The sequence below is a fragment of the Diadema antillarum genome, unplaced genomic scaffold (assembly GCF_040938485.1).
Source record: "Diadema antillarum isolate AM-2024a unplaced genomic scaffold, OU_Dant_1.0 scf00000038, whole genome shotgun sequence".
NCBI lineage: Eukaryota > Metazoa > Echinodermata > Echinoidea > Diadematoida > Diadematidae > Diadema > Diadema antillarum.
In genome coordinates, this window is record NW_027270927.1 from 3,070,067 (window position 1) to 3,187,205 (window position 117,139).

At 39.4% G+C, this 117,139-nt stretch overlaps 4 protein-coding genes across 4 annotated transcripts; 2 read left to right on the forward strand and 2 right to left on the reverse strand.

The window, feature by feature from the left end:
* Window positions 1–1,596: 1,596 nt before the first annotated feature.
* Window positions 1,597–21,931, reverse strand: LOC139709784 (RING finger protein 32-like). Its single transcript, XM_071621748.1, has 8 exons — window positions 21,869–21,931; window positions 20,491–20,725; window positions 19,274–19,416; window positions 18,159–18,191; window positions 16,511–16,635; window positions 15,616–15,724; window positions 6,698–6,868; window positions 1,597–1,836 (listed from the first exon to the last, which is right to left on the reverse strand). The coding sequence occupies exons 1-8, from the start codon at window positions 21,929–21,931 to the stop codon at window positions 1,597–1,599; spliced, it is 1,119 nt and encodes a 372-aa protein (XP_071477849.1).
* Window positions 21,932–30,956: 9,025 nt separating this feature from the next.
* Window positions 30,957–44,196, forward strand: LOC139709805 (acid-sensing ion channel 1C-like). The gene is made up of 8 exons (XM_071621770.1): window positions 30,957–31,281; window positions 37,160–37,326; window positions 37,844–37,982; window positions 38,690–38,880; window positions 39,987–40,197; window positions 41,261–41,426; window positions 42,432–42,523; window positions 43,991–44,196. Exons 1-8 carry the CDS (start codon window positions 30,957–30,959, stop codon window positions 44,194–44,196), a joined length of 1,497 nt encoding a protein of 498 aa, XP_071477871.1.
* A 4,121-nt stretch (window positions 44,197–48,317) lies between these two features.
* LOC139709816 (protein mono-ADP-ribosyltransferase PARP4-like) lies at window positions 48,318–92,886 on the reverse strand. The gene is made up of 32 exons (XM_071621780.1): window positions 92,832–92,886; window positions 88,170–88,294; window positions 85,085–85,142; window positions 84,057–84,266; window positions 82,087–82,254; window positions 78,669–78,812; window positions 77,859–78,125; window positions 76,737–76,897; window positions 75,739–75,876; window positions 74,805–74,903; window positions 73,489–73,672; window positions 72,840–72,987; window positions 69,137–69,270; window positions 68,604–68,828; window positions 67,800–68,011; window positions 66,807–66,888; window positions 65,771–65,905; window positions 64,603–64,792; window positions 63,932–64,202; window positions 63,709–63,808; window positions 62,698–62,910; window positions 61,492–61,572; window positions 60,619–60,801; window positions 59,891–59,998; window positions 58,806–58,955; window positions 57,557–57,659; window positions 55,692–55,740; window positions 54,987–55,042; window positions 53,406–54,266; window positions 53,000–53,343; window positions 51,059–51,131; window positions 48,318–48,583 (listed from the first exon to the last, which is right to left on the reverse strand). The coding sequence occupies exons 2-32, from the start codon at window positions 88,196–88,198 to the stop codon at window positions 48,318–48,320; spliced, it is 5,442 nt and encodes a 1,813-aa protein (XP_071477881.1). The 5' UTR covers window positions 88,199–88,294; window positions 92,832–92,886.
* Window positions 92,887–94,371: 1,485 nt separating this feature from the next.
* On the forward strand, window positions 94,372–107,242 carry LOC139709826 (uncharacterized). Its single transcript, XM_071621789.1, has 3 exons — window positions 94,372–94,423; window positions 98,251–105,770; window positions 106,962–107,242. Exons 1-3 carry the CDS (start codon window positions 94,392–94,394, stop codon window positions 107,240–107,242), a joined length of 7,833 nt encoding a protein of 2,610 aa, XP_071477890.1. The 5' UTR covers window positions 94,372–94,391.
* The last annotated feature ends 9,897 nt before the right edge of the window (window positions 107,243–117,139 follow it).

A 117,139-nucleotide genomic window follows, 5' to 3' on the forward strand; every position in this document is an offset into this window, starting at 1 on the left:
CATGATCAATATGATTATAGACTCTGTTTGGACTGGCTTGTTCGGCCTGTAGACAAGTGGGGATGGAAAGTTTTGCAGGGATGATTAAATCATCCCTGAAACATGACTGAGAATATGTTGGGGTTGTGGCTGAGCCCAACAAGCTGAGTGGACTCGGTTCTTTGTTTTTGGTATAAATGAGGGAGTTTTTAGCCTCCCCCTTGCATTGTATTACAATTTGTTTTTTTTTTTACCATTGCAAAAAAGAAAACATTATACGGTACTTATATATGCAGCAATGTCAAAATTCTGTATCTGTTAATCTGTGAAGAAGCAAAATAAAGACGGAAAAAGAAAAAAAAAAAAGAAGGTAAACAAACAGGAATCGCACAGCACATTTTACCAGCCATGGCATAAAAGCACATTCAACTAGTCCTTCAGTTTATTTGTTTTCTCATAACCAAAAGTGACATCACTGACAGAGTGGTGGGTCTTGTGTACCAAGTGAAGCATTCATTCTGTGGAGTACTACCTGAAACATGGTGTATCTAGGCTAATCAGATGATGATTGGTTGATACGAGGGGATGAATAACACCTTTTCTGCATCTGGACTGCCGGGTGCTTCATCACTAATACCTTTAGAGTTCACACGTAATGATCTTCCTCCTTTCACATCTGGATATCAAGTGATTCTATGATCACTACCATCTGAAGAAGGAGTAGGCAGAGTAGAGAGAGAGAGGAGGTGAGGAAGAAGGAAAAAGATAATAGGAGGAGGGAGGAAAGGAGGAGGGAAGAAGAGGGAAGGGAGAAGGTATGAGAGAAGGAGAGGAAGTGAGGAGAACGAGGAAAAATAGACAATGGGAGGAAAGGAGGAGGAAGGACAGGAGGCAAAAGAAAAGGGGAAGGGAAGGAAGGAGGTAGGAGAGAAAAAAGGGAAATGGGAAAAGGGAGGAGAGAAAGAAAGGAGAAAGGAGAAAGAAAATGGGAGAAGGGAAGAGGACGGAAAGAAGGGAAAAGGGAGGGGAGGAAGCGAAGAGAAAGGAACAAGTAGAGAATAGAAGGAGGAAGGCAAGAGGTAGGACAAAAGAAGGGTAGATGGGGGGGGGACAGGATGAGGGAGGGGAGGAAGGAAGGACAAAGGGAGGCTGAAGGGGAGGGGATTCTAGTCTCTAGAGGTGATAACTATCATGATTCCTCACCTCCCCCTCCTTTCCTACACTCTTCATGTCTAACATCTTTCAGCATTTGCAACAGTACCAGACTAACATGAAAGACATTGAGAAACCGCACAGTGAGGGATACAGTGAAACCAGAGGGAGATACAATATGTGCATTCCTCTTCTTAGCTCCATCTCGCACCTGTCTACCCCCAGAGGCCTGCGGTGAGATGCCACATTTCCTGTACGCAGCGAGAAATTCATGACTGCCTTTCCTGGTGCGAGAAGGTGGGCTCTCCTTACTGAGAGAAAGTGGCATTTCTCATTAGCATACTTTCACATCTTCCGAACATGACTCGGATGTCTCGATATTCAGTCAGTTGGGGCACTGGGTCAGATCATTCAACGTTCGCCCCACCTCCACCCTTCCACCATGTTCTCTAACCACCACAACCATCACGACTCCTGGAGGACCCTTTTTTGGTAGCCAGACCGGCAGACGGGGCAGATCTTGTGCTCGCCAAGGGACAGCTCCTCGAAGGCCTGCAGGCAGCACAGGTGGAAGACGTGTGTGCAGGAGAGGAGGACCGTCTTGCGCTGCCCGCGCCTGGGAGAATCTACCTCCTCGTTGCCCTCGGCGATGTTTCCTAGCGACATGATGCAGATGGGACAATCCTTCTCTCCTCTCTCTACCGCCTGCATGGGAAAAAAAAAAATTAACATCGAAATCAACTGAGAATGAGTACAGCTCCTTTCAAGTTGAGAAGGTGACTGGTGATGTTTAAAGGGAAATTCCAGACCACTTAAAGGTGTGTCTGAAAAGAATGAGTAAAATGTGGCAGGCACAAAAGCGAAATCTTGATAACAAGGAAAAGTAGAAATTACGCGGTGCGTAACATATGTCCCCGCCGGAAGTAGCATTTTGTAACAAAATGTGCAATATAGGTAAAAAATCAAGGTCAAAGGTCAAAGAAGTCAAAGGTCAAAATTCTGTGTAGAAGTTTTGAAGCCCTCACCTAGTGCCATCACATAAAGCAAATGTAATCGAAATTGGGTTAGAAATGGCGAAGGAGTAGCATTTTGTAGCCAATGTACAATATAGGTCAAAAATCAAGGTCAAAGGTCAAAGAAGACAAAGGTCAAAATTCTGTGTAGAAGTTTTGAAGCCCTCACCTAGTGCTATCACATAAAGCAAACAGAATCGAAATCGGGTTAGAAATGGCGAAGGAGTAGCATTCTGTAGCAAAATGCACAATATAGGTCAAAAATCAAGGTCAAAGGTCAAAGAAGTCAAAGCTCAATATTCTGTGTAGAAGTTTTGAAGCCCTCAACTAGTGCCATCATATAAAGCAAACAGAATCGAAATTGGGTTAAAAATGGCGAAGGAGTAGCATTTCGTAGCAAAATGTACAATATAGGTCAAAAATCAAGGTCAAAGGTCAAAGAAGTCAAAGGTCAAAATTCTGTGTACAAGTTTTGAAGCCCTCACCTAGTGCCATCACATAAAGCAAACGGAATCGAAATCGGGTTAGAAATGGCGAAGGAGTAGCATTTTGTAGCAAAATGTACAATATAGGTCAAAAAATCAAGGTCAAAGGTCAAAGAAGTCAAAGGTCAAAATTCTGTGTAGAAGTTTTGAAGCCCTCACCTAGTGCCATCACATAAAGCAAACGGAATCGAAATCGGGTCAGAAATGGCGAAGGAGTAGCATTTTGTAGCAAAATGTACAATATAGGTCAAAGGTCAAGGTCAAAGGTCACGACTGAAATTCTGTGTAGAAGTTTCAAAGCTCCCATGTAGTGCTATCATATAAAGCAAACAGAATCAAAATTGGCTCATAAATGACAGAGAAGTAGCAACTTGAAGATTTTGATCACACACGGACGCACACACGGACACACGGACACACGGACGGACGGACACACGGACACACACACGTACGGAGCCCGTTTCATAGTCCCCTGCTCGAACTCGTTCGGCGGGGACAAAAAATGGATCAAAAGCAAGGGAGTTAAGAAATTTAAAAGATTTGCTCATTTTTGTACAACGGTTCTCAAACAGTAGATCTGAATATGTAATGAGTGAGCTTATGATGTTATCATCTCACAATTTTCCATTGATAGTGTACCAAAAAATGGCAAAAATTCAATTTTTCTGGTTTTTATGTATAGAATATGTTGTTACTCCTGACTGAATAACTTCAAAGAAAAAAATCAGTCAGATATATAGGCATAACTGTGTTTGATGAAAAGCCTGGAAATTTCATGAGTTTATGTACATACCGTGTGGAAAATTGTGAGGGGATGACATCATCCACTGACTATTTGCATATTCATATTGACTGTTCCAGAACTGTTTTGTCAAAATTAGTGAAATTTCTCAATTCTAAATTTTGACATCACAAGCTGTTGTAGTCTTCTCATCTAGCAGTGACTGAGAAGAAACTTCAAAAAGTCACAACTTTTGAATGGATTGTCCGATTTCCCCCAAACTTTCATTGTGTTCTACTAATATTGCTACATTCACTCAATCTACATGTCTATGAAGGTGGACTTGTCCTTCAATGTCCGAGAAATTTGTACATCACAGTATCATACTAGATAACCACTGAATTTACATCCTAACTTGTGATTGAAAGAATAGGGAGACAAGATCTTGGCTTTAACACTCAAAATATGCAATTTGAGTGTCAAAGCCTCTCAAAAGGTGTTACACTATCAACATCAGATGATGACCAATTCACCTTGAACATGTTCTTGTTTTTTTTTCCTGCCTCCCCAAAATGGCACAATTTACATTTTGCCCTATGTTTACTTCCCCCCTCCCCCTGTCATTTAATGAAAAAGTGAAAAAGGAAAAAGTGAGAGGGAAAAAAAATGGTTTGCAAGCAGATGCTCCTGCCTGGCAGAGTTCCGGTGGGAGGAGGAGGAGGAGGGACGGATGGAGGAAGTGATGGAGGAGGGTGAACGACAAGGTCGCGGGAGGTCATCCTCCTTCCAAGAAGCCACATTGGCTTGAAGGGGAGGGGGGGGGGGGGGGAAGGGGGGAGTGGGATGTCATCTGAAAGATGCAGACTACTGCCTCCACTTTGATAAGAGGCGGTTGGGGTCATGAGGGGGAGACTGATGGGTAACAGGAAGAGGAAATAGCTTGCACATGCACGGCTTGGTTTGTCCTTGCCTAAAAAGCAAATGCTAGGCATCTGTGGGTTTTTTTTGGACAGTCGACTTTAATAAGCAAGGTTGACTGTAGGTACATACATATTATATATATATATACACCCTTACATACATGCATGCATATACACAACACTGTACATACATACAATAATCACGCAAACAGTATCAATGTACAGGTAGATGAAATGACAGACAGACAAAAAGAAGGAAAATAAGAACAAATATGACAGCATCAAACACAAAACAAAACAAAACAAAACAAATCAGCGAATGTATCATACAGACTGAAGACATGATCTAAAAAAAAGAGGTCAAGTATAAGCAGATAACATACAGCATGCCGCAGGAGGCATGGATATCTTGACATAATTGTGAAAACATCAAACAAGCATCTGGGACGAGTTGGCCGCAATTTATCCTCGCGCAAAAATTTCCTACAGTTTGCTGCTACAGGACTTGAAGGCAGACACTGGCATGGCCTGCTTCTAACTGGGCAAAGTCGTCCTTGGCAATGGGGAGAAAATGGCAAATGAGTATGTGTGTCAACAGCCCTGAGGAATCTCTTCCACAACATTTATCTCTTGATGTGCCTCTTCACGTATAGCTGCTCTCTCTCGTCGTTGTTGTTTTTTTATCATACCTAGAATTTGGAGGCATCCTTATATAGTCACTGAGATGGGGGAAGATAAATGACAGGAAGGACGTAGAGCACAAATATCCTAGAGCTCTACCTGGCTGCAAATCATTCAGCAACCTTCTTATTCTCATTTTGCCTGGGGGGGGGGGGGGGGGCACTGGGGGAAGGAATACATCGATTGTGTGAAAATGCTAAATGGGAAGCAAGGGGGTGGGGAGATTGGGGGGGGGGGGAAGTGGGGTGCAATCTTTTCCAGGACCTTGACGATGCATACACATTCTGCTTATTCTCGGCAAAGAATACAACTCATTCCGAAAACAGGTGATTTGATTATTATGATTCCACGCTTTCTGGGCTGTTGTTGTTTTTTCTTTTTTCTCCCAGCACCACATTAACACATGAAAGCATGTCCTTGACAGTTCTTAAAATCTTACATGCAATTTGAATTAGCCCATATTCTGCACACATGTACTTTTAACTGAAAAAAACTCCCCTCACCCCACATTATTTCAAAATTTTTATACAAATTTCTAGTCTTTATGGAAATGCTAGAGAATGTTCTGTGAATTCACTTCTTATGACCATGCAAACTAGAAAAGCACTCGGAGAGCACAGACTTCCGCCAAGCCAGCAATTTATTTCCACCCTTACACGCATGCAATTTCCCAAGATAGAAGCATTTTGTTTACGCCATTGCACGGCGCCTTGCCCGAGCAGAGTGCGCTCTTTAGTGTGTGTATGTAAATCTCCAGTACGCGCAGCTTGAACCCCAAGTTCGTTGACCTTATATGACAAAAGATGAAAAATCCTTCAAAAATCCCTAAAAAATCCCAGATCACTACCAAAATTGAATGAGGTGTTCCTTGTGTCAATGCCAACTTTTTATGCCAGTTTCATTTCAATCTGTACAGAAATGGCATCCCACCTTGCAAAAGTCCATCCCAGCCCTTGAAACATTAACCAATTCCATGCCTTAAAGGGACTGTACAGTACTGGTTGAGGTGAGGATTCAGGTTTATATCATTCCTAAGTGAGATAATGAGAAACCTTTTATGAAATATGAAAGAGCAATCATGTAATTTTAAGAAGGATTCAACGTTTATTTGAGGAAAATTGGTTTTCAAATGGCTGAGATATCCAAAAAAGTGATAATAACAAAAGGCGACAGGCCACGTCTTTTATTAGGATCTCTTTGTTTCACCTTGTTTTTGGATATCTCAGCCATTTCAAAACCGATTTTCATCAAATAAACTTTAATTCCCCTTAGAATTACATGCTCTTTGACATCTCAGAGTGGTTTCTGAATATCTCGCAAAACATTAAAAGCTCAATCCTCACCTCAACCAGAACTGTACAGTCCCTTTAAAGCCTTTCTCAAGCTTGAATGACTTGACTATCACATCACTTTTCATAGACAAATAAACAAACAAATAATCAATGATGTCACAGGATCTGTTCATGAACTGTGTTAAATATCATTTAACACAGTTCATTTATAACAACAGCCATATAAATTCTTTTCTCCTGCATACCTTGACACTCATGTTGTAATCACCCCATTTCTCCCCTACCCCAGCTTCTCCAATCCCCGCACCTCTCACTGGCTACCACCTCTCCCCAACTTCCACCTCTCAACCATCCCCATCTCATCCCACCCTCTTTTTCCCATGCCCCACCCTGACCTCTCTCCCCAACCTCCCAGGGTCACCTTCCCAATTTTGATAACCTATCCCCATCTCACCTTCAGCTGTATCCTCTCCCACTCGTCCTCTGCGATGGCCGCCAGAGCAGGCGACGCCTCCAGGCGACGAAAGACGCTGCGGCTCTCCGCCACCGAGCGGTCAATCTGCGAGAGGAACGCGTCCACGCCGACATCGTACGATCTCACGAGGCGGTCGGTGATTGCCTGGAGCTGTGAGGGTGTGCGTAGAAAGGGCATGAGATAGAATGGCAAAACTTGAGGAGAGCCATGCTAACACAGCAAGAAACTTGATACCAACAATTGAGCAACCTGTTGGTTCTGCTCAACAAAAGGGGGACGCCACTGAATTGAGATGGATTTTTTTTCTCTTTTCTTTGGTAACAAAAACTGATGAGATAAGCATACTTAAACATTGCTACCTTAAAGGATATTTCAAATGACCTCGTATGGGAAAGCTATTAAAGCCAAGCAGAATTTACTGTAAAACCAAAAACATTCGTGGCATGAAACATTCGTGACTTGATGTCGACAGCTTTTTCCACGAATTGCTGCCCACTGAAAAATTCAGAGTATACTACATATGTACTGGATTGAGTCAAAAATTTCTTGTGCATCTAGCTTTTGCAAATTGTGGCTCCTCGCAAAATTCACACAAGTTTCATGCATGCAGAAATTTTCTGATTTTACAGTATTACTAGTAACTTACTCATATGTGTGATCTTAATTAAAATAATGATGGGCCTGGAATCCCCTGAAAACTTATGGCACTAATTAACTATACCTATTAAACAGGCATGGGCAAAGAAAAACAAAACAAAACAAAAAAAAAAACCCTCAAAATTTCCTACTAAGCTTCATCAATGAGTTTATCTCACATCTATGCAGTCAAGCATATACTGCTCCTACAACAGCACGTCTTTGTATGTAATGTGTGTGTTTGCCAACAATGCAGGAATTCTGAAGTAATAACAAAGCATATGCTGTATAAGCTGTTACATGTATTTTCATGTACAGATATTTTTGCACATCAGGAGGTCACAGATCTTTTCGCAAGATCTTGTTTCTGCAAATGACACCTACGCAATCTTCAATGCATTGTTACCTTTATAGCACATGGTGTCATTTTTGCATGTTGTTAAATTCACGATCCAACATTCGCTTCGCAAAATTTGTGAAAATTAAACCCACGCGAAAAAAAAACAAACAGCTTAAACTGTATACAGTAATTCCTATCTTATTTCAAATTCTTGGTCTTTCCGGCTCATATACTGCAACAACTTACTACAACAGTAACAATAAAGGAGGAGGACTGCCTGCAAATAATTACTCCCATCGTACTCTTGATACATCCACAGCACTCAAAGAGGGGCCAGCGGCTACCTTCCTCACTTACTCGCTCCCTCCCTCCCCCCCCCCCCCTCCTTCCTCTCTCTATCTCACTCTCTCCAATTACTATCCTCACTACCGGTCAGAGAATTGCAAATCGGATGCAGCCGACACCAAAGAAGGGGGATCGATGGCCAGATATTCAAATATTGCCGGACGGAAGCAAACAATAGCTCCAGGGTGGACAAGAGGAAAACTGAGTGGGGTCAGGCACTCAAAATGAGAGAACTCGCACTGTTGCACACACACCACAATGTTTAATATTATGCAAAATATAGATTCAAGTGCATTCAACAGATTTAGATGGTACAAATCATAAAATCATCAATTTCTACTTAAGTTACATCATAAGGACTCATAAATATTTACATATTGGAATGCTTAAAATCATCACACATGACAGATCTGATTTTATTTAGAATTGTTTGCAAGAATTTGGGTGCAGAGGAAAGAAGAAATTTCAAATAGAAAAGGAGGTGATATGATTATGGCTAGCTTGTCAAAATAAAAAATTAATATTGAAAGACTAGATTCAACAGGATTTGGTCAACTAGGCAATTACATGCTTCTTGAAATGAAAGCTTGGACTCCCATCTTGTGCAGTCAAATATGTTTTTTTCTTCTTTATTAGCACTTGTATGATATGCAGTCTTATGCAGTGTTTGGTCATTTGTGAGTGTATTTTCTAGTTGTCTTCTTTAGCAGGTGTTTCTTTCATTTCACTGCTTTGTTTCACTGCTTAGAAACAATGTATAATAAACTTAGAGGTATGCATGGAATTTGATACACATGAAATAAATTACTATCAAAACTATGTGAAGGCAAGGAAGATATTGTCCCTTGGCCTCCATCTTTCGTTAATAGCCTTGGTGTAACTTAGTGCCACCATATTTCAAAAGGATTCCTCCCAACTGATATATGGACTCTCAAAGAAATTGATAAAAAAACATATGAACACTTACGGCATTGCTTACATTCTATTCTTGACATCTTGATATCCGTAGTCCTTGCAAATAGCAGGAAATGTGCTACAACATAACTCATCTTTCTATTATGTATTGGCATTATGTTTTTTGTTGTTTTTTAACGCGAAAGGACATCAAAGTTAGATATAGTGCTTTTTCAACTAGAATGTCAACAAGTTAGTGTAATAAGACATGAGGGCTCTTCCGGCTATTATTGTTTTGTTGTCTTTTACTCTTTTTTTTCTAACTAATCTCTCTGTGAGTATGTTCTCTATCTCTCTTGGCTCCTACAATGGAAAAGTTGCAGTCCTGAGTTGCTTTATTTATCGCTTCCCTGGCACCCTTCAACCCAAATACTGTCCCCGTCAATTGACAAGAAGGTGAAAGCCCACGTTGCTAGGCAACGCCTATTTCAAATGGACAGGTAAGAAGAGAAGCCTTGCTCAATTGGAATTCTTCAGAGCAGACTTGCATACCAACATGTGCCCCAGTGATTGATCTTTTTCTTTGACAACTTTCAGTGATATACACACTCACCATAAATAACAAGGATGATTACAAAAAGAAGAATACACACATGTGCCATGCATCAGTCAACATTGTTGCCATAAACATAGCCACTGGAATCAGCAAAATATGCTAAGAAGGCCTAGCAGTGCAGTGTCTTAATTCGAAATGTTTGATGTCACACAGTATACAACCCCTACATAAATTAACTCGTTGATTACAGAAACTGGGGCCCTTTTGCATAAAACTCAAAGATTAAACATACTCAAACATAAATCTGGAAAAAAACAACAACATACATTTGTAAAGTTATGTTTGATTTTTTTTTGCACAAAGAGTTATGTTTGATTTCAAAAATGAAAAAAAAAAAAAAAAGTAACCCCGTATCAAATATAAGTTTATGCACGGATAGGTCAGTCATAAATGCTTTAAATCACACATAAGGGCATGAAATCAAACATAAAGTTGGTTTTAATCAACTTCTTGATAACTAACATGGCTGATTTAGTTGTGGAGGAAGAGAATACAAGGCATTTTAGGATGGAGAAAATTTTATGTGAGAGAACTCAGCGTTTTGATTCATACACAGATGAGATTTGAAATTAGAGTGCATCAATCTATAGCATCAAGATGCATAAAAATGTTATGTCTGATATTCAACACAAAATCAAACATTCATAACTTGCTATCAGCCAATTAGAATCAATGGGAGAAAGTGATTATCAAAAGTAGGTTTGTCTACGTACATTCATCAGCTCAAAATCAAACCCAACTTAAGTTTGATCTTTAATATTGACCTTTATGCAACATAATCTATGTTTGATCGTCAGTTAGGTCTGATTCTTACATTTGATTTCGGACTTACGTTTGATTTCAACAAAAGTTTTATGCAACAAGGCCCAGCGCTCTAAATATCAACCCTATGGGAAATTTACACAGTCTCCAGCAGGTAATATGTTGATAGCATTTACAGCTGCAGCGTATAGTTTGAGATTGATGATAAAATTAGATGTGTGTAGGCCTACTCTTCATGGTGTTCTGACAAAGATCTAGACATGTGCACATGTTGTGAACATATTTTTACGGAAAATATTGTCTGTCCAGGCTCACAAGATATCACGTTTACCATCCTTGAGTGCTCGATAAAGGCAGTCAAGTTTGATAAATGCCTGCAAGGAAGATATTTTGACAGGGAGTGCAAAATGTAATCAAAATGAAACAACAACAAAAAAACACTTAAAGCACTACATGGAAGTTTATTGCTGTATTTGTCTGTGTAAAGAACGCTCTTTTGATTGTGCAGGAATAGTAACACAATGGCATTAGATCACAGTTGAATCACAGCTGATTTAAGTTGAAAATGGTAGCCAAAATCAACAAGAAGTTTTAGTCTTAAGAAACTGCAATTTTCTCCCAAACGTTTATCAGCTGGGACATGTGACGCATTGTATAGCCTCCTCGGAGATGTTAGAAAGAAATCCCTTGTATTGAACGTGATGCACTGGACAAATAAGTTTTCAGACCGGTCAGAGAGCGCACTTGTACAATTACTGAACATACATTGTGCTCAACTAATAGCACGATGAGAGGAAAGTCTTTAGTTTCTAAAAGAATACAAACTCCTCAGTGTCTTGTCTAATTCATGACAAGGGGGATTAAACTTGTGAGACTCAAAAAAGAGATACTAGCAGAGGATATTAATATCCAGTCTCACCTATCACGCAACAGGCAATCGGTCAGAAGCAGTAGCATAATGAACAGGAAATGAAACATCCAACCCCACAAAGTAGGAAAACATGATGTAAAGTGATGTAAAAGTCATTTTAGAGACAATGTTCAGGTATAATTTGACACCTTCTTCAACTTGTGGCTTGCAAAACCATAAATCTTCTTCATGGGCCATTCCGTATATTTCATTAGACTGAAATCTTGAAATGCAATGTCAGTATCCTCAATGACACCATTAGTACGAAAGGCATATCCAAGATTTAAAGTAGTTGATTTACCTATAAAACTGAATGAGTCAAAATGTTCACCACATCAAATACATCAATGAAGGCTAACTTGTAAACAGTAATATCCTGCTTGACAACCATTATAACATTTCTGCTGATGAAAAGAAAGCTTCTATGAGAATATGCTAAATCAGACAGAAAAGACATGCACAAGATACATAATATATATTTCCTTGTTGTTCTAGTTGCTCCTAGTTGCCAAACTACTAGGGGATGAACATACTCTCTGGGAAAAATTTAGGCACATTATACAATCAGGACTGGGATTAGGGGAGGGAGGGCTGGCCTGGAACACAGTGCATTGGAAAGAGATCCCTAAAGCACATGGATGTTTGGTTCTAGTAAACTTTCTAAATCAAAACAAACTTCTAAGGCAGATTAGTTAGAGAAGGGAGTGGGGGGGGGGGGGGGGGAGGGAGGAGTAGGGAGGAAGACTTCATCATGATTGCATGCACCTGAAGTGAAATAATTTATCAGGCATACAAACATCCTTCTGGAAGATTTACGTTCATGGCCAGGATAGTAAAAAGCCTCAAAACTGCCTCAGGCAAATAATCCATAAACACTGGTATTGAATTTTAATGGCTGCGTCAGACACAAATCATACATCAGACCCCGTTTCCAACACCTGACAATGTTAAAGGGAAACACCCTTCGGTGTTCTAATATCATTTGACTTTGATGAAAAGAAGAAAGTCAACAAACTGAACAGTACAAGTTCTATTACAGTGGAAAAAAATATCTATCTGTATAAAACATTACAGAATTTGGGAATTTAAAGATTTGTGTGTGTGTGTGTGTTTTTATCTATTGTATGAGGGTAATACTGGAAACAATGATATGGTACATGTATGTATATCAGAAAAGAGAGATGATGTAACTGAATCACAGCTCTCTCATTGAATTTGACATACTGTTCACTGTAAGTTCAATTTTTCATCAAGAATTCAGCAACAACATCCCTCTCCAATTTACAACTTCTCCAGTGCTAGATTATTGGAATTCTAGAAAAATGTCATGTGAGGAATATACATTACTTCTTTTTAAATCTATATCAAGAACAGAAATCCTGTGATATGATGACTTGCTTGCACACATGACTTCCTTGCACATAGTTTTGTAAGGTATTTGTGTCAGCCAATGGGAGGTTTGAAAGGCTATGACATCATTACCTAGATCTAATTTGCATATAACTGTAGATCAAATCATTTCTTTTTTTCTTTTTTTCTTTTTTTCTTTTTTTTTTTGGGGGGGGGGGGGGGGGGGGGACACATGAAACCTTAAAATGCCATCAACTATTTTTTTCCCCGTAATTTCTTATCTGATTGAAATGAAATGCTCCTTTCCCCATTGTTCAACATTTTTCATGATTTTTTTTTTCAACATAAAAAGATCTCAGGCTGAAATTAAATGATTTTTTTTTTTTCACACGTCGCACATATCCTAAGACCCTTATGTTGTGGAGATATGGTGGTTTCCTATGCTTTTTGTGTGTAGAATGCATGGATTTTACAAGTATCATCAGAAGAATGTTCTTTTCTTTTCAGGATTTTCTGATATAATATCCTTTTCGGCTTTCACAATTTATTCTAGAGGACAAAATAATATTAGAAGATAAAATTCAACAAATAGATAATCAATAAAAACAAAAGAAATATGCAAGATTAATGCCCTAATGTGGCAATCAAAATGCAAAATTCATAATTTTGCACACACACATAAATCATAATCAATTACAATTCAATATTAGTGTATCAGGACAACCATCCCATGGCTAAATACTGGTTATAGTAAGATTAGGGTTAGGTTTCGAATTAGAATTTGGGTTATGGTTAGGATTAGGTTCAGGATTAGGTTTAGGGTAAGGGGAAGGGTCTGGGGTAGTTATCCAGGGGGTAATTGTCCTAGAACCAAATATCAGATTTTAATACATTTGCCTAAGATCTCCTTCAGATTACATGACATGCTTTGACCATGCCAAATTTGATTGCTTTTTCTACATGAATGGAGGGAATACTGTTATAATTAGAATTTCTTGAAAAAAAAAAATCATACTTGCATAACTAATTGGAGAAATTATAAATAAAAATACATAAATTTATACATTTGACTATGCATTCTTGTAAAATACATGATGAGACACCAACATGTCTAGTTTGGTCACAATTGGTTGATAAATGGCTAAAAATCTGACGAGGGCCAAATCAGGAAAATGGACCAAAAAACACTATTGACTTGAAATTGTTCTTCCTTATTTTCATCATCTTTTTGTTTTGTTTTGTTTTTGACTATTTGAGCCTTCTCTTGCACATGCTCCAGAATTGCTTTACTTTATTTCATTTGCCTTTATTAAATCATGGCATAATTTGCTGCCTTGTATTAATGAAGAGATAGTGATATAATTGGGTTTAAACAGAATACACATTCCAAAACTTTGCTTTCAGGATTGAAGAAAAAAAAGACACAAAAAATACAAAAATAGCAAAACACACACTCATCGTAACACAAATTTGACATCTTTGCAATCACGGGGAATGCTGTATATGACAGATACTTAATGAGTCTAATTTGTTTTTGCAAATCAGGACTTTTGGACAATTTTATGAGTGGTTAAATTCGCAATTGTGGAGAACAGTAATAAACAGAGAAGTGTTCCAGTGCACACTGCATTCAAGTCGTGATAAGTGTTTACATTTTTTTCATTGGTTGTTCAATTTGCAAATGCCACCCGGCTCGCAAACTTCACAAGAATAAAAATGCAATCTTTTACATTACTAGACAAGTGTTTAGGTTCAGTCTATCTTGCTATCACACAAAATACCAAGGGCTTTGGTCATTTTATGCACTGTCCTACAAGATAAGCTGCATGTTTTAAGATAGAAATTTAGATAATAAACTCTTCCATCATGCATCTCTCTACAGTGTACCTTTGTATGAATCTATTTCTGTGACTCATCTAACTGTTTCCATAATAAAAACCAAAGAAATCAAACAAGAGAAAACTGTAAAAGATGTTGCTTTGGCAGCAAAAAATTTCGACAAACAATTTGAAAAAAAAACCCCAAACCAAACCATTATCAAAGTTCAATATCTTATTCCTTCTAATGTAATTCAAAGTCTAAGACAGTTTTTACAGAAACCTCTGCCTCAAATGTGTTACACTGACTTGCAGTATTTAAAATCTTGCTCTACAAGCTTGCATGTACAAATGTATTTAGATGTCAAAACCATTATTTTCTTTTCTAAAAACTCTCCCAGTGAGGTACTGTACACAGTGAGTGCCCTTTCAAGTTCTGTGATAGGATTTCAAAATACAATGTGACAGCTGACATATCATTAGAAAGCACAAAAAACTAGAGAAGCACTCTGACAGCGCAAACCTCCGCCAAGCAGCTCATTTCCATCACTGATCTTGTTCTTCCACATAGATCAGTGATTTCCACTCATTCTGTGTGCATGCTGAAAATCGCCCGATTTCCCAATATAAAAGTCTTTTGTTACGTCATCAACTTCCAGCTGCGTGGTGCGCCTCACCCTATCAGAAACTACTCATCTTGTTCTTCCATATAAATCAGTGATTTCCACTCATTTTGTGTACATGCTGAAAATCGCCCGATTTCCCAATATAAAAGCCTTTTGTTACGTCATCAACTTCCAGCTGCATGGCGCGCCTCACCCTATCAGAAACTAGAGCATGCAAATTAGTGTGCGTATGAAAACCTTAAAAATGTGCAGCTTGAACTCCCAAGTTCATTGACCCTACCTGCCAAAATATTAAAAATCCTTCAAAAATCTGCAAAAATTGTCGGATCACTTCTAAAATTTAATAATCTGATACTTGTACCATTCTCAACTTTCCATGTAAGTTTCATCCAAATCCGTTCACAACTTTTTTAGTTTTTTTTTTTTTTGCACATAGACAAAAAAAAAAACGGTAATGAAAACATAACCTCCTCCCTTGACGGAGGTAAAAATTCCAGAAAATAGAGTAATTTGTGTGTGTGTGTGTGTGTGTGTGTGAGTGTATTCATTAGTGTAGTAGCAGTGCCTTATGTTCGCAACTCCGAACTTAGCCCCGCCCCACCTTTGCCTCGTAGAACTTCTTTCGGAGATTGGGATCTTTCGGAGGGACGGTCTCACGCAGCTTCTTGTACCACGAGCGGACGACATAGCCTCTCCAGCAGGACTGAATTCTGGAGATATTTCACGCAAAGATGGTCTTGAGAATCAGAACCAATCAGAACCTGTTCCAGGTCCACTTAGAAATAATGAAAATGAAGGATCCACAAGCCAACCAAACTCAACCATTAGCAATTAATGACTTCTGAACCACCACTACAACTGACATAAGGTAATGAATTGGCAAGGTTTATTTGCAACTGACTGAAAAAAAAAAAAAAACCTGTCCACATGATTGCCTTGTCAAAATATTTCCTGTATTCCATGATGTTGAAATCAAATCTCACAGTTATGAGGGCATTTGGGAAGACCTCTAAAAACCTCTACCTGACCTCTCGAAATTTCACTTGAAATTGACTTCATGGTTATGCTTCATCACACAAAGCAGACTGAAAATAATACGACACTGAAGATTTGCTTTACAGTGAAATCATAGAATTTGGCACACACCTTTGACTCTTGGTCTTGACTTGATTTTTCCCAGACTTCATGAATTCTTCGTGCAAGCTTCTCATCTTTACAAATTTTATGGAAAGCTGATGGATTTTTTTTTTTAAATACATGGCATGATGCTTTAACAACGCAAAGCCGAATGGACAGAGGAATAAAATTACAAATTTGAGTCTAAAGACTTTAGGATACTCACAAGAATGGAATCATGCACATTTGCAGCACCAGTCTCATTCTTCAGGTACACTGCAGAGCTATCAAACCTATAAAATGGGACTACTGTCATTTCATCCAAAGTTTTTAAATTTCGAAGATGCATCAGTATGCCTTCCTGTGCTAGATTCACTAACCTTGTTGCGCATTTCTGCCGGTGGTAGCGGGCCCCTTCGTGGATCACCCGTGTCTGATATTCCTGTTTCCTACACATTGGGCATGTCTTGCGGCCGGTAAATCTTTCAAAAGCTTGTAAGCAGTTCTGAACAAGATGAAGAGGGGAAAGGGGAACAAAAGATGTCAAGTCATTGATTTTGTTTGCTGATACGGCAGGTAGTGAATGTAACACCTCACCTCATGTACGTGATGAGAAAGATACTGTGCTAAAAACTGCTTCAAGGAAACAGTGGTGAGAAAATGTTACAATATACAGCACCACATAACATAACGTAGCAACATACAGCAAAATACAGCATGCAGCTGTTGGAATCAGATCACTTCAAGAGAAATTCCATATCATGTTCAAGTTAAACAAGAAATAAGGTAGAAAGGGAACTTTATGAGTTTAAAGGGACTGTACAGTACTGGTTGAGGTGAGGATTCATGTTAATAACATTTCCAATTGAGATAATGAGAAACCTCTTATGAAATATGAAAGAGCATGTAATTTTAAAAAGGATTCACCGTTTATTTGATGAAAATCTGTTTTCAAATGGGCTCCTGGTAAATGAAAAGACATCGAATTTATTCACTGCTATAATGGGGCAGCAAATAATTCCACAGTGGGGAAATGTTGTCACCTTATTGAGTGTTCAGGTGGCAGTATCTATTACATTTAATACAAGTGACCTATGAGATTATCATTTGATGCGGGTTAAAATGTGATGATAATGCATTGATAACTTTGAGCACTATTACTAAATGTCAAATTCACTTAATAAATTAGACAGGGTTTTCTGATTTATTTTGTTTTTGATCTTGACTCCATCATATGTGCACTGTAGCTATGTTTGGACTGACAATGTATTTCTGTCCCTTCTCTTGAGAGAAAAATCACCTGCACAGTCTTGCCAATGCCTTTTTAGTCACTACTACTTTATACATCTGTAAATTGAAAGGAACATAAAGAAAGCCCCTTTCACACATTAGCTGTTCAGATGGTGGTTACCACGGGTTCTCACACCGCTTTGAAGCACATCCAATCCATGGTGAATGAACTTGATCAAACAGTGAATAGGGTCTGAAAATATCATGAGGACTGTTGCATAATGGCAGTGTAACATGGCATTATCAAAGATCTCCCACTGCAAACACAGAGACTGAAGTTCATTATGTGATGAATCGTGATGCCAATGTGTTTTAACACAACCCATTTCAAGCCACGACAGCCAAGAAAAATGAAACATGCATGAAATTTGGTGGTTCTTCCACAGTCCTCATGAATAATTGAATATAAGTGATGGATGGACGGAAATGGAATATTATTTCTCAGTGAAGCTAGGCAGGTTGCTGGACTGCCAAAAACTGCCATCTAAACTGTCCAAGTGTGAAAGGGTCCTAAGGCCTGCTATAACTCTTCATGGCAATGTGAGATGGTGGTCTTCAAGGAAGACAAACATCATGATAAGACCATGTTGCTCAAAATCAACAATGAGGGTGAACATGCATTGGCCAAAACTTAACAGCATCTCTGAGAATCACATACTAAACCTGTACAAAGACATGATCAGACTGAGCTCACAGACTGACCAGCCAAGTGACCAGCAGACTGACCACTGGACTCACCCAATGGAAGACATGCGAACAGGACAGCAGGACCTGAAGATGCAATAAAAAGGAAATTGTGGCTGCATAATTCTTTCTACTTTATAATTAACCCGTTGAGGACGGTTTGATTTTGCTACAGCATGCATTTCCCATAGACACCTGCCCGAGTATACTTGGGACTCGTCCTCAACGGGTTAATGGTGCTAACTTCTATCATTAGAAGAGGGTATATGTAGGACTGAGACAGAAAGACATAGGCATTCAAAACTGTTCTATGAATGATAACATTGATGACTATAGCGATAACAGTAACAACTAGAAAAGCACTCTGAGAGCGCAGACCTCAGTCAAGCAGCTACTTTCCACCGATGATCTTGTAAAGAGATTTTTCTCCTCTCCACCACTGGGGAAGTTCAAAGCTCTTTGGGCTCTTCCATAGAGATCGGTGATATCCACTGATAGGTATACATGCTGAAAAAAAATTGCCCGATTTCCCAATATAGAAGCCTTTGTTACGTCATAAACCCTCAGCTGCACGGCGCGCCTCGCCCTAGCAGAAACTAGAGCACGCACTTTAGTGCGCGCATACAAACCTCAAATACGCGCAGCCTGAACTCCCTAGTTCATTGACCCTACCTGCCAAAATATCAAAAATCCTTCATAAATTCCCCCAAAATTCTCTGATCACTACCAAAAGTTAATCGTTTGTTACTTGTGTCATTCTCAACCTTTCCTGCAAGTTTCATCTAAATCTGTTCACTACTTTTTGAGTTATTTTGCACACGGACAAACTAACTAACTAACTAACAAACAAACCAACGGTAACGAAAACATAACCTCCCCCTTGGCGGTGGTAATGATGCAATATTATCATTATAATGATCACAAAAAAATAAGCATAATAATGATAATAATATTAATGATGATATTTTTGAGAAAAAAAAACAAGAAAAGAGAGAATAATAAGCATAAAGAAAATGTGTTGATTCAGGCACAGAGACATATAACTGCAGCCTTTAAAGATTAATATATGTTTTGCTTTCTATTTGTTTGTCTGTTGTTTATCTATAAATGGCTTTTTGAGTAATTGTCAATTGCTTTCTTAGCCCTTGCTGTCAAACTGAGACACTCACTTGCTGTTCAGTGCCAAAATCCTCCTTGCAGATGACGCAGGGCTGCACCGAATCATCCCTCTTGTTAGACTTGTCCTTGACCCGGGCCCACTCATTCTCAGACAGAGGCTGCTCTGGGGCTTCAACCAGGCCCATTTTTTGAGCTAAAGCAGAGGAAATGAAGATGAAGGAAAATTGATGGAAGGACACTCAAAATTCTGAGAATTAAGGTCTTCTGTATAGATGGGGAGCAGCACATCCCTATAAAAGAGATTAAAAAAAAAATAAACCTGCAAAACGAGCAAAACTACAAAGTTGAATGAACATACATGTAAGACATAATCAGAAAGTTGGAATTACTTCACTTTCAGTAAAATATGATAAATGATATCATATGGGCACTTGAAACTGACAGTCGAGATCATAATATCACTGTTTCTTCCGTAACTTTATTCAATTTTTTGTTCAACCACAGATTCTGTGACTAGAGTTGGCATGTTGTACCTCAGCCACATTCTTTTTTTTTCAATATCCTCCAGAAAAGAGGGTATATACATTTGTAACTCCAATCCACATTATGTCAAACTCGTAATGGCCATACGGTGATAAATTATTACAATCATGGATAACAAAATATAAACAGCAATACCATCATCTTATTTTACCTGGGGGTACTCTCTTCCTATGAGTATCATTCTACTGGGTACTGTCAGTAACATTACCTCAACATTGCTGGGTACACACATGCATACAATCACAAACACACATACAATACAAACATACATACTATGCACATAATGTGTGGAGGCATGTGTGTATACATGTATGCCTGGGTCATGTGAGACAAATCAGGTGGAAACATTTTGTTTGAGAAAATAAAATCCTTTATCTCTTGTTTAGTGGTACACAGCCCAATTGAATTTTGCATCAAATGTGATCATTGTAATACATGAAGATTGTTTATCATTTAATAACTGACATCACAGCTCTCACAGATATGCATTACTTGCTGATTTGCACATCTGTGGAGATTTGATGCTTCAAAATCATGCATTTTGGTGCAAAAAATCATCTAATCCGTAGAAAATCTTCACAAAGCAGGAGAACTACAGTATATCTTAAACTTGCTGTACTGGGAGCTCATCTCATTACTTCAGTACTTTGAATCAGCGCCTACCAGATACTCAGGGGTACTTCCAAAATGCATTACAAATTATTTTTCTATGTCAGATACTTACCGAGTGAGAGTGGCTTTGGCTTTGGGTCAAGTACATATTCCTTTTCTGTCTCTGATTTTTTCGAACTCTTGGAGAGATGGGCATTGCGTCTAGTGTCAACAACGGGCTTGATGTTCCTTGGCGGCTTCTTGGCTGGTGGTGGTTTTTGTTTGGCCTTCTTGAATGGATCGACAAGTGACAGGTTCCTCATCATGTGGTCTTGGATTGCAACAGCTGTAAGGGCAGTGCTGCTGCCCTAGTGGTACAAACAATAGTTCAAATGTTAACTTACTGACCAGTGGTTCTGGCTCACGTTCACTAGAGAAATATCTACATACATGTCATATTTTCACAAGCCCTAAGGAGCATTAAAATCAACAGTCTGTAAACACATTAGAGATTTCATCCTATTGGGTAACTATACACTGCCCTGTTACTGTGCGGGCACACAGCGTCTGGTCGGGCTACCTGTTGTACGTACATTATGTACACTTACAACACTGAAAGCACAGATTTAGCTCAATTAACTGCAATTCATGTTGCTTTTCTCATGTATTGTTTTCAAATGAAACCAAATTTTTTTAGACGTATGTTTTTTCGACTATGTACTAATGTAGCGTTGTGGGAGAAGGTTGACCTGACTGATTGAATCAATAGTTGTTGTTGATTTGTTTTCATCAATGCCTATGTAAAACTTGAACAATTTTCTCTTTAGATTAGTTATCCCAGTCATTTTCATACTCCTGAAAAAAAAAAAAAAAAAAAATATATATATAGGTCTATATATACATATTCATTGGTAACCTCAACAGTTGACAGAAAGATCGGTCTGTATCTGGTCGTCAAGATACATGAACATTTCGCGGAGACTGCGTCTGGCTTCACGGATCCCCTCCTGTCTACTAGTAGTAGTACTACGGAGAGCGATAACGTCAAACAAACAAGAAAATTAATAAAAGACTCCTCCAGACAGACAGATCTTTCTGTCTACCTCAACAGCGACCCCAAGTTACTGGCTACATTGCTACAGTGCTCTGCAACGGGGTTAAATCAATTCATAGGGTGGCAGGGCCAGGGACTAAACTCAAACAAAGTGTAAGAACAGTGAGAACAAAGAAGCTACAGATCTCAGTCTAACGTTAGTGTTTAATGTCTTGCCCTTGCCTTGGTCTTGTACACAGTCAATTAAAAATTGTGACAGACCTATTGTGCACAGGACAAAGAGATTTTTCTCCTTCATAAGCTCTTTGGTACAGGATTAGAACTAGGTAACATTACTATGGTCGGAGTCATTACACACATCAAAACTTATTTAAATTCTACCAGCAGCGAACACTACGGATGGGTCTACGCACCTCACGTCTTGTATTTTTCATAAAAGTGTAAGGAAAATACTTGCCTTCGTTGGTTTAGAAGTGTTCTGACTATACACAGCTGACCTTTTATGATGTTGAGACCCCATTGTCGACAAAGAAAAATCAAAGTATAGAGGTAAGACTGCAAAACGTCCGGTGTCAAAGGGCTTTTATCGTCTCTTCATGTTCGGACTTTCCCAATCCAAATCCATTTGTTGTCATTACCTACCGCATCATCACCCAGTGCATAAAAAGCTTGCTGCAGCTGCAGCGCTACGACGTGCAGCGATGCAACCGTAGGACATCGTTTTATGAATTTGCCTCCCTCTATTGGCAAGATAACGGTCATACTGAATTTTCGATTGCAATGGTCTTCTCATAATCCCAAAAATCTGTGAATAAACATAGCATGTTAAAAATACAAAATTATAAAAATACACGAAAGTCTCAATGTATTTCGTCTTACATATCTAAGTCGACGAACTTATTTCACTCCAGTCCTGAAATTTGAATGTGGAGGTCAATCTCATGATCTGCTCAAATTCCGATCAGAAATCACTAATGTGGGTTGAGTGAATATAGCAATATCAGTGGGGGCCAAAGAAGGAGCTTTCACGTCGCGGTCCCTGTCAGGAATTCCTCCTGCGAAACCTTCTACCACACTACACAACTACTAGTACATTACAATGGCTACCAACGACCGATCTGTTGATGAGCGCCAGCGTCATAAACATGGGTCCATATCAGGACCGGCCCTGAGTATCATCTCATCCAACATTGAAGGTCTCACAGGCACCAAGCAGGATCTTCTGGCTAACCTGTGTATAAAGAACAATTGTGACATTCTTTGTCTGCAGAAGACACATAGTGGGTCTTCACGTATTCGTCCACGCATCGCTGGTATGACCGTCATAGCGGAAATACCACATGACCAGTATGGCAGCGCAGTTTTTGCACGCAATGGCCTGATTGTGGATAAGTTTTCTATGTCAGACACGGACAACATTGAAGTCCTAACCATTGGGCTTATGGGGATTTCTGTAAGCTCCATCTATAAACCTCCAACTCAGACTTTCTGCCTACCTCCAGGAGTCACAGATGGCCGAGTTAATGTGGCTATTGGTGATTTCAACAGTCACAACATCATCTGGGGATATGGAGAAACCAACGAAGACGGCGAACTTGTGGAGAATTGGTCCGATGCAAACCAGTTGTCACTTATTCATGATGCAAAACTTCCCTCCTCCTTCAACAGCTGTAGATGGAGACGTGGCTACAACCCTGATCTTGTGTTTGTATCAAACAGCATCGCTCAACAGTGTGAGAAGGTTGTGCTTGATCCTATCCCACATACCCAACATCGACCAATCGGGCTGAAGGTGAATGCAGCTATTACTCCCCGCACAGTTCCCCTTCGCAGACGTTTCAACCTGAGGAAAGCAAACTGGGAACAGTTTGCCGTAGACCTGGATTCATATCTTCAGGACCTGCCTGCCCTTCCTACCAACTACGATACCTTTGTAGAGTTGATCAAGAAATCATCAAGGAAAAATATCCCACGAGGATGCCGTACAAGCTATACACCAGGCTTGACAGATGACTCCAAGGTGCTGTATAACGAATATGTCAGGCACTTTGAGGCTGACCCCTTCAGTGCTGACACACTTGAATGTGGGGAAAACTTGACCACTGCCATTATGGATAGCAGACGGAGGAAGTGGCAGGAATTCATTGAATCAACAGATATGACCCACAGCAGCAGGAAAGCTTGGAAAACGATTCGGATTCTTGGGAACGACTTTACGAAATCCCAACCAAGGCCTCAGGTTACTGCTGACCAAGTCGCCCACCAACTCCTTGTGAACAGCCAGGGTAACCCTAACCACCACCCAAGAAGAGCCAAGCTCCCCCAAAATGCTGAGACAGCTTCCCAAGGGCCATCTGACTTCACAAGACCTTTCACCATGAATGATCTGTGTGGTGCTACCAAAGCAATGAAGAGTAATAAGGCAGCTGGATTAGATGGTATCCTCTGTGAGCAGATCAAACATCTTGGACCTGTTGCACTCCAGTGGCTGCTTGACATGCTGAACAAATGTCTGAGTGACAACACCTTGCCAAAGCTATGGAGGAATCCAGAGTGGTCGCCTTACTCAAACCAGGCAAAGACCCAGCCAGCCCAAAGAGTTACAGACCTATCTCCCTGCTCTGCCACACATACAAGCTCTTTGAAAGGCTCTTACTCAACCGTATCGCCCCCTTTGTAGATGAGCTCCTCATTCCCGAGCAGGCAGGCTTCAGGCTAGGAAAGTCCTGTACTGGCCAACTGTTGAATCTCACACAGTACATCGAAGATGGGTTTGAGGGAGGGCTGATAAATGGAGCAGCTTTTGCTGATCTCTCTGCGGCCTACGATACAGTGAACCATAGGATTCTTACAAGGAAAGTCTTTGAGATGACCAAGGATGTCAAGCTGACACAATTGATCCAGAACCTGCTTTCAAACCGGCGATTCTACGTGAATCTGAATGGTACCCGCAGCAGATGGCGGAGACAGAAAAACGGTCTCCCGCAAGGAAGCGTCCTTGCCCCGCTTCTTTTCAACATCTACACGAATGACCAACCAATCCATCCAAGTACAAGGAGCTGCCTGTATGCTGATGATCTCTGCATTGCCTCACAGAAGCAATCCTTTGAAGAGGTGGAAAAAGCACTCAGTGATGCTCTGGCAGGTCTAACTCCTTACTATGCCGCAAATCACCTACGTGCAAATCCTGAGAAGACTCAACTTAGCGTCTTCCACCTTAAGAACAGAGATGCTAACCGACAACTGAGGGTCAGATGGTATGGAAAATGGCTTAAACACACCAATAAGCCGATATATCTAGGCGTCACACTGGATCGTTCCCTTACTTTAATACAAGGAGCACATTGCCAAGACAAAGGCAAAAGCTGGAGCAAGGAACAGCATATTGAAGAAGCTTGCTAATACAAGATGGGGAACAGATGCCAAAACTATCCGCGACCACCACAGTTCTTGCTCTATGCTTCTCCACTGCCGAGTATACAGCCCCTGTCTGGTGTAGGTCATCCCATGCTGCAAAGATCGACCCAGTCCTGAATGCAGCTTGCAGAGCTATCTCTGCATGTCTGCTACCAACAAGAGTAGATGACCTTTACTTACTGTGTGGTATTGCCCCACCACACATCAGGCGAGAGGTCTCAGCACAGATGGAGAAAACCAAGCAAGAAGTTAACCCTCGCCACCCACTCTACAATCGTGAACCTGCTAAAAAGAGACTCAAATCCAGACGCAGTTTTCTCCATTCAACCGAATCCCTCGATGGCACCGCCCACGGTCGAAGGCTTACCCTATGGTCCAACCACCTCCAGTCTGTGACGCATAAGCTCTCCTATGGACCAAGTGAATCACTCCCTCTGGGTTCAAGTGAGGCATGGCCCACCTGGTCATGCCTGAATCTCCTACGGACAGGAACAGGACGATGCAAAGTTCTCATGCAGAAATGGGGCTACAATATGGATGGAGAAACTGCTTGCAACTGCGGGCAGGACCAGACAATGCAACATCTTTTGGTCTGCCCCCTCCTACCAGAGCCATGCACTGTCAATGATCTGGAGACTTTCAACACCAAGGCCAGATCCTGCGCTCTGCACTGGACAGGACTTGTGTAGTGACTCGAGAAAAAGTAGAGGAACACAGAGAAAGTTTGAGGGAAATCGTTTAAAGGTTAATTTTTAAGGCAGCCATCATTTGATTTGGAGACTACAATTTGTGACGTCACGTGTTAAGAACGATATAAAGGAAATACAAAGAAAATTCAACACAATTATTTTCACTTTTATGGCATGATGAAAGAACATTTACCTTACTTTCAGATAGAAGGAGAAATAGTATTAACATTAACATTATGTCGGTAACAAGTCGAGGTAATGTGCACTTTCCGTGGTTCTTGTGAAATAAAATGTTAATATTGTTTATGTAAATGATGTTCATTTGGAAGTTTTGCTGAGGGTGATTGGCCCCAGAATAAAATCAGAGCACTGCCATGCTTCTTCGCGATCAACATAATACTCATGCCCCAGTCACATAATGCTCTGCGTCCGGCGTTACGTCCAAAAAAGTCATTTTTTCCGCGGACCCCCGCGGATCCTTTGCCGTCACCAGAAATTTGTACAAAACATGCGCGCAAAAAAATGCGGGCGATACGGACAGATACGACCAGATGCGAATACTTGCGTCCACTTGCGGATATTCTTACGAATTGGCACATAATAGTTCTGAACACTTGCGGAAAGCTGCGGATAATTTCGGATAGTTACGGATAGTTACAGATTATTATTAATAATTATGGACAATTTGGTTTTCTCTTACGATTCCTGCTAAGTCAGTGTATTATGACAGCAAGGTTATCACATTTTGGACTGTCTTACATTGTACACTGGGGAAAACTGAAATTGAATTACGTACAAGTTGTGAAAAAAATCGTAATCCTGTAATTTGCTTTACAATAATAAAAGATATATGAAATTTTGAACTTGAAGTTTGAATTTTGTTTGTGCAACTCAAATATGAATAAATGTCATAAATGTAAAGAATATATGTGACCGTGCATCACAAAACGAACAAAAAGTCGCACACACTGATTTTGTGTGAGGACTGAAAATAGGTGAAATGGGTCAACCGAGCCGATCTTGACTTGGCTACCCTGGGTAAATAAGGCCTTATCATTATTATTATTATTATCATTATCAATTTCAGTTTAATCTGATAATCCCCTCATTGTTGTTACTCCGGTGGTTTCCATCCTGTTTTTTGTCCCATTCATCGCACAACCAGCACGGCTTGATAAAGATTAAGCGCTTGAATACACACTGTACTTCAGAGCCTCTTTTCTCAGTTTACACTTTTTCTGAGTGTGTGCATTCTTTTCACTATTTAGATAGGTTAGGAGAGTCCATTTGATTTGAGTAATACATCATTTTAAAGCTTAAAGTCTGCTCTATCAGAATATGCTCTCAACTAAAATTTCATGTGTGGTGACTTTTTGTGTGTTTTGTGGTGCAGGGTCACATATAACATCACTATACCACAAATTAAATACAATATAGATCGAAAAGTTAAACGTTAAAGTAAGAAACTATTACTTGCAGTCATGGAATAGACAAACTGTGGTTACGCTGTCGTTGTTCAGCGATATTCATGACTTACTGGGTTATGTTAAGGAGATATTTATGATAAAGCAATGCTTATTAAATTTACAGAAAAAAAGACATCTAAACTTTCAAACACCCCTCCCACACCAAAGTACAATATCAAGTCATCTCTTGAAGTAATGTATTTTCTGTTTGAATTTCTTGTATGCATGTCATTTTGTAATGCGCAGTAGAGTATACTATTATAGTAGCTGCGCAATATAAATGTCCTTTATTATTATTATTATTATTATTATTATCATTATTATTATTATTATAAAAAAATGTAATACACATTCGATGGAGCGTAAAGTGCATGGGTAAGACTATAGAGAAATACTAAATTCGTTCTCATTTTATAGTTGCCCCTGTCCCACACCTTCCCCGGCCAGAAAAATGAATAAAATGCTATCACCCCATCCCCTACCCAAAATATTGCTTTTTTCGAAAAATATACATTCGAAGAGTACAAGAAAAAAAGTTCAGCACCAAGAGTCAACCGATGTCTTTGGTATACATGGTATATGGGTGCCACTTAAAATGACCATTAATTGTGGGAGAAATTTCATAATTTGACCATGCAGTTCTGCCTCTCCACCGCTCAGACTGTGTTGTAGCATTCCTTCAGGTAAAGGCGCTGCAGCTTGGCAACAGGAGTAGTGTGCCTTCCCTCGAGTCTCTGTGTTCCCATGAGAGTGGAAAACGGAAAACGTGGAAGGACGTAATTGTCCGCAACATCCGTAGCTGTCCGTAAATATCCGTAAGCGGACGAAACTGTTGTGATACGTTAACTTGCGGTTAATTTCGGATACTTACTGTGGACGTAAGCGAACGCAAACGGACGGAAGGTAAATTTTTTGCGGATGGTCTGCGTCCAAGCCACGGGTAGTTACGTTCAGTTACGGATAGTTACGTTTGGTTACGGTAACTTGCGTAAGTTTGCGTCCGTGGCGTCCCTCTGCGAAATTTTGAACATTTCAAAATTTCGCAGGTTCGGCGACGTCATTTTGCGTTTCTTTACGGATGAGTTACGGACAGTTACGTCTACATACGTCCCTGCGGATGCCTGCGTCCACGCTGCGTCCCCCTGCGTCCACTCATTCGTATCTATCCGCGGCGGACGTAATCCATCGTAAAGCACTGTGTGACTGGGGCATCATCATACGTCCGCCGCGAATAGATACGGATGAGTGGACGCAGGGGGACGCAGCGTGGACGCAGGCATCCGCAGGGACGTATGTAGACGTAACTGTCCGTAACTCATCCGTAAAGAAACGCAAACTGACGGCGCCAAGCCTGCGAAATTTTGAAATTTTGAAAATTTCGCAGAGGGACTCCACGGATGTAAACTTACGCAAGTTACCGTAACCAAACGTAACTATCCGTAACTGAATGTAACTACCCGTAGCTTGGACGCAGACCATCCGCAATACACTTCAGTTCAATGATCGAGTGCACATTTCTTAATTTCCATTACTCAACAATCATTTTGATATATACGCTACACAATCATCTCTTTTTGCAAACGTCAATGTGTTTTAGACACAACTGAATTTTAGCGCCGTTCACGATCACGTGCACCGTTGATCTTGTCTGCTGTCATCGAGGAGTGATGATTTTCAAGTCGCTTGTCCATGTCTTTCTAACACTAATATCCCCCATTCCACAGCCCCTTTTTCTTTGTTTTCTTTCTTAGCATCACCTGTGTACATGACCGTGTATGTTTTTTTTGTGTGTAACTGTTTTGTTGTGTAAAACTAGCTTGTTTTTGTTGTAGTTAAGTAAGCCGATAGTTCATTGAAATTGTTTATTCATCTATTTATTTGTGCATAAGGCCCCAATATTAAGCTCGGCTTACCGGGGATCCGCCTACATGGTACCTTGACATTTTTATTATCATTATGTCTCCGTTCTTTGTCACAATGATTATTTTACTTACCTGTCATGTACAAAATCAGCCATGACTTTATTTTGAACCATGTGTTTATTTCTGAAAGTGATCAGAGGGGATTATATTATTTTACCATACAGAAACAATGTGAAATGAAATGAAATATTTAAGGCACTTTCTGGCCTTCTGTTTGATAGCCTTTCGATATTATAATTGTTATAGTTATTATTATCATTGTCATTATTGTTATTATTATTATTATTATTATTATTATTATTTTTATTATTATTATCATCATCATCATTAGCTATTCGTCATTTGCCAGGCAATACAAATGATAACAGATAAACAAACAAAACAAGCTAAACATTTAGACAGTTTCTTAAGGCAATTCTCAAGAGCAGGATATCGTCCAGAAGAACGAACAGGAATTCATTAGCTGCATTATGTCAGTGATAGCATGACTGAAATGACAAGCACTCGCTGAATAATTGAAGTTATTTTCCGAACGTTCACGAAGTATACATGCATTGTTCCTCGTAATTATTGTACATATGTTGTTGTATATAATTTATTTCGTACACGACTTGAATCTTTTGTAAACGTTTGGACAATATCATTTTATGACATGTATACTTTGTATTATGTTTTGATTTTCATTGATTGGAAATAAACTATGATTGAATTGAATTGAATTGAATTAAATTACATAGTAGATAAAATTCACTAAATGCACATGATAACGATCAAGAAGTGTATTTGCGTTGAAGCTGGAGTTTCTTTGCGGATCGAGGGGATTGCATATTCATTATCACCGCTTCTATTTAGTCTCGTATGTCTCGATGAATCAGGTGTAAGAGTGCAACCTACTCCTATAATGAACGATTATGATCGATAAAGATGTAGGTGACATTTGAAAATCTGGTAAGATTTTGTTTTGTTTAGCGGAGATGTAAATCGTTTTTGTTGCTGAAGCGATCATCCTGGTTTGTTTACGTTACGGCGCTAATAATCTGCATCATTTCAATTCAGATAAATCCCCATTTCAAAGACTTAAAAATCATCAGGTAATTGCAAAAAGAAAAGAAAACCTTAGACAATTTACATACATCAAAACAATAATCATTGCATTTCTGTATTCCATCCACGTTGTAATATTACATTAGTGGCTGAAAGGACTTATCATATCACCTCTGTGCTATTAGTGAAAGCAGAAAAACGCCACCGTGGATCTGTTACGATGGAAAATGGAAGCTTCGGATTCCATCAAAAGAATCCTACTGTCATGACTGTCAAAATGAATTTTGCACCCGTCCTTGAGCTCACTGATCCTCAGATTCACCTACTAATTAGAAATGAGAGAGATCGGTGTTTGCATTACGATATCTGCGCCCTCGCAACGGGATTCGGAACTTAATGGAGGATTTAATAGCATGGACCCTGAGCGTGGTGCGGTATGTGGTTACCGACGTAAACACAAGGTTTCCTTTGTCAGCATTCTATTGCCATCGGTTAGCCAATCGGAAAATCGATGAGCAAACAGGATAGACCGTTCCGTTAAGTAACTTCTCTTACTTATACACAGGTTGAGAAATGCTTGTTGTGGTATGGATATAGTCCTATCGGATCTACGTTCCTTGGAATGACTTATCTTTGGATATTGAGGAGAGTTGCATCGATCAGAAAAATAGGTTGGAAAAAATAGGAGAGGATCACAGATATCATCAATATTATCGATGACAATTCGTGTGGAATAACCCTACTTTACGTTATAGATTAGACTTCTAAATTCATTATTCCCGTGGCCAACTGAGGAAACGAATTTTTGTTCTGTTGTGTGCAATTGCAATAACTTTATTTATCTTCCAGTGGACATCTTTTCGTGGTCAACGACTAAAGCCGTGCAGAATTTAATTTCTTCCATTTTTTTTTCGTTTCGCAAAACACTCTTGGGATGTCTCCGTGAAAGATATATTATCCCAAAACTCTTTATCAAAGGGACGAAAGTGCTACCAAAAGTCGAAAGTATGTCCTGCAAACCCGGGAAACTTCACATTCGACACTGGGCCGCGGAGGTGACGGACTTCCACGGCCTGAAGCATGTCGCCGGCAATTACGGCGGGGCGTTCAGACGGATCGTCTGGCTGCTTCTGTTCTTACTCGCCTTAGGTTACTGTACCTACCAGTGCGCCCTGGTCATCATCACTTACAGAAGTCACAGCCACGTCACCAAGATCGACGTCGAATACGAGACCGAAGTGTCTTTTCCTGCCATTACTGTCTGCAATTTTAACAAGTACCGCGAGTCTGCGTTCACCGATGACGATATCAAAAATGTCGGTGTGCATTTAGGTGAGAATTCACAAAAAAAAGGAAGAAAGAAAATTGTTCAACACTTAATCAGTTTTGAGCGTATTTCAGCAATCTGTTGTGCATGATATTTTGATTTATGTGTGTGTTTGTGTGTGTGTTGTGACTATCTCTCTCTCTCTCTCTCTCTCTCTAACTATACGTATGCTTGTTTGATAACCTTGCTGGAATTAAAAGAACTCATGTGTCTCACAGTGTGTTCACAAAGTCGACTATGTGAAACGTTTGAAGTTGACAGTGTGAAAATGATTTCACAATGTACTGTGGATTTTCACAGGGAGTTCACAGAGTGATGTTCTGTTTCACACTATGATTCACATTGTGTTCACATTGTTAAAAAGCTCGAATTTAACAGTGTGAAGAGATTTCACACTGTGTTTACAATTTGTGAACGCTGTGTTCACAAATTTCTCATTATGTTTCACACTGTGAGACACTGTGTTCTTTCCAGCCTGGAATTCTTAAACTCGATCTTTGAACTTTTCTGAAGGTTTGCTCGAGACTTGCCTGACCTAACGCTGAATCAAATTACATCCATATCTTGTAAATCATGTTAGCGACACGACTAAATACCTTATTGCTACGATTTTGACAAACTAATATCAATCAAACGGAAATGGAACCAGACTTATGTCAATGAAGTAAATGAAAAAATATATATAAGCAGCAGAGATTGTGAAGTTTTTGGAAATTTGGACAATCCGTCAATAATCATGAATTCATAAAAATTTTAATGCCGTCATCACTGGCTAAGTTGATGGTAGAAATTTTTGATGTCGTAGTATCACAGTGAGATAGAGAAAGTGAAGAGAATTTAACATGTGTTTATTTTTCCAGCCAATAAGGAAAGATCACTTAGAATATATCTTTAGATGATGCAAGGAAAATATACTCCCTCGGTATCATGACACTATAACAAAACTTTCCCATTGACACTCTTGTCCGGAGGTAACCAATGTTATATTGCTGGCTCTTCGCATAATAATTGTCTCTTTACGGCTGTGAGATATTGCACTTTATGGGTGATATCAACGCAAAAGATTGCGAAAAACTTTCCCTCAGTGTTTCCCTATCACACCTGATTATCCCCAGAATGCAAGTCAGGTAGTTCATTGATCATTTTTCTTTTCTTTTTTTTTTTTTTGATAAAAAAAGAGACGAATATTATCTGCTCATGAATGACATCTAACCTAATAAAAAAAAAGTCACTGGTATCTCACAATACTCCATACAGTTTTAATATCATTTGCACATGTTTGTATACAATTATATACAAATGAATATATATTTTTTATCAATTTGAGATATCTAAGGTTATTGAATCTGCTGTGAAAAATGAAAGTGATTAAGATGCATAAATGATGTCTTCAGAAAATATTTTTTTTTGTCATGTAACGAGTGCAGTATAAATTTAAAAAGACTTATTTTTCTCTATTTAATGATTAACTACCTTAAAAGATTTCAAACTCCTCATATACATTTATGTTACTATGATTATTACCATTTTTACCACTGTTATCATCTATTTTTAAACAACTTTGAAAATTGGCAAACTGATGCCATTATGTAAATCCCATTGTTAACTTATTTAGCCACTTCACCGTGTATAAGTCACCGCCATTTGATGGTTATTTCACACAATAAGAAAGTAGACGTTCTCATTATCTTCTTATTAATGTGTTTCCTGTACTCCTGAAGATTCTATATAGGAGACGTGACTGCAACATTAAGATTCTTAAACCAGCCAGATCATGACAGTCTCATGCTTGTAGTTTTGGCGAAAAATTGCCGACAGTTGACAAAATTGAGAATGGGGTTACCATCGACGAATAGCAGACTTGCTGGTTTGGTCTCCCCCATCAAACTATTTTTTTTTTAAATGTTAAATGAGATTTGCCCATCATAAGCATTCAAAATACTTGTCAGTGCAAACATCATATCGTCGGTTGAGAATGATAAGGGCGTTAAGTTGCCACAAAACCCATAGTGTTCAAGACCACTTAACGCCCTTCTCATTCTCAACAGACGATATTGTAATGACAAAAGATAAAGTAGATCATAAGGAGAAATGCAAAGCACGATGATAACCTACTTCGAACGCATGTAGCAATGAAAGCAAAATAAAAAGTACTGCATAATCTTGTGATGATGAAGAGAAAATTGTAAAGGGTGTAGTAGGTCCGTTATAACAAACAATGCCGTCAGATGATTTTTAAGCACATACGTAAAGCATAATTCATTCTTTTGGAGTCTTAGGATCACATCATTCCAACAGGTATGATTTGGATCATCACAACATTTGGCACACACACACACACACACACACACACACGTCTTTGTTCAACAATTTCTTATGCACACCAGACACCAGAGCATAATAACATCCACCTGCTGGGTATGGAAGCGTCTTATATACAGTGTAGTATCAGTTCTACTCAACTGCGATCAATAAAAACAAACTTCCAAGGGGGCGACAGAAATAGCTAAAATAGATTCAGAGAGGGAGGGACGGCGCGCGCAACTTCGTACCTATCTCCGTCTTCCAAGGCGTGTAAGCCGCAGCCCAGAATCAATGATCAGTTAAAAGGATTATCGATTTTTATACTTCCTTCTCTCACAGTGGGCCTATTTCCTGGCACAAAGCTGAACAACCTGACTGCATTTTTCTCCTCGTACCCAGTATCCAATGTATCTTTCTCCATTATTCGTAGTCGCTATATCGAATGTATATTCACAATATACTTATTTACATAATATCTACATGATGTTCTGTTCAAATGAGTTAGGGCTACTTGCTGGCAAAGTAATGTCATATCAAGAAAAAAAAACTTACTGACATAATGTCGTCAACGAGATGGAGACTGATTGACTACATAATATATACACCATTTTAGCCATCCTCGTAGTATGTTCTGTCCATTCATCTATCTGGCTATCTACCTATCTTTCTATTGATCTATCTATCCATCTATCTACCTATATCTAGCTATTCATATTTTTATTTTTCATCAATTTCAGCGTAACTTCTGGAATTTTAACTTTACCAGATTTCTTTTGTCAACTCAGAGCTGAAAAGTGGGTTTTGATTTTTAACAAAATAGCCACATGCGAATAATTATAATGATTAAATTGTCATTACAAAGTAAAATTAAGGAATTACCTTTAATTCGTTCGTAAGTATAGTTGATGAGTACCACGTTTATGAACATTGTGCAGTTTGATAATTTTTTTTTCTCAAAGACCTCATTTATATTCCATATCTCCTCAGCGAATATTAGCACCTTTGTGGCATATAAGGCAAAAAAGAAAAGTGTAAGGGATTCCGATGGCTGCCAATAGAGTAATAAAAAAAAGTCACAAAAAGATAACGCAAAACATTAGATACGTATTAGAGGAACTAACGAACAATTATTGAAAGATAGTGACACGGAGCAAGTATTAGCATTTGTAATACAGCTTGATTAGGTGATCATACAGCATTAGAAATGTATTATCTATTTCTCAAAATTGTTTAGGACACAGGGGCAGCATTCCTCCCCATCTTAAGCGTTCCTCCCCATCTCCTGCATTTTCTAAACATCAGAATGTCTTTTTTTTGCGCTTTTTCTCACCCTACCATTTGTTTAAACATAAATATCATTTATCATATTTTGTAATGTTGACACATACATGTACTTACCATTTTTGTGTGAAAAAAAAAACATTCTGTAGTTATGTTGGAGATGGAAAAAATAAATGAATGAATGAATAAAATGTTGAAATAAAATGGTTTGTTAATAGTAATTGGAATGAAAATGAATGAGAACCTCCAATGAAAAGAAATGATCATATGATTTAATCATATTTCCTTAAAAGAAATTGAAACATAATCAAGATTGGGATAGTACCTAGCAGCACTTACAGGCCCCGTCCGAGTATCCCTTTTTTGTGCAGAAGCGTTCATATTATAATACTTCCCCTCCCTCCCTCTCTCTCTCTCTCTCTCTCTGCTTGATGACGTCATCTGTGAGAATTACATGCAGTTTAGCCCCAGGAATTAACGATATCTCTTTCAATGATTGCCTAATAATATTGCACAAAATAATAATGCATTGTGATCAACAGTATATAGCTACAACCCTTTTTTAACCAGTCCAGACAGTAGCAATTTATGGCGATACATTTCAGTGCTCGAACGCGATGATAAATATTGTCAAGAAATAAGGATAATATTGGAAGGCCGCTGACATTACATTAGGCCAATTAGTATGCCACTAGAACCTACATCGAGCCACTGCTGCATAGATAAGCTTTTATTTCATCTTTTTATTTTCATTTTTTTTCCTGATCAATCGAGATCTTTGTCCTACTGAAAATCAAATTGGGAAAGTGGCAATTTATTGAGAAAAATGAAGCAAACATTGACTTCCCGATTAGGGCATGCATCGCTTCCCGCGGTGGCGAGCCGGGGAGTTGATAGGCGAGAGAGTTCGGATGTGGGATGATTGGTATAGTGACGCAATGGAATTATGGTAGTGTCAACACGAAACGGGCGTAATTCATGGACCTACTTATGTACGGTGAATCAAAGCCACATTTGGAGTAACAAGTCTATTTTACGTGTCAGAGACTCGAAGCACCCCGGAACGAACGATGCAGAATCCGGGGGGGGGGGGGTGGGGTGGGAATAGTGACATACAATAACTATCAAGCACTCATCCTTAATTCAATTCAATTCAATTCATTTATTTTCATTCTTCTTCTTTTTTCTTTTTCAACAAAAACATAACACAAGATAAATCAGGTTTTACATCATAAACAAAGAACATTTGTCTTAATTAATAAATGGTATCAATAAACATAGGAGCGCATACTGGCAAAAAAGAAATAATAATACAAAGTCATGCTTCAGTTGAAAAAAAAAGGAAGAAAGAATAGAGAGGTCCACTAAAAAGCAAAGCTTGTAGATTGTGAACCACTCATGAAATTATCGCAATATTGATCAATTTTTCTGTGTTCGCTTGACGCCCGTGTTTAAAAGAAGACAAAGATTTGAGTTTTATGACATCAGCAAAAATGAGAGAAATATAATAGGTCTCCTGCGGATGTGTACTCAGATAACTCGAATTACATATTCTTGTATATCCTTTAATCTCATGTGCAACTTATAACCAAACCAAGATATACCAACCTACTTAAAAAATCATTCACGTCATAACATAGACAGATGCATAAACATAAGTCATTTACGAATCATTCATGTTCATTAGAGTAGACTAGATTAGATCAGATCTAATTTGATTCGATAAATTAAAATCACGGAAATAATGATTGCTGACGATGGTAAACTTTTTTTTTGTTTATAATCGTTTCCAACAGTTGATTTGTTTATTTTGTTTTGCCCTTGTTGTTGTTGGGTTTGTTTTTTTTTTGTTTTTGCCTTCTTTGGGGGTTAGATAAGGAGGTGTCTACATGGTATCATTCATTGCAATACACAGGAAAAAACAGAGGTACATAGAACAGCTCATTTGCATCTTTGATGAGAAATTCCACTAAGAGACTTTCGTCATATTTCTAAATCATGATAAGAATTGTGTCTTTTTAAGTGATCCTATGTCATTTTTAATTTCTTGGCCTGCTTTCAGTGGCATTGATAAATGTGTCGTTCAACCTGGGTCAGGTCTAATTTGTATCATTCACTTAGAGCTTAGTTGAAAGAAATAGTGATGATGAAAGTTTGGAAAAACTTTCTGGCGGCAGAGGGAAATCTTTGTTGCAAAGTTTTCAAGGAGTGCAATTTGAAGACAGGATGGAGTGGGGGAGGGGTGCATTTTGCACATGTAGCTTTGATGTGCTAGGCTGATTTTTTTTTTCTTTTCAGGCATCATTGACGAAGATCATGACCTGATATACCCCAATCTCTATACCGACGAGTTCCGTGACTTTCTGGACAACGTCAACTGGACGGCGGTCGAAGAAGACAGCGATTACAACATGACAGAGTTCACCACGCGAACTGGACACCAGATTGAGGACCTTGTTGTCTCAGTAGGTTACCCCAATTATACGACAGGATTGCCAGGAAACATGCATTCATATATTACGTATAATTATGAACAATAAGTAGATTGGGTGCCACTTAAGGGGATTTCCCACAGGTAAATCGGATTGGTTTGCTGCTGCTCATAACACCATTGCGGATACAAATCACGCGAATATCGTTCAGTAGATAAATCTATGCAGAATACAAGTTGAAAGAATGGACAACGTAGAATAGAAAAGCGAAATATCCCCACCAACTGAGTCATATATATATATATATATATATATATATATATATATATATATATATATATATATATATATAATTATTATCTTCCCCGATTCGTAAAAGGGCTTCCATGCTCTAAAAAATAAAAATGAAAATCGGTGTTTATTTGAAAAGTAGGATTCCTGCGCGTACATATAACTGACCATCGCCCTCACTTTTGTCCTTCTTTCTTTCCTTCTTCTTCTTCTTCTTCTTCTTCTTTTTTCTCTATCTCTTGCTCTCTTGACATCAAAGTGTGACTGGGATGACCAAGAGTGTGAGGAGGGCGCCCTCACATCTGTGCTAACCCATCTCGGCAATTGCTTCACCTTCAACGCCCAAACGGATGGATCGGACAAGGAGAACTGGTTCGTGTCGAAGAGTGCAGGAGCAGGTAAATCACATATCCTCTCGCCATTTTGTGTTTTTAGACTGGTGCCTTCACCAAGATCTTTAGCCATCGCTGCTATACCTATCAGTTCGTGCAATAAACAATAATAGGCAGCTTTGGATCTGCGATGCTGATGCTACGACGCGCCTCCTCCCTCCCTAGTTGGACAATGAATTAATTTTGGGAACAGGTGTTTCGCACATGCGCAGATCGTATTTGTTTAATTCTTTTTTTTTCTTCTTTTAAGTAAGGGTATCACGGTAGTATTGTCGCAAATCTAAACTGCATAAATGTCAATTATTATTGGAAAATCGATCAAGGAAAATAGGATCCATCGGGATTCCAACCCGAGACCTTCGGATTTATAGCCCAGTGCTCTACCGACTGAGCTGTAGAAAGCCCTAGTTCAGTGTTCGGATGGTCAGAAGCTATAGCAGTGTATGCTTTCAATTAGTATATCACGTGGTCTGATCAATTTATTTTGTAGGGGAATTAAATTGTATAGTGCATTCACTCGAGATCATACACCATAACGTAATACATTATAACACGACTTTTACAACAGAAACAAGAACTTTTTATATCTTTCTATACAATCACTATAGGGTATATATACATGATTGCATTTTGTAAATGAAAAGATCATTGAGCGATGTGTAGTGGAATCACAATACTCATGGTCCTTTTCTTTGTGGTTTTTCCCTTTTCAGCGAACGGGTTGCGTCTGGTGCTGAACCTAGAAACGCCCGAGTACACGCCTTCCAATGACCTGGACGGCGGGGCCTCTGATGCCGGTTTCCGGGTGATGCTCCACTATCCGACTGAACCTCCGTATCCGAAGGAGCTCGGTTTCTCTGTTGCCCCTGGCATGCATACGACGGTTTCCATGCGATACGAACATGTACGGGAATCCCTTAGCGTTGTCTTTTGTTCAATTCCATTCCATACAATTCAGTTCAGTTAAATTCGATTCAATTCAATTCAATTCAATTCAATTCAATTCAATTCAATTCAATTCAATTCCATTCAATTTAATTCAATCAAATGTTATTTCCAGTAGGCCTATATCAATTTTTGACGATACAGTCACAAAAGAATGTAATGCAAAAAAGATATTTGTTCAAAATTGTTCATATTTTGTACGCTCAAATAAGGGATTTGCGAATCTGCTTGAAGGTGACGTTGTTTGTTTCTTCATCTTTATGTATTCTTCATTTAAAAATGAAACTGATGACGATGTGATGAATGCATGATTCTTTACCATTGATGTATCAGGATGGTGGAAATTAAAAAGAAGAAACAAACATAAAGAGGTCGAAACATGGAACTATATGTTATAACGTATCATAATGCTATCATCCTAATCATTTCATAGCGCCATGAGTACCATCAAGACCTTCTTAGGTGGAATGAATGTTTTATAAAGAGTCCTCTTTTATTACTTGTGTTGTCAGCAAATCGTTATTATGGGTAATATCTACGGGACGGAGGACAGGTGGATAGAGACCATAGAATAGATATGTAGAGGGAGAGAAAGAGAAAGAGAGACAGAGAAAGGTTTTGACTTCAAAATAATGGCTGTGAAATTAATTTCGCAACATGTATTGTAAGCAAAATGTTTGCTGCATACCCATGACAACCAAGATTTATGAACCAGTGTTAAAAGTTTGAAAACTGAAAAAAAAAGTACTAAACAGAACAGATTGAAGCTGAAACAAAATACCTTGTTCAAAATGACCTTCCTCTCATTCAGAGCAAAGATTATGCTTACTAAGTTTCCTTTAAGATCAAGGCAAATGAAAGTAATTTCACATAATGTTTGCGTTCTTCATATTCAAATTAGATGAGGCAAATACGGCCTTACTTCTCGGTAGTTTTGGAGGATATGAAGTTAATCAAATTAAATCCGTAAAGCGAAGGGAAGTCAATCGGAAGAGTGTATTGTCTTTTTGTTGGTGATGGTAATGCGTATGACGATAATAAACACATGTCTCCCTCATCGTTCAGATCACGAGCTTGGCACCGCCGTTTTCGACCTGCGAAGATGAGGGTACCGACATCATCACCCATTTCGACCACTACTCGCTGCAGGCGTGTCGCATCGAGTGCGAGACGCGGGTGGTGCTCGCCGAGTGTGGCTGCCGCCTGCCCGAGCAACCCGGAGACGAGGAGGTGTGCGGCCCGGCGGAGACGCATGAGTGTGCCCACTCCACGCTCAGTAAGTTAAGGCTTAAATGGGATCTCCAGATGGTTTTCAGACTTTTACATCTGAACGACTATAAATTAGTTAAACTGAATACAGAGTAGCAGAATTTAGAGTGTTTGAGATAAGGAATAAGAATGTTTTCGAAATTTACGACAAATTGTAATGAAAAAGGATGATGGCAAGACAGCCTCACCATAAGAATGCATGAGTAGAGGCTCAAGGAAGCAGAGCAATAGAAGAAGACACGCATAGGTGAACTTGTTAAGCAATTGGTTTTGTAACGGAATTACACTGCTACATTTCTATATGTGAGGCTCCTCTGTCATCAACACTGTTCAGTGTAATTTCTTGAAAAATTTTCAGAGCGTTGATTTCTCTGCTCAAGGACCACAATAAATTCCACAAATTTATGCATGCAGCTGTCGATTTATGTACTACCTGATGTTAAATTATGAAAATCGTCTGGAATGCCCTTTTAAAGAAGACCCCATGATTATTTTTAGATATTTGTATCAAAAAGAAGAAGAAGAAGAAGAGGAAGAAAAAGAACATGTATTCAGTGGTCACATTCAGGGTGACTGAGGTGAAAATAAGAATGTTTCAAAATTATAACAAAAATTACATGAACGAGGATGCATGACTGGGCGCTAAAAGTCCAGTAGAACGAAAGAAAAGAGCATGCAGATACAGTCTATACAGGTGAACTTTTTAAGCGAGTGGTATCGTAATGGAATTACGTTGCTACATTCCTGGAAAATGTGAGTCTCCTATGCAATCTTGTTCAATGTGATATATCATGTTTTGCGTTTTTTTTACGTAGCTATATACAACATGACGTCGAATTAAAGCAATTGTCTGTTCCCCTTTAAACATGGAGCTAGGATCTGAGTTCAGTGCAAACCTAAATCAAAAAGCAAAATCCATTTAAGTTCCAATACGAAGAGGAATCGAGAAATTGTGAAAGCTAGAGGAACAAATTTCAGAATTTTGCATGAAACCTTGTCCCCACCCTCTCTCTCTCTCTCTCTCTCTCTCTCTCTCTACTTTTGATATGTGTTTTCTATTTGTCGTTCAGGAGAATTTATAGCGGGAACGCTGGATACGGACGAAACGTGTGAGTGCAAATCGCCGTGTATATTCGAGAACTACCCGTTCACGGCAACTCAGTCCAAATTGCGCTCTTCCTTTCTGGAGAAGCTGTACAGCAATTCGTCGAACAATTTCACTACAGAATACATCGAGTAAGATTACATTTCCTTGGAACATTTACATATCTTTGTCTAGAATGGGTCGTGATTTCCAGAGGCCACAAAAATCACAAATGTTGTTTTATGCCATACACCTGAATGTCGTGTAATCTTAAATTGTAGATGGTTGTCTAATTTTTGTGACTACGTTTCGCAACGGACGGAGGCGGACGTCATTAAATAGTGTCGTACCAATTTGTAGAAAAAAATAGAGAATGCGATTCAAAACGGTATACGTTATAAATTATTTTTATTAAATGATGAAAACATTTCTTTAAAGGAGAATATGCCAATGCTTACAAAACCAGAAGGTTTTGCAACGATAGCAAACAAAGTATTCCAGTGCATGGGTGCGTACAAATGAGGACAGATTTTAACGAGTAGGCGCTATTACGACTGTATTTTAATAAGTCGAAAATGTGACGACTATGCTTTCTTCTTTGCGATAAACAAAACAGAAAAAAAAAGAAAAGACTCAAACACTAACAATAAAACATAAATACAAAACAGATAAACATACTATCGCGGTAAGTGTCCGTGTTTCAAGCGTAAGTTCCAACATTATATACACACATACACAAACACTATGCGACATAATGTAATATCATAATAATAGGGCATGATCTTGAATGCTGGATTATAATATGCACGACAAATCTAACGCATGATAGCCCATGAAGTGCATTTGGTTTCATGGGGGCCGATGGCAGGGCTAACGTAAACACAAGATGACTTATTCCAATTTGTTAAACATGGAATTGCCCGTGCAATACTAAAAAAAAAAAAATATTATCATGGCGTGCCATAAAAGAATATTAATGAATGACACGTATATATATAATATATATTACATATTATATGCGTATATTATACTTTTCTATTAGGAATATGTTATTGCCCATTTGTATACACTATTATGCCTATTGTGTATGAGTACTAACAGAGAAATGTTACATATAAATTGAACTCTTATCTCAATTCTTCTTTCCAACCGTTCAGCAACAACATTGCAATAATAAGTTTCTACTACGAGGCCCTTAACTACGAGACCATTGAAATGCTGCCGGAGTACACGCTCCCTACTCTTTTAGGTAAGATACCTGTTTATCATATTTTATCAATGTGTATTTCGATATGATCATCTTAACAGCAACTGTATCAGCAACAACAATAAATGATAGGGTAATTAGACCCATCTCGGAAAGGTCCCCGCTTCGCAAGATCGCTGCATGTAGATAACCTTTTACCCACGGATACATGCACACAGGAAGCATTTTAGGATACGTCACAGCATTTAATTAGTGTTTATCGTAAAGTCGTTCCTTAACTGTCAGCGTGCCACGTTAATTTTCTGTCTATAGGTATGTGTGAAATGTGTTCACATTTGACTCATTGGTACATAAGGGGTTAAAGGCATATTTACCATTTGTAGATGAAACAAAAACCAGCATCGGTGCTTTACAATAGTTCTAAAATGTGAGTTAGAGATAGAAACAACCACTGTAAAAATTTGAATGCGTAAAATCGATGGTAAGCATTGTTAGATATACAAAATGTGAACAATAGTTATAATAAAAATGCTTCCACACTAAACCGTCCAGAGTTACGGTTTCATGAGAAAAATACAGATATCTCCTCATATTTTAGGGTCTATCGCGAAAATGTATTTGTAAAATTTTATGTACATAGGATATTTTGTGGTACAGCAGACCTATACTCATATGCATTAAATGTCACATCTTGAAAATGTTTAAAATCACTGTTCCCAAAGGTAAACAGGACCTAATCGTTTTACACGAAGTGCGTATTATACCAAAACGATTTCGCATATTAGTTCGAGCAATCCTTCAGAATCTTTACATGTTTGATTACGCAAAAGGTAGCGTTTAGATAGTGAAATACCCCGGTGCTTTGGTCGTTATGTCTAATGGGTAAAGCAAGGGTTCAAAATACAACATAATACAGACAAAAAACCCGTCTCAATCATCTATCATTTTGCAGTTGCATGAAAAATAATGACAAGTTTTATCCATTATCAAAAAGAACCACCATCGAATTATAAGTAAAAGCTTACGTTCTGAAGTAAAATTATTACATCATTATTACATCCACATTGTTAGAATAATCTAGAGTCATCTACCTCTTGCATAATTCAATTTGTGTCTAGCAACTCCTAAACAGCCAGATTGACTGATGATTGCCACTTTTATATATTGGTATACAACCACATTAGGCTTTCAAAACGGAGCTGCCTTGTTACGGCAAAGTTAACGGCCAACCTGAACCTTGTGTGATTGATCAAGTTGGTAAATGCGGTCGGAAAATTTTAGCGCTTCAGCAAATTGGAAAACTGTTTTGCTGTTGTTTTTGTTGTTGCTGCTGCTTTTCTGTTTGAGGGTTGAGAAACTTGAGAAAATACACCTATGAATTTGATCTTATTCCTTTCTCCCGCGGTACCTTGTACGCTTTAGTCACTGATGACTGCTAGCATCAAAAATCGTATATCCTGATTAAGAAAACGTTTGCTAACAATGTCTTTTGTGTTCTGTTTCAAACAGCCGTGATTGGCGGCAACATGGGCTTGTTTCTCGGAGCGAGCGCACTGACGGTGGTCCAATTCGGCGAGTACATCGTTGACGAGATTAGCGGCTGGTGCGTGTGCGGGAAGAAGAAAAACAACGCGAAAGTCAACGGCGAAACCGCAAAAGTCGAACCGGTACAAACCGTCAGCGCCAAGGACGCGTGGAGTGACGGAAACGTTTGAGAAATCGTCTGCAAAGTTTTTTGGATCCTCTTGCAGCCAATGTGTATCCTGTGATCTCTTTCTGGACTGTACCCTACCGTGATGTGGACCATCATGTTTGTTATTAGCCACTTAATCAGCTAACGTCTGGTTTGCAAGAGAAATATTCTTAGAAGCCAAAGATGGACGAAATCTTCGTTGGATGTGAACGAACAATCAAAATGAAGCATTCCATAAGACAATATATCATCAGACGTAATGTTCCTTGTGAGACCATGGACTTGTATAATATGACTGTGTACTCGGTGGTATGGTTTGAGTACACTGTAATAATTACGTGCATACATAATTATAAAAGTTTGAATAAATGTCCCTGTAACTAGCTGCAAAAGAATTGATCAGTACTCCTTGTCCCTCGTCACATCACGATTTATTTCCTCTAAACCAGTTGCAATTGGTATTCAGATGTCCCAGAGAATCTAGTTCGGATCTAGTTATCTCTCCGTAGACATTAAGTCAGTGGAATGATGTTGCAGTAATGCATGAATAAGGTTTAAATAATAACCTGGAGGTGTGTGCGTGTGGACGGGGATATGGCACAGACGGTATGCATATTACTTTCACGATGTATGTGAAGCACTTGAATTGACATGCTGAAGAATGTTTTGCATTTATTCTATTTGTTATTATTAATTTTTATCTCAGAAATCTGATATTATTTGGGTAAATCCTGCTTACTGATGCCAGGAATGCGCCGTGATGTATCTTAAAAGTGTCCAATGTGCAAATGCTCTATAAGTTCTGTAAGCACAAGTGAAAAAGAAAATCAGGAAATCGATCTTTCGTGCATGCTACCTTTTTTTTTTTTGGGGGGGGGGGGGTGTACGTTGATGTTAATTCATCATCCTTCAACCGCGTTCATTGTGTCATAATTACTGTCGTATAATCATGTGACATTTGATAATAAATTGAGTTTTCCAGTGCATAAACCACGTAACACTAATTGTGAACAATTTGACACGCATCAATCTAAGCTTCCAGGGTACAGTGTCGATAAAATGAACATCTATTATGTCTGTTATGTGATGGAATATGTGTCCGAAAGACGTATACACATTGTACTCGTCGACTCCGGGTCAAATTATGCAATTGGTAATAATGACTTCATTTTTGCTCATTTCTGCATAGAGGGAGAAGATATCTCTTTACAATATGCTATCAAAAGTCACCTAGGCTCGTAGCTTATAAAATCGGCTGAACAGTGATCATTTTCCATACATAAATGACTTCTCTACAAAGTTATATATACCTCAACGCCAGCATGCATTCTCGACAGACTTTCAAACACAGGCAATTTTAGCCAACTGATTGTCTAAAAACCCTATACCGTTTGTTTGTTTTTTCTGCACGTTTATATACAAGTATTCATTCATATTATGTGCATAATGTCTATAAAAGTATTGTAAATACAATTTGAACCATTCGAGGAAATAATGTTTGTTTTTGTCCGTTTTGGTCGTTTCTGTCCTTATGTCCTAGCGAAATCCAATCTCTTCTATCTTATCCAATCGACACAGTTATTCATGGTAACAGCTTAGCATGTACCGTAAAGCTTAAATGGAATAGTAATGGTGGAGGTGAGGATTGGAATTTTCACTTTTTGCGAGGTACCAAGAAATCACTTATGAAAAAGCACAGAGCATACCATTCTAAGAGGGATTCAAAGTTTATAGATGAAAATCGATTTTCGAATGGCTAAGGCATCCAAAAACAGAGTAAAACAAAGCGATCGTAATGATAGATGGGTCCCATCTTATATCAGGAACGCTCTTTCACATTTTTATAAGAGGTTTCTCATTATCTCATCGAAAACAAAATATTAGAAACCTTAAATTAGGTCTCAACTGAAATTATGATATTCCTTAAAGCATACCAAGAGGTTCAAACCATCATAAGACAAATGCAAAGATAAGATATACAAAACAGTATTAAAATCAGAACTGACTCTAAATTACAACAGAATAATGGATCACAATCGACCAATCCAATACACTAAAGTTTTCACCTGATATTCATCTGGTGATCGACAAGTATTTTAAGCATTCAGTTTGTTGATTGGCCAATCCCTTCTAAATCCCCTCGATAAACATGCCTGATAGATTGTAACAGATTATTTGTTTGGTTTCATTCGGTGGCTGAAGAAAATTTCACAGGCGTAAAATGATGCAAGGATCTGACTATCATCACATGATAATGGGATATTCTGACCCATTCCTTGCCATTCCACATCAATTTGGTTACAGGGGTATGAATTCAATCGGCTAGTGGTGTCAAACGGCTAAGCTCTAAGTCAAAGTCCTTATGACGATGAGGAAACGAAATCTTTATCGTTCTAATTACGATCAATACATGAATCATAACATCACAACATTTAAAAAGCGAACCTATTTTGTCATTTTCTAAAGAGTACTCTGACGGCAGTATAAGCATACTAATAATTAAGATTGCGACGATTCTTATAAAGTTACCCTTAATTGGTCAGTATATACGACTAAACAAAAGTGAGAAAATAAATGAAGAAAGGATTTTGTGATTTTTTTTCTTATAGTCCATATGGGGTTTATGATTGAATTGGTATATATACGTATATGGTAATCGTCTAAACCAATCCATTAATTGGGGATTTTTTTAGGCCTTACTATTATGACAAGCATATCAATAGTAAAATGTAAGGGACAGTGGAATTTGTGCATTGTCGACATTTAGGAGCCGATTGACTCAAGATCAAAATTTGTCACATTTTTTTTTTGAAATCTTCTTCTTCTGTTGTATGAAGTCTCTTAATACTTTTTGTTAGATTAATGTACTGCTGTAAAGCTGCTATACATCGTATCACTAAGCTGCCGTCACACACAAAAAAAAATCTGAGGCAAATGATTTGCGTGAGTTTTCAGGTTTGTCCGTGAGGCGACACACTTTTTCCAATTATTGCGTCTTTTCACTCACGCTTACTGAGTCACTTGACTCAGTAGTGAAACAGCTGAGTCAAATGACTCATTTGCGTGAGTCTTAAGTTTGTCCGTGTGGTGACACACTTTTGCCAAATATTGAGTTTTTTACTCAGTAAAGTCACTACATGAGTCAAGTGACTCAGTATGTTGAGTCAAGTGAATCACTGTGTGAGAATTGGAACGCAAAATGATTGAAACGTCTCTTGTTCAGCATACTGATCCAGTCGCTGACCTACGCATGCAGCACGAGCGTAGACGGAGTAGGGAATCAGATCCTATATCTTGTGGTAGCCTATCCCTAACCTATTCCTAACCTACTCTTAACTTATTCCTAATATACCTAACTACACATCACGAGACAATGCTTCTAATATATATACCCATGTCGTAAAATTGTATTTATGTATGTGGTTACTTTTTTTAAATAGATTTTCTATTCATTTATTCAAGACTTATCTTCTGATAACAGAGCTGAATATTTCATAAATTATATGAAATTATAAATATTTGAAAATTATGCAAATTGCCATCCGTGACAAAAATCAGAAATAAATTTCAGAAATTATTTTCTGAATAACAGTTAATTCTTTTGCTTGAAGTTATTATATGATAGATTATAATCGTCTCATTGGACTCACATGTCTCATTTATAACAGTTACTGAGTCAAATAGAGATGATGCAATATGAGTCATCGATTTCGTGACTCATTATTGTAATTCGGTGTGCGTCATTTTACTCGGTAGATTCGGTAAAACGAGTCTTTTTACTCAGAAGAACTTAAAAGATGTGTCACAACAGCAATGACTCAGTAGATTTAACCTAAAATGAGTCAACTGACTCGGGTAATTTTTTTTTTTGTGCGTAACCATCCCACGGTGTCACGGCCTGGGTTGGTCAAGTTGATGGAAGATTTCCCAGTATAGGTCCAAGCCTGGCGCATTCTGACAGAAAGTAGACCGCAGTTTTTTTCGAAATGATAAAGATGTTGTTATGGTGTTACATGCTGCGACAGCTGCTGCGTGCACGAAGTTTGGGTGACGTCAAACACGGAAACACACTAGTATACGTGACATAACACAGTGAAATTCGCCCTACAAGAGATGTCTTTTTTTTAAGGTGATGGTAGAAATTTAGCACTCGAGGACTACGTGCTGTTCTGCAGAAGGCAAGTCGTCTATAAGCCTCCGCGCCAATGCTACCAGCGGTGGCTCCAGGCTTTCCATCCACTGCTCTCCCTTTGCAAGACTCGCCGTGATCGTCGGCTCGAGATCGTGGAGCTCACCCAGCCTCCGCTGACGACGAATAGCGGTGATCAACTCGGCGAGGAAGAGCATGACCAACAGGGTAGCAACCAGTATCTTGTGAAGAGACTCATTTACCGCTGTGCTGTTATCATCTAGAAGTTAAAAAAAAGATTATACATCATTTCCAGTAAAACTGACATTCTGTGTCGCGAGTCACAATTATCGCAGAGGCTTTACAACAACAACAACAACAACAACAACAACAACAACAAGCACATCAGTACTCAAACAAATTATATATCAAATTGCTGGATCCACTTACTCACATATTCAACCTTTCCATACTGTCTGGAAAATGTCCCAATTCTTTAAAAATTGCTAAGGTAAACCCAGTGTTTAAGAAAGATGATTCTTGTCAAATTAGTAATTATAGACCAATTTCTATTCTTCCTAGTATTTCCAAAATTCTTGAAAAAATGATATATGATAGGTTTTATAAATTTTTGCATGATCATGCAGTTTTGAATTTACATCAATATGGTTTCCGAAAGAATTATTCTACAGATTTGGCTTTGGTCCAGTTGTATGATCAAATTACAAACGCAATGGCAAATAGAAAACATGTTATAGGAGTTTTTATGGATTTATCTAAGGCGTTTGATACGTTACAACATGATATTTTACTTAAAAAGTTACAGTTTTATGGTGTTCGCGGTGTTGCACTCCCGTGGTTTAGGGATTATGTATCATGTAGACAGCAATATGTTATACATGATGACATGTCGTCAAATTTTTTACCGATAAAATGTGGTGTGCCCCAGGGCTCAATATTAGCCCCCCTTCTCTTTTTGTTATATATCAATGATATTGTTAATTCGTCGTCTATATTATCATTTATGTTATGTCAATAACACGAATATTTTTTATTCCCACGATAATATAGAAACGTTGGTATCTACACTTAATGCAGAGTTACCAAATGTATCAAACTGGTTTAAGAATAATAAATTATCACTTAGTATTGATAAAACAAATTATATTTATTTTAAGCATATGAAAACTCACACAGATGATCTTGTAGATAATATTAGGATTGATAATGTATTTCTTGAACGTAAAAGTTCTATTAAGTTTTTAGGCATTTTATTGATGAAAACCTAACCTGGAATGAACATATACGTTATGTTACAACCTGTATTTCTAGAAATATAGGTGTTCTTTCAAAGATGAAAAGTTATCTTCCTGAACATACTCTTTTTATGCTTTACAATTCTTTAATCCTACCATATATTATGTATTGCAATCTAGTGTGGAGTACAAGTTCAAAAACTAAACTCAACCCTATTCATTTACTACAAAAGAAAGCCATTCGCATCTGTACTAGATCACAATACTTAGCCCACACCAGTTCACTTTTTTATCAGTTAAAAACACTGAATATATTTGATATAAATACATTACATTCTTTGCTTTTTATGTTTAAGTATTTGAACAACTTACTTCCAAACATTTTTCACGATTTCTTTAAACTGAATTATACCGTTCATTCATATCCCACTCGTAATTCGCAAAATGTTCATTTAGTATATCCCAGATTATTAATTGCACAAAAATCTATAAGACATGATGGACCAAATCTTTGGAATACACTCCCAGATTATGTTAAATCATGTAAAACTTTATATTCTTTCAAGGCTAGATTGAAAACTACATTACTGTCAATTTACAATCTATGAATATAGCATTTGAATATTTATTTTGTTTTGTTTGATCACATTTCTTTTCTTGTAAATTGGATTTAAAACTACAATAAATATACGCAATGTTTCTGTGTCTATCATTTCATTTCATTCCCATTATCTTCAGCATCACCACTATCACTTTCATCTTCATTATCACATTTTTCTTCATCATTACCCTGAAAACATCATCATACATCATCATCATCATATCTCACGTTACTCTTATTCGTATCTATGCACTAGGAATATAAAAAACATAATGTATTTACAGTGTTTAATATTTTGTAGTATTTCTCCATTCCGCAAACAATATAATGTTTTGTGTATTATGTAGATAGGTCCCTGGGCTGCCACGTGCTCAAGCTTTTGCTTATAGTGGCAGTCCTTCTTCCGCATAATTTCTCAGATAATTATTTGGAAAATTGGTAATACGATTTATAATTTGTTAATGAAATTAATTTACACAACGATTTTCCTTCTTTGAATCATATACTTGTAATCTGCTTACTGATATTCCATGTGATATTACTGAAAATAATTTTGATTTATGTATGAAATTGTGTTGGAAGAATAATAAATCAAACAAACAAACAACAACAACAACAACAACAACAATAATGTCCGGAAACTTCTCCGGTTACATATGTACCCTATTCAATTTTGTGCTTGTGTTTGTGTGTGTGTGTGTGTGTGTGTGTGTGTGTGTGTGTGTGTGGTGGCTGGCAATCTCTGGACTACCTTTAACCATCTGCTTTGTGTGCCCGGGTTGATGAGGTTGAAAAAGCAATAATATTATGATTTTCCCTTTACCATCCAATAATAACGGACAATGAATAGGTATAATACATAATCTGATAATAACGGGTAAAAACAGGAGATACTCACTTATCTTTGAGACGAGTGTCTCGATGTTCCCCGAAAAGATCTCGTAGACTGCACTAAGTTCCCAGTATCCAGCCTGAAGAAAGACAAAAGTCCATCAATGATATAGTATTGTTACTTTAATCATGGGCTGCACGTTGAGTAAACTATTATCTCAAAAAACAAACAAACAAACAAACAAACAAACAAACAAACAAACAAACAAACAAACAACATCCTCCTAAGAAATACATGACAAGGCCGGCTCCTGTATAGGTATACAATGGCCCTTGCTTTAAGTGCAGATTGGCTTAGATAAAATCCTTAGCTTTGCACATACACACTGTCCTTACAGCCTCTGGCAGAGAAAGGGTTAAATATGACCAAAAATACGCAATAAAGATGCATTTTTCATGATTTTCGTGCGTGGATGGATGCCATGTTTTTCTTTCATCTCTCTGCACCCCCCCCCCCCCCCCGGGGCAAAAGTATTTTGTGCCCCGTAGGATGAAAGCACGTTGCATTCACATGCAATGTGAAACTCATTGTCAAAGACCTGTTATGTTATTTCTACATTATTGATAGTATGGGGAAGAAAGAAGGTACTAGTACGTCAGACAAATTAAACCAACAGAAATTGAATTTGCCATACGGTAATTGCTGAAATCATATCAATCCGACTTCAAGGGCAATGAGAATGATATTCTTTCCAGTCGAACCTCCCCCTCCCCCTCCCCCTCGATCTCTCTCTCCCGATCATCACATACATAGGAAACCCTGCATCACTAATCATCAAAAAAAAACTCGCTAGGCATGGATTTTTAGTTTAAAAACAGATTCCGAAAGAGCAACCCCAAGCTTTAAAATGATGCATTACTGAATGCAAATAAACTCTCCTAACCTATCTAAATAATGGAAAGAAAGTACACATCCTGGAATGGAGCTTACTGAGATGGGAGACCTTGAATTTAAGGGTCTATTCAAGAGTTTTGATAATCTAACCAAGCCGTACTCTGTGTTACAAACCGCACAAAATACAGGGTGTAAAACCCCAAGGCAAGCACAATGAAGGGATTATCAAATTAAGCTGAAAATTTTCTCACTCTTTTAACATATTCTACTCAATACCACTGTAAACTTTGAAAGCAGTAGCATTATCTTTTTGAAAGTTCTTAGAGTTGAAAGTAAAGAGCGTGTACGGGTTTCTATGAAATTACAAGGAGCCTCTGAAACATATCTTATCACATTTCTCAGTGGCGGATCCAGAGGGGTGGGATCCACCGGGCTTTTTGGTGAAGAAATAAAAAAAAAATGGGGGGGGGGGGGTTGCGTGCGCCCCCTTTAATTTAAAAAAAATATATGGAATTCCTGGATCCGCCCCTGCTTCTACTAAAAAAAAAAGTGTTCTAGAAAAACACAACTTAAAATTCGTTTAATGATCCCAAACTTCCACTTTATGTAAAATAAGGGTTCTCTTTAAGAAAATACATAAACTGAAAACTGACTAGGTTCATCCATTTCACCCATTTTGAGTCCTCACGTGGAATCTTGACATGCGACTTTTTGTTGGTTTTGTGATGCATGCGGTCACAGAACCTCTCTCTCTCTCTCTCTTACACTCACACACACATACACGTACACGCATACAAACACACACACACACACACGCACACACACACTTTTTTTTTGATAATTCTTTATTCGAATTTCGTTCAATTTCATATCATAGAAACAGGAACGTTCACAGAAACAAAACATCATACAAAGACAAACTGCATTTTACACAAACATTGTACACAATAACATCAATCTTACCCTAGGGACAAAATACAGTAACACCAACATTGCGCAAACTTATATCAAACTTACATTGTAACACACACACCCACACACACACACACACACACACACACACACACACACACACACACACACATTCCATTCGTATCATCCAAAGGTTCTTACACTGCTCTGCCGGTGCAAAATCCTGGTGACGTCCTCGGCGCTCAGCTGCTTTCGGCGGACAGTGAAAGGAAACCAAAGCGCGGAGACCTCTCGCTCTGGCTTCCTCTTGGGTTCTTCCTCTCCTCTAGAGTAAGAATCTTCCAGAAGATATAAATCATCGGCGGCGGCTGCCTTATCATCCAAAGCAGCAAACATCATGTCTTCTGCCACTGTTACTCGTGAGGGCAATCCACTCTCAGCTAGTTCTCGCGTAGGCTTCTCATACTCCTCAATGGGTTCCCAGTACTCCTCCTCATCATCCTCACTCTCCTCATAGTATGACATACCTCTTATGCCTTGTGTTTCTAGAAGACCCCCAGCATACGGTACATCACCTATTCTATCACGGAGTAATTTTCTCTTCTGCCTTCGTCATCTCGTTCTGCTACCAGCGAATGTGGTAGTTGTCTCCGTGTAGAAGAAGTTAATAGAGGCGGCGGCGGAGGCGGCGGCGCCGGCGGTGGCGGCGATATCATCGCGGCGGGGATGTCATCACCCCCCTCCGCTATGAAATATGTTGACTCATCAAATGCGGGGGGAGGGGGCGGTGGTGGTTGCTTGGTCGATCTCTTCATGAGTTGCTCCGGCTGTGGCGGTGGCAATCCACCTGCTGGTGTTGCCGCTGGTGGCACCGCCCCTGGTAATCGCCTTGGCTCTACATATCCGAGGTAACGGGACCCGTATCCGAGCGATGGTACTGGTGGTGGTGGTGGTGGTGGCACCGCTCCTGCGTCTGATGTTCGTTTTCGTAAAGGAAGCCGGCTCCGCAAATCTAGCCCAGATTTGAGGCTCTTGTCAAAGGCGCTGAATTGCGCGGCGCTGTCAGGAAGGCGGTCGGATTTCTCCTCCAGATCGTGAAGTCTACTCCCTCTTTCACGCAGTTCACTGGCATCAGTGGGGATATCTATATCGCGAAAACTCGCGGGAATTTCACGTTGCTTCTTTTTCATTGGCTTCGGCTTCCGTTTCTTTTTCTTTTTTGATTTCCAGAAAGAAAATGACGGCAGCCCCAGTGCGAATCCCCGTTTTATCTCTGCCCGTTTACGTGTGTCAATCTTTAGACTATCGGTTTTCAAATAATTCCTCTCTATATCTATCGACATGTCAATCGCCATGGATCGAAGGCGAGCTATCTCGTCATCTAAGTCAGTAAGTGGTGTGGGAAGTGGTTTGGGCGTTGGTTTGGGCCGTGGTATCATAGGTGTCACTGGCACTTGAGTAGCCTCGTCTGCAATAAGGATGATGGTTACATTGGTTAAAAAATATGCTTGTTTCGTCCCACGTATTTCTGATTTTCACGTCTGTTAAGACAATCATAGCATAGATTTATCAAATGACTAATGAATCACATTAATATCAAGGTTAATTCTATTGCATTAAAAGTTTTTTTATATGTGGTGGCAAAGATGAGACGCCCTAATTGTTCACCCGAGCCACACCACAGTGATGCTTGTTCATAATCAGCCTTTCACATTTACATTATTGTTATCAACAGAAAATGTTTTAAACATAGTTAATCACCTCAATTCTCTCCCTCTCTTTGTCTTTTTATAAACGGATAGTAAATAAAGAAGTATATGTATATACATATATGAATTAATATGTATATTACACATTTTACACATTTACAAATATATATATATATATATATATATACATTTAAATTCATACGTATATCACACATTTTATACATATACAATATATATATATATATATATATATATATATTATACATATATTACACAATTTAGCACGATACCATGACTTCTATTAGAAATGAATTACTGATACACGTACTATGTTTTGAAGAAACCTATCTCAAATAATAAATGAGCCCTTTCTGCAATGATACTGCATTCATGGGCCTGTTATTTTTTTTTTCTCGTCAAAATCTGAAATAAAAATCGACCCTTTCCATAACTGGGCCATCCACTAATGGGGTCAATACCTGGACTTCCCGCATGCACAGCTTGTGGTTGACCCTTCGTCATGACGTCAGACAGTCTGCAAAAATCAATACCAACAGCATGTGATTACATGATTGCATAAGAAAATATACGATAGCAAAATAAGATGCAGAAATTGCGCAAGTTGATAACCTTTAGATTTAACTACATTATACTACGAGGAGACTGTGTTGTTTTTTTCTCACTTTGATAGTCAGGGCCGAGAAACAATTGATTTAAAGGCTGACAAAACAAGAATTTCATCGTAAATTTTCCACAAATCGCAGTGAAAGTTCTTCATTGTAGTTGTGAAATTCTATCATTCTAAAAATAAGTAAACCAGTTGTAAACACTAACATGAAACCAACCAACTCTGATCACTAAGAAAAGATAAACTGATAGGGTTATCACTTACTTCATGTTAGCGTAGTGTGTCTCTATTTTATCAACAATACTGAAGCAGAACTGAATCATTCATTGGCCTTAGCGGAAATTAGATGCCGATTGAAAATGACTTTTAAACATTTGAACGAATTTTACATGGACGCACTAAACAAAATGAAATAAAAATTCTTTAAAGTCTACTTACACTTTAGAAAACTGCTTAGTTCTCTTTTGCAATCCCTGATGACGATTGAAAAGGACTTTTAAACATGTGAATGTACTTAATATGAACGCATTTGAAAGCGGTTTTGAAGTTTACTTACACTTTAGAAAACTGCTTAGTTCTGTTTTCCAGTCCCTCAGAATCATCATCTAGTTTTCATGCGTTTCCATGAGATGTAATACCAGTCAAACATAAATCATAATAGAAAAACAACAACAACAACAGCTGTGAATTATCCACCCAAGGGGGTTATTCATTACTCTTGTAAACCTGCCTACATATAAATTGATAAACGTTGCTTCTAAAACTTTGGATTGAACTTAATAGCATTTATTTGATTTTATCAAATTTCATTTGAAACATGATTTAACCTCAGGTTGATAATTAACCTAATGTTCATCCACCTAAAGATAAGGCATAATACAGTGTATACATTTTGCAAATTATATCGTACACCAATTTGTAAGAAGTACAATGCAAAGTACATGTACGAATGAATGTGATAGATAATGAGAGAAATAATGCATAATTTGCCATGATGAAAAAAGTAAATTATGGCGATGGGAAAAAAGTGATCTATCCTGAAAAGCGGAGCTTATAAGACTTGGATTATGCACTCGAAAAACAACAAATGCCAATAACATTTATATACATATCCTATTTGTGTACGTTTTTCACTTGGGTTGATTTAATTCAACATATTGATTTGGCAAATGACCATGCTAATGCTACAATTTCCATTTTTGTCTATTTGGGGGGTTTCATTTTACATCTGAGAAGATGGCTGAATAGCCCATGTTCAGCTGCACTAGCTGGTCTACCGTGAGATCCAATTGGATGTTTTCCAATAACCCAGTTATTTTGAACATTAATTTCACGTGTATATGTATATCTACATCTATTGTTGCATACGTTGTATTTTTTCCCCTTAAACTTTTATCAACCAAAATGTGTTATTGAAAATGAAATCTCTTTTGATAATTGGATTGAATTCATTTCAAATTGAACTCTCTAAAAAAAATGAGTGAAAATATTCACTCTTATAGGGGTGAATACAAAAAAGAGTGAATTTAGAGTGAAATTGGAGTGAATTTTGAGTGAAAATGCTTATTTTCACTGATTTTGGAGTGACCTCAGGGATCACTCCAAGATTTAGGAGTGATCCCTGAGGTCACTCCAAAACGAGTGAAAATGAACATTTTCACTCAAAATTCACTCCAATTTCACTCTAAATTCACTCTTTTTGTATTCACTCCTTTAAGAGTGAATATTTTCACTCATTTTTTTTTTTTTTTTTTTTTTTTTTTTTTTTTTTTTTTTTTTTTTTTTTTTTTTTTAGAGAGAGAGAGAACTAATGTGAGGCGGGCCACTTAATGTACCCTGCTTTTTGCGATGAATGAATCAAGCGGAATCTCTACGTGCATGAGTTGTGACTCTTTCACACACAGGGCCTCCATTTTATGTCCAATAACCTATTCAAGGGATAATATTTTGGCGTTTACTGGAGGGGGCCGTATGATTACACATAACATTGCTCAATTAGACTTGGGAATTGACCCTGTGTCATTTGGATCTGGAGACCCCTACCGACTGAGACATATCACCACCTTGAACAATGAAAATAAATGCACCAAGGATCAAACGAACGTGAAAATGGACACTTGGAGCTTTGCTACAGATGTGGGAGAGTTTGCCTTCAGGAATATCCTAAATAATAAAAGTGATGCGGAATCTTAAAAGGTAGTCTCAACTGCGATAATATACATCATATTCCCCTCTTAAGCCTACGTTACAATCTCTGTAGGAGACTGGAAGGGTTTGTGCATGCTTGTCACAAACGAAGTTATATCGAATATAGCAACTTGATGATTTGCTGTGATTTCATTTGCGTATTGTGGCCTCATTGGCTCCTGGAAATGATTCTCTATTTCATCAATACAAGTTATACAACATGAAGTGTCTTACCGCTCACAACTGGGGGCGTAGCTACAGCAGGTCGGAGCCACTCCATCGCCTGAACTGCGTCACCTTTGACCTGTAACGTGAACTTAGAGATCGCCAGGCAGCACTGGTATCGAACAGAAATGGAGATTTACAACAGCATGAGGCAATGAAAGTGCAACGAATGACGTCATGTACGGTTTGAATGGAAAAGTAAGATAGGAAGATAAGAGAGGAGATGTGTGTAGATTACACAAAATCTCAGATTTTTGTGTTTAGCGTGTGACAATAATTAGAGAGGGGAAGGGGATGGTGATACAGCAAACATTTATCTGCAAAACGTTATTTATAAACCTCAGGTCACTACGCATAGAGGTAAAGATAATCATATCCTTAAAACATGAACGGTGTTCAGAGCAGGATTTCGATAGAAATACTGCGTCTGTCTTATACCAGATATCGTATTCTATTTACCACTGATTATGGTAATAATAAAAGTAGAGCAAGAATATAAAATACAAATTCATTCAGCGTATTGACGTTGATTGTGATAATGACGTGGCAATAGGATTAATTGTAGTAGTAGCAGATCTCCTAGGGGCACCAGTGTAGCGATTATGATGTAAAAAATGATAGCAGTAACTTTGATGAAGATGATAACAATGACAAAGATGCTACATGTACGTACTACTACAACGGTCGCACGTTACGAGACCGACACCCACGAGTCATACAGCTCACAAGTCATACAGCCCATGAGTTATACAGCTCACGTTTCATACAGCCCAATAGTTAGACACTATGCTAACAAGGCCCACGAGACCGACACATTAAGCCCCCTGCTGAATCTGTCGAACTCGTGGGTTGTTTTTACCTAGTGACGAACTCATGGACTGTATGACTCGTGAGCTGTATGACTCATGGGCTGTATGACTCGCGAGCTGTATGACTCATGGACCTGTTTTCAGTGTCGAACTCGTGGGCTGTATGACTCGTGAGCTGTATGACTCATGGACCTCTTTTCAATGTCGAACTCGTGGGCTGTATGACCTCAACGGTTTACTGTTAATACTGATAAAAATGATTAATCAAATTTAAGATTACAACATTTCATTTCTTTGCCAATGTTTATCTTTATATGAAAAGTGAAAGAGAGATAAAGAGAAAAGGTGGAAGGAGAGAAAGATGGTTGGAAGAAGAAGGGAAGGAGGAAGGAAGAAGAGGTATGCACGGTCTTTCCCGGATGACTTTCACGAACAAGAAGAGTCCTCACCGTATGAAACAGGTGGTGAAAGTTGGGAAGGTTGTCTCGAGCGGCGTTGAGGGCGCCATGATAACACTTCTCGGCAGACGCATAGGAGAAATGAGACTGCGCAGCCCTGGCGCGTTTCAACAGGCGGCCAATCATCCCCTCTGTTGATTCCTGTCCGTAGAAAGCCATCCCATAAATATCGTATAAAGTTCCAGACGATTCAAAGTGGGTGCAAAGAATACAATAGTAGTGTAAAAGCGTCTGTTGTCAACGCCAGTTTACTTTACCATTGATTACACGCAGTTCCAGTTCTGTTTCAGTTTAGTTTATTTCACATTTCTTAAAAATTAACGATACATTATGCTTAAATACAAAACATGCACAAAAATACGTCTCACAAAAATATACTCGGAATATTGTACATTGACGGCCATTTTGCTGATGTTGCAGGTGCCAAAGAGCTGAGAGAATAAAAAAAAAATTTAAATCTACGAAAGGCTACAGTTTGTATTGCAGGTTGTCAAGGAAATGTGAGTTGATGCGTAGCAAAATATGTAGGTCGGAAATGATTTGAAACTGACCAAAAGGAATATTCATAGGAAAAATGCATTACATTGTCATGAATATTCACAAGAAAAGCGGTGTTACATTGTGCCTTGAAAAAAAAAGAATCAATACTGACGTGATACGACGAACTCTCTTCTCGATAATAGAAATGTTCCGATAAAAAAATTACAAAAGTCAAAACCTCTACAATATGGCAACTGAGAGCACAATATAGTGTCTGCATCAACATCATTATAAATTTTTGATATTATTCTTTTCTTCCTTATGGTCTTCTCCCCACTGTATACAAACAATATAATATTTCCCAGAAAGGAGAAAAGGAAGTATAAGCCGTAGTTTCATGAAACACATTAGTTATTAGTCGGTAGCGATGTAAGCGCTTCATTATTGCAAACAGCAACATCGCCAGTTTGCCCCCCCCCCCCAAAAAAAAAAAAAAAAATCCCCATCGTCAACAACAGCATCATCACTGCTATCAGTTACCAATTTTTTTCGTCTTTTTGTCCTCGTCGCAAACGTGGAGTTACCCCCTCACTTACCGCTTGTACATCGGCCACTTCCTGCCAGGGCAGTGACGTTAAGTCATCGCTGCTGATCATGTGTATTAGCTCAGCAACGTTAGGGGGTTCCCCTCTATCCTGCTTCTCCTGGAGGATGCGTGATAACAATCATTGATCGAGGTGAATGGAGGGGTTACAGTTCGTAATTCTGAAGGTTCGTTTACATGCACCTTTTATTTTTCTTCTTTTTCCCCTGAATTAAGCAACATTTGGAATGAAGGTGCCTTTTCATTTTCGGATTATTGAACCTTCGGCATTAACGAACAGCACCCGAATGAAGAAAGTTGAGTAAAAAAAAAAAGGAGAGCTATACACAATATGCTTGCATTAGTAAAAGAAGCCTCGTGTGAGTGATGATGACAAAATTGCAATCTTTTGCATCCAATAAAAATATACCTAAATGAAAAAAAAAGAAGTCATGAAAAAGTATCATTTTAATCCAAACGTGTTTATAGGTTTGGGTTGCCACAATTGTCATACACAGAAACTTTATTTTACTTCATCCACGAAAAAACTTATTTCGGTTGAAATAATGGTATTTCACCATTTGGCATTATTTGAAATTAATGAAATGACAGGACTCTTGTATCGTCTGTTTTGTTCTCAAAAAAAAAATGTTCTCAAAGACTAAAACAGAACTGTATCCATAATCTCTCCAACTTTCAGACATATCGTATACGACTCGTCTAGACTGGTGATAAGCTTACACTGTCTCGCTCCTCGACCGCAACAAAGCTGGTAAAGGGTGTGACTATCGATAGTGCGATACTGAGCTCGGTCAGAAATGGCTTGAGATCATACATGCGTGTCTCGTGGGCCATGTGATCGCGATCAAAGGATCCGATCTCCCACTCGCGAACGAGGGCTCGGGCTGCTAAACGGTGTATCATCTGAATTAATAAAACAAACAAACAAACAAACAAACAAAAAATGATATAAACACCCAGACTGCTTATTTCTAGATTGATAAAAAACAATGGTCGTCGCATTGAATAGAATTAAATCAAATTCAATTGAATTGAATTTATTTCTCAAATCTCGCGACAAAACCAAATACAATACATATCAATGGACAAACAATATCAAATCATCATAGTACAATTCAAATCATTAAAAAAAAGTGTATAGCTACAAAACTAAATACAATGATGTCAAGGTGGAGCGACAACACACTGTTATCTTTGAGTAAACAACGATCCCAAAGCTTAGGTCCGTTAAAAAGTGAAATACATAAGATTATTGTTGTGTTATAATACTCAAATCTATTACCATCCCCTTCCAATATATTCCAAAATAATTTTGTAAAATATGGTGGATCTATATAAAAGAAATGCTTGTACGAACTATACGGTAGTTGGGGTGAATGCGTTTCATAATCATGAATGCATTGCTTTACAAGTGTACAGGAAAGTGCACGCGATTTCTTTTTAATAGTACATGTAAATGGTATATTGAAAAGGTGTGATTATTCATGAGTAAATAAGGCTTGATCTATCCTGTGCAACAAGAGTTAAGCAATCTCGCGAAGGAGTTAAATAATCGTGTATTTAGTATCCAGTTATTTACAGTCAGTTTCTTACCAAACTGTCGTCGTGGTCGGCAGACGTCGAGCTTATGGTTTCGCTGATAGTTTTCCCGTCCATTTCAGCTGACACGCTCACCTGCCGAGATTGACGAAAATACAGAGGGCAAATCTTTCAACAACGACAGATCACAATCATGCCCTCTAAAACTCCTACAAAATCCATTGACCCTCAAAAAGGCAAATAACATTACATTTACAGCCAATGTTTATAACATATTGTGTCTGACACAATGGTGTTTTACATTCACATCGGAAATCACGATGCAAAAATGGCCCAGCTGATACACCAAACGCAGCTGGTGCAATAGCCTATTATCTGTTGTACCCGATGTTAGATGTTTCCAGCGTCGTAATAGTTGCACTCTCTTGATTACGAATGGATACACCACCAAAGCTGCACAAAGAGCACTCATTGATTGGTCTAGGAGATAAAATACTGAACGCTTATATAGCTCTCTGTTGATTCAAATGACTTAAGCGTAAGCATTAGAACAAAATATTGACACACATAATTCTCATGGTCTGACTAAACCATTCCTACCGGATATCAAAATTGCTAATGCGATGACGATTTGAATATTATCACAAAGTGCAGCACTCAAAAGAACACAACAGGATTATTCGAGAAAATCCAGATTGCTGTGATCACCCTTTATCGTATAAATATACAAAATGTATTATTCCCGTAATTCCCGAGCATGCTCTGCTATTATGGATAGAATTTTTGGGGTCGGATAAAAAGGAAACAGGGTTGAAAAAAGGCAATGGCTGTACGAAAAAAACAACCAACATGCTTACATTGTAACTGCGTTCAACCTCGTTATCCATTAGATTAACTTTTACCATTTTAAAAAGTAGTGTATATGTCCAAACCAGAACTCCGATTACGCATTGTTAGAAGTCAGTAAGTGTACACTACATGTAATGATGGTGCAGAGGATTACAAGTCTGGATCAAGGTTTTGAGATATTTTATCCTGACTAGGTGATTCATAAATGTACCTATGCTTGGTAGCATCAGTATTAGCACTAATGTTTGAGTGCTGTAGTCATCAAAGGATATCCAAACATTCTCCGTTCAGGCATCGTCTGGACCAGGGAGGTGAATCTCTCACCTCCCTGTCTAGACAGAGTTGCGAAAACATAAAAAAAAAAAATGATGAGAGGGTATGCTCTGACGTCACAATGGTTAGAATAGTCACCACTTCCGCCTTTGGTCCTGTCGAGAAAAGAATGACCTTCGACCCCGTGAAGACCGACGACACCTGGGCTGGTATCTGCAACAGCTCTGCCTTTCGCTGTCCCTTTTCTGCCCCTACTGCACCGCCATCTTGTCCGGCGGATTCCGAAGTCCGCCATTTTGTCTGAACGGAGGTGACGGCCGGTTGTCGGCATCGACGTATCTGCGCAGCAACCTTTCATAGTCCCGGAAGCAAAAGCAAAAATCATCCCCCAATAATGAGCTTCTTTATCCAGGACAGCCTTGTAAGAACATTGCATCACTTTGAACTGAACTTATTTTAACTAAAATTAATTTTCAATTTGAGACAGACACACCAAGGTTAACATGAATGAAATTGTCAAAAAAGGTATTGTTTTAAAGATTTCACACTTTGCGAGATTTGAACCAAGACTGTATTGATAGTCCAGGGTCTTATCCACTGCACTGTGACATGTTTCCATTGCAAAGAATCTCAAGTAGAGTAATTCATTTTCTGTCCAGAGCGACAATAATGTGACTGTAGAAATAGTAGAGGTTAGTAAGAGCGACAAAACATCCAAATCAGCTACTATATGGATGTCATTGGCCTATAACAACACAATCCCTTATTAGCCGAGTGTTTCTGGTCGGAACGGGGCATCCCAAACCGTATCCACAGATATCAGTAATGCATTCCTCCCCCTATCTGTTTTCTAGTTGTCTTGATAAAGTTACTGTATACAGACAAAAACAAAGCGTGTTGAATACAAGGACTGGGTCGTTATACAATCGCCAACATGTCATTTATTATCTGACTCTTCGCTTACCACAGTCAGTGATGACAGTATCCAGAGGGCCTTGGAAAAAGACCAATGCGTATGCAAATGTTGCAATTTACTGCAGGGGTAAACAGAATTCATTCTTATGTGCGTCTTTATTTGTACGTTTCGAAACCAGCATGTAAAAAACAACAACCAAAAAATCATGTTGCTTGCAGTAGTTCTCGCCATACCTTGCCTTCCCATTTTGACTTGAATTTCCCTTCGAACAAGTCAAAGGCCCCTCCACTGACGTCTGCTAAGGCACGTAATAGGTGACGATTCCCCGTTGAACTGTAACAGAGGAAGAAAGTGAAACAAAGAGAAAACAGAGTGAACGACTGTAAAGGGGGTGATAGAGATCGAGAGGAAGGATGGTGGAATTGCTACGAGAGAAGGAAAGCAGTGGATCCTCACCTCACGCCAAACGTGAAAATCCTGTTCTCGTGTCGATGTTCGGCAGCGACGAGCAACGTGAACTTCTCGTTCGTCAGATGACCGTCCGACACGAGGAAGACGTTACGCGTCCTGTTCTTCGCCGGCGGCAGCAGCGAGAGAGAACGCAGAGGGCGCCACGCTTCCGATCCGCCGCCGCCCACAGATGACGAACTCCTTTCTATGAAGTCCACGGCCTCGTCAATCTGGTAGCGATGGTTGCGCACGACGCTCGGGAAAACCTCGGTAAAGTCTGTCAAAGTAGGAGACGTGGTAATACAAGATGAATACATTATAGGCCTATGTGAATCAACAAGGCAGAGGAATATAAGTTTACCACCTTTGAATCAATGAACACCTATACCAACTACCAACACATAGTGCTATGTTGGATCTACATATGTACTGAAAATGCCACTGTTATCACTTAACACTTTAAAGTTGCAGCTCACAGAATACTTGAGTTTGGTACCTAGCTTTAACCAGCCTATTGCTGAGATTCAAACGTATCATTCACAATCATTTGATCACCTGGGTTGAAAGAAAAGATATCGCATATCTTTTTTTAACCCGAATTCCTGAGTCTTACAAAATTATTTGTATCTATCTATCAAATTCTTGTCTTTAACACCATGTCGATCATGAAGACATACCTGTACCGAATGCAATGACATTGAATTGGCTTTGGCTCGGCAACATCTCCAGGATCAGTTTGCTCAGCTTCTTGGCGTCCTCCTTCGGTTGCCCTTTCATAGACGTGGAGCAATCAAGGAGCAGAACTATTTCCGGGTCAACAATGGGCACGAACGCCGGAAACTCGGGAAAAAAGACTGCCATGCTGGCCTGTGGAAATAAAAACGATCATTATGAAGCGAAGCCATTACAATTAAAACTTTAATGCAAAGCACTTACATTCAAGAAACACTGCTGCCTTTTATATACGAATTATTCGTCAAACACTGTCGTGAAAATCGGCTTTGAAATTACTTTATTATCTAAAACTAATTAACAACTCTGGAGAGAAAATAGGACTATGAACCGCTGACGGTTGGCAGACAAGAAAAGAAAAGAACTGGAATGAGGGATAGAATGTGCAGGTTTCAGTCCTTGACTTTATCTTAGAACTTAGACGATTCATGTCAAATCTCTCGGACGGAATATTCCCTTTCTGCTTTCTCATGTCATTCATCATTGTAACGATCTTTTGAAAGCATGAAATGTTTCTCAAAAAGTAATTGATAAAGAATATGCTTTCAAGCATTGTCTGGGTTTGTAGGTAAACTACAGTAGGAATCTTGAGACTATCAATGTTTGTTTGTTTCATCAATACCAACCTTCACGAACTCTTCGATCCTCAACTTCAGGTCTCTTACATATTCAGTTTTCTAGGAAATCTTGGGGGGAACGAGCTTTCGCTCACGCTGGACCAACACTGTGGAATTCACTTCCTCGTGAGCTGAAAGACTCAAGCTCTATAACATCTTTCAGGAGTAATTTAAAATCCTATTTGTTAAGCAGTGCATTCTGAAGACCAGTGTCTTTTGAAGGCAGACTTTCATGTCTTTTTTTTCTGCTTCTTCCTCTTCTTCTATTACGGTGATGTACTTGTATCTTCAGTCTGTTTGCTTTGATGTACAATTGTAAAGCGCCTTGAGCATTTAATCAAAGTGGAGAACGGCGCTGTAGAAATTGTATGTATGTATTATCATTATTATTATCATCATCAGTGATGATAGGCATGAGAATTTTGACACAAATACCGTTATGAGAAGAGCCAAAGTTCGCAAATGGATACGATCGAACTCTGGCCAAGGAACTTACGTAAGAATCTCGTTTCGGGTCGTATTCTTGCCACATGCGAGGCCGGTGGGGATCAGCTACGCCCACAAGTAATTGAAAACCATCGCCTAACTTAACGGAGTCCTGTAGAGTGACAGTTGCTTTGCTCCCTCCAATCTGAAAAAAGAAAGATAAATGAGCAGTTAGAATATCACGGGCCTCTTGCATAAAATACCTCTTCTAACATGTAAATTAGAACTGCACACCGCAGCAAATTTTCACTACAACCGAAAGGTCGTTCCTCAAAAAAACTTCTTAGTCACATCGATTGAAACAATAATAACAGCAGCAGCAGCAACAACAACTGCTAAATGTACCCAAATTTATCGACATGGGATGAGCTTCAGTTTTCCCTTCCCCCATCCCAACCCTCATGGATCAACCGATATCATTGATAGGCCCCGTAAATGGTCTGAAGTTCACCTGTTTCTCGGTCCAGAGTAATTTGTCTTAATCTGACGTTGCTAACGATAACATCAAGCAATCTTGGTGACGAGAGACGTCGTCAATATCACGAGGAGTAAACAACCATCATCAAAGCCATAGTGACGTCATTAATATCGCCAGGAGTAAACAATCATCATTAAAGCCATAGTGACGTCATCAAAGAGTAAACAATCATCATTAAAGCCATGGTTTGAAGTGGAAATGAAGGTGCGAACACGTCGCTTCTAGGGCTGAACATGTTCTAATGACTGATTCCATTGACGATGTGTCGGGCGAGTCGGCCCTTTGCCACGCATTTCAACATAATAACCCATAATTCACAATTTTTTTCTGTTCTCGGGTCTGTTTATTTGTGTGCGTGGGTGTGTGTGTCACTGTGTGTGTGTGTGTGTGTGTGTGTGTGTGTGTGTGTGTGTGTGTGTGTGTGTGTGTGTGTGTGTGTGTGTTGGGGATGGGGACATACGTAGTGAATGCTATGCAGAATAACCATGCAGGGGCTCGGTTTTGAAAAGAAAGGAAAGAACGACATGTACTGTGTTTAGAGTCACGTATTGATTTCGATTTGGAATACCTTAGCCTTGATTTGATGTGTTGGCGACTCCAGGCGTTGAATATCCGACGCCATCTTGATACTGAGTTGTAGAGATTCCTTCCTGCGTTTGGAGTTTCGTTATGAAAATAATTCTAACATGTTACAGGAGTCTCGTTTACCTGGAGCAGTGTCTTCAATGTCACATCGCTACATCTTTACGTCGTTACAACGGTACATCTCCTTTCCTTAAGCGCCTTGCTATTAAGTGCCTAGACGTTGCCAGATGTCCATTTTTTACAACTGGGTCGAGAGGGGCTTTGGCATAACGTGCTGACTGAGGGCGCAAGTACGAATAGGATTTTATTAGATAATACTTGGTCTTCTCGTTCCAGTTTCATCATCATGTATATAACTCTAACATACAGATTTTGATTTTAAGGCATCACTTTTACTGTATGAAAACAATGTTTAACATACAAATCATTTTTTTGACAATAATATCAATGACAATAATAACCACAATGATAATCATCATCAATTTAATAATTACGATGATTATTATGATAATAACAATATTACTACTATTACTACTACTACTAGTCTTCTACTACTTGTACTACTACTGATGATGATGATGATAATTGTTATTGTTATTTATTATTATTATTATTATTACTATTATCATTATTATTATTACAGTATTATTATTACAGTATTATTATCATTATTATTATTATTATTATTATTATTATTATTATTATTATTATTATTATTATTATTATCATTATTATCATTATCATTATTAAAAATCTCATGCTGACCACTCGTGAAACAACAGGCTGTCACTTCTGTAATCATGAGCGAATAGATCAAGAAGACAGTTTATTTTATCTTATTTTATTTTAGCACGGAACATGCTTCAGCAAATGGCTGTTCTTCAGCTGGTCCGTGACAGACGTCTGTTTGCTATTGGTTATGTTCAGAGCTGGAACTTGGCAAGACTGTTCAAGGAATAACGTAAAGTGTATTCACCTCTCATTCTCCCGCCCACTCACTCCGGAAACCGCCTGCTGGTCAGCAGTCAGCTGACTGCCTTGGATCTCCTTTCGTATCCACGGGGCCACGCTGCCGAGCAGGGAGAAGACCGTGTGATCGTCCTCCGCCCCGAGCTCGGTGACGTACGTGATCTGGATGACCACGGTGGCGAGGGAGGGCAGGTTGCCGATGCTCACGGAGAAGACGTTCTGTCCATACAGTGATCGAATGAGAGCTTAGATTTACTATTCATCTTATTGTGTGTTCTCAAAATATTACCCCTGGATAGAAGAACGCCACTAGCCTATATACAAAGCAACTTCTATGAACATGATGAAGAGAAAATTCTGATAATTTGCACTTTCTCTCTCTCTCCCTCTCTCTCTCCCTTCCCATGTCTTTCTCTCTGTATATGTATGTATAGAGAGGGAGATAGACAAACGACTAAAAGACAGGAGTCATTATCATAAACGCAAGAATGGAATTGCAGTATATTATTCAAATATACTATGTGACAATAAATTGCTTTACTTTGTAACATTTCAGAAAGTAGAAAGCAGCGCGCAATGTCAGAATTGCTTTGTGATGTCACAATTATTTTGAGACATCCTTTAACGAATAATGCACGATTTGGAAAATGTCGTCATAAACGGTGACGTCATTTTGCAAAAATGGCATACCATGGGGTGCCAAACAGGCCAACATTCTGAAATAGTTTAAATCCATATAATTGCTTAAAGCTCTGTCAACTAATCACGACAGCATTGATTTTTCATCCAAAATATTATCAACAATACTAACCGACGCTTCCTCTTGCATCAAGTAAGCCCCATGACCAGCTCGGACTGCAGCCTGGAATTCCTCTTTTGCCCGTTCTTTGGTCTTCACCTGACCGATCACGTGTTTCCCGTTAATGTAAGCTTCGAAGCCGCAGACGGCCGCCCGGTCGTCGAGCGGGAACACGTAACGGGCTTCCGAAACGTCACCGTCGGACTTCGTGCTCTGGTACACTTGTAAGACTGTTATCTGTAGCCGGACAAGGGGGAATTAAATGACAATATCTCTTAGCCTACACACTGAACTGCTCTCGCATTGCTGCCACTTGTCAATTCGATACAATACATTATTGGTAATGCTGACTAGACGCACGTGCCTTTCTTATAAACAGATGATTAGGATACGGTTATTTTTCTCTCTCTTCTTCTTCTTCTTCTTCTTCCTCCTCCTCCTCCTTCTCCTCCTCATTCTTTTTCTTCTCTTTATCTTCCTTTCGCATTTTTGTTATTCTCCTTTACTTTTTCTTTCCTTCTTCTATCTCATCATCCTGGGTATACCTTGGCCGCAAGATCAGTTATGTGTCCACGAATGTGAACTTCTCGCAGGTCGACGCAATCCCGTCCACTGCCCGCTACGAGTCCGGCGTCTATTTGGCTGACGGGATCCCTGCAGCCTTGTACGTCCAGGAGATCTGGAAAGTGATGAAAGACTGCGAATGCTTTAGTTGTCCACCTTCTACTTTTTCCTCCTCGGATCTTTTCTCTCATTCTCTCTCTGATCCCTTCAATCAAAGAGAAAATAACATTCATTAGGAATGTGGGGGAAGGGTCCGGGGTAATTGCCCATGGGGTAATTACCCTCGACCCATCAAAACACATTCCTAATGAATGTTATTTTCTCTCTGATTGGAGTGGAGGGGGTCTAGGGTAATTACCCCTTGGGCAATTACCCCAGACCCTTCCCCTGGCCCTAATCCTAATCCTAATCCTGAACCTAATCTTTATTCTAACCTTACCACTGACCAGAATTTAGTCGGGGGGGGGGGGGGGGTTATTGCCCTCGGGGGTATACGGTGTTGATGTGTATTTATTGAAAAGGTGTTTTATTCATCAACATCCATCGCAGCCGGGAGGCTGAATTACAGACATTGTTAACAAAGGACATACATTAAAAATACACACAAGATACAGCGTAGCAATGAACACAAAATGCATAGAACGACAAAAAAACCAATCTTATTCCTCTTAACCATTGCACAATGGTTAAGACCAATACCCCAATACCAGCCTAAAGATGTATGGGGATAGAGCCTTCTCTTCTGTTGCACCACGTCTGTGGAACTCTCTACCAGTCCAGCTTCGGAATTGCAGCAGCCTCAATACATTCAAGTCTGCGCTGAAGACTTATCTTTACCAGCAACTTTGTGAATGATGTGTGACACTTTTTGGGAGCTGGGCACCTTTGAATGTTTCTACAGATAAATGGCGCTATATAAATGCCGTTTCATCATCATCATCATCATCAACCTATGATACAAAACAAAACAAATATTACAAAAGCTATGTTCACACGTACCGTCGTGGTTACGAAACTTAAAGTTTGGGATCGTCCATGGCTGCGTTTATCAACTCCTTTTCTCGGCAGAAACAGGTTATCCAAACAGCTTTCAAGGAACTTTTCCGAGTTGATAAACGCAAAGCTGTTTTGAAAGCCCTTTAGGAAAGCCTTTTACAAAAGGGTGCGTTTATCAACTCTCCTTTCTCGGCAGAAACAGGTTATCCAAACAGCTTTCAAGGAATTTTCACGAGTTGATAAACGCAAAGCTGTTTTGAAAGCCCTTTAGGAAAGCCTTTTCGAAAGCCCGAAATTTGTGACGATCCAAACAGGTTTCCTAAACAGGTTATCAGAAACCTGTTTGTAGAAGCCTTTCGAAGTTGATAAACGCAAAGCTGTTTTGAAAGCCCTTTAGGTCGCCCTACTGCGGTTACGCAACCATGCGTTTCCAGTTTCTGAAAAGACGCGCGCCACGTAAAGTGCACACGAGTACGTGTACACAGGTGTATACATACAGCTGTGTGTAATGCACGCATATGCTTAGAACAAGGAGGTGTTTCTTTCACCAACAAGGTTTGAGAAATAGAGTAATAACAGTCTCATTCCCTTTGATCCCATGTCTCATGCCGCCACTCAGAAATATTTGAAGTATGTGCTAAACTGGAGCTGCCTCACAGATAGGAAGACAATTGATTCATGTGCCATTGTATCATGACTCGTCACTCTCAAAGGAAGATATGTCTTTATGATGGTAATTGCTTTTCGCCGTCCCTTCTTAGAAAACAAGCGGCACATTAATAGTACAGGCAGTCAGGGCTTTGGAAAGGGCTCTCGAAAGGGCTATGGAAAGGGCTATGGAAAGGGCTATCGAAAGTTGATAAACGCAGCTGACGAAAACAAGCGGCACATTAATAGTACAGGGATTGGACAGGGCTTTCGAAAGGGCTATGGAAAGGGCTTTCGAAAGGGCTATGGAAAGGGCTATGGCCGGGGCTATCGAAAGGGCTTTCGAAAGTCGTTTAAACTGGGGAAAGTTGATAAACGCAGCCTTAGACTACACCGCTAACACTTCGAGTGAATCATGACGTCGTGGTTAATACCGGAAGTAGTACATGTATACCCTTGGCGCATGCTTCAGATGAAAATCGTACAGGGACATCTTTCAGCTCAAACGTATAGCTGCTAGCCACGGCCGCTACGCCTTGGCCAGGGGCCTGGGTACGTGCGGTGCAGGTAGCTGTTGCAGCTGGCTACCGTACTACTACCGCTGATAAAGAACTCAGAGCTGACCGGAAACGCACGATGGAGGGAGAGGTCACGCTAAACTTTAAAGGGACATTCCAGCCGATTTTCATAGTTTCACATCATGTAGTACATAAATCGACAACTCCATGTATAGATTTGTGGAATTTATTGTGATTCTTGAGCAGAGAAACAATACTTTGAAAAACCTTAAACAAATCACACTGAACAAGGATGATGACATAGGAGGTTCACATATTTCAGAAATGTAGCAGTGTAATTCCATTACAATACCGCTTGCTTGCGAGTTCACCTGTGTATAATCTATGCATGCCTTCTTCTTTTGTTCTGCTTCCTTGAGCCCCAACTCATGCAATCTTATGGTGACTCTGCCATGTCATCATCCTTGTTCATTGCAATTTGTTCTAAATTTCGGAAATATTCTAATTCTTCATCCCAATCCTCACAAATTCTGAAACTCTGTCCTCAGTATAACTAATTTATAGTTGTTCAAGTGTAAAATCTTGAAAATCATCCGGAGGTCTCCTTTGAGTTTCGAAACTTCGAGGTTTGTTGCGTCTAACGGTACGCTAACTTCGATGGAGACCCCCCGCGGCTCGTAGTTTATCGCGCTAACCTTAAAATTTTGTCGTGGCTTTGTAACTTGAAGTTAACTTGAAGTTACGAAACCACGAGTGAAACTTAAAAGTTTAGGGCTATGTGTGTGAACCCCACTAATATCTAATATCTTCATGTTGATAGCCAGTGAATTTATATATCATTACTTTCTCATTCCCCCATTTCCGCGAAATTTTCGCCATAACCTACGTCTCTTCAACCTCATCTTCATCTTCTTCTCAGTTTCCTCATTGTCTCCTCATTACCCGCTGCTTTTGCGTCTTGTCTTTTTCCAAACTTTTCCTCTTCAGACCGTGTACAAAGGGTAGGTTTCATTTCAGTTTTACTCATTAGCAATATGGTATGATACAAGAGAAGGCAAGGAGTGCGAGCGGGTGTATGCATGTGTATATATGATTATATGGAGAAGCTCGCGTGTGCTTGTGTATGCTTGTGTGTACAAGTGGTGTGTGTGTGTGTGTGTGTGTGTGTGTGTGTGTGTGTGTGTGCATGTGTATTCGTAAATGCAAGTTGGTGAGTTTTTTTATAATTGGAACAAAGTATTTATATTTGTTACATTAATTTCTAATTATTGTGAAACTCATGTAAACTCATGTACAATTTAACCTCTCGTTTGCCATGCATGATTTGAATACAGAGCATTATATTAATTTATCTATCTATCTATATCTTCATCTTCCTTTTGTCTTCTCCTCCTTCTCTACCTCCTCTTCCTCCTCCTCATCCTCCCATCATCATCATTATCATCATCATCATCATCATCATTCATCATCACCATCGGTTTATTCATATCTCAGCAACATCTGAGAGATTAGTGCAACATACCAATCTTCTCGTACGGTTCTTCATCTTCCACGTCATCTTCTTCTTGAAAGTCGAAACCGTCCACCATATCATCGTCCCCGTCGATGCTGAACTCGACGAGATATCGGATGCACTGCTGCCCGGTGGAATACACAACGTACTCGTCCTCCTGCAAAGGACGAAAAAAAAAAATCCGTAAACATGGTAAAAGCGATATTTTCCCGTTTGTAGTGCACTTGCAAATATGCAGTACAGACAACTCTGAGACAGTATGGGTAATGGAAGTCATATGTCATACTACGTTGTTGTATTGTTCCTTTGGTATGACTTTAATGTTGCCTGCTTTGAAATTTGGGTAACATAATATCTGCCCCTGTATGATAGCAGTGGGTTCAAATTCAAGTATAGATATATCAATGTATTATTCGGGATCGTAGCATAGAAAATGGCGTACACATAAATACTTCACTACTTGGTACTTTGCATGCACAGTATACTCATTTATTATGTACTGATGTAGGCTCTACAATGTATGCATGATATATTATGCACGTATGTGTGTGCGTATGTATACATGCATTTCGATCAATTCATGTTCGTCACCACATTGTAAATGACTTTCCGATAAATAGCATTAGAACGTGCGGAATCATTCTAAAATTATTTTTACTGTGAATTCTGAAGGTCTATCCACTGACGCCCGCACTCCATGCGTGCTGCTGTATCCCTCCGGAGCTTCTTTCAATGTCATGTCCACTTCATAGCAGTCTTTGACGGATCCTAGCGCCACTTTGTTGACGAACATCATCCGAGTTCTCGAGAAGTAGCCATTTTTGCAGTACTGGATGCAAGTGCTACACGGAATTCAATCACAAATGTCGGTGGACATCAGATAATAAGGTATATTCAGCGGTGACACAACAGTGGCTCCTGCGACAATTGCTCCGGTCTTATTTTCTCCAAGGACTTAGGGTTAGGGTTAGAGTTGAGATAGATTTGTAGGTTTAGTTTGATGGGAGGATTAGGGTTAGGGTTATGTTGGTGGGTAGAATTCATCATTAGCAGCCTGGTTAGCAAAGCGTGTAGAAATTTCACTGGAGTATAAGTCTCGCAGGAGCAAAGTAATGTCATGGAACCATTATTCAGCTGTTTTTGTTGTTTTGTTTTGTTTCAGTGGCCCTAAAGTCTGCCGCACACTATTCGACTCACGACTAGACAGACTTTGGATCTGAAATAAAGAAGGGTGGTTAGTCTGAGGATATTGTGACTTATTTCGGATTCAAAGTCTGTCAGTCTTATAGTCCTGAGTCGTATAGTGTGTGACGAGCTTAACTTTAACGAGCATGTCGCACCGTTGCAAAGCGCTAGTAAAGGATATTTACCCTGACGGTCACATTATATTGTAGTGTGAATGACATCATGACATTTAAGATAATTTGAGTATTCAAAGTGAAAAAAGGAAAAGAGAAGTCAATTTCACTTCATTCGTTTGTTACTGAATTAAAAATGGTGGTCAAGACGCAGACAGATTACATGACATTGCTAAATGAATCATTGTGTCATTTATGAAGGGATCAGTAATGCGAGTTGATAACTATCTTGATTTCCAACACTACACAGTCTATCACTGATTGATATTCCGGACAATAGATTTCAGCAGCAGAAGTTCATAATGGATGGTATTGTTGAACTGTATTGAACATAGAACATTCTTCATGAACATCTGCTACAATCTGATTTGATAACTATCTTTTCAACGATGCGCTATCACTAATCAACATTCAAGACAGTTGATTTCAGCAGATTATCATAACGAATGAAATTTTTATACTGTGTTGAATATAAAACATTCTTGACGAAGAAGTGTTGATTCCCCGAGCTCCATTTAAATGCCTCCCCGTCATCGAGTTGCGGTAAGTTTTGGGTTAAATGACAGGTGTGAAATGGGCAAAGGACGAAGAGAGAAATGAGGGGAAAGGCTCCCACCTGGTCCTGTCTCCAAAGTAAAGACCAGCGCCGAGTAGTCCTTCGTCTCGCCTCGATCCGTCGAACATTTCCACAACCATTTTCGGCATAAGCAAGCCCCTGCGGTGGAACAAACATAACCACGGACATCAACACACTGATAGACGCACACACAGACACACATAGAGAGAGAGACACACACACATACTTATTTCTTTATATCTTTAGAAGAGTAACCAATAAATTGGGGTTCAAGTCATATGAGATTAGATCGGATCAGATCTACGATGCCATGTTTGTTTGTTTATAATTAACGCAATATTAGAGAGACCAGTGAATTGATATCGATAATTAGGTTTTTACAGAAGAATGTTGGTACATAAGCATTCACAATGAACATGATGATAATTTGCGATGATGATATTCACCACTTTCATCACCACCATCATTACCATCATAAAATAACAGCCATTACCACGGCAAAAGAGGAAGAAAAAAAGTATATGAGAATTCAATTACTTTCAATTCAACCTAAGCGCCTTTCTTTGTCATAAATTTCTCCGAAGTAATGTAGAGTGAAAAAAAAATGGTATGGGGTAAAACAAACAACAGTTGCTTTCTTTATCAACAATTATCGTATTTCTAACACCGTCAAAATAATTATCTAGATTTTCACATATTGTTGGACCAACATATTTGGGATAGATAAACCAGCGTCATCATAGTGACTTCAAATACAAGTACCACTATTTCTAGAAAACGTAATATGAAACTTGCCTTGTGATACCCTTGATAAAAATCAAGATATCGTGTTTGGTGGACGTTACTCTCTGTAGCCAATATCAAAACTGAAATGTCTTCCCTTATTCAGATGTAAGCCATGTATATATATATATATATATATATATATATATATATATTTATATCTGTCACATATTTTTTTGAAAAGCTCGACCTTGATAGGATGCCAAGGATGCTGGCTGGCTTGGAGGCGTGGAAGAGCAGCCTGTCGTTGCCTATCCCACGGTCGAATCCCTCCTCTTCGGGCGGCCTACTCACCGCGTAGATGCGAAGTGTGTTGATGGTCGTTGCCCTATAAAACGAAGGAAGGATATTAAAAAAAAAGGACGGATGACTAGTTTTGAACGAATGGAGTAAAAATGGACTAAAAATAAAAACCCTCAGAATGGCACAATGAATGTTGACAAAGAAGATGGGTATAGTTCATACGTCGGTCGGAAGTAAGTCGAACTTGATATATTCGGTGAAAGTTAAGGAGAGCATGGTATGGGATGGTATGGAATGGTTTATCAAATGAGGTTCTCTCAGCCAAAAAGCTGAATTGCAACATTTGTTCACACAATACATAGTTGATTAAAAAAGAAAGTATTTACAATTTTCGCAATTTCGCAGAGAACGCAATTAACGGCAAGGAATTCTGTACCGGAATCTATTTCTGGCGATAACGAATAGTGCGTTCTTCTGGAGTATTGGGTTTAGGAAGACAGCTCTACTCCGTGTCCTGATTGCACACTAGCATTATAGTTACGTAACATCCGGATACTGAGGCCATTGTTTGAAGCCTTAACCACTTTCAATTTCATTTGGCACGACAGAATCTTCAACAAATAAAAACATACAAAGTGCATAGGAAGTCCGTCTGTCACTGATATATTGTACGTCTATTTGCTAAATTAAAAAAAATGTTGAATTGTCATTTGGCTCCAATATAGGCCTAACAGCTTTACACTTGTATTTGCACCTGTTTGACTTATAACTGGCAAAATTTCTTGAACAAAACGTAATGAAAATGTGTTACACCAGGTCTCGTGTCATTATTTGTATACCCAAACATTTCATTGTATCCTCAATTTGTTGGAGATGAAATAAAACAACTTGAAACTTGAAGTTGAGGGTACATTGTTGGCGGAAGCATACTACTGGGGAGTTTACCGAGGAACTGTGGAGAGCACAAGATCTCTAATCTTCTCGTGCTCCGGATGGCCCGGTTCCAGGAACCGGATGTAGCATCTCAGCGCCTTGTACTTGGCCTGCGTCGTCGGCTGCTGCCGCCAGCCAGTTTCCTCGCTGATGTACACGATATCCCGGATCATCTAAAACCGCATCCGTACATCGAAATTCACATGGGTAATTCGTCATTTTGTTTCCCTCTTGTGAAACAACAGTATAATACGGATCATGAGACTGTTCTGAAACTGCCGTGCACACTGCCAAGATAATGCTTCACTAACTAATCATACGTGGTTATGTTCATAAAGATATCTCCACTAATTTTTGATTAAGTTTTGGTAGATATACGGGTATTTACATTGCACGTACGTACTTGGAGTTGAATACTCAGTCACATAAATTTTGCAGCATTGCCGGAAACGTATGTCAGCTTTTATTGATAACGTATCAAATATGACTTTCGGAGAAGGTGTGAAGGATGCATTTGCTGGCTTGTCGACCAAAAACCTAATTTCGTTTTTTTTTTTTTTTTTTTTTTTTTTTAAAGATGTAAGAAGATGACATCATTGGGTAAACTAAAACTTTCCTTTGAGGTTGCGCCCTAATCAACATGCGGTGAAAACATTTTCATGCGAACTTGAGAATTCCATGACATCGGTATTTCATATCCGATGTTGAGGACACTTCTAGCAATCTTCTCCTCTGGCATTAAACTATTTATCAGTAATCAATCTAAGCCTTCTGATATATATATATATATATATATATATATATATATATATATATATATATTTATTGCTTAACAATATGTATTACCCCAATGGTAAGAGAAATAAACTTATGAAAATAAGTGTGCTGGAACTGTTCGCTAAGTCTCGAGTGTATTCAAGACGGATGCAGTTTCAGTATTAAATCAAAACATGACACTAAGATGTGCATTTTGTGTGCGCATATATTTCTCTTGTGTATATGAATAGGTGTGGATTGTTGTAAAAAACAAATTACAATTACAAAACAAATTACAATTTGCTGCGTCTCCTTTCAGAGCATTATAAGATGAAAAGAAAACTTGCCAATACTTTCCCCCAATGCTTTCCCACTAACCTGACAGAGATCCAGTTTGAGCGCCACGTTGCTCTTGCGCAGTAGCGAACTGCGCATTTCCTCCTTGTGCGGTATTAAGTCGTAGAATTCCTTTTCCAGCTCTTCCAGTTCCTCCTCCTCCTCCTCTTCGCGGTCTGCATCCGAGGATTCTTCTCTCCCTTGTAGGTCCTCGTCGTCCTCGTCGTCCCCTTCTTTTCTCTCATCGTATCGACGTCGTCGCTGCAGAAGGTGCCAAAGCCGATGAAGGATGGCTTCGGCCTTGGCAACCTAGGAAGAAGGGTTGCCAATTTTGTGGAGTAGCGCGAAATTATAGCAGTGAAGAGGATTATCTGCATCCACACGAGGAGTGATTATAGGATGTGTTTATTGTAATGAGAACAAACCTGTTCTCTTTTGAGGCTGATCGACATCATACACTGACAACGATGGTCGACCCGGAAAATTTCCACTTTTTAGAACTGTTCCTTCTATTAGCTACCTTTTCATTTATTTTATTTATTCATTTATTTATTTATCTACTTATTTATCTACTTATTTAATTATTTATTCATTCAATTATTTACATTTTGAAAGGAGGATTTCGAGTAAGACTTTTCCTTGGGTGTCTGTGTCCGCATAAATGACATCATTATAACGGGGCCGCGGAACATTCTTTTTTTTTCAATTAGGCTGGGGGGGGGGGGGTAGTGCCCCCCCCCCCCCCCCCGGGACCCCCTCGAGAGTCCTTGGTTTGTTATTTTGCTCAATTTTTGTCGGTTTCATCTTATCTTTTGAGCCATTATGTGCATGGGTGCCACCAATGTCATTTACCTGACCCGGAAGTATGGTCTCAACCCTGACCGAGAGATTTTCACGGAGAGTTCCCATGGCCTCTTTCCAGACGTTGTCCACGAGTTGGGCCACCTCGTCCGATAGCGACTCTGAAGGCGAGTAAGTTTCCCGGTACAACAAGGTCTATATGGGTATATAAAGTGAAAATTATGATGCCATTAGTTTTCCTTCAACCTATATTATATACTATATACTATTAAAAGTGTATCCGTTGAGGATATCCAGACCCAACACAGGGACGAAAGGAAGTTTAGTGAATAGGGAAAAAATAGTTTGTTGCACTAAATGAAGGGTATGTCTGTATTCTCGTTATATCGCAAAATGGATTACAAAAGATCACGCATAAATGAAAAAAAAAAAAGTCGGTCAGGATTCAGCAGCATGACAACAAAAACAGCTACGAATCTAAATGGAAACATCTGGCGCATAAGCCCATTTCATTATCAACCAGTGTCCAGGGTTCTGCGTTGTAATGGGCTGGTCTAGGCAGACATTAAAAACTGAGAATGATTTCCCCTGACGAGCTAGCATAAGTAACAAGTTTTGCAATTAACATTTATTATATTTACTGAATATATTCATGTTAACAATTGGAATTGTATTTGCATGTATTAACACAGGCAATCTTATTGACTGAATAGTAACTTTCGAGTCTCTATACTGGAGTCTCTACTCATTGCTGGATTGATAATAACTCACGTGTCTTTGCAGGTCGTATAATTATACCATAACAATACACGTATCATTCTTATCATAATGTGGTTAATGGCTACAGTATAAATGTATAATTATATAATATCCCACGTATATGATGATTATGTGTATGTGTGTCTGCGTGTGATGTGTATTCGCTTCCATATCTTTGCTAATCGCACACATTAACAAGAGACTTTTCCGAAGTGTCATTTGGGTGAAGTTCAAAGTACATGTGCACGCTCTCCATGAACAAAGTAATCTTAGGCCGACTGAAAAGAAACCAAACGAAACAAAACGAAGCAAAACAAAATAGAGTCAAACGAAACAAATAAAATGAAGGAAAGTTTCTTTAAATCTGTTTTGAATTGAAAAAAAAAGTGTAGTGCAACTATACACATTGACTTGTATTGATTCACAAAACCTGGATTGTTGCTCATTTTTCCAAAAGAATATCTAAATACGTGTCATATAATTTCCTATAACATTTCTACTATTTCCCTTTAGAGTGCTTGGTACGCCCACAAATAAAAAACAACAACCAACCAAACACACACACACACACACACACACACACACACACATCTTTCAGACCAACATTCCGCCAGTGATATCATTACATGGGTGTCAATCACTGCTGAAGTACTTACATGATTATCGAAAGACATTTGAATGCACCTTCCCCTATAAACCGCCCATAACTTGCATGTTTCCCTGCATTGGCTTCTGTTAATCACATTAGTAACATGGAAACATTCTAGTTATGCACAGTCTATGGGAAGGTGAATTCTACTGTCTTTTGTTAATCATGCAGTGATTGACAGATGACGTCACTCCTATAGAAGAATCTTGGTAGGGAATTAGGGTTTTCGAAAGTTTATCTCCGGTAATCTGAAGAAAAACAGTAGACAAATTATTTCTAAATATATGGCACGTAAGATATCTATTGGCCACGTAGGTGATGTTGAGGGTATCATTAATCAACGCAAATCACCACCCATTTGCATTACATAGTTCCTTTAAGAAGGTCTTTTTTGTTGTTTTCAGTTTCGTTCGTTTTTGTGTATGTGATGAAGTTATGCCCCACGTTCTCTTACACTTCAATTTTTTTCTCTCTAAATGTCCTCTTTTGAAATGCTTTCAAAAAAAAAAATTCATGTCCATTTCACCAAGTTGTTGGATAATATAGTGCAGTAATAACCTCGCCGAAGTGAATCTAAAGGGGGAAGGTGTTGGAGTTAGTAAATCATCAACCAAAGACATTATTATAATGAAAGTTCCTATTTGCGTTCAAACCAACGTGAGATACTAATAATTACAGGACGTCATCACTTCACTTTGATTGTGCACATGGGCGATTACGACCAACATCCCTGTTTAGTGAGAACCTGTGAAGCTTAAAAATCCAGTAACTTTCCTTTTAAATGAATCCGATTAATTGCTTGTAATCCACGCGTTAGATTTTATACCATTTTAATCAAAGTTATACAGAATGACATTGCAGTTTTAGGAGCGGCATTTGAGGATGTACATAATTATCATTCAAGTCGCATATCATTTTCAAAGCTTTCAGTGGTTACACTTAGACTTTACTTTTATTTGTTCGTTTTCTTTATCTTTTATTTTTTTTGGAGGGAGCAGATTCCTGAACAAGAAGACAATCGCAGAAGGAAAAACAAATTGAGGAAACACAGAAAGAGGTTTTTTATGTTTCCTTTTTTTAAACTGTGCGAGGAATAGTCACTTTTCAATACGTTATTTTGGTCTCATGGTACTTTCCTTGCAGTCCTTGACAGTAATGGTCTCGAATAGCTCCACTTTAATAGTAAAAATCACTGTCAGAATTGAATCAGAAGTGCATGCTTTGTTTACATTCAACAAAATACAAAAATAAATGAAACTAATGTAGCAACAAACGTCTGGAATTTCGTAAATGGCAGGATTGTTTCCCAATTAATGTGCACGTTTAATTTATAAAGCGCATAAGACCATACCACACACCATTATCTCCTTCATGGGCAGGTAGGTCCTTATTTTGCTTGGATTGAGAAGTGCTTCGAAATATTAACGATATAGGAATGACCTATACTGTACTATCTGATTATTGTAGCTGATTATTCGTCAGAAGTTGATTTAAATCATAATTTATATCACGTTTAGTTGCGGGTTCGCTCATCAACCCTGGTCACAAGGGCTCATTGAATAATAAAGTACAAATAACCCCTACGAACTTATTTTTGATGAGTTAATCACTAAAGATGACCTCTGTCTTATGACACGTGTTTTCCTTGAACTTAAAACCATGATGAAAACGAGGCGTTTTCTTCCTCGTCTTTTGAGGATTAAATACTATATTCTGAGCAACTGATGGCCTGTGGTGGGCAAATTGATTAGCAAGGACATGGTACACGCATTATTAGTGTGATTATAAAGAGTAGTTCTTAAAATTATCATTAACATGATCATAATCGATATCATCATTATTGTTATATTGTATCATTGCAATCAGCTTCGTTGTCGACTATTATCATCAACATACTTTTGTATAATGGTTGATATCGTTTTCAATTATGACTATTACAGCTGGTTGTCTCTGTTGTTGTTTTCGTTGGCTTGCTGCCATTATTGTTTTTGTTTTTGTAGTTGTTGATGTTTATGTTGTTGTTGTTGTTGTTATCATTGCGATTTCTGTTACGCGCCCCACCTTTCTAAGAGCCTCGGATCCGATCCATCTCGAACTGATCTCACCCGATATGGGCTGCATCGGAACGTCTGCGTCCGTGGCCCGCCTCTTATAGATGTCCTCGTAGATGCGGAGGGCTTCCTCGGCCGTGGCCGCATAGTGGCACTCGCGCTCCCCGCTCTCCTCGTTCTGCCAGTGAACATGTACACACAGAAATAAACAAATAAACAAGATTATTACCTATACGAGGGAGTTTTGCGAGGCAATTCCTGTTGTTATTTTGCAGGGTTAAAGGTCAGGAGTTGTTATTTTGCAGGGTTAAAGGTCAGCAGTCAATATGCTTTTCACCACGTCGCTGCGTAGCAATAACAGTATGAGCAAACAGTGCAATCTTCCGGTTTGGGGAGGTGGGAAGGGAAAGAGTGGAATCTCTCTCCCCACCTGCCTGAAAAGCTCTAAACGTAAACATTCCGATCGACCACGAAAAGAAAACATTCCAGGACGTCCAGGGTGTCAGTTACACGCACGCACCGCAGAAGAACGGTGATAAATCAACTCATACAAGGTCGACCACTTACAGCAGCACTAGGCAATGACTAGTCCATTTGTGATCAGTAATTGCACAATGACCATCAGTTTTACAACTCTCAAACTTTAGACAGAGAAGTAAAAATAGAAGTGTAAGAACGTTCAGAAGTTTGAAGTTTGCCTGTTACAACTACATGTATCTTTGAAGTTGGAGTTGAATGATATACACTGATGAACAATTTTGCAATTATTCAACATGTTGATGGTCTACAGGTAGTCAAATGTGGCTTGATCTGTATCATATATAGTGTATAGCCGTATTTACATATTTTCTTAATTTACCTAGGAGGATAGGTAATAATTATGATATTGACTGGCCTTTCTTTCGGGAGGTACCAGATAAATATTGCCCGCACTGAAAACATATTGCCCTCATCTTCGACTCGGCAATATGCTTTCAGTTTAGGCAATATTTTCTGGTACCTCCCTCAGGGCCAGTCAATATTATATAAGTGTTTCCAAGGTGACGGGAGATTATTTGACTTTAATAAGGGGAATCGCGCTGACCGGCGAATGTTGGTTTTTCGCCACTCGATCACTCACCCCACCCCCATTATTTGTTACCCAACTCATGTTTGACGGCCCTGTTACTACCACGAGGGCGATATTAGAGGGATTTGGGGGGGGGGGGGCCACGATAGGGCTAGGCTCATGTCTACAGACGTGCCAACTATATAAGGATAGTGATTCATAACTTCCCCTTTATTTGTAAAAGGATAGTTCATCATACAAATGCGTTGCCTTTCATATAAACACGCACAGCACACGCACACACACACACACACAAACACACACACACACACACACGCACACACACACACACACACACAAGCCAATTAAAGCTTGAGTTCGGGATGTAGATATAATAAAAGTTTAATCTAAAGTATAAGAGCGATACACAGCCTGTGTAAACATTCTTCAGTCAAAGTGCAATGTTGCTGCACTGCAGTAACAAGGACCTTTATAACCTGCTGCGTTAAATGTGAACAAAACACGCAAGAAAACCCTAAATATCTTCTTGCAGGGTATCAACATTGATTCTTCAAAACAAGATATTTATTTCCCCATTCTCGTAATCAATGTAGAAGAACGCTCGGTGGCGAAAAGACAGGACGTATTTTTACAATCAACAAAGTAATTGAACAGCGAAGGTGGCATAAATGCGGTATAATTGCCGATAAATGACATTTCTTCTTTTACATTAGCAAGTAGCCTTATCACAGTTTATTGCTTGTAATCAGTGCTCAAGATTGGCAATATTCCCAAACACGAAACATTAAACAAGTCACTACCGATATGATCTTCATCAAGAAGTTTGCGTAATTTTATGAGTACACCGCGCACTTTAAATGAGTCATGTCCGGTTCAACTTCCAACGAACAGAGAAAGCAATTACTATATACCGTAGCATTTGCAGTCGATGTCAGATGAGTAACGACTTTAAAGGGGAAGTCACTGACTGTAGAAATGACGTCAGCACTTCCGTCACAATCATCTCCCGACGGTTGGGGGGCAACAGAGGAAGACGAGCTCGTGGTTGATGCTGAAGAAACATTTCTCTGAATCTCGACGGTAAACAGGCGAGTGTTCCCCGGAGCTGACGAGTGTGTTTCCTTTGAGAAGGAAAATGTCAGAGAGTGCATGTATTATTGACTTCATTATAGGAAACTTGTACCGGGTGCACCATTGTCTATAGTTTCAATTTTTAGTGGGTTATGTGTAAACAAAACAGGGTACATATTGTATTAGCATTCTGTCTGTATTTATCAGATCAAATAATGTGAGGAAAAGACTGTGGCATATATCTCATCATCGACATAATCTTCGTGTACGTCATTCAAACGCTTATATTATCAATATCATTATACAAAATTCTCTAAAATTTTGACTTCTACAAAATATTGAAAGCACACAGGTGTAGCTGACACTGATTTTCTTATTGAGCTAACTCCTCTAAGTATGTTTCAGAGTATCAGTTATGCATTACATGAATTGTTTGGTTAGCTGACATGTCATCATAACTAATTTCTGTTCTCGATGTATAAAAAACGGTGAGACCCGCTTTTTTAATAAGTGTCGGGATGTGTCACAAATCCCTCATAGTGGGTTGATTATTGATTATCTCTAAAAGTTATAAAAAGAACTCTTAAAGGTGATATCATGCAGAGAAATCGAGAGGTATGGCGAACCCGACACTTCACAGGAGCATTTGACCAATTGGAAGATTTGTGTGATGAACGTGAGCGTGATTGTCCCACAAAAATGACAGTTAGAATGTGATCATTGTAAAGGAAACTTTTTCAAAAAACGCGCCCTGTAAAGGATATGCACTGACAAATTAACAACAAACTAACAAACGAGCACCAAACTAATGACGATAAAAGAAAAACAATGAAACCCTCTTTTTTTTTAAAGAAGAGAGAATTTTTACCTGAAATATAGATGCTTTAACAAGCTCTTCTTGAACGGGAACCACAGCCGGGCCGAAACTGGAAAGCGAAATCAAGGATAAAAGTATATACATATAGGAAATATTTCCTTCTGCATTTGCAGGGGCAAAACATATAGACCTTTTTAGCTAATGGTCTGGCGTTATATACCTTTTATGCCTTTGTTATTTACGTTAGTATTGCAGGAAGTATGAAGTTTCGTCTTTTTTTCCTGGAAAGCTCGTTGTTTGGGCATAAGCGTACTGCCAAATGATTCAAAGTAAAGTTTAAAAACATAATTGCGATTGTTCTATTTTGTTTAGATGAGTGATAATCATTTCATATCTGTAAACATTCTTCGCATTCGAAACTTATTATCAATACGTTGTACTCGAGGGATTCAAATTAAACAATTCAAGCAAGATGAATTCTTCACTGTCATCGTGCGAAACACAGGCTACTATTCATCTGGTCTGTTATGTCTTTGCAGTCAGATTGGTTACTTTCTGGTTGGATTTAAGTTGCTTTTCTGACCAGATATTGTAATAGGCATGCAACACGTATATACTTTGTTCAGCTTATAAAGTGTGAGGCAGACACGTTCAGATGTTGATTCGTGTAGCGTATGCATGCCCATTTTTTTTTTTTGTTGATGAGCCCAAAATGTGTATGTGTGTGTGTGTGGGGGGGGGGGGGGAGGGGGGAGAGAGCGCAACCCACAAGCCCCTCCCCCTTCCCCGTTCCACCGCCCCGTATACAATGTTATTGTCCTTGATTACGATTGTTGAACTGATTAAGTGTAATTATATGCATTCAAATGTCGCATTGCAATTGGTAATTTGTTTCAAATGAAATAAATGAAATGAGACGACTACAAAAATTATGATCTACAGTTTTGAGTAATTTCGAAATAATACGATCAGAGTATAATAGGCTACTGTCTGCAACACTCAATTTCATATATTTCTATATCACTGTTGAGGATCACGAGGGTGTGGAAATGGAATAAAGGAATCAGATTACTGTTAGTATACGGTATAGAATGGGTTACAGTACACTGCAACACGAGCCTATACCGGTTTCCGGGTCAGGCCAGCAGATTGTTGTATAGGCCTATAGTAATTATATACACTGTGTACTACGTCGCACTGCCCACTGTATTGCAAAGATATGCAGGCTTTTGTAATTTGTATACAACCAAGTTTGCGTTCCGCGCTGTTCAAGGGCGTAGTGGTTTCAGGGTTTTTTCCGTCCGAGGAACAAATTGGGCCTGCTTACTTCTTTGTGAGTGTATGTGTGTGTGCATGTCTGTGTCTGTGTCTGCGACTGGAAGGTCAATTTTTATTTTTAATATACTGATGTCATTCTTGGAGATGATCCTGGTATCCTGAGGTAGATTAAACGTTGTCTTTTGAATAATTGATGGTTGCTCTGAAATTTTCATTTGCATGTTTTTGTTTTTTCTTTCATACATTTATAAGTGTATTAATGATGAGGAGTTTCGCAAGAAACATGTATTGAATGAAATAAAAAACAAGAGACCCGCGGGTCTAGCGCTCACCTGAGTATCGCAAGTTCCCCTTTCATGCAGTCACTAATCTAAATTATTCACAGCTCTACCAAAATTTGACGAGGCATTCTCAAGTGGAAGATGAAAATGTACAATAAGGGCCCAATTTTTTCAAGATTCCTTAATTTGGGGGAATTGGGGCCCCCTGGGGCCCTCTGGGTGGGGCATGGTGCCCAGTTTGATAAATTGAGATCCTGACCACCTAGGGATGCTACCTGCCAAGTTTGACAAAAATCCATCATGAGGTTTTCAGGAAGAAGATGAAAATGTACAATTCAGGCCCCCATTTGGACCCTTCCAACCACCCCCCCCCCCCACCCCCAAGAGGGGCACCCCTGGATCTCCTATGAACAAACTTGAAACTACAGTCATTAATGTACTCACTCATAGTATTATCTCAGCTCTATAACTTCTGATTCTAGAGAAGATTTTTAAAGATTCCTTCATTTGGGGGGTTTGGGCCCCCTGGGGGCCCCCTGGGCGGGGCATGGTGCCCATTTTAACAAATTGAGATCCTAACCCCCTAGGGATGCTACCTGCCAAGTTCGGTGAAAATGGGTCATGGGGTTCTCAAGAAGAAGATAAGAATGTACAATTTAGGCCCCATTAGGACCCCTCCTCACCCCCCACCCCCCCCCCCCGGGTCCCAAGGGGGGCACCCCTGATTCTGCCATGAACAAACTTGAAGCTACAGTCATCAATGTGCTAACTCATAGTATTAACCTAGCTCTATCACTTCTGGTTCTAGAGAAGAAGATTTTTGCGGATTCCTTAATTTTGGGGGGTTTGGGCCCCCTGGGGGCCCCCTGGGTGGGTCATGGTGCCCATTTTAACAAATGGAGTTCCTAACCCCCTAGGGATGCTACCTGCCAAGTTTGGTGAAAATGGGTCATGGAGTTCTCAAGAAGAAGATGAAAATGTACAATTTAGGCCCCATTAGAACCCTTCCCCACCCCCCTCCCCTGGGTCCCAAGGGGGGCACCCCTGATTCTGCCATGAACAAACTTGAAACTACAGTCATCAATGTACTAACTCATAGTATTAACTTAGCTCTATCACTTCTGGTTCTAGAGAAGAAGATTTTTACAGATTCCTTAATTTTGGGGGGTTTGGGCCCCCCTGGGGGCCCCCTGGGTGGGGCATGGTGCCCATTTTAACAAATTGAGTTCCTAACCCCCTAGGGATGCTACCTGCCAAGTTTGATGAAAATCGGTCATGGGGTTTTCAAGAAGAAGATGAAAATGTAAAAAGTTTACGCACGACGCACGACGGACGACGGACGACGGACGACGGACGACGGACGACGGACGACGGACGACGGACGACGCACGACGCACGACGGACGCCGGACGAAGGGCGATCGCAATAGCTCACTTGAGCCTTTGGCTCAGGTGAGCTAAAAAAGGTTACTTAGAAACAAAGAAGTGTGTAGTAAATTACATGCTCGGCAATGAATGGACCAATCTGCGTGTAACTACATGCTTGAAAATAAATGATGCAGGTGTGTCCAGACTTACTCCAGTAGATTTTTCTTTACAGCGGCCATGATAAAGAGTTGCTCCTGGGTGTGCAGACAGTCCTAGACAACCATTATGACGTCAGTGACACAAGCAAACCAAGCAACAACAACAACAAAAAAATCCTGTCCAGGGAAAACAAGTACAAAGCAAACAAGAAGAGTGTAAACGCAAGAATTATTATCATTATTAAAAACACGACCAAACGTGGTGAGAAGTGCGGGTAGATAAAGTGACAGTTGCGGATCGGGGGGGGGGGGGGGGAACCGGGCTCCCCTTTATTTTATTTATTTGTTTTTACAAAGGTGTATACATGAAATCGCATGATGACCCATCTCTTTTTTTCTTTTTCTTTCTTGTCAACTGATGAAACCCGGAAGTGGCACCAGAAATACAAACCGTGCTCCCCCCACTTTACGGAATTCCGGGATCCGCCCCTGAGTGATCATACACGCCCTATTTTCAGATTTCATGTGTAGAGTGGAATTGTCTCGTGCTCAGGAAAAGGGACATTGTAGTTACCTTGCTAAAGGCTACAAAGTCGGTCGAACTCACGAAAGAACCGAAGTGCGAGATAACACTACGTTACTAGCACATACAAAAAATTCTTATCGCAAAATACATGTATTGCTGATATAATGCGTACACATTCAAAACACAAACGCACATTATCAGATCACACGTGCACATACACGTCTTCTGTGTTGTGTTATTAGTTGGAACAAGGCTCACTGCTCCCTCCCCACAAAAAAACCCACATAAACAAAAGCAAAAACAAAACAAAACAAAACAAAACCGTCTCCTTCTTTGTCAAGCACAGATACAAGACACTCCGACTTCAAACCTAACTCCTTCCCTCTGCCACTATTCATGGTGGTAATTACAATACCATGCAGCACTTTCAGTTAATAAAAATGTATACTCCAGTACTGTCCTATTCATATAATAATACGCTATGATTTCGCGTCACGGCATTGTATGATGTCAACATGAAGCATGGAACCTCATGCGATATTCTCTATATTCATGTGTCCACACACACCTGCGTGTTCCTGTTAACTGCGATCACTTTCACGGTATAGAGGAACTTTCATCATTGTTCGGATCGAGCACATACCATGCAAGTAACATAAATGAAAAGCGCATCGAAGAACGAAAGGAAATAACGTCATGTGCACTGGCGTAGCCAGGGGGGGGGGGGGGGGGGCGATGGGGGCGGTCGCCCCCCCTAAGATTTGGACCGGGGATTTGGGAGGCGGAAAAAAAATGCGTGTATACTGTATGCATGCACATGAAGCGGGTCTCCTTTGCAACCTTTCATCAAATAAGATATTTTTTTTTTGGAATATTTCACTCAAAGTGTGCACCAGATCGTTGAATTTCAATTCAAAATATGCAAAATCTCTCTTACTTGGGAGGGGGTATCCCCCTCCCAAACCCTCCCCCTCTGTGCCTCTTTCCCTAGCTAAGTACACTTTTTAGATTTACAAAAAATTATGAATAATTCTGAGTGCACAAGACTTATGACTTATATTCCGAAAACTCAAGGTTCCTTCATGTATAAGGGGAATTTCCCCTTTTAATCGACCCTTTCCTCCCTCAGCCCCCCCCATTTTTTTTTTGTGTGTGTGTGTGTGTGATTTCCCAAATGTTGATTCCATCAAATATGCGTATACGAGATATCTCAATTTCAACCTTAAAAAGGCAAAAGCTCCATCGGAAGGGAAGGGTGGAGATAACACTCGCCAACGCCTTCTCCCTGCTCGCCCCCCCCCCCCCCCCCCGCCATGCATAGAAGTAGACTGTGGCTATACCCAGATCGCTTTATTTCAATTATAAAAACGCAATAAGCTCCGCGAGCGGGAGGGGGAATCCCCCTTCCCCTAAGCTCTACCTCACTAGACTTTATACATACACACAGATGGTGCACATTTGGAATAAGAGCTAAATTCCGTGATTTTAACACTTCGATGAAAAAGTATTGCACCAAAACTTTGCACCAGATCGCTGAATTTCAGGTCTGAAAACGCAAAATCTCCTTCGTGTGGCAGGGGATATGCCCCTATCTACACCCTCGTGTGCATGCTTTTTCTGCTTGATTGCTGAACAGACAGCGTTCATGATATTCAGTGTAAGAATTAATACAAGAAGACTAGTGTATTCAAATTATACCATTTTATAGGCAAATTGTTCAATAATAATCTACACTAAAATATACTGCAACCTTAAACAAGTGGGACTGTTTCAACTCATTGAAACACGCAAAAACATGCATCAAATTGCACCATTTGCAACGTCAAAATGCAAAAAGTTCTCACCGTGGGAGGGGGGACACCCCCTCCCACACCCTCCCCTCCCCCCTCGCTCGCTCCACTCGCTCGGGTTCAGTCGCGTTCATGATATTCAGTGAAAAGAATTAATACAAGAAGTGCATTTAGATTTCACTATTTTAAAGGCAAATTGTTTCATAATAATCTACACTAAAATATACTGCTTCTTTAAACAAGTGGGACTGTTTCACGTCGATAAAACGAGCAAAAACATGCATCAAATTGCACCATTTGCAATATCAAAATGCAAAAAGTTCTTACCGTCGTGGGAGGGGGGACACCCCCCTCCCACACCCTCCCCTCCCCCTCGCTCGCTCCGCTCGCCCGGGTTCAGTCGCGTTCATGATATTCAGTGAAAAGAATTAATACAAGAAGTGTGTTTAAATTACACCATTTTATAGGCAAATTCTTCAATAATAATCTACACTAAAATATACTGCTATATACCTTATACAAGTGGGACTGTTTCACGTCGATAAAACGCGCAAAAACATGCATCAAATTGCACCATTTGCAACAACAAAATGCAAAAAGTTCTTACCGTGGGAGGGGGGACATCCCCCCTCCCACACCCTCCCCTACCCCACCGCTCGCTCTGCTCGCTCGGGTTCAGTCGCGTTCATGATATTCAGTGAAACGAATTAATACAAGAAGTGTATCTAAATTATACCATTTTATAGGCAAATTGTTCAATAATAATCTACACTAAAATAAACTGCTACCATAAACATGTGGGACTGTTTCACGTCGATAAAACGCGCAAAAAAATGCATCAAATTGCACCATTTACAACATCAAAATGCAAAAAGTTCTTACCGTGGGAGGGGGGACACCCCCCTCCCACACCCTCCCCTTCCCCGTCGCTCGCTCCGCTCGCCCGGGTTCAATCGCGTTCATGATATTCAGTGAAAAGAATTAATACAAGAAGTGTGTTTAAATTACACCATTTTATGGGCAAATTGTTTCATAATAATCTACACTAAAATATACTGCTACCTTAAACAAGTGGGACTGTTTCACGTCGATAAAACGCGCAAAAACATGCATCAAATTGCACCATTTACAACATCAAAATGCAAAAAGTTCTTACCGTGGGAGGGGGGACACCCCCCTCCCACACCCTCCCCTACCCCCTCGCTCGCTCCGCTCGCTAGGGTTCAGTTGCCTTCATGATATTCAATGAAAAGACTTAATACAAGAAGTGTATTTAAATTATACCATTTTATAGGCAAATTCTTCAATAATAATCTACACTAAAATATACTGCTATATGCCTTAAACAAGTGGGACTGTTTCACGTCGATAAAACGAGCAAAAACATGCATCAAATTGCACCATTTGCAACATCAAAATGCAAAAAAGTTCTTACCGTGGGAGGGGGGACACCCCCCTCCCACACCCTCCCCTACCCCCTCGCTCGCTCCGCTCGCCCGGGTTCAGTCGCGTTCATGATATTCAGTGAAAAGAATTAATACAAAAAGTGTATCTAAATTATACCATTTTATAGGCAAATTGTTCAATAATAATCTACATCAAAATAAACTGCTACCATAAACAAGTGGGACTGTTTCACGTCGATAAAACGCGCAAAAACATGCATCAAATTGCACCATTTACAACATCAAAATGCAAAAAGTTCTTACCGTGGGAGGGGGGAAACCCCCCTCCCACACCCTCCCCCCCCCCCCTCGCTCGCTACGCTCGCTCGGGCTCGGTCGCTTCGCTCCCTCGCAGACTAACCGCCCCCCCTAAGATGAAATCCTGGCTACGCCGTTGGTCATGTGTGCTTTTACTTTCTTTACGCAAGCACTTCCGTATAAAGGAGCCAAGTTATTGTAAAGTCATGATCACAATCGTATACCAAATTGATTCGACTGGATAGATTTGGATCAAATAGAAATGGATCAGTCAACCAATAAAGCTAACGGTGATCTCATTATCTCATTTTTTGAACAATCAAACGAGGGAATTGTCATTAGTGTCACAGACTTAGCAGTGAAAATCATGTAGTTATACAATTATTCTATCTTTATGTTATTACTTTCTACATCCATGTGGTCTAATCAAGGAGGTACCTCGCCTAGTGTAGCCTACCTTCCTGGTCTATAACACAAGCTTAATATTTTATAGGAACAGATAGAAAAATTAATATAGTAGCTTTCTCTCTGTTCCATAACATCCTATTTGCCTCCTTATGAGCTGTTCAAGACAGCCGGTTGAAAGATGATTTAAGTTGACATAATCACAATAGTATCTATCTCTTAGATCTCAACCACCATTTACGGGTATAATGCAAAAGGTTCTCAGTGTGTTACAATAATAATAGACTCACCAGATCTTTTCACCCAAGCCTGTCGATACGCGAAGATCTGTGACGGGACCTCGCTGCTTAACCTATATATTGCTTTATATAGGTATATAATAATATTCCCACAATTATTATACACGGAAAGGTATAATGAGTGCGATATGCATCGGCCCACTGGGAACTCGATATTGGCACGTCTTACTTCTGCGTGTAACCGAGTCAGTGTGTGTCATTGGCCGGATGTTGTGTGCCGAACCGATCGCTTCCAGAACCAGCTGCAACACAATGACTTTCAGGAATGTGCACTGAGGTTACTGTAACGCAAACAACAGCTTGTTCAAAGTACGATCCGCATGTCTGCTCATTCACCTCTATTTATTTACTTGTTTCTTTGTTTATTTGTTCATTTATCTATCTATCTATCTATCTATCTATCTATCTATCTATCTATCTTCTATCTATCTATCTATCTATCTATCTATCTATCTATCTTCTATCTATCTATCTATCTATCTATCTTCTATCTATCTATCTATCTATCTATCTTCTATCTATCTATCTATCTATCTATCTATCTATCTATCTATCTTCTATCTATCTATCTATCTGTCTATCTATCTATCTGTCTATCTTCTATCTATCTATCTATCTATCTATCTATCTATCTATCTATCTACCTATCTATCTATCTATCTATCTATCTATCTATCTATCTATCTATATCTGTCTGTCAGTGTGTTTGTCTATGCATATATATCATTAATATGTATATCATGATTATGTAGATGTACACAAATAACCTCGTATCGTTCTGGACTGCTACATGTATCAGTACTGAGAACTATACGGGAGGTTTGTCCGCCGTTAGATAAGAGAAATCGTTATATCAGTCGAGACGTGCTCAATAATTGAACTATTAGCTACTGACTGTAGCTAATTATTAGTTCAATTATTGAGCACGTCTCGACTGATATTGCCTACAGACTGCTTTTGGGTGGGATAGAGAGTTGGGACGTCGAATCGTAGTTTGATGGCTATAATCAGCTGAGGTGGGATGAGAGGTTCCCACCTCCCTGCTATAATAGTGTTTGCAAACAATATGGGAAAAGTCTCTGTTCATCCCATGCATCTATCTGTGAGTCTCCCTCTCTCTGCTGTACAGACATGGAATTGCACACAACAACCAATTTATAGTAATAAAGTAAATTGACAAAGAGAGTGATTTCTTATCTTGTGCTCAGCGGTCGGGAGACCTTTTTGTTGGTTGACTTTTGTATCGATAGAGGGAGAGAGAGAGATAGGAGAAAAAGAGGGGCGAGGGAGGGGGAGGCAACTTCCTTTATTCTATTGTTTTTACTTTGAGGATTTACAGGTACATCCAATGAAGTACTCATATCCGTGGTATGTTGGAAGGGATACACCGCAAAATGCCATACTGTACTAGTATTTCTCACCCGTGTACAGAACTGCATTTTTGTGTTTCTTGCTATTGTTGTTGTTGTTGTTTTATCTCGCTGAGCTACCTGCCTATAGCGCATGCGCATGTACTAAAAAGCAAAGCTGGCTGCGTAGGTTATTGTGTGTATGAAAATACGGAGGAAATTCAGACATATGCCGTAAGTAACACATTCTTTAGCAATATAAACTCACCAATTAACATAAATGAGTTCAGAGTGTTTGGGGGTCATGATAGTGTAGCGTATTTTTCAAGGAACATTTCTTGTATTGATAAACAATATTGAGTGTCCAGCTACTCGGGAACGACCGACTTATCCACAGTCCCATGTGTAGTGATGGATGTCTTGTGTGCTTGTGACTTTTCGTATTGATGTTGTTGGGGGCCCGATAGGGACGCGACGGCGGAAGGTCATCAGATCGATGCTTACTTGACATTCATTGTAAATAATGATATGGCATAATCGTATATTAATACTCGATAGGCTGTACGGTACAGTCAAACCAGTGAATATAGTTCGTGAGTGAATAGTGTTACTAGTAAATTTAGATCTAGGTCTAAATAATATGAGGACGATAGCTGCAAATTTGCGGTATCGTCTATCGATCAGTGACCTTGCCTTAAAACAGATTCTTGTAATCTTCAGCATTTTTCCTGTATGTGAGTGGGATTTTTACAGAATTTCAGTGACGAAATGTGATTCAAATGTGCATAAACATTAACTATGACGAGGTGCGGGTCACCCAAGTCTAGTTATACTTGGGTGACCCTCACCTTGTCATAGTTGATGTTTAGATACTAAGCACATTTGAATCTCATTTCGTCACTGAAATTCAGTGAAATCCCACTCACAGGAAAAATGCTGAAGATTCCAATAGATCACAAGGTCCCTGATCGATACTGCAAATTTACAGCTATCGTCGTCAAACGCGAACGATGCGGAATAGTTGTGCGCTAAGGAAAGGGGCCCGCAACTCGTCGCCCGCGCTCCCATAGACAAAGGCAAAGCACGTAAAAGACGTGTGCGGGTGACTGTAATGATACTTATAACACATAGGATCCTATTCCTAATATGAATTTCAGATTTTCGCGAAAACTCTTCGGTTTTCGCCCAATTTGCTTGGTTGTGGTACTCCTGTCAAGTTTCAAGGGTACCGGTACTGAACACAGTCCCAGTCATAAATTATTGTTCAGTGCACTCTAATTCTAAAACAGGGTGACGGTATTCGGGCCCCTGGCGAGGTGTGGGTACCTCACTATACTATAGTAACCTACTACTCTACACTTCACAGTGCACAGACAACCTAGAGTAAAACCCCCAGTTTTCGACCGGCCTCCAGAATCCGGACACCTTTCACATATGACTTGGCACAGCACAAGCCAGCAAATTCTATTGTGTAACACACATTATGTATATCACATCGTGTCACGTACAAACACTGGCACTGTTGTTCAAAACCGGAAAGTGCCTTTGTCACTGCCAAAAATCCACCTAAAATCCCAAATTTGCTGTTAAAAAATGCAGAATCAGCGTAACTTTTTGAAGTGCGCGCAAATCGAGTCCGTGTTAAGAATCAGGGTCACCGAAAAAGCACTAAAAAATTGAGAAATATGCTGATCTGTTGGAGATTTTTTGTGCTTATCGCATGCTCAGAGTGTAAAGGTATCCTCAAAGACATACATGTGCCAATGTATAGGGTTTGAATGCAAGTGCCGACTCGCCAGAATTTGGACACCAACTGGTGCCGCAACTGGTGATGTATTCAACATACAATTGTTGTAGATATGATTTTGTATGTATTATTTGAGTTGAAGAAATATTGCAGAAAAGCTCAAAAGGATGGCACAGTATTGGTGGAGATGAGAATTGGACTTTTAACTTTTTGCGAGATATCAAGAAAGCACTTGTACAGAGCATACAGTGTACCATTTTAAGAGGAATTCAAAGTTTGTTTGATGAAAATTGGGTTTGGAATGACTGGAACATCCAAAAACAAAGTAAAACAAAGAGATCGTAATAAAGTGTGCATCACACTTTATCAGAATTGCTCTTTTTTGGATACCTGGTATCTCAGCCATTTTAAAAACAAATTTCATCAAATGAACGTTGAATTCCTCATAGAATTACATGCTCTTTCATATTTCATAAGAGGTTTCTCATTATCTCACAAAAAAATGTTAGAAACCTGAAATAAGGTCTCGACCAAAACTATATGATCCATGTAAGCTGCGCCGCCAGTTCGACTGACGTGCTGGCTGGCTGGCTAGCTGGCGATAGTGGAATCGAAACACATTTTCTTATCCTTTTGTTGGCTAGAGGATACCTTCATGGCTGTATCTTACAGAATATTCTTTGATGCATTATTCAAAGAAGTCTCTAAAATTTCTGCCATCTACTAAGTGATGCCAGTCATAGAAACATTCTATGAGCTCATTCACCTTGGCCAAAATGTGGGCAAAAATGCTCAAAAGAATGTCTTGCAGGATCATCTTCCATAAAGAAATACCACGTAGAGGAGAATTATGCAAGTAAAATAATTATTACAAAATGTACATGAGTGTGTGGGGACATCCACTCATGTAATATTTATTTTATTAAATCACAGTTTCTCCCAACCACTTGCAAAACTTTGTATCTGTGAAGCAACCGGCTTAATGTAACCAGGATGTTTTTTTTTTTGGGGGGGGGGGGGCGGGGAGGGGGAATGATCTCAGCCATCGATTGTGCAATTGCCATGAAAATGGGCACATACTGTATAAACTTATTTTTGCAAGGGTTTAATTTTCATGAATTTCACGAATCACATTTAGATCGCAAATTTTTAAAACAGCATGCGAAAATGTCACCATGCGCTAGGGTAACAATGTTATGATAGTGTCCATGTCAATTTGCAAAAACAACATCTCACGAATATGTACAAAACATGTACATGGATGTGACCTATTTCGTGAAAATAACAGCTTATACAGTACATTACCTGTGACATAATCTACCAGACTAAACTTGTACGTGAAAAAAATTTTTCTTTTTTATATTTTATGTTAATTAATATTCCTAATATTTGTGGAATTCATACCTTTTGCTCTAAATCAGAAAATGAAGCTCAGACTAGAAGCTTATTTTTATATCATATTCTTTGTAGCTTTCCTACAATACACAGGACTTGAAAAAAAAAAGATAAGTTTCTAAATTTGATTCTTATGTATTTTATTGTCTTATAAATTTCTTATATATTTCTTTCTTTTTTCACCTTTTGTTATTTTTTCCTGCAAAATTAATCACACAACCTTTTTCAAGCATAGTTATTCTAAGATTAATTAATTTGAGTCATTGAAAGGGATAATTATACCTTTTACAATAAGGAGAGAAAACACTGTTTGCATTGACTTTGTACACAAAATCACATTTTTTAGTCATCTTTGGTCTGATGAGCATGAATATAAGGTCGTGTAGCGTTGTACTGGTATGCCTGATTTTTGCAAAAATGGTGTCATGAGATGTGCAAGACTTGAAAGTAGACAGTAAGCGGTGCATTTAGAGTTAGATTAAGTTGGAATATGATGAGATCCCAGTCACAGTGAGGTCAACTCAAATGACTGGTAGTTAAAGAAAACAGTTATATCTTTTTGCACTGCAATAACAAGGTGACATTTCCAGATTTGATCCAATCTCTCTGATCCAAAATTCTGACATCACTAGCATGCAGATTGAGAGAAAGAGCTGGGGAAAAAACTGTTAACATGAAGTACTTTGCATTGTGATTTTTTTTTTTAATTCTGAATTTTGCACTTTGCAGAACTGTCATTAAAGTAATGCACAGATATTTGTGAAGCTATTGTGTCATGTACAGCTTTACTCACATCTGTACAACTAAAAACAAGCAAAGCTCATTGACATTGACATGTGAAAAATTAATTGCCTGCAATTTTCTGGATTCAGAATAGGTTAATTTATGCTTCATTTTTTTTTCTTTCTTTCATCATCAGATGGGACCAAAGTGACACACCCATTCAAGCAGACACACCCATTCAAACACATCTCAAGATGGAATGTGATGCTGAACGTTGTGATTCATCACATGCAGGCAGTGCAGTAGCCAATGCAACTCCTGGTGGAAGCTTGCCAGCGGCAGTCACTATACAGCATATGGAAGTAGATAGCAATTCTTGTCAGGTTTCCCATGGTTCAGGGACTGACTTGGAGAAGGATGGAACATCATTTGCTTCAGAAGTTGAGCAGGATAGAAATGTAGCGCCAGAATGCAATGTCCCAGACAAAAGGGAAAGCCAGACAGCAACTGTCGAGGAGCAGGATCAAGTAGGGTCTGGGCATTCAAACTCTGCTCTATTGGACACTGTTGAAGAGGGAATGGACACAGGAGGTGATTTTCCCAGTCTGTCTCATGAAAACAGTGAACAAACAGTTTGCGATACAGAGAGAAATCTTGCAATTTCAAGTAGTGTTGAGGAAGCCACAGAGCAAATGGAGGTAAGTTCCACTTCCATTGGAGAGCAACCAACATGTTTGCAGCTGACCACAGCTGATGGATGTTCTGAGATAACAGTGACTGCAGAGGCAAAGCTTGTTAGTGAAGAAACAGCAACTGATGTGGTAGTGAGTGTTTCACCTGGTAAAGAAACTGGAATGGCGAAAAGTGTGCTCGTAGAAAGCTCATTGTTAAGTTCCTGTTTGAAGGTGAAAGGACATGGAGGTTTGGATACTGCAACTGAGTCTCTCAAAGGAGCAAGCAGTGTTCCACCAGCAGAACTTGCAGAACAAGAAGTCGAGAACTTGCAGCCAGGTGATGATGGGTCTGCAGAATGCATATCTTCTGCCAGGAGTGTTGATACTTGTAAGGTAGTGACGGACAAGATCCAAAGCATAAACAACTCAAATAAAGAAAGAGTGCTGCATGACCCAAACTTTGACGGGGAGTGCAGTTCAGCAGAGAAAGCAAGTGGTGCTACTTCATACACAGCTCAGACAATACATCCTTCCCAGGCCAATGGAGGAAAGAGTGATAAACTTGTAGAGCACACAGAGTGTCCAAAAGAAAGAGAAGCAAGTGATGAGGAAGTATCATGTGAAACACCCCAGAACCTTGATATGGCGCATGAACCATTGGTTATACCAACAAACACGAGTGCTGGAGCAAATGTTTTTGCAACCGAGAATGTTGGCCCTTGCTCAGAACTACCAAGCTTGAGATTAGTGAGCTCATTTGAAAAACCATGTGTGTCAAACATTTATGAAGCAGGACCATCACAGGCCTTACTTGTGCCAGAGACAGACTTGCAAAATGATCATAAACCACATACATCGATAGAGATGGAAGCTACAAAACCGCAAGGGGTGGAAAATAGTTGTGAACTTGATACTCAATGCAGGGGAGCTATTGTCCCCAATAATGCAACAAAAGAAAAGTCTTTCAGTGCAAACCCATTAAGATCAGATACTGCAGTTATTGCTAATGATACCATCCCAGAAAAAGATGAAAGCGTGTCTGAAACTGCACTGGCCTGGAAAGGAGAAAAACAAGAAACACCAAAGACTGTAGAATCAGGGGAAAATACAGTGAAAACTGATCTTGTCGCCAGTGAAAACATGGACATAGAAGAATGCCCCAACAACAGAAAAGAATATGCCCCAGAGGTAGCTGCTGGTAATTGTGGGAGAGGATATACTACAAGTGGCAATCAGGTAGATGAAAGTTACTTGGCAAAAATGGAAGTGACTGAGTCAGAGAAGGATGATTATATCATCGATGTGAGTCAAGAAATGGGGGAGAGATCAATTCAAGAGGTACCAGCGGTTAGCAGTTCTGCACCAGGTAAACAGAATATGGTGGAGGTTTCAGTCAGTGAAAAGGATATGACTGACACAGCATTAGAGAATATGTGCTGTAACTCTTTTGAAAAAGAAATTGATAAGGAAGAAACAAAGGACATTGACTCAGAGAATAATAAAGCTGCCACCCCTACTCTAATCCCTGACATTCCACACAGTGCTGACAAGATATGTGAAGAATCAAACGAAGACATTCCACTGCAAGAGAAAATGGATAGCCTGCCACTCAGTTCCAAAGTTGCTGGCTCACCAGAAATAATTCCACCTGGTTGTGCATCATCTACTCCCACCCCACCAGAACTGCAAAGGGACATGCAAGATGAGAGATTGCATGGGGATGAATTTGCCCCAGGAGCATTGATAGAGTCACCAGACAAACCTGAGGGAGAGTCACAGGAGATGGAACAGAGCCCATCCTGTCCAGAAGCTGATGGTACAGGATTTGCAGAAGGAACATCAAATGGTGCAGGATTTATAGAAGGAAAATCAGATGGCACAGAAAAAACTGAGTCAGCACACACAGGATGGAGTGCAGGAAATGAAAATGAAAGATGTCCAGAAATGCCAACATCCAGAGTTTTAAGCACTCCAAACAGCCCACCCTCAGAACTCCAAAGAACCTCTACAGGAGACAAGACAGTGGAGGAAGTTAAAACAATGAATTATGACACATGCACCGATTTGCCTAGCGTAGCAGCCCCGGCAGGGGACAGAGATGTGGAGTCACGATCACATCCCGATCCTCCTGTCCTAGCTCCAGAGACGATAAGAGGTGGAACATCTTCTTCCTGTGAAATTTCGGCTGATGAACCAATGGAATGCACTCCTGGCTTGCAGGACAGCACACCAGAAGAGGCTCCTGAAGACTCTCCTGATGAAGTAACAATACCACGGCTAGAAGCAGAAACAAAAAAGACTCAGAATGACTCTCCTGAGGATAGTAAAATCGTAAATGATGATACAGAAATGCTGGAACAATGTGCAAGGGATGGAACAGCAGTAGCAGTACATGAACCTGTATTGAGCCAAAGTGGTGCAGAAAGAATTCAAAGGGATCAAGACAATGCAGCTCAGCATTATGAGAGTGTCAGTTCAGTGCCTGAAATGGTCAGTGAGAGTCAAGAGAGGGTCGAGCCAAGCAGTAAAATCATAACTACACAGTTCACCGGAAGCTCCGAGCGCCAGAGTGAAACATTGCCCAAGTCAAAATTATCTGAAATGATGACAAGAGAGGATATAGAGCAAGAGATGGAGCTATCTCATGAAGAAATCCCTTCACAATTGGTGGATGTTTCAAAGAAAGATGTGGACAATGATAATAGTCAAAATTCTGAAAATGAAGTCTCAGATTTTGAGGCAGTTAGGCCTGGAGAAAGAATTGCTGAAAACCTTGGAAACACAACTGTGCTTTCTGCTCAACAAGAGGAGATGCAACTTAGTTCTGAAATATCTGATGAGACAAGAAAGGTGGATGAACAGAGTATTAGCAATAAAATTGATATTTGTGAAGACAAGTCTCAAACATTAGATGCTGTAACAGAAAATGAGAATGATGAAGACAGAGCTGAGCAAGGAGAAAAGTTTGACTCCTCATCCAATCTGTCAAAGCATCCTGTTAGTGATGGTGATGTTGCATTCTTAACTTGTGTAGAAGTTGAACATCCTAGTGATGTTGACGAAGAAATGCAATCTTGGACAGAGACTTGTGAAAGCAAACCTCAAGTGTCAGAAACTGCAACAGAAAATGAGAATGATCAAAATAGAGATGAGCAAGTAGAAAAGTTGGATTATTCATCTGGTCAGATGTCAAATAATCCTGCCAGTCAGAGTGAGGCTGCAGGCTGGACCACTAGTAGAGTTGAGGAACACATAAATGATATTGACAAAGAAATGCGGTCTGAGACAGATATTTGTGAAGACGAGCCCCTGGCATTAAAAACAGTAGTAGAGAATGTGAGTAATCAAACTGGAGATGAGCATGGTGAAGAGCTGGATTCCTCATCCAATCAGTTTTCAAAGCATCCTGTTAGTCAGAATGATGTTGCAGGCTTGACGAGTGTAAGAGTTGAGGAACAGCACAATGATATGGACAAAGAAATGCAGTCTGGGACAGAACATTTGCAGCCAACAGAAACCAGCCATGAATGCAGTGAAAACCAAGAGATGACTGAACATACTGATGCTATGGTAGCACCTGATACAAACATTGACATGCAGCAAGATTCAACAGAGAATTCAGTGGTGTCTGACCCTGTATGTGTGGATGAAGCACCCCGTCAGGTTCTATCTGCAGAAGAAACACTTCCACCACCAAATCTCACCCCTTGGCAGCAAGAATCTGAAGTCAGCACATCTGTGTCTCCTCGAGACAACATGGAGAATGTTGAACATGAACTGGATCCAGGTGCACCACTCTTGACACCAATGGAAATTGATGAGTCTCCTTTGCACAGTACAACCTGTATGGGACAGTCAAGGGAAACAGATACTATCCTCGAATCAACTGTGTCAGAATCAAGAGAGTCTGCAGAGTTGCCTGAGGGAAATATTGATGATTGCTGTAGCACATCGGGGAGTGAGACCCTAATGATTGATGAAGTGCCTTCCATGCCAGCAGCAAGTGAGACGAATGTATCACAAAACACAGTGCAGAGGAGTGAAAGAGCTATGACAGCGTCAGAGGATCGGGATTCGACCAGTATGGGTCATGATGTGGCTGACAGCTGTGATCCAGAGTCCATGCAGGCACACACGAGTCCAGCTGTGCCCTCCCGTACCTTCACCACATCAGACACTCATCAGTCAGCTGAAGTCATCCGTGAACAAGCAACAAAAGGTGTGTGTCATGTTTCAGAAGCTTGGGATGAAGCTCACAACAAAAGCGAAAAATCTGCACAAAGTGACTCGGACAGAGTGACTCCAGATGCTTCAGGTGCGTCTTCCAGGACCAATATGTCAGAGCCAGATGATGCCAGTTCTTCCACCCCAAAGCAACAAGAGTGTGCCATTAACTCTGATTTGTCCATTGTCGAAGTTGATGCTGCTGAGGCATCAAGTTTAGTCGGCTCCAAGCATGTGAAGGAAGGAAAGGTTGACAATGCCTTCAACATAGTGATGGACACTGCTGTCGGGGATTTAACTGTTTCTGGTAGAGACCAACAAACTGCCCAAAAAGAAACAGACACACCCAAAGTGGATACATTGGCAGAGGTAGTACAGACACCTGAGAATGTAAAAGTATGTGTAGGAGATAATATTAATGAATGTAAAACTGCTGAGATGGATGTCGAAGGTGAAATAGATGTGGCAAGTGATGCTGTTTCAGAGAAAGGGAGGGAACAAAAAAAATTAGGCAGCTCTTCTGAAGGAGTGGTAATCTCTGAGAGGAGGAATGCAGATGATCAAAACAGGAATGCATGCACATCATCAGTGTCTGCTGATGAGTCTGTAGGGTCTGTTGACAGGGAAGTTGCATCAAAGGAAGCATTTTGTAGCAGTTCTCAAGAAGTACCATGTCAAGTTGATACCGTTAGTACTGCACCTTTTAGAAATAAATCTGATGCAGGAGGGACTACATCCCTTTATGAGGAGGGTAATTTTGGTAAAGCCTCAGAGATGCAAGATAGTACATTGAACAGTTGCCATAAAACAACAGCTCCTGTGGGCATAGATGATGCACATTCAAAATTGCCACATGAAAACATTTCAACAGTGTTGCCATCTCAGCCAGCACAGTCAGAAGATGAAACATGTGGTGGGAATGATACATCAGAAGAAGTGAACTTAGGTAGAGCAGACGAAACTGTCGTGCTAACTGAAATAAATTCAGAAACAAGAGCACCACTGGATCCAGAAGGCAAAGATATGCCCCTTGAGGAGAGAGCTCAGAAGGTCAGAAGAGAGCTGATGAACGTTTCAAAAATCATTGAGCAGGTTAGCGGAAATCTTGCAGAGAAGATAGCAGAAGATGTCATTCAGTTCCCTGAGTTGTTGGGGCAAGAAAATACATCAGCGATGCAGCAGGTGGTCAGTTGTGCTGGAGACAGTCCTACTGATGGTAAAGCAGCTAATCCCTCAATAATGCCCAAGGCTGACAGTAAACTGAGTGAACTTCAACGTGGTATGGATCAGACAGAAGTCAAGAAACTCGCTTCTGGAGGGGATATTGCCATTCATAAAACAGCGCAAGAGAGTCAAATTGCTAGCTTGACAGAAATGCAGGATGATGGAGGGATCCAATCTGTTGGTGGTGCAGCAGTGCCTTTGACTTGTCATGCTTGTGAAGAACCAGAGCCAATGGAGACAGATGCAGATGGTGGTAATCTCTTGATTGCCGAAAATACCTCAGAAACTGTAGATGTGAGGTCCTCTGAAGGAGAATCGTTAGATTCCAGAATGTCCATCAAGGTCCCAGTCCAAGCTGGACAAACAGTACAGAATAATGAAAGTGGCATTCAAACTGCTAGTGAAATTGCCAGGGTCGAAGTCCCCACCCAGGTGGATGTGCAGAGTGAGGAAAACAGGGCAAAGCCCACAGTTGTGAGTGACCCACTGTCTGGTCAAAACATTACTGATTCGATTCCCCAGGCAAGTGAAGATACAGCAACCATCATCTTAGGAGAAATTCTCAAGATGTCGGAGAGCATGAGCAAAGGTGGAGTGACTGTTGCTCCTCTAACCGAAGCTGGCGTTCCTCAAGAACCTCAGGAGATCTCACAAGTAATGCAGGAGGCAGTAGAGATTGATGATCGAAGTGCATCCAAGAAGGTAGAGCAGAGTATGGTGAAGGTAGAGCCGAGCTTGGGGGCATCTGCTTCCGATCAAGTCGTCATCTCATGTGAATTTCTTTCCAAAAGTGATGATGTCATTGAACATTTGCATTATGAGTCTGCAAGCCAAGAGGTTGTGGACAAAGTTTATGAAATGGAGGTCTCGTCGGTTTGCCGCCAAGCTGATGCTCAATCTGTAACTGGGAAACCCATGCCGGCAAACCAACTCAAGAAAATGGAGGTCCCGTCGGTTTGCAGTCAAGCTGATGCTCAATCTGTAACTAGGAAGCCCAGGAAGCGATTACTTGCCAAAACATGCCGCACAGGGAACTGCTCTTGCAAATACTGTACCAAGGCAAAGAGAGCCAAGCTGGCTGAGGCAGAGAGGGAAGCAGAGGACAATCGCATCAAGAGGAAACCCATGCCGGCAAACCGATTCAAGAAGCTCTCAATCTCCTTCACCCCAACTGCTGAGACTGTGAAGTGCACCATGTGTACGAAGCAGTTTGAGAATGAAAAGAGCATGCAGGAGCACTTTGCGTCTGCCCACACCAACCTCACAAAGCTCTGCCCGATGTGTAAGGTGAACTTTGAGAGTGATGTAACCCTGCAAGAGCACGAGGCAGAACATATGCACAATGGTCTGTTTGTGTGCCTTGTGTGCGGCAGGACTTACAAACAGAAAGCAAATCTTGCCAGGCACTGCGAGACTCACTCCAAAGACATCAGGGCAAAGGCTACATGTACCAAGGGAGAGGCGTCTCCCACTAATACTGCCAAGCAAGAAGGATTGGGGATGAAGGTGAAGAAGGAACGGTTTCCGTGCACCCGTTGTGGCAAAGAATTTGTTGACGAAAAGCTGCTGGAAAATCACAAGAGGATTCATACTGGTAAGTCCTGGGCTTTAAAAAAAGAGAAAAGAAAATGAGAGCACCAGAGGTGCATCTTAGAGACTTGCCTACAGTGTCAAATTGAGCTGCCAAGGTGAATGTATGATGTGCTGGATGTGATCTAGACAATGGGAAACTCACCTCATGCACACAAAGTCTCCACACTTTAAAGGCATAATTTAACATAAATTGCAGATGAAACAAACACCCAGCAGTAGTGCTTCAGAATACATTTGCAGGTCATAAATGTGTGTTATGGAGAGAAACAACCAATGTAAAAATTTGAACCACTATAATCAGTGTTAAAAGTATTGTTAAATATGCAAAATGCAGGCAACGTGAACATAGTTTGATAGAAATGTTTCCAGACTAAACCGTTTACACTTATGGTTTAATGAGAAAAATAATGATATCTCCTTTGTATATTTTAGGCTTTATTGCAAAAAAAAAAAAAAAAAATATATATATATATGGTAGGATGTTTTGTGATACAACTGACCTACACATACAATGTATGCATCAGAAGTGATATGTTGAACATTTTTAAAATCCCTCTTCCCAATGGTAAACAGGACCTTTAAAGGGATGGTACATTATTAGTGGCGATGAGGATTAGGCTTTTAACTTTGTGCAATATACCAAGAAACCACTTATGAAATAGCATAGAGCTTGCCATTTTAAGAGGAATTATAAGTTCATTTGTTGAAAATCAGTTTTGGAATGGCTGAGACATCCAAAAACAAAGTAAAACAAAGCAACCATAATAAAAGTGGGTCCCACCTTTTTTTTAGGATTTTTCTGTTTTGGATATCTTAGCCATTTCAAAATCAATTTTCATCAAATAATTATTGAATCCCTCTTGGAATTACATGCTCTTTCACAATTCATATTCCGTAAGATGTTTCTCATTATCTCACCAAAACACGTTAGAAACCTGAAGTTAGGTCTCCACCAAAACCATACGATTCCTTTAAAAGTTCTGACACTGCAGATCACAGTTCTTTCACAAAATTCTGAGTCAGAGAGATCAAGATTTGGAAACAAAATTTCATGTCATGACAGGTTTGGGTGAGTAATGGCATGTATCTGATGTCTTGGTGTTTACATAGTGTGAGGATGCCATTGTGCTGCCACTCAGTTGAATGTTTAAGTAACAGTGTTTTGGTCTTCCCACCACCCCTTTCTGTACAGGGGAGCTACCCTACCCATGCACAATGTGTAACAAAGCCTTCAAGCTGCCCAACCAGCTGCGCCTGCACGAGCGGGTGCACACAGGCGAGAAACCGTTTGTCTGCAAATACTGCAACAAGACTTTCCAAAGCAGCAGCAACATGAAGCGGCACGAGCGCACCCACACCGGCTACAAGCCCTACATCTGCCGCATATGCGACAAGCCGCTCAGCGAGAAGTGGATCCTACGCAAGCATGAAAAGACCCACCTGCACATCGCCGGAATCTCCTTTGACGACTAAGTGGATCCCAGTGTTGGGGATGCTATGTGGAAACCCCCGGCGCAGGTGCCACTCTTAGACCATAGATCGACAATAACTCTAGAACAAAAACAACTTGCCAACGAGGACGGATGTTGCCAAATCAATTATCATCAAGCAAAATGGAAATTTGTGCGGAATACTACCAGCCGTGTCATCATGAAAAATATGTTCAGATACAAGCTTTTGAGCCCTATGCAATATTTTTCATGCACAGTTGAATGATTGCTGAATGGAGGAGCCTGTTTGAATCACTCAAGACTTTCAGGGGAAAGGATGACTTATGCTGATATCAGAAATCTTTCAGTCACATGCTTTCTGCATTCAAATTCTTAGCCATTTATAAGATGAATAATGACATTTTCAAACCTCTGATATTTCAGTCCAGCATCTTTAATTCTACAGTGTATCTATACATTGTATCTTTGAAGACAGCAGAAATAGATTTTTTTTTTTTCTGTACTACGTATTTAGTATGTCAATGATGTTAGAGTCTGTTTACACCATGTATATTGGAAAAGGCAGTCAAGGTCATACACATTCTATGATGTTCTGGCTTGTAAATGATGATATGTAAGTCTTGATGGAGTGCTTTTTATTTTATCGTTGTTGATATCAAATCGTAGCAGAGATACAGCGTTGAGGGGCATCATGTTTTTCTTTTTCTTCAAAATCTTATAAAACAAATAGACACATCACTAGCAGGAGATTTTGAAGAATATCTTTGTAGGCAAGCTGATTTTTTTTTTTAGTGGGACTGGTGCTGCTTTGACTTTAAGAAACAAAGACATAGGTTTAGCAGCAATTAAAGCACCCCTAGTTGATAAAAGTACCTACACACAGAAATTGCATACATTTGAAAAGGTTCCTTCTCAAGTTTGTTTCCCCTTTGTAAGATTTTCAGTGTGCGAGTCCTAGTCCCCGCCCACCCATTCCATCAAACTTCCTATGGAGGTTCGAAAGCATGTTTTTTATACCCCTGCATACACAAAGTGTACCAGGGGATATATAGGAATCAACGTGTAGTTTGTGTGTTCGGACGGTCGGGTGGTCCATTGCAAATCTTGTGTGGAAAACTCCCTGTACAGTTTTGAATCAATTTAGATGAAATTTAGTGTTCATGATGAAATTGAGGTGTAGATGTGGTTGTGTTTGTCGGAGAAAGCGTTGTCATGGTAACCACAACGATCTAACTACTTCCACAGTATATAAGCAATTTATTTCAAATTGGTGGACATTATGGCATTGAGGTACAGACGTGGAAGACCTGATTTTTGTGTTTGCCAAACAAAATGTTGCCATGGTAACTGTATGCCAGATGAAGTGTTGCTATGGTAACCACAATTTTACCAAAACTTTGTGGAGCGAACTAAATGCACAGTATTTGAGCAATTTATTTCAAAATTGGTGTGTATGATACAACCATGTATCACTTGTAGTTATGCAAGACACTCCATATGTTTGTACCTGACAAGGAATTGCCATGGAAACTGCATATTTTCTTTAAAATCTTGTGGAATGAACTACTTCCACAATTGTGAAGTTATTGAAACCAAATTTGGTTGACATTATGGCTTTGAGGTTTAGGTGTGGAGACCTGGTTTTTGTGTTTGCCAGACAAAGCATTACCATGGTAACCACAATTTTACCAAGACTTTGTAAATCATATTACTTCCACAGCATTCAAGCATACCTGTGTATGTACACAGGTGTAGATATATACATGCAAGACACCATAGGAGTGTGAGCTGCCGGAGCGGTTGTATTGAATAATCACCTTCAGTGATAGTTCTAGTTTTAATTGCATCACTTTTCAGATTTGTCTGTATGAAGAAAACATTTTGGCATTCTAGACCAGAGAATGTCTCTCTGGTTGTCCGAGTGAATGGAAGGTCCTCTATATTGTGAAAGTTGAGGATCGTATTCGTAAAAAAGTATTCCATTATTGTGCAAAAACTGCACGCAGTACATCTAAATATTTGTTCTGGCAGTCAGGAATGAGTGAATTACACCAGAACACAGGGGACACCTTTTTGCTGGCCATTCTATGCTATCAAGCAGAGTCTTCACTTTAATAGTGTTCCACGTAAGTCCTTTTCTGGTAGGAATACAAGTGTAAATCTGATGTAACCTGCAAAGTGGGATTACGGCTGACATGCCCCATTTGCCACGTGGCAATAATTAATTGAGTTTCAGTCAGTCTTTTTGAGCAAGAAACAAGGAAATCTGTAGGCCAGACTAAATGAGCGTTTTGGCTTTCCCCCACCATGTTCAGCATCATGGTTGATGTTGCCATGTGTAGGAGCGTAATCGTTACATGACGACTTACTACAACTTCAGCAGAGTTGTTGTCCCATCTCTGTGGGCACATAGCAGTAATAGGTGGTCTGGCTTGAGCATTTTGAAGGCTGCCCCTTACGGTGGTTTTCATATTTCCAAGGGTGTAGGATGCCTTCATCATGGCATGAAGAATCATGTTTCATCTTTAGCTTGGGCCTTCTTGTTTTGTTGAGTGAATAGAAGTGAACAGGTTGAATGAGTTCAGTGAGGAACATCAATGTTTCAACAGACATTGCATCTTTTATTTGCAGTCAACATGTACATACATGTAGAAATTGACACAGTATATGTATTCCAGAGTCATCTGTTTTCATGTAAATATGAGTGCTTGTATTTTTCTCCAAACTCTACAAAGTGGCAGAGTGACCAAGTCAAGAAAGCGTTTGTGGTGCACAGGTTGTTTTCACTGTCTAAAGGCAGGAAATGTACAGCACGCACTGTTTATTGAAAACGAGACTTTGCAGTTGTAAAGTTGATAGTCAAAATTGCTCCCGCTTCCCCCGCCCCCTCCCGAAATGTAGATGGAATGAATGGAAGGTACAGCAGCCATACCATTTACACATTGCCTTCCAATGAAGGAAACCTTCGCTATTTAAGTGGATGGAGAACTGCACTTAAAGTGAAAACTAAGTTTCGGTAAGTGCTTGAGAACCCGTCTAGCACCATTTCATTTTTTCTTGCAATATATCGAAAGAGTCCACTAAGAAACTTACCTGGCTGACGCGGTTTGCCGGAATGATGAGTGGGTTTGGAGTATTTTGAGAAAAATAATAATAGTAGGAAAACCGACTTTTATTCCAGAAGGCTCCAGACTAACTCGGTCTTGGGAAAAATTCGACCCTACTTCAGACAATTCACACGCAGTTCGTGATCGCCACATTTCACTGGCCACTGCATAATACCAAATGAGGCCTAACTGAATGGACAGGAAAGTGCGTGCTAACGTATTATGTAAATCCTGTACAAAACAAAACAAAAATGACAGCGCACGGTCCTCAGTTGCTGAGACGCGCGGTCTTTGGAGTTTTTGTTGTTGTTTATCAAGCGCCTTTGATTGTTTTAGAGGTGCTTGATAGGCGCACACTAATTTTGCATGCGCGCAAAAGAGGTTTTTGATGCGCGCGTTGTAACAACTCGGACCATTACCGTGAGTAGCCAGAACACGAAGCGCTAGTTTATACAGGGCGCTCCCATAGGACAACACTGTACACAGAGGGACAACCATTGCAACTCATCCCGCCGTCATCAAAGCGAAGCCGAGTTATCCTCGAGTCCGAGTTTAGCCTGACCCCGTTCGGGTAAGTAGGGTTGACTGAACCTTTTTGGTTAATATTTCGCATTTTCGTCGTTACTCATCGAATATCTTGTTATAACATCGTTATCCTGCACATTTCCTAAGCATACGTTCACATTTGGGAGCGAAATTTGACAACTTTTGCAGTCGTACCAGAACTTTGTTTGGGCTTTAAAACCTGAGCACCTGCATGAGGAAGTGATTACATAGTTAATGCTCTCCCCTGAATAGGAATTGTTAATTCTCAGTAAGAACTATGCATGCATCTCTCAAAGGCATTTCCTTCTCCCACTGTTTATTTGCACTGCTTGAAAGAAATTATAGTTCCTGCTTATGTGACAAGGTAGAGCAAGAAAGATATAAGATGTACAATGATTTTTGTGTTTAATTTGGCTATCAATGTGATTGTGTAAGAACATGTGCATTGATGTCATACAGGGGACTAGGGCAGTTATGCCCTGGGCAATTGCCCTAGACCCTTCCCCGGACCCTAACCCAAATCCCAACCCTGAACTTAATCCTAACCCTAACCCAAACTCCATACCCTAAACCTAAACCTATCCCTAATCTTTACTCTGACCGTTAATATTACTTGCCAGTATTATGCCGGGGGTAATTGCCCTCGGGGGTACAATGTATTTGCCCAGACACGGTTACACAGTATTATATTTACTGCACTTGTAATACTTGTGATATCTCTGAATCATATGTTTGTTTTTTTTTTAAAATAAAGTGTGGAGTCACTCTCAGAGGGTAGAATTAGATTTTGGTAAATTTTCCAGTGTTTGTAGGAACTATAACATGGATGCCAGTGTTCAGGCAAAAGCCTGAATTCAGGCCCCGACAGTTCAGGCATTTTGATGAGTTTTTTTATGAGTTTCAATGAGTTTCATGTTGATGCATTTCAGGCCCTCTCTTTCATTGTAACTGGCATCTCTGCTGTAAGTACGAAACACACAGAATTATGATTGCACCTAGAGAAACTTTGATTTGCTTTGGTTGGCCACTTCCAAAGCCATTGCTGCGTCAGGCATAGTGGGGGTTTGTCCAAGAATGAAGGCCATATTACATACAGCCTGTGATTTGCCAGTTGAAACGAATGCCCAGTGTTTTTTTTTTTCTTTAAATGCCATTTGCTGGCAGCAAAAGGCAAATTTAATCATTACTCAAAGTCCCATTTCAGAAAAGAATTGATAAAAGTAGAAAGGTGGGTTATTTTGAGTGCTCTTTTGAAGCATTTGGAGGCAAGTAATTAATGCATCAACATGAATGTTATAAGAATATGGGTGTCAAGAAAACAGACACTAAACAAACGAGTGAGGGGATAAAGAAAATTGGATGGTGATGTCACTTCTGAGTGAAAAAAAATGGAATATATGTATATGTGTGACAAAAATATCAGCTGTGCATACAATCGTCCCCACATCTTTGCTTTACATGTATTAGAAAACTTGCCTGAGTCGACCCTCTCATTACGTATTATGACATTTCTTTTTTCTTTTTTTGGGGTGAGGAAAGCAGTACGTTGCATTTGACTAATGCAAGAGTGGGAGTGGTGGAAGGGACCTTCTTTCATCCAAGGTGCAACATAACTGAGGTTTACAACAAATGAAAGAGTGTGAAGTGTCCCTTTAAATCTCTTTTGCAGCCGCTCACACCGTCTCCCCTGGATAAATGTGCTTTGCATGGATTCCTGGATTTGGAGGAAACATCTTATATATTCATGTATGTATTTGCAAGGGATGCTAGCATTTGTACATTTTTTGTATTGGCATCTGAATAAGAGCAGAATTCATCCTCCAGTCACCAAAGCAGTGAAGAAGAGATTTATCACAATTTTCTTTTAATGTTAGCATTATGCTTGTGAAATGCTGAATGTGCAAATAATTTGTGATTTTTTTTAAATCAAAATTTTGAGTTTACCATCTCACCAATTATATTTGAAGTGATACAATGTGATTTTTTTAATTGTAAAACTGTGATTGCATGATGCCTGTGAGGTTTGTGATAGGTGTATACATTTGTATACGCACATCCTTGTCTCGTGTCTGTGTATCCCAAGCAGTAGTGTGAAGGGAATATTGTAATTATTAAACTGTAAAGCAGGAGTTGGGAAATGTTTACAACTGAAAAACAATGTTGCAATTTTTGCTCTGAATTGTGACTAGTGTTAAGTCATTCGCCTTGCCAATTCATTAACTGTTTACTTTTTGTGGTCGTTTTCATGCACTGTAAGTTTGAATCGTCCCCCATCGCTTTTTTTTTCTTAAATCTTGATTTGTGTGCAAAAAGGGCAGTAAAAATGTTATAGCTGCAGCCGTATGATAATCATGCAGTTTGCAAATTGAGAAAATGTAGAGAAATGGACTTGGTCACAACTCACCTTCTATATATTTTGGACTGTGTGTCATTGTGATGTAGATTTAGAGATGGAAGAAGAAGAAGCGATGTCAGTTTTGCGTCTATAAATAAAAAAATACCATGTTTAACTTACTTTACTGGTTCTTCTACTCTTGCCTTCTATATCTTTCTTGTCTGTTTGTGTTGCTTGGCTGTACTTTGTGCACATTGTTGTCATGTGTTAGTAGAATACACATACATACATATATCAAATACTTATCTTCTGTTTCTGTAACTTGATTTGGTTGATTTGGCACCTTTTGGCATTTATTTTGTTTACATGTAGTTGTACAGTGTACTCCTGTTATAACGAACACGGTTACAGCGAAATGAAAATTCAGGCCGCAACATTATCCGCTCTATATGTTTTTTAATTATTTATTTGTTCGGGTATAACAAAATTTTGATGCGATAAAAGAAAACTGCCGGTCCCGATGACTTCGTTATATCGGGAGTCCGCTGTACTGTGCAAGTAATACATAGGCCTACATATACATGGTTGTGCACTATAACCAGAAATCTGTTATCAAAGGTACACACATTATCTTAGTCTACCATAACAAATCAAATGATGCATGCTCTGTCGTGGCATATCTAAAATGTGATGCACACCTTGTGCATGTAATTACAAATGACTCAGTTTGCGGTCGAGTTGGTCGTTTGCATTTGCACGAGGTAATTAGTCGGAAGGCTCTTAGGCCCGAATTCACGAAGGTGGTACAATTGAAACCATGGTTTAAACCATGGACAGTTTGTATGGAGCGCCAAGTGTTGCATGGCCTATTTCATTATGAAATAAGTCATTTTGTCGTTTGTCATTTTGTCGACAAAATGACTGATTTCGTAGTGAAATAGGCCATGCAACACTTGGCGCTCCATACAAATTGTCCATGGTTTAAACCATGGTTTCAATTGTACCACCTTCGTGACTTCAGGCCTAAAAGTTTGCTTGTCATTGCAGTGAAGTAGACAATTAACTGATCATTGTGTCTTCAACATATCAGGACAGTTATCCCCCAGGGAAAATTACCCCTGGCTAGAATTACCTACTTAGTTATAGTAAAGATTACGGTTAGGGTTATAGAGTTAGAATTTGAGTTAGAGTTAGGATTAGGATAAGGACTAAGTTTAGGGTCAGGTGAAGGGTCTGGAGTAATTGTCCTAAAACAGTCTTCAATAACACTTTTTGCTACATCTCGTTGCATAGTCTTGCTATTGACAACTCTGCTGGTGAGAAGTACCCTGTACAACTGTGTGTGTGTGTATTATTATTATGTAATAAGTGTTTTTTTGTTTTTTACACAACGCAAAGAGAGAAAACTCTTGGAGTGCAACTTTAGTGATAGTAAAGATCTGTTTTTATTGTACAGTGTACTTTGTCCACAAGTACTGAAAATCACACTTTCGACAACATATACACAATCAATACAGCAATAAATAAAAACCAAGCATACAATTCTACATTGAAGTCCAACTATAATACATGTACATGTATATAATGTAGGCCATGTGATGGGCATATAAAACTCAATTTCCACAATATAAGGCAAGTTATTCAAGAAAAGTTACCTTTCAGTAATTATTGACAGACACCTATGTACAAATGCACTGTGACAATTGATCATGATAATATGTTGCCGGGAGAAGGGGGGATGAGTGGTAAAACTAATTCCGTTGTGACTAGAGCACGGATAATTGCACTTTGAAACTTGTATCTACAACAAGAGTTTATGTTACCATCACATTACTGTACTGGGCATCAGCGAATACAAGAGAGAGAGAGAGATCTATCCTGTTTTAGAACTTGCAAAAACTTCAAAGAACGTAGAAGGAACTATCATATATGTAAGGTATTCTAGCGATGCATTAAAAAGGTATACATCAGTGTATTTTTGTCTGCTTGATTCGCATATACAATGTCTGAGAATGTTCAATGCAACTTAAACTTCCCAACAGGCTATCGTACTAAACTGGCCGTGTAATAAAACACAGTTTTGTCTCTACTGTTGCGCATGCACAAAGCATACACCTGGGCATCATTTCATAAAAGTTGTCAGCTTGACAAGTTGTCAGTCTCTGATAATTACTGTTTTCAGTAAAATCATCGGTTTTGATTGGCTGAGAAGCTCTGCATGGTCACTGACTGTAACTAAATGGTAATTGTCAGAGACAACTTGTCAGGGCTGACGAGTGCAATGGTATCATCTGTTTCAAGCTCTGAGTGGGATCAGCACTGTTGCAGAAATCCTATAAGCTCTCATGTTAAATATGCAGAGTAACTGGTTTTCACAATTTATGCTTTATGTAGGTTCTAGATATCGATTATAGATACATGTACATAATAATTATACTGAATGGCTTTATTTCATGGAATACCAGGGAAAAATTTCACTTGTTAGGGTCAATATCCCCTCTTATCCCATTCATTGCTGACCAATATCATATGATTATTCATACCTTATGTTTTTAAAGCATTTCAGTGCTTTGTTCGCCATGTGGCACAGACGCTGGAGTCCTCTATCACTGTAATATATGCCATATGTTTAGTGAGTCTAAATTTTTGCGAATCGGGACTTCCCGACAATTTCTCGAGTGGTTAAATTTGCGATCGTGGAGTACTGTACTGAACAGAGAAATGTATACATGTGTGTCACATTCATATCGGGATCAGAGTCATTATTTTCGCATGTGTTTAATTTTGCGAAAAGTACCTAACTCGCAAAATTCGCGAAAATAAAAACCTTGCAAAATATTCGGCGCATACAGTATTCGGCACAGGTGCCTGGAAACTTATTGTCAATGAATAAAGATCATCGCACCTATTTATCTGTTGCTTGAGGCCAATAAAGAATTAAAAAATATATATACAAAACAAAACTAAGCATTATTACTGCAGGAATACATATGTCGGGACAGGATCCAAAAATATTTCACACATTTACAAATTTTATGGGCGCAATTAGTTTCAAAGTTTGAAATCTTTTCTGGTGACCACCTTTCTTACCTTTCCTGTGACACGTTTTTGAATACAAAGCAAAGCAAAGTAAATCATAATTTTTGGACAGCCTTTGTGATGACTGGTCACATACTTCGGAGAAGAGTTGATAAGGACACTTATGATTACTACGTGATCGCAAAATTTGGGCTCCTAAGGTACATTTCCTTGTAGCATAACCCCCTCCCCCCTCCCCTACTTGATAAAGCAATATTTAGCTTAAATCCTTATATGCCAAGGCACTTATCTCGAACTTGAAAAGCTTTTTCAACACAATCCATTAATCTATCCAAACTTGACCTAGTTGTAAAGTTAGCTAGCCTACTCGGGCATAGCCTTTTGACAAGACCTCGTGGCTGAAAAAGAGACTAACTGCGAGGGAATGAGTGAACGCGAGGCCCAATGGCGCAGTAAGGAGGCCTTTTTGAACCGGACATGAATTTCTTATCTTGAGACCTGTTTCTCGTTGATTCTACTGCCAAAAAAGTAATGGCCAATCAGCAATCGCATTGCTCATAGTGACGTTGCATATAATGAATACACATAAATTTGCATGTCAGCGGCTTGCTCATTCATATCCCACTTGCGCTGCCTGTGGTAGCTGCCTGCGTTGCCAGCGCTGAAACATGATTCATTAGCATACCAACTGCAGGTTAACTCATGAATACATGAATAACTCATGTTTGTATACATCATGAAGTGGCAGGGAAAAAAAAAAGGGTTTCAAAAGACCTCCCAGCTGTGCCCCGTTCATCCGTTACTCGCACAGGTCAGTGTGGCGAGTTAGTTTCATTCCTCAGCCAAAAGGCCTTGTCAAAAGGCTAACTCAGGCATAGCAATGTCCCTGTGA

Bases quoted from the DNA above. Each gene is read 5' to 3' on its own strand.
- LOC139709805 (XM_071621770.1), top strand. From the start codon at position 30,957: ATGTCCTGCAAACCCGGGAAACTTCACATTCGACACTGGGCCGCGGAG. The intron at 37,983-38,689 runs GTAAATCACATA...TTCCCTTTTCAG, and splicing joins GTCGAAGAGTGCAGGAGCAG to CGAACGGGTTGCGTCTGGTG. The intron at 40,198-41,260 runs GTAAGTTAAGGC...TTTGTCGTTCAG, and splicing joins GTGTGCCCACTCCACGCTCA to GAGAATTTATAGCGGGAACG.
- LOC139709784 (XM_071621748.1), bottom strand. From the start codon at position 21,931: ATGGGGTCTCAACATCATAAAAGGTCAGCTGTGTATAGTCAGAACACT. The intron at 20,726-21,868 runs GCAAGTATTTTC...TTGTACCACTAG, and splicing joins ACACTTCTAAACCAACGAAG to GGCAGCAGCACTGCCCTTAC. The intron at 16,636-18,158 runs GTGAGTCCAGTG...CATCTTGTTCAG, and splicing joins GTTCGCATGTCTTCCATTGG to AACTGCTTACAAGCTTTTGA.
- LOC139709826 (XM_071621789.1), top strand. From the start codon at position 94,392: ATGAAAATACGGAGGAAATTCAGACATATGCC. The intron at 94,424-98,250 runs GTAAGTAACACA...TTTCATCATCAG, and splicing joins AGGAAATTCAGACATATGCC to ATGGGACCAAAGTGACACAC. The intron at 105,771-106,961 runs GTAAGTCCTGGG...CTTTCTGTACAG, and splicing joins TCACAAGAGGATTCATACTG to GGGAGCTACCCTACCCATGC.
- LOC139709816 (XM_071621780.1), bottom strand. From the start codon at position 88,198: ATGGCCGCTGTAAAGAAAAATCTACTGGA. The intron at 72,988-73,488 runs GTAAAAATAATT...CGTCCTTTGCAG, and splicing joins ATAGACCTTCAGAATTCACA to GAGGACGAGTACGTTGTGTA. The intron at 68,829-69,136 runs GTATACCCAGGA...GTCCGGCTACAG, and splicing joins TAACTGATCTTGCGGCCAAG to ATAACAGTCTTACAAGTGTA.